Raw genomic sequence first — 144179 nt, 5'->3', positions numbered from 1 at the left:
CACGGCAGCAGAAAGGGGAAAATTACTTTCCAAAGCATCCAAGTGTGAATCGGAATGCGGCTTTCGCTTTTCAACCGGCAATGTATGCATCGTGCCCCGGTACAATAAAACAGTAGAGCAGAACAAGGCGCATGTGCACCGATCTGCAGTGTGTGCCCATGTCCAAGTGGAAAGGAATGTCCCACCTTGAAGCCGTACAACGAAGTTTTGTGTTCATGTGCTGCACCGAAAAATGTGGGCTGTTTTTTTTTTGCTTTCCCATGGCGGCGACCGCAGGCAGCCGACTTTGGATTGCCAATGTCACCCGCAGGCGACGTCACACTGAAGCTGGTGTGCGATAGCAAAGTTAGGGTTTTCCGACTTTCGGAAGAACTAGAAGCTTTCGCCAACCGCAAGCCTTATAAACTTTGACGAGCGATTTAGCAACTAGGTTGGTCCGTGAAGAATTTAATTAGATTTCGGTCGTGATTGGGATAAATCGTTCGTGTCGCGTGTGCCCGGCGGTGGGTAGTGGTGGGATCAGCCATGAAATTGGCTTGTGCAACTGAAAACCGCAACCAGCTTTAACCAGCAGCCTTTGGTGTATAAGTTTTGCCAGAGCATTCCTTTTTGGCTTCCTTCTGAGTGCTTTCTGCAGCAGGAGGAAAGTAAATCACGTGCCAAATGTATTTTGCTCTACTTAAAAGATCGATTGTTTATGTAGGTATGTGTGGTTTGTCCCTGGATGTGCATTATCAGTTTTGTGCTTTGACATTTGAAGCTTTTGTTTGTCAGTGAATTTATCTTCTTGCATTCGTTATTTATTAAAAGGTATGCATTGCGTAAATATTTCAATAGGAAGCAAAACATAGAAGCACACAATCATCGGTTCTAAAGAATTGATAAATGTATTCATGATTCTTTGTAATTGAAAACATATGAAAAAGAATAGTTCACTTGTTTTAATTTAACTTTAAGAAGGTTATTCTCGATTCTACGTACTTCGAATGACTTGACTGATTCCAACGAGCTCTTTTCAGATTCAAAATGAATCTCAAGAAATTAAAGTGGAATTTTAATTTCTTGCTTAATTTAAATAATTTCTTTTTAAATTAAATTATAGTATCGAATAACAAAACGCTTTTCGAGCGACAAAATTTTTTAATGCTGGTTAAAAAATCTGTCCATAGCAGCGCTTTGCTGCATTCTGTTCTGCAGACTGAGACCGACGAGTACCAAGCTGATTTTTGTGAGAATTACTCTACGACGGAATAAATGTTTACCCGGCGTCAGTTACTAGACAAGTTCCGGGAGTACAACTTGCAGTCTCATCAACTGTTTATTGGCTTTAAGGTGGCGTATAATTCAATCAAGTGAAATGAGCTGTGGCAAATAATGTTGAAACATGACTTTCCGACGAAACTAGTTAGACTGAATCGTACGACGTTGGATATCATGCGTCAGAATAGCGGTTGAGATCTCAAGCACTTTCGGAACGTTGGATGGATTGCAGCAAGGGAATACATTCTCTTGTTTGCTATTCAACATTGCCTTGGAACGAAGAATGTGGCAACGATGTAAGTCGCTGAATAAAACGACGAATTGCAGCTGCGTGACGAGTTTTCTACGGATTACCTAACCAGCTAAAGTTCGGTAGGCTGCAAATTCGCAAAAAACTGGCCCTCTACAGAACATGTTAAGTCCTGTCCAGTGGTCCTCTATGAACATGAATTCTGAACGCTGAAGGTAGCTGATCGACGAGTGCTTGGTGTTTTTGAACGTAAAATTCTTCGATCAATATCAACGGTATACTTGACGGCAAAATGAAAAATGGAAGGTGTCATAGACGCATGAACCACGAGTTGTATCAATTATACGAATATACTGCTATAGTGAAGGTAGTACAATATGTCAGGCTTGGCAAGTGGCTAGAATTCCTGACGAAAAAGTAGCCAAAACGGTTGTCAGCAGAGTCCGGGATAGATTCCGCCATGTGGCATGTGCGCCGTCGAGCATGATGCACCTTGTTCGATAGGATTGAAGATTGACAGCCCTGGACTGATAATATTGAAAAACCTTAATTCGTACGATCGATAATGAATCGTCACCACTAAAGTGATGCTCGAAGCGCTGACAAAAATTATGGCTTGGCAAATTACATTTTGCAACATTTGCAAAATGTCAATCTTTGTCGAATTGAACCTGCATTTGTAGTCCTACGTGAGCTCCTCGTTCGTGCCTAGGCACAAACCTTCATTCTTTTTTCATTAAGTCAGCTCAATTTAGTACTGCAAAAAAAAAACAATGATTAAATAAAAACACGAACAAGTTCTCAATTATAATATTCACCAGGAAAGCTAAACTTGGGTAAAGTTGTTTCTCGTGTAAAATATGTCTAATTTTCCGCAAGGGTACCGCAGGGTAGTAATGTGTAGCTTTTATTGTTTGCATTTTTTAATCTAACACTCAATTTGCTGGATATTATACCTGGTTTCCAACAACTTTTTATTTGCCAGCTTTATTGATTTATTCGTTTCATTTAAAAAAATCCTTTAAAGCTTAACTAACCCTCTATTGGACGTAAAAAGCTTCAAATTAATGTTGTGATCCGTTTCAAGATTCTTCTAGAAAAATGCATTGTTTTTTACTCTATCTTCCAACACTAAAACCATTTTTCACTCCACTATTTGACAACTTCTGGTGTAAATCTATACCTATGAAAATTAATTTCTGTCTGTATATACCTTAGACTCGAAAACTGGGGCTTTTTAGAGGAAGGATTTTTTTCCATGGTTGTTCGAGATCCCTTCTTCCTCGGAAAGGAGGGAATCTATCTATACCTATAAAAAAGGATTTCTGTCTGTCTGTCCGTATGTTCCTTTTAGAATCGAAAACTACTGAACCGATCGGCGTGAAAATTTGCATGTAGGGGTTTTTGGGGTTACGGAAGGTTCTCTCGATGGCAAAAGACCCCTCCCTCCACTAAGAGGGGGGGCTCCCATACAAATCTATGCCTATAAACATGGATTTCTGTCTGCTCTATGTTCCTTATAGAATCGAAAACTATTGAACCGATCGGAGTGAAAATTTGCATGTAGAGGTTTTTGGTACCAGGGAAGGTTCTTATGATGGTTAGAGATCCCTCCCCACACTAAGAGGGGGGGGGGCTCCCATACAAATCTACACCTATAAAAATGGATTTCTGTCTGTCTGCCCGAATGTTCCTTATAGAATCGAAAACTACTGAACCGATCGGCGTGAAAATTTGCATATAGGGGTTTTTGATGCCAGGGAAGGTTCTTATGATGGTTAGAGACCCCTCCTCCCACTAAGAGGGGGGGCTCCCATACAAATGAAACACAAATTTCTGCATAACTCGAGAATTAATCAAACAAATGGAACAAAATGTTACATGTGGGTATTTTTAGAGACAAGAATTTCTCTGTGGTGAATACAAATGAAATACAAATTTCCTCATAACTCGAGAACTAATTAATCAAATGGAACCATATTTGGCATGTGGGTGTTTTTGGAGGCATAATTTTTTTCTATAATAAATTAGGACCCCTTACCTTTTTAGGAGGGGGGCTCCCATACAAATGAAATACAAATTTCCTCATAACTCCAGAACTAATCAAGCAAATGGAACAAAACATGGCATGTGGGTGTTTTTGGAGACAAGAATGTTTTCTATGGTGAATTGAAACCTCTCCCCGCTTCAGGAGGGGAGGCTCCTATACAAATGAAATACTGATTTCCTCATAACTCGAGAACTATTTAATCAAATTTGGCATGTGGATGCATGAATTTTTTATATGATGAATTAGGACCCCTTTCCCTTTTTAGGAGGGATTTTTGTATATTAAAACACCCATGAACTCCCCAAAAACTTGCAAAACTCGAGATTGTGACAAAGGTCATCCGAGATGCACGATTAATGCACAACACAGTTTAATTTGTGGCAATACGAAGTTTGTCGGGTCAGCTAGTAACATATAAGCGTTAGTTCCCCAAAATTTAAAATTCTTGTCAGGTTGAATACTTCCATCCACTGAACAATTAAATCAAATTTATAGGTGTTTGTTATATTATTTATCGTATACGGAATTGAAATTTAAATAAGTTTTAACACCTTTCTTTGTCGCGTGCAGAACTACGTACAGTATTGCACCGACATGGACTCGTGGTGGTGTCCGTGGCTCACCGAATTGTTGAATCCTCATCAAATATGCACAAGCCGAACCTAACTAAAACATGAGTTCTCACAAATTTTCTGTAATGTGCCTCCGAACGGTCATTTCACTAGGCGGTAACCCGAAAAAAGTGTGATTCGTTCGTTTGTTTTTTTTTCTCCTTCCTTATTATTGGGTTGGGTTGGTACATCGTGAACAATGTATGTCGGAATCATGTTGGTTCCTCTCTTTGCTTGCCATTTCACCTCGACACAATCGCGTTGGACGGACCTACGTCAGGGCAATGCTTCGGTGCGCTATCTGTGTCTAGGCTGGTTGTTGACCGAGCCCCGTCGTCCGTCCTCCGACGTTATGAGTTGTTGTTTTGGTGTGCTGTGCTTCGCGCTTAACAAACTTACTTACGACGACGGGCCGTACCGTGATCGGACGGACGGACGAGAAGGAAGTCAGAAAGAAGCAAACTAATGCGCAGTATCGTTATGTTTTCGTCAAGCCTGATGCGATGGGTGGTGGTGGTGTACGCATTACAGCTGGCGCCGCGGTTGTGGGGAATGGTCTGTCTGTAGTAGTAGGTGGGATAGGAAAAGCTATTTTTTGTGGTTTTAATGTTAGGGGACTATTATGTGTGGTTTTTGTAGTCAAGCTTGAAATGCTAGCCTGTTTTTAGTCTCACTTTAACCTTGCATACGTTAAAAAAGACGCTTTAAACGAAGTTAAGCCTCGTCGTTACTAAGAACGGAATAAATTTGATAAAATCCGTGTACAATATATTAAAAATGTCTTAAATTCACTGGAATTTCATTCCCAAGATTGATGTAATACATAACAAATTAAGTTCCCCTTCTCCCCCCACTCGCGTTGCCGAGACAATCAACTGAGTGTTTGCCCCGGTTGGCGGATCCGGTAGTTTCGCAGCAACGAAATAAATATCTTCTTCACCGACTTCATCTAGCGGGCGGGCGACTGACTGAAAATGCTGCCGCTGCGTGTGGCACGTGCTATCATCGTTCGCGTCTTGTTTTTCGTTCGCTCGATTCATGAATTTTATTATTAGCTGGCATGTCACTGCGCTCCAATCCTCGGAAAGTGCGCGCTACGAAAACAACAAAGACTCATCATCAAGCGAGCCGTGTGAGATGAAAGTGTTTGAGTTCTAATGTTCCGTGCTTGACCGACCGTCCAACCGACCGCCGGCCACTTCCTCGACGCCGCGCCCGTCTCAATGATGACGTACAACATATTCGCAAACGAAATTGACAAACCACACTCAGGGCAAATCTATGTCAAGATCATGATGTGTGGTGCTTTATTAAATCACACAGAGGCTATGTGAGAGACACTCGTAATTCGAAAAGTAGATATCCGCGCTGCACAGGACAGCAGATAGATCCTTTAAAATAAACTTTTTTTTAAACTGAATAACAAGCACAAAACAAATTTTGAATAAATATTGTTTTACGTTGTCCGTTTCCCAGCTTTCACCATAACATAAATTTCAATATTGAATAATTTCACTCAGTGCATGATGTGACTATCATTTTGATTTTGATGTATTTATTTGCTTGCTACACTAAACCTGAAACCATCCATGTTCCTGTTATGTTTACCTCGAAAAAAGTTATTACCCCTTTTCCTGTCCTGCAGAAAAAACAGCATGAAACTCACACCCTTTCTGCTCTTTTCTCTCCCCCGAATCTTCCTGCATACGAACCTCATCCACCCGTGTTCGGTTGTGTTCGTCGGATCTGCCATTCCCGGTTTGCTACCCAACAATAATGACAACAACTACCACAACCACACGCGGTACCGCTTCCGTCTGACCCTACCTGTTGCTTGCCCGCTGCCCGGTTTAGTGCATCAACGGAAGATCGTACCGATACAGGCCTACGGGATTATTGTTCACAGTATACCACCAAGTAAGAAGAACCGAACGCTGCAACGCTCGAAATACGCTTACATAAGAAAGCATCGTCTCCCATAGCATCGCAGCATAATGGCCATCTTTGTGTTTATGCCACCACTATGAACCGATGCACTGACTGACTGACTAACTGACTGTCATGTTTTGTGATCAGCTCATTGTTTGTGTTCGATATTCCATGCGAGAAGAATTAAAAAAGTCCATTTCATTTTGGGTTGTTATTAATTTCTACACGAAAAAAATAACTCCGTCTGTTTAAAGATAACTTTGTGACGAAAGAATACGATTACAAAGAAGTCGAGCTTATTCTGTTATTTCCCAGTCATCATCAGTCTCGTCGGAAGCCATTAAAGGTAGCTGATAATGTTCACTAAACATATGTACCTACATATATACAGATCAACGTTCAACCATGCACAGGCAAAACGGTGCTATCATCGGCAAACACATTCAAGAGGCCATTTTCCCCGAATAGCCTTCGAATGGTTCGACCCGCATAGTAGTAAAACGTTATCGTCAAAGAACCGTGCCTCTCTCTATACTTCAGTTAACATAAAAAAAGCTCGAATAAGCTTCGCCCCCTACTCGACGTCGACGTCGACGTGACTCCTACGGCAGTGCAGTGCAACAGTGGCGAGGAGTAGAGTGAGCACACACCAACGAAAACCGTACCATCATCTTTGCCGTCAATCTTTATGCACTATTTCTAACCTAACCGAACCCACCAGAGAGAGACACTGTACCAATCCACTATGCGATTTCTACCACATTTGCACCAAGGTCTGATGTAACAGCTAATCGTACGATTAACCTTGTGCTATGTGTGCTACGAATCTACGTGCGGTAATAAAATCGAGTGGCTTTCTCGCCGCCGCGGCGAACTTGGACGAAGTCAGGCAGGATTTCACTGACGCGCAGCATTCATTCGTCGTTCGTAGCCTCTGATAGTAGCTAGAGCTCTAATACCCTTTGTTGTGAGAGCTGCCTGGCCGCCTGCCTGCCTGCCTGCCTGCCTGATGACGTGCCAAACCGAACGAACGGTAGCGGTTCGGTTCAGTGTACTGCGCTGCTGTGCAACCTCGAGGAAACGCTCGACTACGTGATTGTTTGTTCAGAGTAACTTGTGCTTCCTTTGTAAACTCAATAGAATGAATAGCCGAATTCAGTTTTGAAAACATGAAAACAACCAGATTGCGATGGTTTACTGTCCGCTTGAATGTTTTACGTCTCCTGAGGAGTAAATTTTTGTGTTTTATCATACACTGAAACCGGCAAACACGCGACTATTTTTCTTATTGAATTTTAAATTTATGGGAATTTCGGGATTTGCGCGGTATTTTTTACACTATACTCTTTTATACTTTTTTTAGATGTAGTTTTGACACCCACGACGTTTTACGCAAATTGCAAAATTTTCGGATCTTTACAGGATCTTTTCGAAATTCACGCGGTTTTTTACGTAAATTTTGGAATTTACACGATTTTTGGAATTTACGCGTTACGGTTGCGTTCTACGCATTTATTTTAATGCGTAATTTAGAAATACACGAGTTTTTTACAGCGATTTTCGGATTTACGCGGTTTTTCACGTACATTTCGGAATTCACTCGGTTTTTACATGTCGGTCCGTCACCTCACCGTCGAAAAAGGCGCCCTCGCATGCTAACAATTAATCTACCGATTCCCTGGGATTATCGAAATCGCGGGTAAAGACAGTATATACTTCGACGATCAAACCCCGCAGTAAACAATTTCATTTGTATATCTCGGTTGCAACTGAGAAATACGAAATCATATCTACACGAAAAAGTTATATTTCACACTACATAAGAACATATAAGTACCAAAGTGTGTTATCTGGGCTGCCGATTACATGTATTTTTTGCATCCCATCAAATAATGTATTATCAGACCAGTGAAAATTTAAGTCAGAATACACTAGCAATGGAATTTAGAATCTTTTAAAGATGCTTTCGAATTTATCAAGCATCGTATTTTCCTTGTGATAATGTTTACTCACTGGTTACAATTTCCGCAAATACGATGAGAAAAATGATTATAAATCAATATTCAAAATCATAGAAATTTCAAAACAATTTCTCCTCAAAAGGAAACACACAGAAAATGCATTGAAATCGCTTTAAAGGTGACTTAGAATATAATTAAACCCTTACAAGCAAAATTTGCAGTACAAATCTGTTGAATTATCCAACGGCTATCATAATTTTTGTAAATTCGCTGCGAAAAATTTGAAAAATTGGCTCCTAAAACAAATTGAAATGAAGTTCGAAAGGAACAACACAGGAGAAAAAGAACGCTAGAAGAGCGTGTGAATTTGAAAAATGCTTTATTGACGATTTCATAATTTGTTGCCTATTGACAAAGGAACGTTAAAACAATGAGCGCTAGCATAGCATGCTTGATTGGTTTCTGGTCGTTCTTTTGTGTTTTTTTTTCACGCATCAGTCGCTTGAACTTGAATTTTTGGAGACATAAGTGCCTGGCAACTGTAGAAACAATATGTAAAACCATGCAGAAACATTCCCCGTACTCGTACTCGAAACAGTTACACGTAAATCTCCTTTTGTTTACTGTTTTTTAATGAAAATGCAACCTTATTGTGCAAAATTGTGATCATTTGAAATACTGCCGTTAGCTACAAATTATTTCCAACTTTCTGGTACTAATCGGAAAACGGACAATATCTGGGAAATATGGTGGGATAAGATATCCCATTTGTATACTTCCAGGCAAGTTTTACCGGTTCGACAACGTGTGGCGGAGCGTTATCATGCTGTAGAATCACTTTTTCGTGACCCTGCTTCTATTGTCGTCTAATCTCCTAATTGGTTTCGAGGTATGACGCTGGCCTAATAAGCCAGTCGTCGTATGTTCGAATCTCGGCTGGGAAAGGCTGTTAGAGTCAATAGGATCGTAGCAACTGGCCCTGCAATTGTCCTGTACTCTAACAGCTGGCTGCAAAGTCTGTCGTATAAGAACAGAAGGGCAAGTTTCGTTAACGGAATGTAGCACCTAGGCTTTGCTTTGCTTTGCTTCTATTGTCGTAGCTTTGCGCGTAGTGCTCTGCTCAGTGGTCTCCTAGGTGGCCTCGAGGAATGATGCTGGCCTAATAAGCCAGTCGTCGTATGTTCGAATCTCGGCTAGGAGAGGCTGTTGGAATCAATAGTCCGTATGAATAAAACAGTTTGCTTTACTCCTTCCATAAGATTTACACGGGAAAAGCAAAGCAAACTGTTTTATTCATACGGGCTAATAGGATCGTAGCAACTGGCCCTGCAATTGTCCTGTATTCTAACAGCTGGTTGCGAAGTCTGTCGTATAAAAAAACAGAAGGTCAAATTTCGATAACGGAATGTAGCGCCTAGGCTTTGCTTTGCTTTTTGCTCTGCTCAGTGTTCAATCTCTTCAATTTATTTCTATACCGTTCCTCGGGATGGTTTCGTTCAGTTTCAACTGCTTATAATCATCATAAATATAAAAGAGGCCTATGTCTGTCGCAAAAACAAGGGGCGCGATATGTATTTTCGTGGAAATAATCTCCCACATTAAGTAAAGACTCAAACCAATCATAGCAGATTACATTCAAGACGAGCAAAAGTAACGTAGTTGCACTTCATAGAGTTACATAGCGTTAGCGTTACATAGCGTACCTCCAATTTGCTCTCAATTAGACGCGAGGCGACGCGCGGGGTTTACAGCTAGTATATAATAAAGAGCTAGTTCCATCAAAAACAAGGCATAATATTTGGTCGAGCAGGCGACATAGAAGCCCCATGACATTGCTTACTTTGTGGTGATATAGTGCCCATACTCCCATACGAAGAAGAAAAGCCGTCCATTTTTGCCACCCTCTGGAGCAGAGTCGAAACCGTGCCAAAATCGAGACCCTTTTTCGATATGAAAATATTTAAAGTAAATGTTCTAGAAGTTGACTAAATATCATTAATCAACGATTGCAACCATTTTATGCTTAAAAAGTCCGACAAGAGCTATCCATCCGTTGCAAATAAGTTATTGACACCCTGCGGTAAGACGTAGTCCTACGGCAATAAAAATATTATTGTTCGAAACCACATAACTTTTTTTCATGAACATACTCAGGGCATCATTTTTTCGTCATTTAAAGCATGTATGCGGAAATTGATTGATATTTAAGCATATTTTTGGAAGTGAAATACCTTGCGTTGCCAAAAACGAATACTTTTGTTGCCAAAATCGAACCATGTCAAATTCGAAAACCAACTGTATTAAGAATGCATGAAAGCATTTCAACGCAATTTTTCCTAATGATTAGCTAGCTTATTACACCAACAACCATTTCGTGCGAAAAACATTCCATCAAGTGTATTTGCATCGTCGTGATAAGCGTAAGAGAGGAAACGTGAAGAAAATCTCTCATTTGCAGTTAGGACCTCTTTAAAAATCAGGCCAAATCAAATCAAATTACACTCAAGTACTTTTTTTACACGGTTTGTTTTTTCGATTATTAGGAACAGGGCAACTTAGGGACCATTCATTTATATCTTAATACATTTGGGAGAGGCCCGATATTCGTCACGTATTTTGTAAATGGTCCCTCAGTTGTACCGTTCTTGAGTAATCGAAAAAAACAAACCGTGTAAAAAAAGACTTGAGTGTACTACAAAAAACTGATGAAACAGTTATGTTCGAATCCGGCTATAGTTAGCTCCCATTATAGCTTGGTTTGATCAGCGGATCCTTCAGCTTGGGTAAAGAGAAACGGTACACATACTCAATAAGCGTTGCTTCAATAATGCTAAAAAAGCAAAGCGATGGGTATATAGACGTCCTTAAGAACTTGTCCCTTCTTTATCGACCGACTTCGCAGCCGATTATTAGAGTACAGGAAAATTACGGGGCTAGTGCAAAGATCCTATTGACTCTATAAGTAGCACCGCCCAATCGAGACTCGAACACACGATGACTGGCTTGTTAGGACAGCATCGTACACCGGAGCTAACTGGGCGGGTTTCAATGACCCTCCCTAACCTAGTTTTGGCACACTCTGTTTGGGTACTATAACCATCTTCTGGCATTCAATTTGGGCAAAGATAGTTTGTAGTTGGTTCTGTGCTAAATGAGCGGTTGCCCATGATGCGACGAGAGTGGAATTTAAACGATTTAATTCCAGTTTCCCAGATTCCGTCGAAGTGCGGAGATCTAACCGAAATATGATGGAGCGTAATTTTGTTTTCAATGCAGTAGCCTTTCCAGTCCAAGGTATGAAACTGATGACGAAACTCCTTTCGCATATTTCGAAGCTCGCGGTCCGCCCCGATGAATGCGTTTGCATTATCGTAATGCAGTTTCAACAGTTTCAACAAATCGCTTTGCGGTGTTAATGCACAAGTTCTTCCGTTATTGGTAGAGAAAGCCTCATTCTTACCATAAACGACAATGGGCTGAGGCTAATCAACTTCGCTGCAGCTAGAGGAGCTAGAGTATCTCGTAGTAAGTAAGATCCGCGCCCGGTTGTCAACTGTATTCAAATTGAAATTAAAGAGGAAGGTACGACTGAACATTCGGCGGTTATCAGCGGACGGAGAGTTGCTGCAGAGTACTCTCGAAAGATTGATGAACGGATCGTTGAACAAATTGGAGAGAACCTGAACGAACAGTGGAGGCGCATCCAAGACGCGATCAGTACTACAGCGCGTGAAGTGTTGGGTACTACTGCTGCAGCCACTTCCAGTGAGTAATTTAACGGAGAATGCCAACGAGTGGCTGATGAGAAGAATCGAGCCAGAAGTCACATATTGGCTGCAACTGTGATTGTGTGCTAGAGCTGCCGCAAAGAGACTTTCACCGTCGTAAGAAACGTCAACACTGGGATCGCGTTCTTGCGGAGGCGAAGAATTGCTTCGAGAGGCACGTTACGAGAAGCTTCTTTAATACGATCAACGGAATCAGGAACCGGTCCGTGCCAACTCTTGTTATGTGCTGCGACAAGAGGGGAACCTGATTACTGAAAGATTGGAGGTGGCTAGGCGTTGGAAACAGCATTTCGATGCATTGTTGAATGATGAACAAGATGGAGCGGTCAACAGAAATAGGATAATGATTGAGGATGATGGACAAGGTGTGGATCCACAAACTTTGGACGAGGTTAGAAAAGCAGCGGGAGAGCTGAAAAACGGCAAAGTAGCTGGAAAGGACCGTATCCCTGCCGAACTTGTGAAAGTCGAGAGCAACGGCTGTATTGTGCAATCCATCAGGTTATACTAAAGCTATGGACTGAGGAGGAACTACCTACAGACTGGTTGGAAGGCCTCATAGACCCTATTTACAAAAAGGACCATCGACTCGAATGCAGCAATTATCGAGGCATTACTCTCCTCAATTCTGCATACAAAATTCTCTCCCGCATTCTGTTTCCCAGACTGAGGCCGTTGCAGGAAACCTTCATTAGCGAATGCCTGTGAGGTTTTCGAGATGGATGCTCAACGACGGACCAAATGTTCACCTTGCGACAGATACTCGATAAATTCCGGGAGTTTAACTTACAGACTCATTATTTGTTTATAGACTTTAAATCGGCGTACGATTCAGTTAAACGAAATGAGCTGTGGCAGCTTGAACATGGTTTTCCAATAAAACTGATTAGGCTGATACATACTATCCTTGATGATTCAAAATCAAGCGTCAGGATAGCGGATGAGACATCTGACTCGTTTGTGACGTTCGATGGTTTGAAGCAATGTGACGGACTATCGAATTCGCTGTTCAACATTGCATTGGAAGGTACTATTCGAAGGGCAATCGTGCAGAGAAGCGGTACCATCATCTCGAAATCCCATATGCTCCTAGGGTTCGTGGAAGACATCGATATCATCGGTGTTAACCGTAGAGCTGTGGAAGAAGCCCACACGCATCTTAAGGGGGAACATGCGAAGATATGGCTTATCATAAATTCTACCGAAACAAAGTATATGGTGGCTGGTAGAGAGCGTGATAGCCCTGCGGGTGTTGGAACTGCGGTGGTGATAGATGCAGCTATTTTAGAAGTACTCGATGTATTTGTTTACCCTGGTACGTTAGTAACATGTGACAACGATGTGAGCCGTGAAGTAAAAAGGCGGATAGTAGCTGCCAACAGGGCCTTCTACGGATTACGTAACCAGCTGAGGTTCCGTAGTCTGCAACTCCATACAAAACTAGCGCTCTAAGACGCTATTTCTCCCGGTAGTACTCTACGGCCAAGAAACGCAGGCGTTGAAAGAGAGCGACATTGAAGCCTTGATGAATAAATATCAAGGACTGTCAAGAATTAGCGAATCATCTAATCACACTTATTCATTTCTAACCTCATGACAATTTTGATACACCAGCGATTTCGTTTACTTCGACTTTAGAAAAAAAAGTGACAGAATCTTCTCGTCCCAACTGGTCAGAGATTGATTGATTTGCTTAACCTTAGCCCAAATTGATGTCCTGAAAGAAAACAATGCTGTAAAAATGCATAAACAGGTCTTACCTTCGATCGTTTTTTTCGATACGCTCGCTACTATAAATTAACCAAAACTGAAATCTCATTAGAAAACGTATTTAAAGCAGACATGTCATAATCAAACTTCTTGTTTGTTGACTAACACGAATTTATGCCAATTATTAAAGGTTTGTTGTATATATCGTTAAAAAATGCTTCAAAAATACACCTATTAATGTCAATAGACAATTGTGGAATAAAAGAATGATATGCAGTCCATGGTCACCATTTTGTACACATCCCATATGGATGTATACCTTGAAGTTTTCACTGCTAAACTTATTTCAATAATTGCTCCTGCACACTGCAATCCGGTCGCGCCCGATTGCGTATTTTACATTACGATAATGGAGACCGAGAAGTTTTCCTGCTGCAGCAACATTGGACCTGCGTAATGTATGTAAAGCACAGCTTCCAATGCAAACCGCATAAAATGCTGCTGCACTCAACAGCACCCGTGGGAGGTTATTTCAATCAAACCCGTTCAGTCAGCCAGTCAAGTGGTTTCACTTTTATTTATGCACTACACGCCGTATTCATCCGTTTTGCATTGGCGATGAACACTTAACGAAGTGGTCGGCGGCGTTATTATGTATGCCTTTTTGTAACGCCATTCAGCAGTGTAGGGTGTTTGAGGTTAAAAACTTTTGTTTCGATTACCACTTCATTGGTTATGCACTGCACTGATGCTCGGCACTGCACTGGCCAGCAACAGCAGAAGCTTGTGTCTGCTTTAATTCCGAAATTTGAGCCACCCCTCGGTAAATGAAGCTTTACTAAACATGAAGCAGCTCGAATGGCAAACTGGTGGTGCTTGCTTGAGTGCAACTGTTGCATACCTTCAGGGATATTTTGTTCAAACCGATCGAGCGCCCGCCCGGCCCGTGGCAAACTTGAAAGCTCTGCGCACCACCCGAATATTGTCGGTATGATACTATTATACGACACTGATGAAATGAATTGTGGTGCTTCAAATACTTCCGGTAATTTAACATTGGGCGTGGTAGTTTTGTTTTGCTTAACATTCATCGGTAAGAAACGTGCCAGATCTGTGTCACGCTATCAAACTATAAAGTTTTTTATGGTTTCACTACTTACTAAAAATAGTTTTAACAATATTTCTAGCTCTCAAAATGCTTTGAACATATGGTTTTGATACAGAGAAATATCCTTTCTGAAATGTTTTAAATAACCATCCTTATCACGGTGTATTATAGTCAAGGTTACACTAAACCGGTATATCATATAGCGACGTGTGTCCTTTTCAACGCGCGAAACTTTTTTATCGCTTGTAAGAATAGTTTCTGATCCAACTAGGATCAGTATGAGGGTAAGAAGTGTACTTTCCTCCTCTAGCTATTTTTACATAGCGGATATGCAAATTGCTGATGATACGATATGCAAAGCTATATGTAGATAAGCAGCTTTTGGCGTAGAAAGTGCACTTAATTGTACGTGCTAGTAGAATTATCAAACGTGAGAGCCAACTATATCGTGAAAGAATCAATATAAAACAAAAAAAATATATGTTCGATAAAGCCTCAGTTCAAGGAATTAACAGAGCCAGACCTGTCCAGCATTTTCAGGTCACCCATTTCTTTATTCCTTTTATTAACAACGATGAGTCGTAACGTCAATATCCAGTACAGTCGTAATTCCACCTCATTCCAGTATTATCCCCTCGTGTCCGGGAATCATCAAAGTTTAAGCCCAGTGGATTGGCACAACCTTGCTAATCAGTTTTATAAGTATCGATCCGTCTGAAAGTCATCCTGGCGAAAATTGTGTCTACTTTAGTGTAAAAAAATATTTTACAATCGAATAATGTACTCAACCGCCGTCGTGTCATACAAGGTGACCGATCTCGATTAGCACCTTCTGCCGAAGGTGTAGCAATAGGTTTGCTTAAGCTTCCTCGGGCTTGAACTGGATTTTTCCGTTTTTCGCCAACAACCGGTCGATAATTATTGCTGTTGCGTGATAGCACCGTCACAAGTAAATAAAATTTGTGCATTATTTGAATAACCTAAGTGTGATTACATTTCAAACTGACTAATTTTGCATTTTTTTTCTCTTTTTTTCAGGTAAGCATCCTATTTGATATTACATCACTTCAAAAGCGGAAAGCACAAGCAAAACGGTCTTGATTTTACTTCCCGTTCGAGTCTCTTTAATAGCTAATAGCAAAACTTTCATAATTCTAACCATTTTCGCACGTATGTTCGGAGACACGAACAAATATTACGCGCCCATTTTTTAAAGCAGGGCATTGTTTGTCGCCTTGCTGCAAGTTCGAATGAAGACCTTGGAAGGAGATTGGTGCTATCTACCTATATGTTCACTCTAGTAGCTGCCTGTCACCACCAATGCAAACCTGTTCATCTGATCGGCTATTCCTGTGCCGGTGCAAGTGGATAATAAATTAATGAAAAGCATTGCATAAAAACCATTCAGGAACGAAAGAGACTTCCAAGGACAGTGCCGCTGCTTCAAATGATGAGAAATATCACAAACAGCAGCCGGTCGTATCGTAACGGTTATCCAACTAGGATCCGACAGTTCTAATCTGTTCTGCTGGATGGATCATGTTGATAAGCAATCAATGCTCTACGAAAGTTTATGCAAGCACTAATTAGCCATCAAGTTGAACACAGGATGTAAGTTTGTGGGCCACTACTAAAAACACGCGCACAGACACAGACGCACCTTGCAGAGCAGTACCGGTTCGCGGAGTGTACAAAATATTACTATTTTAACACATGTATAATTACGACTCTCTTGATTTGGATTATTTCGCACAGTGGCGCTCCGAATTGAAAGCCGAGCATGCCGAATATCAGCACGTAAAACGCCTTATCTTTTTCTTCTTTTTCGTCGTGGAATATGATACCCAAAAAATGCGCGTGTATTTCTTGTTCTACGCGCCATAGTAATATATGAACGAAACTCCGTCAAAAGATATGAGAAAAAATAATAATTAGGCTGGTAAAACAAAAATTTTGCAAAATCGGAGCTTGGGAATTGAAACTTAACGAAAAGTTTTCAGGCGATTTTTTCCTTACATTTTCAGTGATCGCCTTACTTCCCAGGCACAGACGAGAACAGACAATTAGACACATACACACATCCTTGTTAATGAAATTTGTGTTATTTTTGTTTACGAAGAAAAGTGACAACGTTTCCCCGTTCGAACAGGATGGATATAACGTATAAATTTTATCGCTTGATCCTAGATTGATATGATGTCCTGAAAGTAAACCGGTTTGGGAAAGTGCACGACAATACCCTCACTTCGAATAATTCTCGCGAAGTTTTTCAAAAGGACCTAAGGAAGCTCTTGCGTCTTCCAGGTGCAACTTCTTCGGAAGCTACCTATTAACTCCATACTCAGTATGGTAACTCAATTCCAAAATTGGGCATAGTCTGTCTTACACCAATTCAGCTCAATTCCTTCAATTCGCAAGAGCAATTCGTAAGCTGTACAACTGTACTGTACAGCTGTACAAACAGCTCAAAAGACAATCTTCAAGAGTGTTGCTCTCGCTCATCATAGCAGCCTGAGCTGCTGATACTGATTACTCGCGAGGGCTCGTACTACGGTCCGTGAGTAGATTCGAAGATGACGAAGAAAAATAATGCAAAATAATCCCAGTGCAACACTAACCCTCACGGGCTGCTGGTTGCTCACATGTTATTTGATTCGCGATTATACCAGAAAGCATATTTCTGGCTTTAGTTTTCAGAAGGTCGCATAATCCAAGTAGCAATTCCAAGTTCTATTACGTTCGTATAGTGGTTTTCATGACCAATTTCATAAAATCTCTAATAAAACTTTTAGCTCCACCAGAACTTTCTGATGACCGCTATAAAACTGCTTTCTGTCCAAATGGCCCACTCAGCATGTTTTCAAAACGTCTATAAGAATCAGGTTATAAGCTCAAGTAGTCGTATCACGCCCTGCTGAAAGCAACAATAAAACCGTTTAAGCTTTCGCTACTTGACAGCCACCGCCATAATTTAAAAAAGCTTTTCGATTTTCGCTCTGGTAAAAGCTAAATCAGTTCGCTAGCTTTGTCAACTTGAAAATACATCCGTGAGCAGAAAAATTAAAACTTTACTGTCAGATCATTCTGAACGATTTGGTTTATAGCGACCATAATCCATTTCCATAGCATAAATAATGAATTTTGAGTAGTCTTAGTTCGTTTGCAGCATATGCGCATTAAATTTATTAAAATCAACGCGCCACTGAAATTATGCAATTTTCTAAAACTGGTTGTTTTCACAAAACAAATATATTTAGTTAGTGACTCAATTTCTAGCAAAATCGTTTTAGTTGCTTCCTGTGATAGGAAAACCGATTGATAATAACTTTCGTTCTGCAAAACACTTTGCTTTAATTAATTTTTGTTTGCGACCTGAACAAAATACTAGAATAGAGCAGTATGGTCTCGCCAAAAAAATGATTTTGGTGTTGAACTTTAGTATTCTTCATAATAGCAGCAAAAAAGCTATTTGGTCAGCGAGTTACCGTTGTAATAGCTGTATAAAACTAACAGATTTCTTGCGGTTTGACAAGCAACCGCAGTAAGATAAATTTTGATTGGTGCGCCATTTTGTATTGCTACGCCACACTTATGGTAAGTTTATAAGAGACGTGGTGCAGCCAACAAGTTTTTCCGTGGTAATATAAGCAACCATAAAAAAATTGCTTTATTAACAGTTTTATTTTGGTTTTCTAGCTAGTTATAAGTGTGTTTGGACTCGTATCCTCTTGGCATTGCGCAATACCGCAATAAAACCATAGGTAATGAATAATACCGCTATATAACCTTTATAAAATTCAAGTAAAACCAAATGACTTTAGAATTATTACTTGGGAATGCATGCAAAAGGGTTGATTATGCGACCTTCTCAAAACTAAAGTCAGATTTTTCCTATTCTTGACTCCAAGATTTTGCATATTTAAAATACGCTGATCGGAAGAATTATTTATGAAATTTTATTTGATGACTTATAATACAGTTATTCCACAGTTGCGGATATCCCACGGTTATAGATAACTAGTCTTTATTTTAACAGAATAAATCATTATATTTTGTCCATCATATTATTTTTCTAGTGTAATATAGATTCTAGAAAATCAATTATGCAGGGAGTTGGAATTGATTCTGCCAAAAAAAGAGGTCGATGATAATGAAAACGACCGTTGGTTTTGTTATAGAAATGATACTGGCTTTTGGTCACGGGTCAATAGTTAGCCAAAACATTATAAATGTGCTGCTTTTTCAGTGTAGAGAAACCGACAACTTTATATACGCAAATGACACAAATTACTTGACAAAGAAAATATTTGCATACGTTGTGAGTAGTTAAATGTTAAATGTTAGACTTGTATAACTTTGTAAAAATTTTGTAAATCAATAGCTGCCCTGAGGGTGAAGGGATACCCTTCGAAACGTCCACATTAAAGGAAATATAAATATTTTCGCACGAAACCCGTGACCAAAAGCCAGTATCATATCTATAAAAAAGAGGTTTTAAATTTGTTTAAATTTTGTTCGCTTCAACTGATATTGCCACATTGCGATGCACCGCATGAACCCATAAAGCTCGATTAGGCTTTGTCTTTCCGAAAGACAAATGCCCGTAATTGTGCTGCTGCTGCTGCTACTGAGAAAAACTATGTGTCCCGCTTGCACTGTTAGTTCGTTTTCGCTCCCAGCAGCTGCAGTAGCAGCAGCACACAGTTGCAAATACAGAAATCGCGACCTGATTCCCAAAAATTCGCCTATCCTATTCGCGTACGTACGTACATATCGGTTGGTGGATATCATCAAATTAAAATTCACCCCCCGTCCGGGTGTCCATAAGGCGGCTCGTCGGCGCTCCAAAATCCCCCGGTTCAACCTGGCTTTGGCTTTGGCTCTGATGATGGTCTTTGGCGATGGCGAATGTAAGCAAGCAAGCAGCCCGTGCTTTTCGTGCTCGCGCGAAATAGTGTGCAAAAGAGCGAACTCCTCAGTGCCTGACCGACCTCTCAACGAGCGAACAAGCAAACGAACGGGTACAAAAATGTCTAGTGGCCAGCCCATCCATGTGCTGGTTAGTAGGAACACGCCGAGCCGAAGGGGATTTATTTTTCTTTTATGTTACACTGAGGAACAGAGTTGCATTCACCCGAGGGAACAAACAGTGATTTGGTAGTCTTATGTATGTACCTTTTCGACATTACGAGAAGTATGAAACTGATTTATGAATCTAGCTAGAATAAGTCTATTTTTTGACGTAGGACTACGATTTTGTTTACTATATTGTGTTGCACTTTGTAAAAACGAAAACGGAACTGTACGTTTGAATGAAAGATTTCAGACTTCAATAAATTTTTATAACTGCATAGAATTTCATCGTAAATATGTCATTGGATAGAAAAAATGTCCAGCAATTTTGTTATTCGGTGATTGTAACCATTATGCAATAGGACACCGCCTCTAGTTTCTGATAATAAAAAATAGAAGCTGGCGCTACTGTGTTACCTGACTCATTGCGAATATGCGTTGTATTCGCGGGATCGAGTTGGTTCGAAAGGATTCGAAAAATATCGCCCTTGTATCGAAAATATCGTTAATTTTGATCACTAAAAATAACGTACTTAAACGTTATATTTCATGTGCCAGTAGTATGCAATAATTGTATTGTGAAACTGAATTGTTATTTATGCAACTTTTTTCAAATTAAATGCAATAACAAAAGCACAACTTATAAAAAATCGTTTGTTATCGATATTAATTGCATATGCGCTATAAACGAATAAAACGTATGGTTACGTTCTATTTCAATAATACGCATATTCGCAGTGAGTCAGGTAACACAGTAGTGTTTCATCATGCGCCATGCGCGAGAGAATGCTTGAAACCATCAATGTTTCTCTGTTGAATACAACAGATGTCGTTACTTGGTAACGCATATTGTACATAGTCAAAATAACTCAATTTTGCGCGACACTAAATTTACGCAACGTGGCAACAGCACTCTCTCGCACATCTCAGTTTTTTTTTGAGTTTATCGCTAAAGGCAATATAACGTTTGTCACTTGAATCGATAAATAGTTGGTAAATATCGTTTTTATTTATCGCGTCGCAAAATATCGCAACAATATTCAGCTCTCGGCTCTCGCACCCCAAGCAGCACACTTTGTGCATTTCTGGTTGCAGCAACTTATTTACGACAAATTAGTCATTTATCGGTTGGAGCAACCGGTTTGTAACAGCTGTGTTAGTAGGGACAGTATCAAAATCACCTTTCCGGGCTCACGGAAGAATGGTAGTAAGATGCAATGGAGAGGTATAGGAAAAGTTGGATTTTTATCAAAATTAGGCGAAAACTAAGCATAACAGAGTAACTGTACCACAAATAAAATGTGATTAGTGGTTGTTTTTTAGGTAGGTGAACATAGATAAGTTAGAGATTTTGATTTTACTACCACTAGAAAAGCGCCATTTCTTGAAAAGCAACGGTTCGTCTGGTATCCTATTGACCATAACTCGGTTGTTTCTCAATGGTGTTTGTATCTTTTTACCACTCGACTGGATATTGATTCTAGTTTTTGGAAGAAATATGAGTAAGGATAAATTTTCGTATTAGAAAAAAAAAACAAATGACTAAAAATAAATTTTTGATTGAAAATGACCAGGTTATTTACTACTCATGAGAAAAGCTTAAAAGTTGATCAATTGAAAAAGTTGGAGCTGACATTCCATATGAAGCATTAAACTCTTGCTTAATTTCAGTTTCGACCACAAAAAAGTTTGTTTCTGAGACACTTGAACAAAACTGGAGGCCTTGGTCTTGAATCTTTTGACTGGATCCTCGAAACCTGTTTACACATATTGTAATTGTTCATATTATCTTGCCATATACAAATCTCTTGTTATATTAATTTCTGCGATATGGTCTGATTTCAATGCCATAAGGCTGTCACATAATGTGGCAATATCGGCCATATTGTCACATGGGACCGTTTTGCCACGACAAATGCGGCATTTATGCCATTCTAGTGTGACTGCCATATTGTCACTTATTTTGCCATACTAAAATGTGGGAGTTAGCCATATCCACCTTTTCGCGTGCGTAATGGCGGTTAGTGGGTACAACTACAGAGACTATAGGTTACAGAGAAACATTTCCGAGCTACATTTCTACATTTCTACTGCCACTTCCGATTTGTTGGATGGGTTCCACTTACACAGTCTTTCACAAATTAATTATGTGACTAATAGTAACGACCGTCTTCTTGACTTGATACTGGCTAACAATAACTGTATGTGTGAGTTTTTTGAAGCTGCTGAGCCACTAGTTCCGCCCGAGCCTAATCATACAGAGCTTACAATAACGGTTCACCATAGTTTACCCGTTCAGTTCGAAGATACTTCAGTGGAACCTCACTTTGGACTTTCACAGATCCGACTTCGATTCTTTGAGTATTGCTGTATCACAAATCGATTGGCGGTTTTTAGAACTTACTGCTGATCGTTGCGTAAACCACCGTGGTCAAATTCTCGCTTACTACAACTCAAGCGTCAGCGGTCCTTGGCGCTACGTAAATACCCAGGTAACCAATAAGCATTTCCAATGCAATTTATATGCAAACCAATAAGCATTTAAGTTGCCTTAAATGCTGCCTAAATGCTATTTTGGCAAAATATGCGGCTACTTTACTGCTAGCCCGCTTATAGTGCTGACAATGCTTATTTGCAGCTAGTTACCGACAAGAAGAATTTAAATAGAATTGTGGATGCCAATTTACAATAGTTATGCAATCGAAATGCTGATAAACAGCAACCTGCAGTATAAAACGCCAGGGATGCTAATAAACGATTGATTTACTGCTTATACTAATGCTTATTGGTTACCTGGGTACTGCAGACTGCGTGACGCTTTATTGAAGCAGGATTTAATCGTATTCAGCAATCAGTATTGCAAACATAAACGTTACTTGTACAAACGACAACGATGCATGGAATGCAGCGTAATATTAGATTGAATCCAAAGATCTCTTGGTCATTCGTTAACTGTAAGAGAAAGGAGGAAGGATTGCCTAAAGACATGTTCTTAGGTGATTGTCATGGTAGCACGATGTTGGAAAAATATACCTTGTTCGCTGAACACTTTCAACATAATTTTCGCAATTGCGCAAACCAATACAGCAATGAGTAGCACTCCTAGTGTTCGACATGTTCGATTTTAATCTATCTGCAATAACTGATCGTCACATCGAAGCTGCAATCAACAAAATTAGATATTCGTTTGCAGCCGGTTCTGATGGAATTCCTTCGTGTGTTTTGAAAAGGTGCGCAGCTAGCTTTATAGTCCGTTATGACTACTATATAACTTGTCACTTCAACAGTGCTTATTTCCTACGACATGGAAGATTTCTGTTATGTTTCCTGTGCATAAAAAAGGTGACAAACGCATTATAAATAATTACAGAGGTTTAACATCCCTTTGCGCTTGCTCAAAGGTGTTCGAAACCATTATCACGACGTTCTTATCGCAAGCTGTAAACATTACGTATCAATAGATCAACATAGATTTTTCCCGAGACGCTCTACCGCAACGAACCTCGTGCAATTCACAGCAACTTGCTTACAAAACATTAGCATAGGCGCCCAGATAGACGCAGTTTATACTGACTTAAAAGCTGCATTCGATCGGGTTGACCATAATATACTACTGGCCAAATTGGAAAAAATTGGAGCTAATTCTGCACTTGTACGATGATTTCGATCCTATCTATCGAATAGAAAACCAGCATTCTGCGTATTTCACGAATCTCTCCGGCATACCACAAAGTATTAACCTCGGACCGTTGCTCTTTATGCTCTTTATTAACGGCTTAACGCTTTTACTTCCGGATGATTGCCGCATACTGTTTGCAGATGATATCAAATTATACAAGATTGTCAGAAACACTGTTGACTGTTTGGAGCTCCAACATTTGATTGACATTTTTCTGCAGTAGTGTGCCAGCAATCTTTTAACAGTGTTGTGCGATTTCAATTCATCGTAAATCCAGCCCGATCACTTTTAACTATGCAATGTGTGGTCAGAGCATAGCTAGAGTAAACCCGGTTGTTTGGTGTCCATTTAACGCAAACTGGATAGCAAGAATAGAAGCCGTGCAGCGGAAGTTCGTGCGATATGCTCTACGTTTTCTGCCATGGCGTAATTGATTTCAGCTTCCAGCATACACCGAGCGCTGTCAACTTCTCGGAATTCAGACTTTGGAGCGAACACAGCATGTGCTAGCATGCTGTGTTTGTGGCAAAAGCTTTGCGTGGTGAAATTGATGCTCCAAGTATTTTGCAGCAACTGAATTTGTACGCCCGGAAAGGCATTTGTGGCCCAGGAATCTTCTGTTTCTAGCCTATCGAAATGTTTCGTATGGGTAACATGATCCCATTCGCTATATGTCGGCAAGCTTCAACGCAGTGGTAGATTTGTTTGATTTCAACATCACCACATCGTCATTTAAAGAACGGCTTCGTAAATGACTGTATTTTTGTGTGTTATTCTATTGCCTATATTTATTGTACCGTTAGTAATGTTATTTTGGTTTTATCATTCTGACAAACACAATGTCAGATTATTTTTATACACCAAATAAGCAAATATAGTGAGCGGCAGTAGCTTAGTTAGTAAACCAACCGGGTACCAACCGAAAGAACGTGGGTGCGAACCTCACCTGCCATCGCCCCGATGTATTTTTGGGCTATATCGAAATGTTTCAGTTCTTCCGATTAATCATCATAGAAGTCAAGAAAAAAGAAAGAGCACTGAAATTAGCCACTTTGTCAAACACTGTAATTCTCTATCACTTTCACTTAGTGAGCTATAAACAATTCTATCAAAAAATAACACCCTTTTCAATTGTTTTTTTTTTTTGAGATTCCTTTCGAGATCTCCTGATGGAATTATTTATAGACAATATAGTACTTTCCCCGAATAGTTGCCCGGTTTGCACAAAGTTACCCGTAATTGAAATTTGTTTTTTGAAAAGTGAGATTTTTTTTATATAGCATAGCATAGCATAGCATAGAGAACCGTACACATCATGGGTGGCTGATACGGTGTACCCGTAAGTACACCGTACACCAGGCCATGTCCAAACAGAATCAACTGTGAATCATGTCAACTTGATCCTATGCAGAAAAAACTCACGCGTGAATTTTTCTGGTTTCATAGCAAGCAGCACAAAACTCACACATATTTCTTCCCGCTTGATCATATTCTGCTTTGCTTCAACTGCTACCCGGAACTATACACCTATACATACAAATTCGTTGTTGAACAGCATAGGCATTCTCTCGTGCGATACGTAACTGTGACTGAGCGTAAGAGAATGAATCTCTAAATAAATCGTAAAGTTAAACTAAAACACACATTTAAACTACATGTTTATCTAATTCTTATTAGGCTTTTTACTTTCTAGTTAAGAAAATGTCGATTCCCGCGAAGGAAAAATGTAAATTCTGTCAATTTGTTTGCTATCTTTCATTCATGAATGTGTGCTAGCTTTTTTCGCAGCTGATGTTTTCTCTGGCGGTGGCGGTTAATTCTTATTCGCTCTCTGGTTCGTTGTATGAAATGCCAGCTGTGCTGTGGAAGAAGTAAGCAAAATGCTCACAGTTGAATTTGGTTCACATCGCATAGCAACAGAGACATCGCATATAATAGCGAGAGAAATTCATATGTGAGTTCGGCGCTTCTGATCAAAGTTGAAATTTCTTGTGCTTGAAATCTCATTGAGTTTTTTACTGCCATGAATTTTTCAACACTGATGATGTGAATATAATATGAATATATAAGCGTAAAAATAAAATGAAATGGAGCATATTTGAGCAAAAATAGAACAATCTCACCAGCAATCCGTGGAATGAAATATAATTGCGTCATTTGAGTTTCCATCAGTGCATCTAATATCCAAAAACTAATTTAATTTTTCATTCTGATATCCATGTGCATTACTTAAACTTGTCGCGGTCAAAATTTTTTACTGTACAGTAGGAGGTGCTTGATGAGTTAAAACAAAACAAATTATTAAAATAATGTATTAGGCTTACCTGGCCGTGTGACTCAGCCGTCTGCCCAAAATCGCAGTTTTGAAATCAGGCAGCCAGGAACCACACAGCATCGCACCGCCTAGCTTAGCTACTCAATAGAGCATTACCGGGTATGGCCGCGTGGATGCGCTAGGTAGGGGCTTGAGATGGCAAGAGCTATGTTGGTCGCTCTCTTGTTTGCCTTCTACATTTCATACCCTTGAAAAGTGAGATTTTTTTATATAAACGAAAAACAGTCTTTAATGAAAATATGTATTTTAACATACATACCGATTTTTCATCTTTCCCAATACAAAGTAAAAGTTTAACCACGTGTTGATAAACAAAAAGGAACGTTTAAAACTTCTTTGATGAAGGTTTAACAAAGAAATGAAAATAATGTTATGTTTAATTCTGCTTAATGTTTTTTTATCTTTCCTATGTGGAAACACATATGAAAAAAATATTCTTAAGTCAATTAACCTGTAAAAAAGAATGATTTCCGTATCTGAAGACACGTTGAACGTTTCATTTAAATTGGAAAGTTAAACCATTTTTACGCACTTTGTCTGGAGTTGCTTAATTTTGATCACCAAAATCAGAGAAACAACCATTTACAATACTATCAAATGCTAGTAAATGATACTTGTGCCATGTTCCCACAACGAGTGTCTTCCTTCGAAAAACCACGATATCTCAAATCGGTATCACAACCTGTCCGACAAAACACACTGTTAAGTGAATTCAGCCATGCTGTTTTTGCTGCGTTCCTGGGCGACGACGACGACGGCGATAGTGTTGCTGTTTGCTGATGGTGCTGCCGCTGCTGCTCCAAGAAGAGACGGCCTACCTCTAGAGCTCTAGCGTGGACGGCAGCGGTCCCGGCTTTAGCTGTCGGCTCGCGCGTTCGTCGCTCACCGCATTCAATTCAGTATCAACGCAGACGCCCGAAGAAGTGGTAGTAGTTTCGACCGTGCGCGCGTTCGTCCCCGTCCGTGTGCAGTAAATACTACAGACTTTGGAGTCGCGACTTTTTGTTGAGTTTTTTTTTATTTAATGTACGTTCTTTCGCCTCGGATTGTTTCTTCTTAGTTTTGTTGTTGATGTTATTAATATTGTTAAAAAAAGCGTATAGTTGTTGTGGAGAAGTTCGCCAAAATATCGACTGCAGCGGTCGCGAAGTTTGACGTACCACTCTGTGTGTTGTGTATATTGGCTATCTACGGAGAAGTTGAAAAGTGCGTGCTGATTTGATTCCGCACACGACCGAAACGTGGGGCCTTCGTAACAAGCAAGAGGGATCAAGATCCAGAAAGCAGGAACACACCGCGAAGCAAGATTCCATCGCGGGTAGTTGGTGTGCTGCAAACGAGTTTCTAGTTTACGCGGGCACGGCTTCCGAGTGAGAGCGGCTGAAATTTGCGACGTCAACGGCGCGCATCATTCGCATTTCACTGCACACTAAGTTGCACTCGAACAGCCGAAAAAGGAGTTTTTTTTAGCTCGGCGTACACACCAGTTGCATGCACAGTTGATAAAATTCCATCTTTTAGAGCCAACAACAATAGGCTAGAAAGCAGTTGTGGCAGTATTTCATATTTGAGTTATAAGCTTGAAAACTGCGCCGAAAAGTGTGCGAAAAGTGTGCATAGCGTGAAGAAGATCCAAGTGTTGTGCAAGTTGTACCATCAGACATCGTCACGCGAGCAACGACATAGTTTCGGTTCTGTTGTCTACGTTCAAAAGTTGTCTGTCACCGAGGGAGTCATCGAAAAAAAAGTTGGATCATCGTAACACGCGCTCGAAGTACGCTTTTTATTTTTGGATATATGTACAACGACAAACTACAGCCAGCCAGCCACCCAGTCAGCACCGCCCGTGGGATGATGATGCACGCGATTACCGCTCTGTTTGCTCTGTGCTGGCCCGGTGTGCACGACGATCGAAATCTTTTCACGACCCTTACTACGGAGTACCGCTTATGTGCACTGTGCACTTGCAATGTGAGCGCTCGTCGATTTATCGGCGGCTAAAATTAACCGGTCAAGTACAAACCGTTAATGGGTCAGTTCACACGGTATTTTGCAGTAAATATTACATTTAAACAAACTCGAGACTGACAGTTACAGTTGCATATTTTGTTTACATTTTCATCGTCCACTTTGCCACATACCATTGAAAAGATTTAACACATCCTCCTACATAACATTGTTTGAGGTTGTCCTAGTTTGCCCAGGATTCCACCTTGGATTGATAAATTAAATAACACGACTGCATCACAAAATAAAACTCAAGCGCAAGCCCTGTCGGGAAGGGGCTATTCTTCTATCTTTTACATTATCCTATCACAAACGGAAAATTTTATCGCCGGAATTTCGTGTGACTTGTACGAAATTGAATCGTGATTAGATAACGCCAAAAACGGAGTTGGAATGAACTGTCTGAATCACGTTTTCGCACGTTCATTGTGCGGTTTATTTTGAACCAGCAAATTGAAGGTTGTCAAATTTTAATCTAGCAGTGGTTAACAATCTTTGAAATCGTATGTAAAATGAGTTTTTGCTTTTGATAAGTTGTATTTTTCGTCTAAAGGCTCAAATATTATCTCATATAACATCTTCAAGTGCTTTGTTCTACTTGTAGGTAGAATTACCTGTCTGTTAGTCCGTTGCTAATGCTTTCAATATGGATTGACAAAAGTGGGAGGACATTTTTTATACATATCAAGATGGGAATAAAAAAAAATAAGAGAGGAAGAAAATACAGGATAAAGAGGAGAACGAAGTTCAAAAGAGGAAGAAAATAATAAGGGAAATACCTGACCTTCTACGATGAATGAATTTTTTCTGAGCAGTTTTCATGGAATTTTTAGACGAGCTAATTGATTCATCAATAATAGGCCATGAAAATAATTATCAGAATGCACGAAACCAACTTCATCAATAGTTATGAATATTACACTGTTACATGCAATTGAATTCTGAACAAATTAGGTTCATTGATGCTTCAATCGCCATGACTGATTCACCAGAAGCTCCGAGAGCTTCTGGTTGAGCTATTCCTGTCTACGGTGAACGAAGTTGCTAGTGTAAAGTCCGCCGTAAGTGAAGCTTGGCAATATGCGCGAGATGCGCTGTTTATCAGAGAAGTTAAAGACATAATAGACTTAGCCTCAAAATAACAAGCTTATCTTGAATATGATCGTACACGGTGAATATTTGAACCCAATTAAATTATTACAATTATGCCAAATAGAAAACCCCCAATTTCAACCAAAAATTAGGGTATCTTTCTAAAATACCTTATATTTAAAAATATTATAAGCTATCATATAAATCAAATTTGATCGTACGCATCGACTACAGTTTTTTTATTGGCTATTGAAAACTTGTTGTGTTTCAGGCCGTGTTTTTTTATTGCCATTTTAGTACATTTGCTAAAAAACCAGGTGTTTTACCATCACAGACATCAGTTTGATCATTGTCAAAACCGCTGCAAACAAATGTACGCTTAAAAAAAATTTTGCTCGCTTTTGAAAATTTAGTATAAATTTTATTTGGAATCATTTTCTCCAAGAATTCTCAACTTCTCAAGCGCAGACGGTACAACTGTACACGCTCTGACTAGGTACTAATAAAGGTTAAAATTTGAAGTTCAACGTTTTCAGTGTACCATTATTTATATACAGTTCTGGATTTTTTAGACTAAATCCCGAACCAGATGCATCTGGATGGTTTGGGCTTAAAATTTTGGAAAAATGTAGGCTCCGTGCTTGATAAGAAAAATCGGATTACAAATTTTTCTCTCCGGATAATCGAGGATAATCATTCAAGTCATATTTTTTGTAAAAATTCGAAGATATTAATACCCCTTAGCCAAAAAATATCACATGAATTTTGTTTTTTGCAAAAGAATTGACAGTATCCGTAGAATGCGACTGCACGCCCCGTTAACTTCTAAGTACGATGCTGGTCTAACAAGCCAGTCGTCGTATATTCGAATCTCGGCTGAGCGGTGCTGCTAGAATCAGTAGGATCGTTGCATTGGTCCCGTAATTCTCCTGTACTCTAAGTACCGACTGCGAAGTCTGTCGATAAAGAAGCTTATGTGGAGTGAAGTTCCGGATGGTTGAGAATCCGGCCTGTATATAAATTATGGTGCACTGAAATGCTGCACATCTTACAGTGTTAAAGTTTTTCTTCAAACTAATTTTTACAATTTTGACATTAAAAAGTAGAAGCACAGTGTGAGCTCGACGTAGGACGGCAAATCCTTGTATGTAATCCATTAAGAGATAGTCAGTTTGACATTAAGAAGTTGAACCATCTTGCTTTGTACGGTACTGCTTGGCAAAGCTTTCCAACAGACAGAGAAATCCTTACCGCTTACTTTTTCTGCTTCTTTTTCACTCTGACTAACGATGGCACCGGAACCCTTGATTTGCATTAACCTATTCTGCTCTTCGCAATTCTGCAAGCAAGCTTATCTACCGTCTATCATTTTTTCTTTTACTGCGGCGGATGGGACACCAGATTTGAATACTTTTGTCTTGGGTTACGAACGGAAAAAGCTTGGCCACTTGCATAGCTACTGCTTTACTTTTGTGAACGACGGCAGGATTCGTGAGACATCGGCGGGTTAACTGAGGCTAAGTAAAACTTCCAATCGCACTCCGTCCATTATGTCCCAGGTAAACAATAAGCATTGCCGATGCTATTTCAATGCGTCATCTTTAAATGCTACTTAAAATCTACTTTGATGAAATATACGGCTACTTTACTTTTATAATACTGACAATAATGCTTATTTGTAGCTGATTACTGACAATAATACAAGTAGATTTCGAATAGAATTTTAGATGCCATTTTACATGCAATCAAAAAGCTAGTATACAGTAATGTCAGGAATGCTAATAAACGGTTGATTTACTGCTTAGTTAATGCTTAGTTAATGCTTAGTTAATGTTGAAACATACCTACATCCAAATTCTTGCGATGTGCAGAACTAGGAGCCATACACAGAATTAGGCGCGCTTATGTTATCAAGAAAACAACATAAAAGAATTTGATACAACGGGGGTCACAATCCAAATAAATTAAAACAGTATTATCTTCCTTAACCATCCCAATAAAGCTGTCCTTTGATTAGTCTTTACCAAAATTCAAATAATTTTGCACGTTAGTCCGCACTGGCAATGATCAACAAAACACGCTCGTTGTTTTGATGCTATCCTATGCTGTCACATTCCGTCCGAACGTGTGTTGGCCTATCTGCTTCCTAATTTCCGAGCTGCAACCATCCACGGGGTAACCAATCCGTGACGCATGTGTCATCTGTTTTTGAAAAGTTGAAAATAGCTCCAAAAAAATTCAAGCAAAATTTAAATGAAACCTGCAGAAATTTTCAAGAAAGCCATTGCAAATTATTTCTAAGGTTTTTGTCAACCCCCCCTTAGAAATTGGCTTGAAAAATCAAGGGGGTGGGGGGAACAAAATAATTTGTAGGATATAAGTTAATTTTTTTATAAATCAATTGTCTGTGTGCTCTAAAGTCTGAAAAACTCGAAAATTGAGTGTACGAGTTGAGTTAACGCTTCTAGCACGAAACAGACAGGGAAATTCGAACAATGGAATTTCCGAAAATCGGCCGAAAAAATTTCTTTCGTTTTTGTTTTTCTTTTCATAGATTTTTGCATGGAAAGTAATAACGGATATATTAAAAGCAAGAATTGACTTGGTTTTCACGTTTAAACTTTAAGTAAAAATGCCTAAAATCAATTTTTTTCTCGATTAAAAAAATCTGTCTGTTTTGTTTTTTAGTGGGTGTTTAGCTTACTTGTCCAATCAGGGAAAAATACAAATCAATATGCAATTTATATTATTATCGCGTTTATATAAGTTTAAAGCATCAAACAAACAAACAAACAAACATATTCAAAGCACTATTTTAATAACAACGGAATACGATGGTTTACTTTACAAGCAAATTCGTCTATCAAAAAAAAGCAAAGCCTTGGATATAGTCATTTTTGAGATTTTACCGCTCTTTATCGACATAGTGCCACGATCCTGCTAACTAACCAGTAGTACCGTCCAGCCGAGAATTGAACATACGACGACTGGATTGCTAGGCCACCTTCGAACCTCTAAGCTAATTGGGCAGAATTTGTCTATCATTTCCTCTTGGCATTAGCTTCTTAAGGAACTAATCCTCTACTGCCATCGACATCAAACCTAAAGGCCGTCCTCATGTAATTTTTCAGTTGGCTCTACTAATTAAAGTAATGCTCCACCAAAGCTGCTGTATTTACCTATTGAACAAAATTAAAGAATAACAACCATACTACGATGTACGCAGATGATGTCAAATAGGCTCATTACATTTACAAGCAATATTCAGTAGTATGTTGTTCAGTGGTATCGCTAAACCACCAAATGAGAAATTTTTGCGAATGACGCATGCAGATATGGCAACCGCGCTCTATTTTTATATCGAGTAGAAGCTGTTTCGAATTCTCTTCCTACCTCATTCATTGATACTGAATTAGCACCAGGAACAATGTGTTGGTATGCTTGTTCAATGAGATCGCTGAACCAACCAACGCTCTTGTCGTGTTGAACATTTTACTCATCAGCTTCCTAGCTAAATAAAATGGAATTGAAGCGCGGGCCATAGGAAAAAATAGTAGTAAGTTGTTCAGTGCCTGAATCCCTGAACCAGCTAATGAGAACTGCCATACCGTTCCATACAATGTGATAACGATATCAGACATAGACAAATAGACAAGACCATCATTGCTCTATTTTTTGGCAGACTTAAACAATTAAGTCTGTAAGGATGTTTTAGATTTTGGTTGGCAATGTTCTAGTCTATCTGAGTTTTTGTTGGTCGTTTTCGTAAATTGCTGTGGCGTGGTGTGCTGTGGGGCTGGTCGTCGTATGTTCGAATCTCGGTCAGGCGGCGCTGCTAGATAGAGTCAGTAGGATGTTGTACTATCCCCGTAACTGTCCTGTACTCTAACAGTCGGCCGTGAAGTCTGTCGATGAAGAAGGGTCAACTCTTAGAAAGACGTTTGAGCCCGAGGCCTTGCCTTGCCTTGTGACAGACTTTTCTCGTCCCAACAGGTCATAGATGTTTATTTCGTCTGAACCCAGATTCAGTTGATGTCATAAAAGTAAACCGTTTCGTCAAACTTGACGAACCTTCCTATAGAGCAATTCTGTCGTAACATTGTTAGATTTTGTCCAAAATTGTCGCCTTGTGAGGATTGTTTACAATCCTCCAATCCTTTATTGTTACAATAGGTAGTGTTTATTCTTTTTTTTTAACTTCAATTTTTTGTCAACTAATTGAAAACAATTAGTTAAAACAATCACGTAAAAGTATTCATCAAGAGTAATAGGTGATTACAAATATTTCACTTCTTACGTGAGCTCCTTAATTCAGTTAGCCGATCGTTACCTATGTTGCAGGTGCATGCAGAATCAATGCAAAAACGCCCAAAACATAATATCATCGCTAATCCATTAGAGGTATAATTGCAATAATGTAAGTCTTAGTCAACAACAAATTGAAAGAAATATTCTACAGAAACGCACCTACATTATTCATGATTGAATGAACAACAAAGCAATAAACTGATAGCATCATACTTCCCAGATGCATGCAAGATTTATGTTTTATTTTGATGAAATCCGGGAAGAAACACTCTTGGTACTTCACAATACTAAAGATATTTTACTTTTTAGACAAAAGTAAAAAATTCAACTTCAACAATCAGTTCATAATTAAACACCTTAATTTGATTTCCTAAATACGGAGCGGTCGAAACTGGATCGAACAGGAAACGCGAATTCTGGCCAACACCTTGATCTAGTTCTGTATCGCCGATTATGGTAAGCAGCTCTCGCACAGGTGCTCATTATCTTCCTAATGGCCTACTCCTAATCTATCTAATCATCGTGCCTCTGCACAAACTTTGGACAGCACAGCGTGCCTCCATTCCCACTGTTCCGGAATCCAGTCCGTTTAGCTAGCCAGCAGCCTGAGCAGCACTACGCGGGTTCCTCGCGAATGCAGCAAAAAAGGAAATGTCAATGGAAAATTTTGTAACCGCAGTGAACGACGACAATACAAGTAGTCGTCAGCAGCGCGGGGCAACGGTGAATCGCCTGACGGGCTCGACGAGTTGAGTCGAGATAGCATTAGGTTTCGATAAGCGACTAGCGAGAGTGATTATCATTTTCCTCACCCTCCCGTCGCGTCGGACGCGCGCAACTCAGGATGGATGAATCTGCCCTGTTCTCCTGTTCGTCCTGCCTGCGTCCGTCGTTTGTCCATCGTGTGTGAGATTGGTGGTCCGAATATGTATGCGTGCGAGCTTACTTTTTTTTCGAAAAGCTACCCGAAGAGTGTGGTGACGTACCGAGACCCGAGACTGTCACGATCACGATGCGTATGTTTACATTTTATTTTATCGCTGTTTTTTGCGAACATACGCACACAGGTGCACGGTGTCCCATCCCAATGACTATTGAAAACAGGAAAAAAATGCAGATGTAAATAAATGAGTAAACAGACGTACCTGGAATGACGTAAAAGCCGTGCCACCCGCTTGAGTGTCGCAAAAGTTGCTTCTACGCAACCTGAGTTCATTGCTAACGGTACAGTTGGGTCGTTCTGTAGCAACCTTTACTTTGCATTTCAATTTCAGAATGTCAGCACTCGATTGCATCATCCAGGTCGAGCACGTGACTTTATTTCGGTAGAATGAAATATCGATTAGCGAACCGATGCTATTTCCGGCTTTGTTCGGCAACAAAGTTGTGCGTAAATCGAACTCATCACATAGGAAAATGTGTGACAGAGTGCAGTACACACATATTGTTTATTTTAATCGAATTATACGGCCAAGGCTTTTCGACGAGCAAACAACAAACAACCTTTCGACCCGTCTCGAATGCGTAGTTCTCAATGCAAACGGAACCATCAATTCTTGCATGCACTCAGAGCGTCTGCTGCTGCTGCTTGCAAGCGTGTGCATGTGCGACCTGCATCGACGCAAGAAACACGTGTCTGTCTGCTGTAGGATCTGCACATCTTCAGACAACCTTTGCAGTTGCATTAAATCGCACAGCGTGACGTAGTCGGAGGCTTCGCTCGACCGACACGGACGACGATCGTTTCACGATCGAGAGACGATACACAACCACTGGAATGTCACTTGCCTAACAACTTTATTGCTGTAGCTCGTTTTACTCCTTTGCTTCTGCTGCTGCTGCTGTTATTTTTTAGTTGGTTCCAGCTTGCAAACGTGCATCAGAGTTCGCCGGAGATCAATCTCATCTTTCTACCCCGCGAGATCAACTCGAGAGAGCGTAATCATACATTTATGGCAATTGAATGGTAGACTCTGTCGGCAGAAAGTTATAACAAACATTAGCTTGTTATGCTGTACTGCCTGGCCCGTTGCTGGTTGATCCTAAAGGCAATTTCATACGGGCAAGCAATGGTCATATTTCCGCAGCCGTTAAAAGTAAAATTAGTCTTCCATTGAACGGCGCACAGCGGATCACTACTCGTAAAGGCAATCATTTGGATGCTAAAAATAGATTGGCACACAGCAGAAGACGACGGTGACGACGAGTGAGCGAGCGAGCGAGCGCCGAGACGGCAAAAGAAATGAATTGGAGACACCCATTATATACGCCTCATGTGGCAGCATAATATCCACACAAAACACACTGACTGCCGCTCTGTGACTGAGTGTTCAGTGTTGTGCATTCAAGTGTTTGGGGGCAATTTCTAACGCCCGGTCGTCACTGATGACTGTCTTGCTTGAAGTGCGGTGAACTTTTTGGTTTCCACTGAATCCAATGGTTTTGCCACAGTCGGCTGATTCCCGAGAGGATTATGAACCATTTCGTCGTGGACATGGTTTTGGCGAGTGACGACAGACAGGGTAGGGTAGTCGAAACGTCGTCGTTCGGATTTAGTTTGCTTTGCATGTTTGTGGCCCATAATGCACCGTCCGCCGCCAGGAACGTGTGACGTTCGTGCTGTGCAGTGCAGCGACAGACAGAACACAGGGATGAAGTTCGGCCGGAGATCACCGATCGCTGACAAATTTCTCTGAGATAAAGTGAAACCATTTTCCCGTATACTGCGTTTCTCTTCCACATAAATGATGAGCTAATATTTTAATTTGCTATCTACCCGCGAAAACTAATGCAGTAATAGCGGAAAGTTTACTTTCCACACCGATACGGGAAAGTGGCCAATGATTGATGTACTGCTGCGATTTTTTTATGTCGCAATCAATTTCAATTGTAGACAGTCTGATTGGTGTTATTAGGAAATAACGTAGGAAAATGGGCGTTTCAATCCGTAGCAAAACATTCACCTGAAAGTTATGAATGTACGGTAGGTGTGCATCGCGGAAAAATAAGAATGTGTTAGCAACGCAAAATTTGAAACCTCTCGGTTGACTGCCCATTAGATAATTAGCATATATTTTGGTTCTGTTGGAACTAGTTTTATACGGGTATTGTCGGCTACTGTTGGTTTAATGCTAGTAGGTGTATCTGTATATTTATAATTTATGTAGCGTGTTAATTTTCAATAGTGCCTCGGTGGCTAACTTTTGCCATCGTTACACTAATGAAAATGAATTTCGTCACTGGCAAACTGATAATATTCTACGCAAAAAAGATCAAACCTATGCTAAAGTACCAAGGCGAATCATTGGAAGACAGACAAACGTTTTGAAAAACGAAATTTATAAAAGATAAATTTAGAATCTTAAACATAAAAAGCTACAGTACTGTTGGTTTGGTCACAAAGTGTTTCTTCTCGTATTGCTTTTGAGGTAACACTGCGTGTTCAGATTTTGATTATACGCGTGTGGATTCATCCAGAAACACTATACCTTCGTTCGACTTCATTTTGGTGGTATTAATGGTATGTCCCAATTTCACTGCTTCCCGTTTAAAAGGCCTAAAGACCTCTTCCACTGCTCTACGGATGATTTCGATGTGAGATTTTGTAATGATAGCCCCGTTCCTTTCCACGTTTGCTCTTCGTATTGTACCTTCCAAGGCAATGTTGAATAGCAGGTTAGAGAGTGCATCGCCTTGCTTCAGTCCATCCAACGTCACGAAAGCGGCTGAGGTATATCCCCGCTATTCTGACGCATAATTTTGCCCCATCCAGCGTCGCACAAATCAGCGTAATTAGCTTCGTCGGAAACTAACGTTATCTGCCACAGCTCATTTCATTTGACTGAATCGTACGCCGCCTTAAAGTTCACAAACAGGTGGTGAGTCTACAAGTTGTACTTCCAGAACATATCTAGTAACTGACGCAGGGTAAACATCTGATCCGTCGTAGAGCGACCCTCACGAAAACCAGCTTGGTACTCGCCGACGAAAGACTACGCTAACGGTCTAAATCTACAACACACTGGCCACCTGCCAGCGCTATCATTGCACATCACAGGCATGGCACAACACAATTCCTGTACTGTTTCGTAGAAACTCCGTGTGTCGTTGTTGGCGAATCTCTCCTCTGCGCCGGCGAGCATACGCTCCTCGTACTCACATTTTTTAAACGGTGAGTTCTTTTGACGTAGAACTACGTCTTACCGCAGGGTGTCAATCCAAAATTTGATTCAACCCAGCGTCACGAAAGAATGAAAGATTTTGAACGCTAATAGCTCTGCCAATTATGAATGGATTTTCATGGTTTAGATACCGATCGACTCATAATAGATGTAGCTATCATGTGATTTCCATTGAAACATTCTTTTTCAATCACTAATTAGTAAAAATAACCGAACAGTTTCAAGGTCAAATTATCTCATACATTTTCTTTGTGATCGCCTTGCTCCACAGGCAGGGACGACAGTTAAATACACCATCTGTTTACTGTGAATTCGATTACTTTACGTTTAGAAAAAAAAGCAACAAAACCCCCTCGTCCCAGTAGGTCGAAGATTCTTTACGACGTTTAGACTTATACTAATTTGATATCCGTGCTTGGGAAGTATGCAAGAAAGAGTGATAAAGTCCTCTCGTCCGAACAAGATTTCTTAGGACTGCGACAAACCTAGTCCAGTTTGATATCCTGAAAGTAAACAATTTTGTTAAAGCATAAAACCACCCCTTCGTTTCAACCTAGTTTATTTTTAAACATTGAATCTAGTCCAAACTGATGTCCTGAAAGTGAAAAGAAAAGTGAGCAGCAATCCTTTCCTTTTGCCAGATTGTATCCACATTCCCGACTACGAAGTTGCTAATATTTGTTTGGTTTTTGCATGAGGAAAAAATGAAGGAAGTATTTTTGCTTTTGTTTTCACGAAAGTTTTGAAAATGGGTTTTCGTGTAAGTGCGAACCAGATTAAAAATCTATTTAGCTTTCGCAGTCGCGAATATGTACTGTAAGAATTTTTTCGGTACTTTTGTCTTACAAGGAAACACGGCTGAAGGGATATTTGTGCATGTGAAGTAACGCAGTGATTCTCAAAGTGAGGTAAATCAGCGACTCTTTTATCCAAGAATAGTTTTGTATGTTTTAATTGCTGCTTTGCGTCAATTAGTTGCCTGTAATTCTTCACAATTCAATAAACAAGCATTAATTTCTTTCGAAAATGATGGAGAAGACAAGGCCGTAGTGGTGCTGATGTTTATTAAACCATCAACTCAGTATAAGGCAGTAAGATACAAAACATTTTGAAAACAACTTTAACTTACCTAGTAGCTTTCAATCATAAAAATGAATAAAATCTGAAAAATCTGAAAAATTATCGACTTGCAAAAGTTTGGATTTCTCAACCTGTAGCACAGTTAAGCCATTTTAACAGAACAATTTTTTGATATCATCAAAATACTAATATATATGTGAATAGTGTTTGATATTAACGAGAGAATTTTGTTAATAGCTGGGTGCATGATGGAAATACGGTTCGTTAATTGAGTGTTCGTTAGTTGGACCATGCTCCAACTTGAATATCAAAATTCTATTGAACTTTTGAGTTTAAAAATTTCAAACAACTGTCAGTCGGCCCAATTAGCGAATCAGCTGAAGTGCAGTTGTGACCCAATTAACGGATTCAGGCTGTACTCCGATTTTGGCACTGGTAAAAATATTTGTTTTTAGCATCACAGATTACACAAAATACATACCAAAAATACGAAACAATTATTTAGCACTATTATTTACTTAACGCTATTTTACGCCACACGTATGTCAATATGGTGTGAAAGACAAGTCAAGGTTTCTTCGCAAAACACCGCCTAACGTAGTTCTACGCCAGCTACGCGGTTGTGTATGGAATACAACCTTTCTGATTTTTTTTTTCGCAGCTCCAGTCTCTCTATACCTTTCTCTATTGTGACGTGCAGCCGCAGTGAGCATGCGACTCTTGGCCTGATTCTTCTCGTCTGTCACTTCTGGCAGGGCTTGAACCGATCCTTTTCTTCTACCGCAGTCACACCCCTGCGCATTCAAATTCATTCCGTCCGTTTGGTGGTGGAATACGAACGCTATGCATAATACAACCAGCGGATGGCACAGTCATGCCTCTGATTGTACAGCAGAAGGAATGCGTTCTGATATTTTTTTTACATCTTCGTTTCGATCGAGTTCCCTTTAACGTTTGGAGCAGCGAATGACTGCAAAACAGGCAGTCACCGTAGTAACGAAAAGCTAGCGCTCTATCATTGAGCGCTGTGATTCAATACTACAAAAAAAAACAACCACTACAGAAGAAGTCGGACGGACGCCGTCCGACACAAACGAACATTTTACTTGTGTCGCACCGACGCCGGGCGACAAACTTTTACTGTGGGGCGGCCGTTTTAGAGACAAGAAGAGAAACGAAAAAATACGTCACCTTATGCACCTACTGTGTTACCTGAGTCACTGCGAATATACGTTGTGTTCGCGGGATCGTATTGGTTCCGAAAAATATCGTCCTTGTGTAAAAAATATCGTTAATTTTAATCACTGAAAATAACGTCACTTAATCACTGAAAATGACCCTTTAGTCATATTCCAAGTGCCAGTAGTACGCAATAATTTTGTTGTAAAACTGAATTGTTATTTGTGCAACTTTTGACAAGTTAAATGCAATAACAACAGCATAACTTACAAAAAATCGTTTGATATCGATATTAGCTGCATATACGTTATAAACGGATAAAACGGTAGATTAACGTTGCATTGCAATAACACGTATATTCGTAGTAGGTCAGGTAAGACAGTAGTTAGTTTGCAGTTTACATTCTTCAATATGAACGCAAAGCGGGAGATCGATTGTACGCTGCAGTCTTCGCAAACAACAGATTTACTGTATTCAAAAAACAGTCAAATGATCTTGTTTAAAGCGCAAGTTGAATGCGGGAAGCGTACGCATTCACGCAGTCACTGTCAACTTGCGATCCAGTTTTCAAACCCTACTCTCTGGTATTCGACATCAAACCACCTGTTACGCTGTCTTCCATGCGTCGTGCCTATCACATCTCGCAGTTGTTTCAATGACACCATGTAAGCTCCTCAACAGCCCACTTTGATCTTCCCTTTCTTCCTGCTGTTCTGCAATTAGTTGATCAAGCTTTCTGGCGTATTCGGCTGTCTCGCCGTCTGCCGTCAACCGCTGGCCGTTGAAACATCCGAATGACATCCGAAAAGTGTCGAACGTCAATCAAGACATAATCGATCTGAGAGCTAGAGTCCTCATTTGGATGCCTCCAGGTGTGTTTCCAATGAACTTTAAACACGTTATTCTCGAAACCATGTTTTTTCAGCTGGCGGTACGTTTATCTCAAAGTCCAGTCTAAATTGTTACGTATCCGTTTTTGATGAAATTTTATTTGATTTGATTTTTAATAAAAAACACGTTTATTTAAAAAAAATTGCCGACATCTTGTCAATTTTTCGAATTTTCAAAAACCGCTACGTAAGAATTTAGGTATTGACTTAAAGTTTCAAAATCATCATTGGAATCTTTTCTCTGACACTCCGTTAGTTCTCGGTACAATGACCACTATTTTGGCATCCAAGAGATACAAAATACATCTTCAAATATACCTCAACCAACAACCAGAACACCCCAACAGCTAACTTTAATTTCAACATACGGAAAAAATCCGTGAAGATCCATTATTTTTCGATCTTCCAGAGTAGGGTCTCCCTTCAAAATTAAGAAAAAAATTATTTTTGAATTTATTATTTCCGCACATATAAACAAAAAAGCATACGAGGACTTGATGAAAATAGCTTTCTTTACAAAAATCGTGTAGTGTGTTGTCAAAAACACACCACCCCGCTTTAAAAAAATGGTGTGTTGCCAAAAAACTAATACTTTTACCAGTGCCTATCTCAGAATGTGCTAAATTTAAAATCTCTCTTACTTACTATATATGTTGCACAATAAAATAAAACATTCGACTATTCCTTTGCGAAGTAATTATACCTAACCGAAGAATTTACGCGTTAATTTACTTCGAAGCATATGATACTGTGAAAATTAACATCAAATGTTACATTCCTAGTACATCAATTTTTGTATTCAAACTAATGTAATATGCCCAGCATGAAATGATTTCGCCTGTTTAAAAATTTGCTCGCGAAATGATCACACGTTGTGACATCTTTACGAAACACTTCGTATCGATAACAAGAGTTATCGTATTAATGTATTCGAGGAAATATGATCCCGCAAAAAAACTCGAGGTGTGTAACGCCTGGTAAATTTTTTCAATTCGAACCACGTTTTAGCGAAACCAGTCAGAAAGCAAAGCCTTGGGCTTAAACATCTTCAATACTTAGCCCTTTTTTATTGACAGACTTCGCTGCTGGCTGTTAGAGTACAGGACAATTAAGGGAGTTAATGCGACAAGCAGCACCGTGCAGCCGGGATACGAACATACAACGTCTGGCTTGTTAGACCAGTCTCATACCTCGAAACTAACTGGGAGCAAAGAATATTACACCTTGTTAATTAGGATTGGCGCATTATCTGATCGCCGACTTTGATAAAGTTAGGAACTGTAAATCATATAATGCGACTTCGAATTGCTCAATATATCCATAAAGCTATTTGACTGCAAGAACAATGCAGTGAATGTTTATCATCATTGTACAACAAACAGAAAACTATTCCGATGATGATGAAAATTAATATCTCCCGCAGCATACCGGCATCATACAATAGCAGTCTTGTTTATCACCAACAATAAAACTATACAGCTGAAAGCTAAACTTGAGTGTGAAACGACCGTAAAAAATCGGAATGAACTTTCCTCATTTAATTGTGACACTAATAAACGCGCAACGGACAGTAAATTATTTAACCTAGTTTTACTCCCTGAACTAGATGATAAGCTTGACGATGACACAGTAGTGTACTACTACACCGCACCGGTGTATCAAAGTGCATTATGCTGTGCTTTATTGCTGCGCCACGTTTCTGATAACCGTGACATTATTACCTGATCAATCCAGTCTCACTCAGGTGTGTTTTCTCCGTATATATTGCATGCTATACTAGCGATATGATGCCACTATATATTATGTGACATTCTATCTGTAATCTTTATTGACCCGTCAAACGAATGAAATGTTTCTCGCTTCTACTGCCAGTATCAATTGAATGGAGAAATTTTTGACCAAAATAGCGATTGTGTCAAAAGAAGAAAAGGGCGTTTAAAAGAAATCTAGTTGATCGTTAGTCTTTCAATCGTGGTTTAAAAGATTCTTTAAAGAAAAAGTGTTATTTCGGAAATTTTGATAATAGACGTGTTATCAACCGTCCCTGTAAAAACGCACTTTCGTTTTGTGAAACAATATAACATACTGTATAACATACTCTGAAGTCGCTGCTTACGTGAATTTCGGAACTAACACGAATGTGCTCTACACGCTTGTTTTCATGCGTAGTATTGGAATTCACGTGGTTTGTCATTCTGTTTAAAATATCGATATTGATCACAATGATACTATTGGAACATACTGACTGATTTTGTGAATCTATAATATCCTATATGAAGTCCACCTTATTACACGTTCTCTAATCGTCATCACCTTTGTCGAAATCAACGAACATGCCACAAAAATGGTTACTTACGCTCAATGAAATTCGTTCCAGTTTATATGGATATGGTTCCAACATTAAGAATGTGCAAAAGCGATACAACTTAAATTATGCCGAAGCCGGCTAAAACTGGCTCCGATTTGCAAACTCTCAACCCACTCGATCGAAAAGCTCTATTTTACACATTCCATTCAATTTACATAAATCAGCAAATTACCACCCTCAAACAACAAGTCAAGTCGTCGAACCGCGCCGATGACTAAGCCGACCTAACACAGAAATTATCATAGTGACGCGTTGTTCAAGTGCGCGAGAAGTCAGTATCAATGAGTCAGTAAGTCGACTCAGGTTGTTTTTTGATTTGTTGTCTTTTATTCAAGTTTCAATTTCGACGCAATATGTTGTTCGTCATCCGACAGATGACCAAAGTTGGCTTTTTTGCTGTACCAAAGGAAACAACTGTCAGTAAGAGGAAGAGTAAATCTTGTTTTTTTAAATATTGTTAATGCGTTCTCAGTAATTTGGTTATTCACGATGATTGAAATTTACGCAGTGGTATCATTTACTGGTACATTCTGATACTGTTTAGCTATCTAAATTAGTGGTTTAAAGCTTGGGATTAGCGCTTCGTCTATCCACATGTACCAAATTGCGTAGAAGCAAGCCCCTTTGGGTTACGCCTAATATTTAGTTCAATTACATGAAGTTTGCTGGCCAATTCATAATCGTGGATAATCTATCGCGCACGATCCTCGTTGCACTTTGTTTGTTTTTCAAACATCAGTGGTCCAGTAGGTTTAATCCCTCTAAGGCAGCGGTTCCCAACCTTTTTTGGTTCGCAAACCCCCTGGCGGAATTCCCTATACTGTTGTGTAGCGAACTAAACTCGGTTTTATCGAAAAAGCATGTTCTAACTTTATCTGAAACAGCGCCTTTCGTTTAACTGATTCGTACGTCGCCTTAAAGCCAACAAATGATGAGTTTACAAGTTGTACTCCCGGAACATGACTATCCAACTCTTGAATGCAACAACAGAAATGAAAAATACAAACAAATAGCTATGAGTTTGTTAGTTTATTCGAAAGGTGGCTTTTCGTAAGTCCAGTTTTCGGTCACTTTTCGCAGCAACGGAGGCGGTAAAATAGTGATAACATGGCTTGTTGTCTTGCAAGGCACAGTCCAGGAACTTCACAATACCCCACAAAAATAGCCCTACGGGTGACGGTATTAAATCGCATGATCTCGGAAGCAAATTCACTTATCCATTCCACGCGAAATTATTCATTCGCTAGACGTTTCTTTCCCTTTACTGTATTGCGGCATGTTGCACCGTCCTGGTGAAACCACAGTTCCTCCCCATTAGTCGCAACTTATTGTGATACTGAAAGTCGGTAAGTGGTTCAGTTGAACGCCATCAACTGTTACGATCTGGCCGATATCATTTTTAAAATGAAAAAAAACCGGTTCCATCGGCCAGAAGCATAGCAGATAGGGACGATTCGTAAAAATTTTACCATGTCGTTATTTTTTGTTCCTTGGTAAATATTTTAAAAATTTTGATGGTCCAGAACATATTTCTTCCAGCTTTTCTTTGCAGTTCTCCACCGCCGAAAAGCTTTTGCCATGTTTTGACCAAATTTCGAAAACAGACTCTGATGTGAAGCCTGTAAGTCGTAGGCGAAATACGTTTCTGTCGTGAATAAAATAGTGGAATTTAAGATTTAAAAAAGTTACTTGCATTTGCAAAACTTTTTGTTCTAAAATGCTTGGCTCAAGAGTTATAAATGTTTGAAATGAGCAACGCCCGAGAAAATCGAAAAATTTCCCTTGAAGTTTGCTTGGAAAATATGTTTTTGCTCCTAAATCACCAAATTTCATGGAATTTTTAATAGGATCCTTCGATCCAAACTTGTGCGACAATTTTAAAAAAAGCCCCACAGAGCAAAATTGTGCAAATTTTTAACCAAACTGAATAAGTTCGATTTTAATATATATAAAGCGAACAATGATTATATAGGTATGTATTGGCTTTCGATAGCTATACGGTGATCAAAAAATTAAAGCAGTATATAAGTATGTACCGTCATAATTCCAGAACGCGTTATCCGTTCACTCCTTATCCGGCAAACTTGGCATATGTGTTCCTTGGCATAATTGAATCAGCACTTAAAGCAACACTTGACAACAGCAGAGGGAGGTTCAAATAAGTAGAAGGGATTGAGCCTCTCTCACATTTGGACCGATAGCAGTGGGTAATAGACAAGAGCTAGGGGGGCTGGAAAAATGAGGGTGAGGCATGAATAAAGGAGATGTCAATAGAAAATTTGTTTGTATCACTTCTATTGTAGGGATTTCCGCAGGGATACAGATGCGTTTGTAGCTGCAGACAAAATGGGAACTTCGCCACAACTACGGAACGCCTGAACCGTTCTCAATCAAACTTGCCATATATTTTCCTTAGGATGTAGGGATGGTCATCGAGGGATTGACAAAAATTAGAAAACAGGCTTTGTTTTTTTAATAAAGGGATTTCTGGAGTGAAAACAAGCATATGTAATAACCACCTGTGCTGTTGGTCAGAAAGGGAGAAGGTGACAAGTAGGGATAGGACATCGAAATGAGGAAAAAAGCTTTCTTTCTTGCATTACGAGAATTTCCGAAGCGAGAACATTTGACTGAAAAACAAAAGGGGAATGCCTCTTACACGAGAGTTCAAAAGTCGTGGGCTTAAACCGTCATTAGACATTACCCTTCTTTATCGACAGAGTTCGCAGCCGGCTGTTTAGAGTACAGGAAAATTACGGGGCCAGTGTAACGATCCTACTGACTCTATGCAGCAAACACCGCCTAGTCGAGATTCGAACATACGACAACTGGCTTGTTAGACCAGCATCGTACCTTACACGAAAGTTACTTAAGTCAAAAATGTTGTTATCTTGCACAAGTGGGAAGGTTAAAATCTTCAAATATATGAAAGTAAATGTATATTTTTCTTTATATGGAACAAAAGGCTAGGAAGGGGGCGTTCAAATGAGCAAAAACGCAACATAGAAAACACAAGTTTGTTGCCAAATTCGGAATCCCACTGTATTCACTTTTAACGTAGTCAATACATCAGACAAAAAAGGGGTTAGCGACATCGCACTTCTGCCTTGTCTATCTTATCGTTATCTGTGAGAAAGTGTTTACAATAGCGTACCACCTAGCTAGGCCTGCCAATGGTTCGTTGATTATACAATCGTTGAATGTAATTTCGATAGTCATCAGCTTATCAATCCTTGTCTAGTCAAAACAACCAGGAATATTCTTTGTTAGAGACATGTTTAAAAATTTGTAACTCCGTCGTACTGAGATGAGTCATGCTTATCCGTTGACTGAGCATAAAGTTCAGTTTTATTAGGAAGGAATAAGCTAAAAATATTAATATTTTTTTTTTGAAACGATGGTTCTACAATTGATGAAGGGACGGTAGGGGAAAGAAATGAAAATTTTTGGTGAAGGAGGGGGAAGAGCGGAAAGGAAGGGGGGGGGGTATTGGTAGCTATGCTTGACAAGTAGTCATTTTGACTCCTACCTTTTATCCAATGCTGGAAGGTGCATGAGTCGAACCAAGCTGTAATCTGAGATTATAACCGGATTCGAACCCAAAAATTTTCATTTCTTTCCCCTACCGTCCCTTCATCAATTGTAGAACCATCGTTTCAAAAAAAAAAATATTAATATATGTATGACCTCATTCCAAGGTCAAGACTAAAATCTTGAGATTAGTCTAAAAATATTGTTTTCCGAAGATGTCCCTATTGCCAGTGATGAAACGTCAACTAAAAGAAAAATGTTTTCGTTATGAAACACTTTTTTGAAATGAAATTATTAGACTGCTTCAACGTAATTTGGAGCTTCATTCAGTTCAAAGTTTTGTTTTATTAAATTTGGTGTTGCAAATCTATCGAAAAATTTCATCCAAGATAAAACTTTACGCCTAAAGTTTCGCTCCCCAACCTGCGTCACTTTCGATTACTATTATTAGAGGGTCTGCTCTAGAGGCACACGAAACGCGGAAGTATTCGATATTTCCGCCGTTGCTTCTCTTTGCCAAACAATCACCGGGACGACCGACCCACTTTAATAATTGCACCTTATCATGCGGATGGCTATGAAGTTGTTTGCGAACTGCTATGCGGGCGAATCGCTACCCGATAAATATTGATCCGGTTTGCAAATGCATTTAATGGATACCGAAGCCGATACAATCGTAAATTTTATAGCCCCCCCAGAAAAGGATTGTTGTCACATTTTAGGGTGAAAGGTTGGTTTAATTCGTGAAGTTTACTGGGTGGCTAAGTAATTGAAATAAACTGCTGCAAGTTTCCTAACGGATTTCATCAGCCAAAATCGATTAGACATCGATTTTAGTTCTTTTTCCTTTAAGCTTTATGCGCACACTACTGACTGGCCTGATGCAATGTGAATGGAGCATTGACTCTTGCCGGTGCCGGTCGTGACCGAGGGCAGTAAGCAGCGAAGCGTAAATTGGCATTGTTATTATCCTTCTGCCTTGTCTTTCGAAATAATTTTCAAACAAGGTTGACCAAAATAATTCATTGAAAACTTTAATATACAGTGCCAATAAGGTGGTCATTTCAGACGTAACACGAACTTGATGGTATTAATGTTTGTCAAATATAATGGACCAAAAAATTATAATGTCAAATTTTTTTTTATCGCAAAGAACATAAGCTGTGAGTTTGAAATCCAATCCATCACTGTCTTCTTAGGAACAGATTTATTTTAAGAACTTATGCTCGCAACGAACAAACGCCATTTGCTGCGAACCTCTCGTGTGGTGTATACAAACCCAGAAATACAATTCGGTGAATGGAATGTTATAGCTGGAGCCGCACATTTGCAAACGTAAAACCGAGCCCATAACCTGTCAGAGAGGCTGACACACGGTCGCGAAAAAGAATCTCAAGAAGATAGCATCAATCAAACTGCCCGGAGAAAAGTTTTGCTAAAAATAGCTCTCTTTGTGAAGTTACCAACAAAGGGAAGGGGTCGCTAATGGTTTGGAATGGCCCCGTTTGCACATTGGTTTGGATGGTGGGATTGGGATTTCACGTACCACGGCCACGGGTTGGTTTGTTGTGGTAAGTTCCTTCGTAAACATTCCGCTTTGCCTTCGTCGTCCGCTGCCCGGTCGGTCGGTCGCTTGCTGGGGTCGATTGCGTTCGATCGAACGCTGCTTATTTTGCCCAATGCGAAATCGTACTGACGTGTACCGACCGCGAAGTACGCGAGGCACTAAAATCGTGACTTGTGTCGGAGGAGGTTTACCTTTACCTTGAAAGAAATTCGAAAGATGTTTGACAAGTCGTTATTGCGCAGTTTATTTTTCGACTTGGTAAACAGACTTAACTGGGTTGTACCGGGCGGATGTAGGGTTGTATACCAGCGCCGCTTGACAAGTTCTTAAAATGTGGGTTTGTTCAGTGATAAGAATTGTGGCAGCTTTCGGTTGATTTACACCGAACACCGAAAGGTGCGCATTTTTTCAGCAATGTTAAACCATATTTGTTGATCCCAAACGATTATTAAAGAATAATGCAACTGTAACTGGTTATTAATTTGGTGCATCTCTATCTAGGTTGCTAACAGTTTCAATTTGCTAACACTTGATTGATTCCGAAGCGACTACTGTTTTTCTAATCATTCACGAAGCGATGTACCTACTCTAGAACAAACGAAATCCCCTGTGCTAAATGGTAGACGAGTGATAACGGCAGCCCGAAGCAGCCAAGATAGGACTCGCAAAATATTACTGCATAGATGATGGAACACCGTGCACTCCGGACCGGAGCGATAATCGATTGCTCCGCTTGACCGCTGGCCACTGGACGGAATCGGGCTGACTGTAGTATTTGTTTGCATCTGGACTAATTAGGTTCATTATTTATTCTTTTTCGAACGTCCGTCTACACATCGAAACAGCAGAGATAGTGCTATTCCTGTTGCTGTTGCTGCTGTGATTGCCGTCACGAATCGGCCCGGAGCACAATGAGGCAGTTTAATCTGGAGGACACGCCACTGACGATGGCAGCCATCGTGCGCCGTCGTGCGGAGGCAATAAAACACAACAGTGAGTGCGAAACGGACGACCAGCGACATAATCAAACATTTCCATCGCTTAGTTCGGGTACGATCGTAGCTTCGGACTCTGGTGTGTTCATGTCGACTTCGGATATTGATAGGACGCACAGTGCCAGTACCAGTACGCAGCATTTGAGTGCGGTGGAAGAATACTCGGAGGTGCAGGGACAGAAGCCGACTTACGTAATCGGAGAAAAGGACGACGAGGATGAAGTTGAACTAGACGGAGAGGAGGAAGAGGAGGACGCTATCGAGCTGGATCAATCGCTTGAGTGTAAAACTGATCGGATGCTGAACAAACGCACTTGCCAGAGTCTACCGGATGTGAATAGTCCTCGACCGTGTGCTTTAGCCGCCACCGTAACAGTCTGTGATAGTAGTAGTGATATAGTAGTAGCGCCCAAAAAGGACGAGATTGATCACCGGGCTGCAGCAAAACCCAGTGACACCGGTGGCGGTGTGGTGAAGAAGGCTTCCGCACCAGTAGCCGCTGGTTCGGCTATCCAGAAGCGATCGAAGATCGACGAAACCAACCTCCTGCAGGCGTTCAGCATTGATCCCAAACTCATCAACCGGTACGACGGCCTGGAGCACACACTGTACTACATCGACGAGAATGGCAGCCCCAAGCTGCGGGATAGATTTTCCGTCCAGCAGCAGCTGGCGGAGGAGAAGAAACGACGAAAGAAGGAACGCAAGCTGGAAAAGTTCGCCTCCGAGGGGGACGAGGCGGCGGCACAGTGTACCTGTTTTAGCTTTAGCCGGATATCGAGGAAGTTCCGGGAAATGTGTAAGTAACCTTGCTCTATAACCTATACCTACTCGTTTTAATTCAACACTACCAGCGTGCTCAGACTTTGACAAAAGGTGTTGTAGCTAGCTCTTGAATCTTATTAGTAGGCCCATTTTGTGCATTGAATTAAAATTCACTTAACTTCTAACTTGGATGCAGTTTTAATGCACTTTCACGTCTTTCTAAAAATTCAAAATCAAAATACCAGTTTTGTGTATACAATGTTAATGTTAATGTTAATTTTATATATATGCTTCATCAAAATAATTATAATCTTTGTAAATTTAGCATAAGCTCCTGAATTACCTTTTTCCTCCTCAGCTACTTATTTTAGTTTTATCTTAGTCTGGACTAAGTTTTATCTTTTTTCGACTTAGTTTTCTCGATTGCCTCAAGTTAATTTTAACCCGTCTATGCCCAAGTAACAATTCTAAAGCCACTTGGTTTTACTTGAATTTTATAAAGGTTTTATTGCGGTATTAAATATTACCTCTAGGTTTATTGTGGTATTGCGCAATACCAAGAGGATACGAGTCCAAACACACTTATAGCAAGCTAGAAAACCATAATAAAACTGTTAATTAAGCAAATTTATTGTGGTTGCTTATATTACCACTTTAAACCTTGTTGGCTGCACCACGTCTCTTATCAACTAACCATAAGTGTGGCGTAGCAATACAAAATGGCGCCCAAACAAAATTGATCTTATCGCGGCTACTTGTCAGACCGCAATAAATCTGTTAGTTATATAGAGCTATTAAAACGGTAATACCCTGACCAAACAGTTTTTCTGTTGCTCTGAAGAATACCAAAGTTCAACACCAAAATCATTTTTTTGTGCGAAGCCATATTGCCATATTCTAGTATTTTGTTTAGTTCGCAACCAAAAATTCATCAAAGCTAAGTGTTTTGCAGAAAGAAAGTTATTATCAATCGGTTTTCCTGTCAGAGGAAGCAATTAAAATGATTTTGCTAAAAATTGAGATTGACTAACTGAATACAGTTGGATTTCGAATTTGGCAACATATGCGTGTCGCCTATGTTGCCAAAATCGAAACCGTGCCAAAATCGAGACCCTCTTTTGATATGAAAAAATTGAATGTAAATGCTGAGAAAATATTATTAATCAACGATTGAAGTCATTTTATGCTTGAAAAGTCCGCCGAGAGCTATTTTTGTAAAGGAAATATTTTGTGTTGCCAAAAACGGATACTTTTGTTGCCAAAATCGAGACATGCCAAAATCGAACCGTACCAAATTCGAAATCCTACTGTATTTACAATTTGTTAAAACAACCAGTTTTCGAAAACTGCAAAATTTCAGTGGGGCGCTGATTTTATCGATCTATCATATCAATATGCACGATGAAATTAAATGCGCACGTGCTGCAAATCAACGAAATTGCTTAAAATTTAATAAGTATTCTATGGGATATCTTATTCTGATCGCTATAAACCAAATTGTTCAGAACGATCTGTCAGTAAAATTGAAACTTTTCTGCTCACGGATATATTTTCAAATTGATAAACCTAATTTAGTGTTGCCAGTAAAGCGAAAAGCTTTTTTAAATTATGGCGGCGGCTATCAAGCAGCGAAAGCTTAACCGGTTTTATTGCTGCTTTCAGCAGAGTGTGATGAGACTACTTGTACTTATAACCTGGTTCTTATAGCGGTTATAAAAACATTTTGAGGACTGGGCCACTCGCTCAGAAACCAGTTTTATAGCGGTCATCAGAAAGTTCTGGTGGAGCTCATAGTTTTATTAGCGGTTTTATGAAATTGGTCATGAAAACCACTATACGAACGTAATAAAACTTGGAATTGTTACTTGGGTGGCCTACATCATTTTTAGCACAATTAAAATTCGCTGAAATGGTCCTAACTTTTTTTTATCCAGTTCTCATCAGCAAATTTTGGAACTTCCCGAGAATCCCGGATGATTTCTAAAACAAAAATAGCATGTTTGAAATATTTCAATTTTCAAATTTCAAAAATTTGACTAAGTATCCTCATAAAGCCATGTTACGGTCCCCCAAGGAGCAACTTCGGGACCAAGTGTCATATGGGTCTTATGGCCACAATCTGGAGGAGTTATGAAAACCAAAAATATTGCTATTTCATTTTGCAAAGACAAAAGTAATTTAAACCTTTGACGGTATAATTTTATATTTATTTATAATTTAGCATTTTATTTGTTGGATTAATGACACAAAAATTTTACTGAATTATCCAATTTAATCAATGTAGATTGCAGAAATCTTCTATATAATAAAACCAAGTTGGTAATTGTGTATGTAAGGGATAAACTCAAGAGCGGTTTGACGAAATTGCATGATTCTTTTTTCAGTTGTTGTGTTTGTAATGAATATTTACAGTCTTTTTAGATACATATGAATATCAAATTTAAATTAAAAAACTACGGTGGAAATCACAACAAAGCTCTAATTATGATAGAGGAAATGAGCTCGAAAGTGTCAAAAAATTATTTGTTTAATAAACCAACAATTTGCGTGAAAACAACATGAAAAATTTCAAATCAATAATGGGCGAATGCACAAAGGCGAAAGAAAACGCTTAAGGGCGTTTAACAGAACAATCATAGATTTCGGCGGCAATGAAAATATAGTTAATGGTGCAATGATTCTGTTCTCAAAAAGTTTTGAATACATGTTGCATATCATTAGACAGTTAACTGCAGTACACGGAATTAGGTGTTATCTAACATCATCGAGTCTACATTTACAAAAAATAATTTGACACCCAGCACAACTGTTGGGTACTGGGAATTGAAAAATCAACATTTTCCACATGTTTTTAACGTATACATATTTGGCAATAAATTTTACGATTTTGGAAAGATTGGCATTTCTAACTAATGGTTTAACACAGTTGTAAGAAACAGACGTACTATGAAAATCCGATAGGCAATTAACCATTCCCTCAAAAGATAAACTTCTCAAAAAACGTACAAAGCTTAACCTACACTTTGAGTAGATCCAAAATTTACACTTTAAGTCATTTAATTCAATTGGTCCGCGAAAAAGCGGACATTGGCAATTGGGTAAAAAATGCGTAATTTTTTAAGGGTTAAGTGTTTTTGGAGAAGTTTGCTAGTAAAATATAGCGCATCTTTCTGCACTATTAGGGTGACCGTGAACTCACCTATAAGAGTGATATAAACTTTTTAAAAAAACTTTAAAAAAAAAGTTCCTCCAAAAGGTTGCAGAACATACTAAAATAAGCAACTTTGCTGAATACAGTAACTATCTATGTTTTACTGGCTGAGAAATATGATGTGCTTGATAAGAGCACTTAAAAGTCAATTATGTTCAATAACTTTACATACGATTTTTTTTATTGCTTTCAAATATTCTGTTATTCAGTAATTTGAAATACACATTTTAACGGAAGACTGTTTGTCGCTGGAATGCATATCTAATGAGTTATAAAATATATATAAAACAAATATCCTCGAAAACAAATATTAGAAAAATGTGTTAATTTTATGATGAAATACTCTATAACTCATTAACTATGCATCTTAGTGAAAAATAGTCTTCACAGAAAATGTGTATTTTAACATTCTGAATAACTTTCTAGAACATTTGAAAGCAATGAAAAAATCGTATGCAAAGTTATTGAATATAATACAGTTTTAAGTGCTTTTTTTCAACATATCATTATATTTGGCAAAAAGTAAGAGATGGATAGTTATCATATTAACCAAAGTTGTTTATTTTACCAATTTTACTTTTTTGAACTTTTGAATTTGGGAAAACTGAAATTCACAGCACTTTAATAGGTGAATTCACGGCCATTCTAATAATTTAACTGAATGGGCTATATTTTTGTAATAAACTTCTCCAAAGACACTATGCCTGAAAAATTGGGCATTGGTACGTTATAAAAACCGCTGCCGCCACCGGTATCGCTTAGTTGGTTTCGACGTACGATGCTGGTCTAACAAGCCAGGCGTCGTATGTTCGAATCTCGGCTAGGTGGTACTGCTAGATAGACTGAGTAGGATTATTGCACGAGCCCCGTAACGCTGTCCTGTACTCTAATAGCCGGCTGTGAAGTCTGCCGATAAAGAAGGGTCAAGTCTTAGAGACACCTTTAAACCCAAGGCTTTGCTTTTTTACGTTATAAAAAACTATTCTAATTTTGCTCGTTTCATTAGGATGATAGAAATTTTTTGTATGTTTTGTTAATGCAAAGTGATAAGAAAAAAGCATACACACATACACACCCTCATGTAGTGCTGCACTCTGCTTTACAGACCTTGAAGCCTCTAACTGGGGCTAATTATAAAAGTGACACTGGCTCGAGATACCTGTGGAATGGAACCTCTTATCCAAGGGTAAATTATAACTAGTTTGCGCACTTCTTGGCCCTAGAGAGCAAGATTTATTAAAAAGCAGTAAAAGAAAAAAGGGTGGAAACACCGTCACTTAAACACGAATAATTAGCATTTCGCTCAATCTATTGCGATATTGCAAAAAGAACGAAGTGCGGAATACAGAAAAAACACCTGAACCGTATCACAATAGATCAAAATACTGGTCTTAGGGATAATGAAAAAAATCATTTAATTGAAAAGGTGAGGTGAGGTTCTAGTCCAGCAAAGAATATCCCTCACTTGGTTTGTTTACATTTTGGACTTAGGCCCTTTTCAATTGTTGGTCTTGAAATAAGCTGAACCAAAACAAGGACTAACCAGTGTGACAAAATTGACATCAAATTTACTTAGGAGTTGTTTTGTGTCATGATTCATCTATTACAGGTTCTTTATAAGTAGAAATATATTTTTTTATTATAGTCACTTTAACAGCTTAGGTCATTCGTGACTTCTGCGGCGTTGGGATTTGAACCTGGGTCCTCGGCGTGAGAATCATGAATGCTAACCACTACGCCGGGATTGACCCCAAGCAGGAATGTTAACAACCTATTTAGAAAAATAACCTTATGGGCAGATAACTTTCGTTCTATGAATGGAAAAGCTGTGGCTACCGCGCCAGTACAAACCAATATCAAGTTACAGTACAGTTAGATTGCCGCTATTCGTGTGGCCAATATGTACCCTCAGAATGTATCAGTGAAAACAGTCATCGTCTTCATGCTTTACTGATATGTTACCGTAAACTATGGTTCATTAGTAATGCACCAAACCGTAAACTCCACCGCCGCCAACTCTAATTAAGATTGATGAGCTTCTCAACTAACTTTCCACAGCAGCCGCGCGCGCCATTCATTGGTATGTTGCATGTTACAGGTGTGAAAAAAAAATGCAAAGCGATATGTAGAAGCACCTGTACCTGTACATCGCTGCATGTAGGAACGCTGAGTTATTAATTATGATTAAATCAGATTTGCCGAACGGTAGCCTTGTAGCTTCCATGTACCATAACGAAGTTCATCTTTTTTCGATGGATATTTTACATGAAAGTCTTCTTCTTGTGGCAGTAGGCAAGTTTCAATGAGATCGCGATAACAACCGTGGAGTAGGTAGATCTCACCCGAAGCCTTTGCAATAGATTCCTCTTTTCAAGGACCAAGCCTTGTCTTCTTTGAACCATTTATTCGATGTGACACATATTGCCCTCCTCGTGAGAATGACTTCATAAGGGAAATATGAGAGGTCATTGCTTGGTGGCATACAGAACAGCTCCCTGTCGGCACGTAGGATATACTATATAAATATGCGCTGTATGTCGCTTATCCTGACATGCTAGTATATCATATCGCATCACTACATGATGATATAAGTTACAGGAGCAGAGCCCAGTCACAAGGTTTTAAATTATTCAAGCCCTGTCACTGCTGCTGCTGCTCCTACGGCCGTTTTTGAGGTTGCCATCTTCTTCGAAGCGACCGAACAACTCTAGCTAGACTAGGAAGGCTAATTCACCGTGCACCAACCAAGTGATTAGTTTATTATTCATACATATTATATATCTCTATGCACGAAGCTCTTCCCTACAGCAACTACCGAGCGACGGAGCGTTCCAAATTATGACCGCATTTCTGTTCCTTTATGTACTTGTCACCTCCTGTCACCATCCTGTGGGAACGTTTTTAAATGGTGGCAATGATCCCACATTGAAACGCAAATCTATTTAGGTCGAGAAAACATACACGAAGCCACTAGCTAGTTTAGTTTAGTTGTCCTGGAAACTGTGCTCTGCTGATGATGAATCCGTTCTGGCCTGGTTGAGTATGAATACCGAGCACCTGTTATTATTAAAACAGCAGCCTCACACACGCTTTTGTACCGGATAAAGCAAGCTGCCATAAATGTGTATTTGCGTATGTGTTTCTGTATGGAAATGTAAACAATTTGAAGTAATTAAACATCAATCAACTGTATATTATCAATCGTTGCCATTTCGCACCATTGTGTTCAGTATGATGGCTGTGTCATTCGTACTCGGAGCTGTCACCAGGTGAAAGAGCGAGTCGTTTGGCGCTGATAAAAGCTGAGCCGCGATAAATTATACGAATTGTCTATTTCGCTTCACAATTCCTTATGTTAATGTTATGTTGAGGAACAATTATCTAAAATTACTTCTATGACCTGTAAAGTTTAACTTGACAATCCTGATTTTCCCAAAATGAAGTGTCACCTAAAGGTTTGATATTCAAAACAACCCTAAAAATAGATAATTGTATTTTCACCTCGGAAACAACCTCCGTTAACCCGACAACTATAACACAGCTGGCTTGTTCATGGGGGAGAGTAATTCATTTATAAATCATTGTTACTGTTAGTTTGCAAATAATAAACTAGAATCCTTCATCTAATAGAGACGACCGTTACTGCGCGTGGATTAAACATGTTGACTGTTTGTTCCGCACGAGCACCGTGAGTTAGGATGGCATTAAAGGATGAACGTTTTACCCACTCGAAGCTAGTAGTTAGTAGTTCTGCACTACAAACAAGCTAAAAGTAAATGTAAACATGATGATAACGAAAAAACCCAACTATTTTCGTATGCAAACAGTAGTAGTGACGCTTGGTGACGTGCAATATAAAAAAGGGCCCCTCGTCTTTACGTCAGTCGATCGAACGCGATTCACTATACGACCGTCAGAACCCGGTATAATTGATTGATTGGTGTTTTTATTAGAGAGGGATTTTAATAGAACCGGTATAATTTCGTCGAAAAAATCCCTCGCCATAATTATAAATCTTTGTAGCAGAAAATGTATAATGTGTGTTACACGGAAACATTATCAGTTAGATGTACAGCCGTTGCTGTTTTGAACGTCAAGTTTTCCGCTGAAATTCGTCAGTGGCGGCTGCTATGTAAGTACTGAACGATAAGCTGAAGGCACCGTACTGAAATCGGTATGTAAATCAAACGTAGTTCTAAGAAATCCCAAAAATAGACCGATAGATCGGACGGACATTTTTGGAAACTCGGTTAATCAATTCCGTACACTAGATTGCTGTTATTTCTGTGCATCGATTCTATTCAACCGGTGTCATGTTCACCGACACTTAAGACATTATTTATTGTGACATTCTTTTGTTTACAAATCAAAAATTGGTAACAGTCAGCTGATGCGATCCGAAAATACTTTGCTTCTGATTTTCCTATTATAGACGGTTGTTATATTTGGTAATCAATTAATGGTATTTCTTTTAGTCACCTCAAAAACTATGAATGAATAGTATAGAATACTTACTACTGCCTAGCAGGCAGTTGTTAGTTGTTGTCTGGTTGATAGTAAAACAGTCTAAGTAAGTGGAGACGTGTTTATTTCGGAGAGATTTTTCCTAACCTCCGTCTAGTTTTAGAAATGTTCGAATAACAAAATTCAAAATTGAATTTTCGATACCGCCATCTGGGGTGAGATTGTGCCACGGGGGTGAGATTGTGCCAAAAACCAAAAATGTTTATTTGTGAAAATTTTTTATATCTATAGAAACTTGCGACCCAAATTCAAAATGATGATGTACATAACATATTTATTCATAACTTAGAATAGAACACAGATAATATTAGCAAACTATTTAGCCTAAACAGTGTTTCAAAGTTCGCGATCAAAAATACTCGGAAATAACGCTTGTAAAAAATGTCTCGCATTAACCAACCCAAACAAGAAATCGCATCAACTTGCTATTTTGAAGGTATATAAACTAATTATTTACAATGTATTGAAAAGTTATTATGCGTTGGATAAGTTTTGATTACGAAAATAATATTTTTCGAAACTTTGTACTTTTCGAGCTTCACGGGGGTGAGATTGTGCCAAGCCAAAATGATCGATCCAATTTGTGGATTTCACATACACAACAAAAATACGTCAGTATACACTAGTACACTCACATTCTTTACTATTGAGCACAATATTTCGACAGATTAGATTGCATCATCCATTTTGGAGCGAACTGCATCATAGGTCTGCTAAATAATTTAAACTAATTTTTACTTTTTCTCTAGAAATTTCAGATACTTTGAATAAACACTCTAAAACGAAACGAATATATTATACCGTGTATAAACTGCCAGTTTTAGGGAGGGGGCGGGTGGTGGGACAGGCCACATGTTCTGCGGCCGCGGGTTCTCGAACGAAGTAATGGTTACTTTTGTTAAATGATCAAATAGGTATGCCCCCTTAGGATACACCCCTTCATATATCTCCCCCTTGTTAAGTCTAGAAACGCTACTGGCTATATAAAGGCTGTCCATTGACTACGAACTCATTTTTAGTTATTTCAGACCTCCCCGGGTTATTTTCGTTCATACTGTTTGTATGATGCGTTGTTTTTGGCCGACCCCCTGCTCCTAATAGTCCGCTTAGTTCATGGACGGCCCCATATGAACTACTTTATACTGATATTTATGTGTATTTTTTATAAACATGCTAATGTTCACTGTTTAGGTTTTTTGCCTAACTTTATGTTTTTGGCACAATCTCACCCCCTAGAAGGGGTGAGATTGTGCCAAAGTTCATGCACTTCTAGTAAAACTAGGTTTCATTGCAACTAAACCATCTCTACGATAGTTGTTAATTGAACAATTTAGTATATATTGACAGGTTTGAAATCAACTTAGTTCCTAAATTGTGTGTATACTGAGCTAAAGAACAAAAACATATGCTTTTTTGGCACAATCTCGCCCCGGATGACGGTACTGCAAAACATTAAGAACATTGAATAATTTCCATGCAATGAAAATCATGATGTAGTCCTTCTCGCTCTCTAGCTGTTTAGAACCGGGATGGCTCGTGCTGTATCAAAAACTTGCCTCCATTGATAGTCGGTCCTCGGCACTTGCACACTCGTTTTCAACCTGGACGAACCATCTAGCACGTTGGGCCCCTTAATTCCCGGTGCCGGTGAGATTCTTGACGAGATAGTGGATTGTGAAGTACGCTGTTTAGTAACCCAGCAAAACTATAATTATAGAAACCAGACTCAGGCCCATCACTGTAACACCGACGCACAGTGGGCCGCAGATCGACAAATACACAAAAAATAAGTAAAATATTATTACAAAAAATATTGCTGGAATAACACAAGAGGAATTATGAGGTTTTGTCTGAGCTTTTTCGTGTTTTACCACATAGTACGACGTGTCAAAGATAAGCCACTCTGGAATTCATTTTTTATATAAATTTAAAATTACGAAAACATTGTTCAAAATTTGTGTCAGTTTTCTGGTAATCGTCTTTGAGGATCTGTAAACTGAATTAAGGGAAAACTAAGATGAATTTAAAAAAAATAAGGGAGCCTAGCTGCCAACGCGGCGTCGTCTATACACAGAAACACACAATTTTCACATGGATTTCATATTAAGATAACCAGTTTGAGCTTGGATGGAATAGGTAGTCACCATTTTGTTGTAAAACCATGCATGCAAATACCAATTACTATTTGTTGCATGTTTAGTTTTCATGCCTACAAAGTGGACCACTATAAGCAGTCCTACGTTGACATTATGGAACATATGGAGATACCGTAAGCACGCCTAATTCTGCACATCCAATATTTTAGCTAAGACTTCCGAATTCCTGCAAATTGTTACCTCAATTAACGTATTTAGCAAAATATATGTACATTTAGCTGTTAATTGGAGTATATTTCAATTTCGAATGAAAATATAAAAAGCAAAGCCATGGGTTTATACCGTCTTTAGACATTACCCTTCTTTATCGACAGACTTCGCAGCCGGCTGTTAGAGTACAGGAAAATTACGGGGCCAGTGCAACAATCCTATCGAATGAAAATATGCGGTGCGCAGAATTAGGAACCAAGGGCAGAATTAGGGGCGCTTACTCATTGTGAAAAAATATTAACTGAGTAAATGTATGAAGAATGCACCAATTGGAAGGACCAAACCATTTTTGATATTAGACTGCCGGATAAACTCTACGCGGTGGTGTAATTGGAAACATACTCGACCGGCAATCTAGAGTTATAGGTTTGAATCTCAGCCTCTCAGACAATGTTTTTATAATTTATTATACACTCAAATCTCGTTTTACGTCCACTAAGGGGGGGAACGTAAAAAGAGAAGATGTTGATTCAAATTTTGAACGTAAAAAGCGAGGATGTTAATACAAATTTGTACGCAAAAAGATAAAAACGTTAACTCAAATTTCGGACGTAAGACGAGTGGACGTTATTTAAATTTTGGACTTAAGGGGGGACCCTACTCTGGAAAGTCGGAAAAATCGAATTTTTATTTTTTTGCATTTTCGGAACGCTTATACCTTTAGAAATTTCATGCCAAAAGGAGCTTTTGATATCTGATCCCGTTGAAAACTTACAGCAAATATTGTGGAGTCACCTCAAGGGAAGTCCATTGCTGTACGAAACTTTGAACGCGTTTTCCGCGAAACCATATTTCTTTAGCTGGCGGTACGTGTATCTCAGAATCTAGTGGACCGATTTGGCTGAAATTTGTTTTTCAGCATGTAAAAATGAATTATCTAAATTGTTACGTAGCCGTTTTTTGATATCTCAATTTTTCAATTTTTTATGAGCTCTTAATTGGCGATTTTTGATGAAAAAACACCTTTCTTTTGGAAAAATTGCCGCCATTTTGGTAATTTTTCGAATTTTTAAAAACCCCCCTTCCTTTCCACCCTTCCCCTTCATTCCCAGAAAAAAAAATCCTTCATTACTTTCCCTTACCGTCCCTTCATCAATTGTAGAATCATCGTTTCAAAAAAAAAATATTACTTCACTATAATTCTAGCATCTGAAATTTTTTTAAGAAAATCTATTAGTTCTTCGGTCTTCCAGAGTAGGGTCCCCCCTTAAAATTAAAGTTAATATAAATTTTGGATGTAAAAAGGGGGACGTTGTTTCATATTTTGGACGTAAAAAGAGAGGACTGCAATTCGAATTTTGGATGCAAAAAGAGAGGATATTTATTTAATTTGAGATGTAAAAAAGGAGGACGTTAATTCATATTTTGAACGTAAAATGCGAGGACGGTAATCTAAATTCTGGACGTTAAAAGGGGGGCGTTATTTCATATTTTGGACGTAAAAAGAGAGGAAGTTAGGCCATTGCAAATCATATTTAAAGTTTTTGGCCGAACACCGGAAGGACAAAAACTTTATAAAATATTTGTAATGGTCTTATTTCAAATTTTAGATGTAAAAATGGAGAATGTTTATTTAAATTTTAATTTAAAAAGAGAGGACGTTGATTTAGATTTTGGACGCAAAAATGAAGGACGGCAATTCAAATTTTGGACGTAGAAAAAGAGAGGGCGTAAATTTAAATTTGGGATGTAAAAAAGGAGAACGTTATTTCAAGTTTTAGACGTAAAAAGAGAGGACGTTTATTTAAATTCTAGACGTAAAAAGTCCTCCCTACAAATACAAATTATACAAATTATAAACGTAAAAAGAGAGGACGTTAATACAAATTTTGGACGTAAAAAGAGGCCATTAATTCATATTTTGAACTTTAAAACAGAGGCAGTTATTTCAAATGTTAGATGTAAAAATAGAGAATGTTTATTTAAATTTTGGACGTAAAAAGGGAGGACGTCAATAATAATTTTGGACACAAAAATTGAGAACGTTAATTTAAATTCCAGATGTAAAAAGAGAGGACATCAATTTATATTTTGAACGTTGAAAGAGAGAAAGTTATTTCAAATTTTAGACGTTAGAGAGAGGACGGTAATTTAAATTTTGGACGAAAAAAGAGAGAACGTTGATTAGATTTTGGACGTAATAAGGGAGGACGGTAATTCAAATTTTGGACGTAGAAAAAGAGGACGGTAATTCGAATTTTGGGCCCAAAAAGAGAGGACGTTAATTTAAGTTTGGGATGTAAAAAAGGAGGACGTTATTTCAAATTTTAGACATAAAAAGAGAGGACGTTTATTTACATTCTAAACGTAAAAAGGAAGGACGTTTATACAAATTTTGAACGTAAAAAGAGAGGACGTTGATACAAATTTTCAACGTAAAAAGGGAAGACGTAATTTCATATTTGGACGTAAAAAGAAGGAACGTTAATTCGACGCATTTTGGACGCAAATAGAGGGAATGTTAATTTACATTTGGGTAAAAAGAAGGACGTTATTTCAAATTTTAGACGTATAAAGAGAGGACGTTTATTTAAATTTTAGGCGTAAAAGGGAAGACATTAATAAAAATTTTGGACGTAAAAAGAAAGGACGTTTATTTAAATTTTGGACGTTAAATGAAAAACGTTAAGTCTAATTTTGGAAGTAAAAAAAGAGACGTTAATTAAAATTTCAGACGTTAAAAGACAGAACGTTAGTTCAAATTACGGACGTAAAAAAGAGAGAACATAAAATGAATTAATGTAAACAGAAATTTTAGTGTATTATATTTCTAGTTCATTCGCTTTCCATTTATTTACTTGGCCATAATAAAATAAAAATAGCTAAGCTGCTTAATAGCAACAATAGCAAAGTCAACAATAAGAAAGAATAATTGAAAAAAAAACTTCAAGAAAGAAAAACAAAATCAAAATGGAATATACTATGGTATGGCAGCAATAAAAAATTTGAATAAAAGCCTAAATAATCGCAAAACAAAATAAACTTGATGTAAGGCTAAAATAAAACTAAACAAATCAATTTTATCTCGATATTTAGCTTTGTTTTTATTCTGATTTTTCAACAGTTTTTATAGGGACTAAAAATACCTAGTCTAAGTACTAAGGTGTTCAGATTAATTTTCAATCAGTTTTATGTTAATTTTGCATTTTTATAAATAAATTCAGCCGTATTTTTTAATTATTCTCAAATTGTTTTGTTTTATTTGGAACATTTTTTTTTAACAATTTAAATAATCAAAGAATAAGGAAAAACTAATCTTTCAAAATGAAGGACATGCAATAAAATTTGGAAATACAATGATAAAAATCAGATTTGGTTGACTTGAGCTAAGAATTAAATTTATAAAATATTAAAACGAAATTAATAAGAAATGTGCGTCAAACTAGGTTGAAACGCAAGTCGTTTTTTTATTTCACATTTTGTAGTTCTATTTCACAAGATCTTGCGACTAAATATGGTTCTGTGAATCCCACTACGCAGTTCTATATAACACGCAATTAGACTTGTATAGTCTTATCACTTACACTTGTGTGGTTTACTCCTAAGTTGTTTATTTTCTATTTTGTCACGAAGGACGAATGCTATAATTACTCTGACTTCTGAAGGAGGAACTATATTTAGCACCGGTGGGTCAACTGCCTTGGTGAGATTATTAGTGACGAAAAGAAAGATATGAAAATTGGAAACCAACTTTTCCTACAAACCCAATAATTATTTAACAATACTTTCGGATATTAAAAAACAATCAATCAATCAATCATTCTACATATCAATTACCTTTCACTGGCCAGCGCACGGGGGGTGGTGTTCGTTACGATACCATTTGCTGGTTGAATTAGTACACCAAAACGAAACAAAAGTGGAAAAAATCGATCGCAATACCGATGTACAGCTATATAATACATCGATTTCATACCTAGTGAGATCTGTATGGTAATAATTATTTATAGAGCATCGCCAAGGTTGCTCTGCAACGATATTTGTTGATAATTAGGTCCATGCAAAATTCGATTTGCATGTTGGAATTTTAAGTTTGTTAAGCTGCTTTATATTTTTAAAGGCCTTATTTCAACAATGCCCTAGCCTCTACTAAGTCAATTTCACGGTTGAGCATCAATCCCAATTATAGTCATTTCAAATTATTAGAATAAATCAGCTCCGTAGGCTTAGATCAATTCCAACAGGTTTTAGTACCGGGTCCGAGCTACTAGCACCTTGCCCTCGTCAACAATAAACTTTAGTTTTGCACTTTAGCAATCAGTCAGCGGCAGGCAGTCGATTTAATTGAAAGACCCAGCTCAGTAGCTACTGACTATCAATTAATTGAATCAATTAACCACCTACCGAGAAAGCGACAACAACGGACCAGGTGCCGGTGCCGAGACCCGGAGTCGTGGCTTTTGTGTGGCCAGTACTCAATCAGATATAACAAATTGTGAGTGAATGTCATCAATTCGATTCCGCAGAGTAAGTTGTCTTGAACTGAACACTGGGCAGGGACGGAAACTCTGAACGGAATCGGAAAGCGTGGTGCTGCGGCTGTAGTGTTTCCGCATGGGCGCAAAATATTGTTCGATTGGTTCGAGAGTTGAGTCGAAAGGCAACTATAACATGACTCATTCCGGACAAAATTTGATCCAAACGGGTTGAACCAATTTTCGTTTTTTGCTGTCACGCATCAAAAGGCAGACCACGTTCTTCTTCTTTTAATCCACTTTAGGATTGTGTTGTGGTAAATTATGACTCCGTTGTGACTCCGTAGAAGTGATCATGATTGAACTACAAATACTCTGTTTTAGCTATATGTCTATTCCTGAATTTAAACAGTAATGTGCAATGAAGGTGACAATCTTGCGTTCATTGGTCTAATTTGGTTCAGACTCGTTGTTTTCTGACGTTATTTTTAAATCAGAACATTTGTTCTCGTTAATGGTTTTTTGAAGTAAATGCTATCGATTATTTTGTTTGCCAATTCAATATTATTTTTGCTTTCACACGCAACACATGAATCTAGTAGTCACTCAAACTATTGAAGTTTCTCTTCAGATTGTTGTTGCCATTTACAAGCTTTATTTTATTTTATATTTCCCACCAATTTATTACGACATGACAAATAACTGTAAGTATTGAACATTAGAAATGAACTAAAGAACGTTTTGGGATTGAAATGTGGAACTACACCGAACACTAGGAACATAATCATATTGCCAGCCGATTTTCGAACGTCAAATTCGTTAAGTGTCGTCCGTCACACGCATACACCTGCTAAATTTCTCGAATTACCTTTCCAATCAATTTATAATGACTAGAAGCGTTATTGCGCTGCCAGAAGATTGTTGCACTTCAACATCAATAGACAGGAAGCTTCCTTAGCGTTATTGGCTTGTCTTGCTTGTGCTTTCCCAGGCGACGACGTCACCGTCGTCATCGTTTTCTGCCTCGATGTGACAAAATTCGATTTCGTGCTAACTGCCAGTGTAAATTGAATAATTTTACATTTCCCGTTTCTATTTTTTTTTTCTCCCTCTCTCTTTCTTAGGTAAGGATGGTTCAAAAGTGACAACGGTTGTGGCAACAGCCGGCCAGGGACCAGACAGACCACAGGAGGTATCATACACGGATACGAAGGTGATCGGCAATGGAAGCTTCGGGGTCGTCTTCCAGGCGACACTCTGTGATACGGGCGAGCTAGTTGCAATCAAAAAGGTGTTACAGGATAAAAGATTTAAGGTAAGTCTGGGAATGAAATGGCCCCTGGCCAGGGGCAGAGCAAGATAGGCTTTAACAAGCAAACATTCAACATTAATTTGGTAAAACCATTTGGAACGTGGGTCGGTGGTTCAGAATTATCTATAAGTTTGCCATTTTCAAATACTTTAGAGTGTTGTAAATTCTAATTCCTCTAGACATCATTAAGCATGTACTACTCACATACATTAATGGTAAAAAAAATTGAAAAAAAAAACACTAAAAGTCGGATTGACTTTACAACATTAAAACATTCTCAACATTATTGTCTTTTCTCACTTGAATTTGCTTTCATAAAGTGATATATTTTTTTTTATTATCACACAAATTAGTTTAATATGAAATACTGATCGAAAAAATTTTCAGGATCAGGCTGACATAAAAAATATACTTCACTATCGTCTTATTTCTACCCATAAGAGGAAAGCACCACCACTAATTCTGAACTACTTGATCTAATCGATCGAGCTCCACAACTACATCAACCGATGTCCCGCAAGGCAGCAATCTGGACCCGATTCCCAGCGATTTTTTCGCTTCTAAGCAATCTTTCCGATTTTGCCGTGTAAATGCGACCTGCATTGCATGGCCTCGATTATTGATATCGAGAGATGTATATATGGGCTCCAAACCACAGAGCCCGTATGAAAAATGAACCACATCAAAGAGAATCGCGGGGTACCAAAACAGTACGGATCACGAAAGTTCTCAGCTAACCGCATAATAAATCCCAGATTTTGATTTGCTTTCGATATGATACTGCAATAGTGTTAATGGAATCCAGTTTCACCCCCAGCTGTTTCCATTAGAATTTTAGGTTGTACGAAATGGAGCTCCATAATTTCCAATTGCAGGCAAATGTGATATTTCCTTTAGCAATTCTTCCGTTGGCATGCGTCCCGCATTGAGCTCTGTGCCTGACACACAACAGAACTTTCTTAAGATACTGCTAATTTACTACCAGAATGTGTGTGGACTCCGAAACTAAATTGACGATTTCCTAACTGCCGCCGCAAATTCAATTAACTACTACATAATCGTCTTCACATGAATCTGGCTTGACGACAAGGATTACTCTCTAAAGTTGTTCATAAGCGTGTTTTCTCTCTTCAGGTACAATCGCGTTTGACAGCATAGCACATGCCGCGGCGGAGGTATGCTTATTGCCGTTTCTGATAAGCTAAGACCTTTCTTCAATTCCTGAAACATTTGAGCAACTAAGGGTCAAAGCCATGATCGTGATCACTCTGACTTTGAGCATCGGTGTGAATTATTTACTTCCCAACGTTTGAATATCAAGAACCTATCTACTCAGGTGGAATAGTGTTTTATTGACTAGCGGCGAACGACTTAACGTTACTGTTCTGTGATTACAGCCAGTCCGGCCTAGCATGGAACGATCCTGTTCAAAGCTGTCCTAGCCTCTACTACTAACGCTACTACGCACTACGCTTTCGGATGGTTTCCATTTCTACTGCTTTAAGCAAATTAATCGGGTGCTAAAAAAACAATAATCGTTTGCTAGATTTGGTACTCACTAACAACTCTACTTTACTACATTGCTCGGTAACTGAGGCAAATGACCCTTCAATTACATTGGATGCCAATCAGCGAACCCGCTCTCAAAATATAACGGAGTTTAACGATATCTATCGTATTCGAAAAGGCTGATGACCGCTACAGTTCATTTCCGCAATACACATTTCGATGCCTTACTATCATCAATTACTCAAGTCGATTGACAGTCTCTGCTTTCTCTTTACGACAAAGATACTGCAGTTGAGCTATTTATTTGCACTATTAACAGTTTGGTCGCTAATTAACTTCCTACTTGCAAACATCCATTCATTAATGATCGTTTGTGGTTGTCGTTGTCGAAACTACCATTGAAAACCTAAAATGTTTATTATTATTTTTTTGAAACGATGGTTCTACAATTGATGAAGGAACGGTAGGCGAAAGAAATGAAAATTTTTTGGTGAAGGAGGGGAAGAGCGGAAAGGAAAGGAGCGCCAGCGCCTCTATGGTTCAAAGGTACAAGTACCAGCGAACCACATGCCCTGGCGGGTGTTGTGGGTTCGAATCCAGTTATAATCTCAGATTATAGCTTGGTCAAGACTAAAAACTTGAGATTAGTCTAAAATGTTTGATAGTCGCTGGACGTAACAGTGTCCCTTTATATGTTTTGATAAATTGTTTCACTGTTCTCATTAGATTTCTTTCACTCTTGTTTGGTACTTTAATGTAACAGTATTAGTTTTTTAACCAAATGGAGAGCATTCGTTATGTTTCCAGTGCACAAATAAGGTGACAAACGCAATGTGAAAATGTTCCAATTCTAAAGCACTGGAGCTAATCGTGAATAATGTTTTGTTGGCTTGGCTTATTGTTATTAATATATCTCTGCAGAGCAGGGTGATTTTTTTCTGCATTTTTCTTTCTGCAGCGTCTCTGGCGTGCCCCAGGGAAGCAACCTCGGAGCACTGCTCTTTCCACTGTCTGTCAGCTTTCTTGCAACCTCGCTGTTGGTAATTTTATGCCGATGTTGAAAACAATTCTAAAAAGATGAAAACGGATTCCCGTGACTGCATGGAACTGCAATGGAAGCTAGATTTACAGAGTTGTGCTTGAGTAACATAGCAAAGATTGAATTTACTTTATGTTCTGAACCACTGCTAAGATGTAAACCAAAAGAAAGACGCAAACCTCTCAAAAACATGATTTGGACTGGAAAAAATAAGTTTTTCTAGAAGGATGGATCTATTTTTGCGCTATTAATTTAGTTATCGCAAAAACACTGGGAAATTTGGTTAAAAACTCTGGGCTTTCGGGTTGCATCATGAGAATTTATTTACGATTTTATAGAGAAAACAGGACACTGGCTCCAGCCTGGGCTCACCAGTAGATTAGGAATTGGATTTGAAATTATACTGAGCTATATTGAGCTTGAAATAAGATTTAAATTGGGTTAGAAACTGGATTTCATGTTAGAGTCAACTTGAGCTTGAATCGAACTACAATCAAATTATACTTGGTAACTTGGACATGGATATTAAATTAAATTTAAAATTGGACATGAAATTGGACTTGAAAGTTTATTTGAAATCAGCATTGAACTTGAAGACTTGAAATCTAACATTCAATTGAATTTGGAATTGGAGTTGACATTAGACTTAAAATTGCACTTAAACTAGACGTGAAATTAGACTTAACACTAACAGTAAGTAATGATTTGCAATTGTACTTGAAGTTGGACTTAAAATTGAAATTTTGCTTGAAATTGGACAAAAAATTAGACTCAACTTTCAACAAATTTAAACTTGAAAATTTATTTCAAATTGACCTTGAAACTGTACTTGAAGTTGCATTAGAATTCTTGATAATTTTGACTTGAAGTTTTACTTCACATTGCAATGTAAATCAAACATGAATTTGAACTTAAGTTTGACATGTTTTGACATAGTTCTTGAATTATAAAACAGTTAAATTTAGACATATAATTCGAATTATAATTATTAAATTGCAATTGTCTATTTTACTAGCTGATTGTTCTTATTTGAGTTTGCGTCTCAGTCACTTGTACATTTGTTATTGTAACGAAAATTCTCATAATACGGGAGACAAAACCCTTTTTCTTCATTTAAATGTGTCTACTTCCTTTGTCAGTTTCCCTCCTGTTGTTCCCCAGCCACTTGTAAACCTATCTTCTTCTCGGTAATCCCTATAAACCGACACAACTTTCTTTACTTAAGTGGCTTGCCGTTCTGAGACAAAGCCTGTTGAACAAGATTTCTCCATATAACTCAGTTGTGAGCTACCGCTCTCCAATTCCTTGGACACCGAGTACTCTCCGCCAGATCTCGCTCCACCTGGTCTTACTATATTGCTCGCTGCGCTCTTGGTCGTCTTGTTCCGACCGGATTTGAGGCGACGTCTTTTGGAATAAATCGACATAAAGCCTTTTTGAATATCCCCCTTGTTTATGGCCACTCTGTTCCTTCTTTCAGAAATTCAGGCACTTGTACAATTGCTATCGTTCAAAATGCAAGAAAAACGTATACTCACGTTCCTCATCCCCCCTGTCGGCTCCTTCCCAGCCAGCTCCCCCTTCTGTCACGTATCTAATTATGCATCGATTTGCTCTATGAAAATTCCTATAACGGAAACAAAACAAAGATTTTTGTTCATATATCCCTCCTTCGTGAAATCCCCCTCATTTCTCACAGTCACTCCTCGCACAACTGCAATCGTTCTGAATGCAAGAGAAACGAAACCCCTTGTATAGAGTTATGGCGGAACATACATTCATATTCACGTTCATCGTCCCGCCCACTTTGTCGACACCCCCGTGCGGATTCCTTTATGTCAAGAAACATATATGCCAAGTTTGATGGAGAACGGTCATGACGTTCTGGAGTTATGGCGGAGCATACAAACGGTAGATTGTAAGACTACCGAACTACCCAAGTAGCACACTTTTGCCACTTCTGTTTGCTGCAACCTATTTATGACTGAAATTAGTCATTAATCGGTTACCACAACTATTTTATAACAACTGTGCTACTAGGGTATTAAACTAAAAACTCCGAGCTTACAGCCCCTTAAGGAATTATGTCGTTTTGCATTTAAAGAGAAGATGGGGCAGGCGCCCTTGTGCCGTATCCTGGGCAAGCAAGCGCTCTGAAAAATCTTCCAGCGTAATTTCCGATAGGTCCGCCATATGAGAATAATTGTCCCTTGTACAGCCCGAGTTGATTTCGTTGGCAAATTATTATGCAAAGATAATAATAATAATAATAATATTTTCAAACCAGGAATTTCCTTCACCTATAAGGAAGAATTGTAAACTCTATTGACTCTACGATCCCATTAGTTTTACGGCAGTGTATAACATGTTCGATTTTAATTTGTCTTTTGTTGCTTTTCGATATCGTTTGGATTACATCGCTGTATGAACTACACAACATCACGAATACCACTTAGAATGTATTGTTTTTCTTACTTTGTGAATAAAAAGTAAGGGTCCTAGATTACTTCCCTGTGGAACGCTCGACTTATTGCAGAAATTACAGGATTCGATAGAGCCCAGCTTGACCGAAAGGCTGCAATTTGTTAATTTTGTTTGAAGCCGGTAAACAATTACATCAAGAAAAGCCCCTGATCGTTTAAGTTTCCGTAGTAGAACTTCCTTATATATAAGCCAAACAAACCAAACTGTAACAGTTTTGTGTTTACAGTCTAATCAGCCTAAGACTAGGGAACAATCTTAACTATCAAACAAAACAAAGCAAAATCCAATTTCGTTTTCGTAACTTGACCAACTGGGAAGTTCTGATAATTTTTGGCTAGACGAACATAAGTCCCCAATTTCCTCAATCAAAATAAGAAAGGTTGGTTTTAAAGCATATTTTCATACTTCCTAATAAATAATCTATTTTCTTCCAATTTCCAAAACTTTCTTGGTGGATCGAACTCTCTTTAATTTTCCAACAAAACTATAACCAATTTTAATAAGACAAACTTCATTAAATTTATGAATGCTATGAATGTCGATGAATGCTCCTACAATAAATGTACTATTAGTCACGTCAATGATAAGCCAATTAGTCAACGATAAGCTATGTATTTCGAGAAGAAAAATCAGTAATTCTACTGCCTATGGAATTTCCGCCCTATATGTTTGACATTCTACTTAGACACTCCAGGCTAACATGAGTGTATTTACACAAACGTTTTCCTGTCTACTATATTCACGACCTAGCCCCTTCACCTTTTGTAATCTGTACTTCCTGAAACTGAAATCCTAATTCATGATGAAGTCCACCAATGAACTCGATATCGTTCTCTCTGATCGCGTTAACTAGTGTCGTTAGAAGTTTTCCGTCACTTCCAAAGGAGGTTAAATCAATGTAACGTTGAATAAAAGTGAAAGCAATAAGAAATAAGAAAAAAAAACATTCAATATATACGTACGACGCCTCCATTCGGTTCTCCTTCGTCCTGAGGACGCGGAGGCTGTGCTGTGCGTGCGTGGGTTTTTTGGTGCGGCGGTCGAAATTGGTGCTAAAAATAGCTTTACGCTGCCTTCTTTTTTGCGTACCGCGCGTGGACCGATGGCAATGACACAACGAATGCTCAGCTCATACAGGGCCGGTCAAAAGTTCAGAAACAATGTTCTTACCTACCTTTCAGTCATTGTTTCAGAAGGCAGTATTAGGAAACTATTTGTCTTTAATTTGTATAAATTTTCATTTCGAATCGCAAAACAGTCAGAATTTATTTTGGAAATGGCTACACATTTTCGATCGAAAGTGTTTCTTACACACCCACGTGCCGTGAGAGAACAGAAATCACGGACGTGTGTATAGAGTAAAAATCGATCGGCTTTTCTTGGAAACGCTTCTGTGGGCGATTGGAAGGATGCGAAACAGTCACCACAGAAATCATAATTTGTTCTGGGAAAGGATACTGACGTTTGCTTATGTTACTTTTTTCTACTGAACTGAATTAATTTTTTTTGTTGTTTTTTTTTTTATTTCCAGAACCGAGAACTACAAATTATGCGACGGCTAGAACACTGTAATATCGTGAAGCTAAAATATTTCTTCTACTCCAGCGGCGAAAAGGTAAGTTTTGTGAAAATTTTCACAATCATTAAGAATCAACAAGTTGAAGAAAGTTTCGATTAACTTCATCATTCGTTCACCTAGCATACCACATACAATATTATACAAACATAATCTCCCTGGTTACGTACTGAAACCTTGTTGTTACCTACTCTGTGACTTAAATTTTTCAATAATAAATCAAATGAGAACCTCCGAATGTTGTTAAATTGTAGTTGTCAAGGACACCTTTAAAAATTACATTACAGTCACCGGAAGCCTTTTTGCAATGAATACCTGGAATTTGAATTGCAGCCTGATAGTACAAACATAACTGATTGATAAAACAGCTGCTATGAAATGATATATACAATGAAATCTTGCAAAACAGATCTCCTCATTCAGCTGTGTCTGTTTTTCTACTATTCTTGGTGTATTTAGCTATCACTTTGTGAAGCATGTGAGTAGTATGCTTACATTGTTACTCACCTAATGATTATAAAAATATATACGTCTCAACTTAGAACGAGATGCTGGCAAATGGCAACTCATCCCATATATTATCACTATTTATTATCACCTGAATGACAGTCGAAATATTCCAAACACCACAGGAGCTCGGAAAAATAGGCCTGCTCTGCTCGCCTGGTGGTGCGACGTTGTTGTTTACGGTACGCGGTGGCGGCGTAATTTGTTTGTCGTTTCGCAAAAATTATCCATCTTGTTGCTCTCCCGATTTGCATAAACAGCAGCAGCAGCAGGGCTTGGTTGGGGCACAGAAAGTACACAGATTCTTTTCATTCATGTACCCGCCCGGCCCTCATCGCATCGCATCGCGATACCGGCACCACTTTTGTTTGTTTATTCCATTGCTTCGAGAATGTTGCCGGAATTGATTGGTAAGATTATTTACATCCTGCAAAAATTCACGACCAGCCAAAGCCGAATTGACGATTGTTGACTTCTGACTTGATTGGTGCCTCCACGCGGTCTCCGTTGGAAAATCTAAATTTAAATTTTTGAGGAGCTTACTCGTTTGGATTTGACCTTGGATCTATGTCTCATCTAATCTAGTTAAGTTAATCATCATTCTGTTCTGTTCTTTTAACGTAGGACGTAAGTCTTGCGCTGCGTCTTAGGAGAAAAAAAATTAAAAAAAGGCAAAAGTCATTAAGTTTTGAATTTGATTAAGTATTACTTTCAACTTACCAGATTGGTTGCTGACAGCGTGACAAGTTGCAGTGGGGTGCAATAAATTTTGTTTACGTTTAACATTTGATGCTATGCTTCCGCATAAAAATATTGGCGGACCTGCTATTTAATCGAACATTAACAGTCGTTCCGATAGTGATTAGAAGCTAGAAAGTATCATATCGTGCCACTTCGCTTCCAGCAATGAAAATAATGATCTATCTCTAAACATACACTCCAGATTCTGTGCTTGTGCTTGAAATGGTGCGAAAATCTGTAAAAGTGGCCACTCTGCTCTGCATTCGTCGCTATGCTGTCGTGAAGAAAGGTTGACGTAGCGACAGAAGCTGCAAATTGCACTTCATTCGGCATTGTACATCCGTGAAGAGAGCGTGACATACTCGCTAGTTCTCTGGCCAACTGAGGAATCTTTATGGTCTATGCTACCCGTCATATCCGACTCTATGAACCTAATAGTTAGAATCCCAGTAAACAATTTGGTTTGTATATTTCGGTTGTAACTGAGAGATACGAAATCATATCCGCACGAAAAAGTTATATTTCACACCACATAAGAACATATAAGTACCAAAGTGGAGGCAATATACGTGCAACAATTTTTGGAACACGCAACTTAATAATCCTCAATATACGATTAAGATATAACTAAATGTTACAATCATCTATACTGCTTTACAATTCACAGCCATAAGTTGTATATGACGACACGCACGATCGCAAAACAACTTGTTGTACACTTTGCCTTGACATACTCATATTATGCAATTCCAATGTAAAATTGACATACACACGACTTAATGTGCACTTTCTATTACGATCTTGTGTTATCTGGGATGTGCAGCAGGCACTACGCGCTGTGGAAACATGGTGTCGAGAATATTGACTTTCGGTAAATCCAGGCAATACATCTATCGTTTTATTCTCAAAACGTAGAAACACTAATTGAACTTGCGTTCTGTGCTTTTATGATTCGAATGTTGATCTTAGTTCGAAGCCACTGCACAGGAGGGATGTATGGTAGTCTCAAAATGCCGCTAAGCTAGGCTCAATTTTTCAAAAGTCAAAAGAAAGATTTCATCTTCTTTTAGCAGTTTTGGCCAAAAGAAAAGATTTACCCTAGTTTTCTATAACGTCGGATTCCCCTGGGATAACATTGATCTTTTTTCGCCATGTGTGGGTTATTTTCCTGGGAAATGCGATGACAGGGTATTTGTTTACAGCACATGGTTGTTTCTTAACTTTCTGGTCAAATAAACGGTATTTTACCCAATGTAATAGCGAACATCTCTGTTTTCTTACAAAAGAAAGCTAATTTTATGAGCATACCAACAGCTTGATGTTTGTTTACAGCATCTGTTTTGTTCTTGTAGTTTTGACCAAAAAAAATCATGCTACCCTAATTTTGCAACGTCAGCTGAAAAAATTAGGGTAAAATGACTCATTTTCCCGCAATCCAATACCCCGCCATCGGAGTCCACATGAAGATAGCTTTCTTGTGGTGAAGAAAAACTCAGTTTTATCCCAGCGGGATCCAGATATATTGTTCAATACATCTCTGTGCTTCCGGAAAAGTAGGATAAAATCCCCTTCATTTGACCAAAATGGCTAAAAACAGATGCGTACCGTGATCAACGACCACAGCATGGAAATCCTAATAGAAATATCTTTCTTTTGCCATCAAAAGATCAAATGTAGCCCGGCGGCAATTTGAGATATTGAGATAAAGGATCTTTTCGCAAAAAAAACCCCTGACCACTGGTTTGACTAGTCCACAAACATTGATTTCCGAATTAAGAAAGCTTGCATAGCCTTCAGGTAGTGTAGATGACCCATCGGTAACTCTTGAGGGCTTAAGCCCAAATACATACACTGGTTGTACACGGTCGTTGTCAGATTAATATTAGCGTTTGACTGTCTTGTATTTACTTAAGGGGAAACCGAAAGTGGCTCAAAGATGACTGGGTACATGGCTACCATTCGAAGCATGTATTGTTTTGCGCCTTAAAAATGCATCTGTATTGGCAAAGTACGCTTTCGCCACGTAATCAGTACTTCCAGCACTGTTATAATTTCCTAAAACTTGTAATTCAATTTATCGATCTGCTATGTATCAATAAACGCTCAGCAAAACATAATTGCTAATGGAAAATAATTTTAACTGATCATATCGATCATTACGTGTTCATAAAAGCGACCAACGTATAATTTGGAATTAGTTAATAGGGTTGTACAACATTTTCCCGAAAACCATTTCCCCGAAACCCAGTTCCCCGAAGGATATTTTCCCGAAGCCTATTTCTCCGAATGAACTGTTTTCCCGAATGTACTACTTTCCCGAAAACCATTTCCCCGAATGTACTACTTTCCCGAATACCATTTCCCCGAATATAATACTTCCCCGAAAACCATTTCCCCGAATATACTACTTCCCCGAAAACCGTTTGCCCGAATGTACCATTTCCCCGAAAAGTAACGTTTTATATTTCGAGGTCACAAATTATACAGGTGTTGAAGCTAGGCACATCAGAGATCAGAGTATTAGGCATTACTGATCCGAGGCGCGCAAATTCCGTTCGGCTAATTTTGGCTCCTAGTTCCGTGCAAATGGTATTAAAGTCAACAATATCTCTGAACAAAACATGCACATTTCCTTCAACAATGTTTGAATGCTTGAGAGTATACGTTCAAACATTTTTGTCGAAAATGTTCTGTATCTTCCGCTAGGAAACCGCCACCTTTAGACCAAGCGTATGAAATTAGGCGTCGCACGCAATTGCGGCACCTCACGGACTCAACGAATGGTTGTCCGACTTTCTCTAGAAAACTAAACACCAGAAAATAAAATACCGAAGGATATTCCCCAGAAAGAATCATTCTCGAGAAAACCAATGCTCAGGAAGTACTAAATTCCAGAAAACCAATTCCAAGTATCAAATTCCAGAGAACTGATTCTCAGATAGTACTATTTACCAGAAAGCTATTGGCAAGAAAGGACCAATATCTAAAAAAATATTTAACAACGAGTAACCCAAAGTTAAAAATAAATGGAGCGTTCATTTATTTAAAGGAATTAACTTACATCAGGAAACAAAACCAAATTATTCTGCAGTAGGTATTATTATAATTATTAATATCTTTTCTTCCAACCACATCTTCATCTGCTATCTTACAGTTTATTAAGTATCTCTCTTTTCTGGATTTTTCGCGCATCGTCTAATTACCGCATTTGCCCGCATTTTCGACTTTCCCCGAAAATTATTTTCTCGGATAAACGAATGTTTTTAAAATCAATGTTACGAGTACAATGAGTTACGCTTATTACAAGATGTGGCACCTAACTATTTTATCGTGCTAGTAGCAAACGTTTCCTAGATGATTCAGGGCGAGACGGCCGTAGGCCGCGAGTGTTCGCCGGCGACCCGCCGTCGGAAGCGCCGGCCACTGCGGGGGGGCAGCCCCCCCGCAGAAACCACCTCTATTTAGGTGCATGTGTTTTCCTAGGTTTGCCGACTAGTAGGGGTTATCCTTTAGTTGAGTCCGAACGAGCGATAGCGAGTAAGGACAGCATATAACCAACAATTAAGTAGACCGAAGGCTGCGAATGTTTTGACATACAGTCGATATTTCCCTACTGCAAGAGTTAAATTCTCTGACTGAAGATGAAAGAAAGAAGCAGTCACCAGCGACTTTGCTGGCCTAGACCGTAATTGAAAAAGATGTGCGCCGTCTGATGAGCGGTATCAAATATCAATAGCAAAATGCGAGAATATCTTTGAAATAATGACGAATTTTGTGTCAGTTTTTCATGAAATATAATGTCATTACCTTTAATTGACCTTTACACAGTGTTTCGAGTGAAAGTATGGTAAAAAAGGGTTGTAATTATTATTGGAGCATTGCTTTTTGCACCCTTAAGACCTAGTTTCCTTAGCGGTGGCTAGTCTGACAACCGCACGCTACGGCACTGACCTTACCTACATGATCCGAAAACGATTTTTACGTTGGAAATCATACCAAGGGACCTAAGAAGGTCAAAGTTCTGCGTCTGTTCACGAAGAATGATCCATCTATTCACCAAGAAAAATGATAGCCAATCCACCGTTGGATGTAGCAGACTTTCGCACGCACAAATTTGTGAATTTCCGCATACCCAGTCGTAGTAACTAATTTTCAGTTGATTCCGCACGAGCAGAAGTTATTTTATCAGCAAGAATATGTGAAAACTGGTTTTGTTTTGAGGTGTTAAATAGTATGTTACATGTTCCGTCAAAATTCATTGACGTTTCAATTGTTTCAGCTTTATGTGTTTTTCTACTTTTTGATTTGCAGCCTTCTGTGGTACTCAACCCCAGTTTTTAAGTTTTAAACTTATCAGATTTGCAGCATAAAACTGCTTCACCTATTCTATAATGCTGCGCAGGGGAAGTAATGGCTTATTTTTAAAAACATGCTTTCCGAAGAAGCGGCATTCGAGAAATTGGTTTTTATAAACTGTATTTTGGGAATCTAGTACCTACATTCGGAAAAGTATTTTTCAGAAAAACTTCATTCGGGGAAAATATTTCCCCGTATGTCGTATAATTTTACATATATTTCTACTTTGAAGATACTGGGAAAAAATTTTTGGGTAAGACCAGACATACACTTGACAACAGGCTTGCAATGCAATGTAACATGAATTTTACTCGTGGAAATCAGGTTTTCGGGGAAATGATACCTTCGGGAAAATGTTTTTCGGAGAATTGGTACATTCGGGGAAATATTTTTCGGGGAACTAGTACATTCGGGGAAATATCTTTCGGGAAATTAGTACATTCGGGGAAATATATTTCGGGGAATTATTACATTCGGGGAAATATCTTTCGGGAAAAGAGTTTTCGGGGAATTGATACATTCGGGGAAATATCTTTCGGGGAGACGGGTTTCGGGGAAATGGTTTTCGGGGAATTGTTATACAATCAGTTAATAGATATTTGGTTGCGCACATATTTCGTTGAACTAGCGATTTCCGAAAAAGCAGCAACACAGTATCAAACTTTCGTCACATCAATGAGCTTTTAAAGAGCTTTCAAGTTTCGCCGCATCGATGAGCTTAGAGTGAGGTAAACAAACAAAACGCAAACGCAGGAATCAAAAACGCAATCCGATGCAAGCGGATTAATTAAACATCCTAGTGATCCTTCGCATTATTCAGTTGCTGCTGTTAACTTTGATTGAATCGGAATGCCTTGATAAAGAAAACAAACCCTTTTTCGGGATGTTTGTAGTCAGTGCGGTTGGCTGCGGATCAGCTGTTTATGTTTGCAAGCTTCGCTGTTTGACATATATTACCAATACTAATGCAATATTCAAATAAACGTTTAGGTGTTTAACGAACACATGAGATGTACAGTACAGTGTTTGTCGCACTAACACAATAACGTTAGCCACTTTCGGTTCCGCCTTAAGCCTCTACGCTCCCAGCTAACCGACTATGTGATCTGTTATAAGGATGGATTCTACGAATGTCGCGCACGGGCTGGTGTTTACTGACGTGAGCTGGAATTGGAGAAATCCTATTCGTTGGGTAGTTAATGCACCGCATTTCAAGCTGAAATTTTTAAATTATGTGCGAAGCTCAGTTTGCGTTTCAGAAAAAAAACTGATATGAAAGATTATCTACTCCTTTTCTGATAGCATTAAAAGCACTTTGTGCGGCTAGCATTCTGAATGCCATCCATATGGTTTGGATTCCAGGCTATTCTGGTATAACTGGAAATGAATGGTCCTATGAACTCGCAAGATCTGTAGCACAAAAACCAGGCTTCGGTCCAAATCCTACTTTACCAATTGAGGCATGGTTGAAAAGAAGTTTCCATCTTGGTTTTCGTTTGAATTTGATTATTTACCTTTATGAGCCTTTAACTTTAAAGTCATTCGGGTCATCACAACCAGAGCTAATGCTCTCTTCACACCCTAAAGCCCGAACTATTGCCCATATGCCATATACCAAAAAAAATGCCGTACAGGCAATGCACCGAATTAAACGATATGCTCAGTAAGTTCTGTAGTGCTCTAACAGGAATAGAAAGAATATGCGGAGAGTAACCTCTGGAAAGACAAGAACAGAACGATTCCTCTTCTGGGCTTCGCAGTAAAACTCTGAAAATTGATAATTTCAATCTCAATTTAGAGCAGGGAAGAAATTTAGCTGCAAGTACTGTCTCAATGCGATTTGAAAAGCATCCGGCCAGAACTTTACGCGCTCAAATATTCTGTAAATGTACCTGGACTTGGAGGCACTACTCGTTCCCCCTTCACAAACGACTCAGCTAGCCAGTAAAAGTAGTCAGCAAAAATTTTTCCTGTACGGGAGATGTTCCGGATATGCGTTACTTGAAATATTGGTAGAATACAAACGGAAAGCGGAGAGTGACGTAGACGTATAAACATTATTATTCGTTTAAAAATGCAATGTTTAACAATGAATGTTTCCAATTTAGTAGCTATAGAATACCTGCAAGCGCCAAAAAAAACTATCAGTACGAAGAAGTGAGTGAGCGATATGCTTAATAATTTCATGTGTGTTTGTGTGAAGGGGGTTTACCCATCCCTCAAAGTTTGCTCTACTTTACCACTCGTTCCCTCTCCGCCAGTACGGGCTCCAATTATAGCCGTCCCTGGCGAGGACTCATTGTGTTCCTCTTACCAGTATGCCTAACTCTAAGAGTGACTTCTACATTGTCATGAGGTTTCATCGGGGTAATTTAGAATTTAGCATAAGGGAAAGTAAAACATTCGGATACCAACGGAAAGAGTGTGGGTGTGAGCCTTACCTGCCATTGAACGATCCAATATATGTTTATTATCATTCAGATTATCATTCTTCGCACCAGACACTTCCTCATTCCCCAAAAAAGAGTTTAAGCAATGACCGCGTAGAGTCATATACTAGTAAAAACAAAAAAGAAACACACCCCCGTAAACTTTTTTGTAAAGTGAAGAAACGTTCGATAAGAAGAATGATAAACTGGAATGAAACTGCGAAATTTCGATATGAGGACTCCAACCCACACTCTCTCGGTTAGTACGCAAGTGTTTTTGCAGTTAAACTACCGTCGCACCCTTCTATTCGACGGTCTCACATCTAATTTTGTCCCTCCAGTCAACCCAATATATTTTTGGCCTCATATCGAAATTTCCCAGTTTCATTCCAGTTTATCATTCTTCTTATCAGTTCTTTAGTGACGGTCGAAATGACCGGTCGTGTGCCGTTGTTAATCCCTAGTTTTTTTAGCCAGAGTTCAGAAACAAGTGGTTATCGAACTCGAAACGCCGTCTAGAAATTTCTCAATTAAATGACAAACAAGAAAAAAATATTTTAAAACATTTCCATTTTTCCTCTTAGCCTATTGATAATATTTTTCCCGGATTGCGGAAGAATATTGTTACTTACATTTTCATACAAAAGTGTGGTTCTACGATGAAACGCGGCGGCCCTTTTGTTGATACTTGTCCGATAATTTTTAGAAATACTCTGTACAGGTGAAATATATTTGAAGAATGGTAATTGAGAATGTTTACCCCACCAGCCATATTCAGCAGACCAAGTCGACGCCGCTGGACTTTATGTAACTTCAATGTAATACGATTCCTTTTCAACAAATTATCAAAAATTAGCATGATACAATCTTAACCTAGGAGCATGTTTTTTTTGTAGCGCTGAATTCCTTTGGTTCCAGAGACTTGTATACTATTTTGCTGTGAGCTAAATGTTTGTCGAGCCCCCATTTGAGAAACACCGTCTTTAACGGGGTCAGTCCCGGCGTAGTGGTGAGCATTCACGCCGAAGACCCGAGTTCAAATCCCAACCCCGCAGAAGTCACGAATAACCCAAGCTGGTTAAGTAACTATAATCTAACAAAAAAAATACTGTCACATGCTTGGATCGGCGAAAGAAATTCGTGTCTAGCATAAATTATTCAGTAAATTTTATTGTTGTTACATAAAAAGAGTTGAAATTCAAATGACGAAGTATTTTATACAGCATTAAAAGCATTAAAAAGTTTTGCACCCCCATACGATAAAACTTACCCGGTTTGGCGACGGATTCCCGTTATAAATACTGCGCACTAACTCTTTGGTCTCGATCTCGAGGGTTGAAATGGTGCGAATCTATGGTTTAAAGCTTCTGTCGACTACCGTGAACTTTCAGGGCGTACTGCGCGCAATTTACTGTGTAGATCTATCCTAGGTCAGTGCATAAATGCTAGGGGGATGAAAGATGAAATTTATTCCATGGGTCAAGCACCCATGAGACCCAAGATTTGCTTCCATGCGCCGATAGAGGCAAATGAGTATGAGAAAGTGTTTTGATCCATGCTGCTAAATCATCTAATCAATATGTCAAGCAATTGGCAACAAGCTGTTTTTTCATATTCTGTGGTTGAAGCTTTTGTAATATATGGTCAACCGTATTTTTTAAAGTTTCATTGCGTATAGTAAATTACGTTCCATACGAGATAAAGGTGCCGCATGGTAGTGCATTGAATTATGGTCAGATAATAAACGAATCATCATGTTGTTAACTTCAAACGTATCCAATTCGTATTCCCCGTAACTACTATTTTCACGCGTATACTTTCATATTTCATATTATCTTCCTAGGTTCGACTGTAGTCCGTTTTCTAGAGCATTGCCATTAATTTTCACTTTTTTCTCTTTTGACCGGTCAACGGTTCCGTCTGTCATCTTTTTAACAACTCTAAACAAACGCCAACTACCTGCCAAACTACTTTTGTTTCTCTAACCGTATATACGAAATCCAACCAGCGGGAAGATTTTCCCTTGGACATGGGAATATTTGCCGGTGCATTACAGTCGCAGGTAGCAACAACCAAGAAATCAGCGGCAATAAATATGATAAGCATTTGATCAAGTTCCTGTTGTTCTCATGGAGTTTTGCTAGAAATTATACGCTTGTTTTTTCCGATTGGTAGTGCTCTTATAGGCTGTAAATATTGATCATCGAGGATGATTTGCAGAACTGAAAGCCTAGAACAAGCGCTACCAAGCAGCTTGAGGCTCATGCTCAGTTTCAACACGAAAATGCTGCTAATTTTGTGTATTTGACTTGTGGTCCTAGTACTAACCGATTTGTTTTTTACAATAAATCCAACTTCGCACTGTTTCGACTAACACGTTTATTTGTTCCATTTCATCATTAAATAAGTGATAAAACCAAACGCCTTAGAACGAAGTATACTTGCAACTCGATTTGTTTCGTCATGTCTACTCATTATTGCTAGCGAAATTGTGGAGGGTTCGAAACATGCTACAGCTCCGTATTTTTGCTAACTCATTTTTATTCTCTTGCTTGCAGAAAGACGAAGTTTATCTCAACCTGGTACTCGAATATATTCCAGAAACCGTTTACAAAGTGGCTCGTTATTATGCTAAAAACAAGCAAACGATACCAATCAATTTCATCAGAGTAAGTTACTTCGTGAGTATGTACTGTGAAATGAACTGACGATTTGCCTCGTTTCAGCTTTATATGTACCAGCTGTTTAGAAGTCTTGCTTACATCCACTCGCTGGGCATCTGCCATCGTGATATCAAACCCCAGAATCTGCTTCTGGATCCGGATACGGCCGTATTAAAGCTGTGCGATTTTGGCAGTGCCAAACAATTGCTACAGGGCGAACCGAATGTTTCGTATATTTGCTCCCGATACTACCGGGCACCGGAGTTGATATTTGGTGCCATAAATTATACCACGAAAATTGGTAAGATAACTCAATGCGCCTTAGCTTGAAACCTATAAAATGTCATAATTGAAATTTTTCTTATTCAGATGTCTGGAGTGCGGGATGCGTATTAGCCGAACTGCTCCTGGGTCAGCCTATCTTCCCCGGTGATTCAGGTGTCGATCAGTTGGTTGAAATCATCAAAGTCCTCGGCACACCAACCCGGGAGCAGATCAAGGAAATGAACCCAAACTACACGGAATTCAAGTTCCCTCAGATCAAAAGTCATCCATGGCAGAAGGTAAGTCACGGCTTGTTCCAGCCCCCCACCGCACCGATACTTAACACCGATACAACACTCTTACCGACCGCTGTATAAAGTGAAATTTCTCTTTCCCCATATATCAGAACAGTTTTCCTCGAATTTTTACTTTTCATCCACAAGCAGCCACAGACAAAAATACGTACACTCAAAATCAAAACTTACTAAACCACCATCGCCCACCGAAGAAAAGTCCACATTCTCTCAGTGTGTGTGTGATTCGCTTCGACTCATTTCAGTTAATGCTAGAGCGAATGTGTTTCCCTTCGGCCACGACCGAGCACCAACGTATTAGAGTAAGAGATCCCGAAATCCAAACTATCTTGGCCTGTGCCGTAATGTCTCAACAAACATGAAGTTATACTAAAGACGCACGCACGCAAAAAACACGATTTTTTCAGTATTTTGCAATGATTCCAAACTATATATATATTAATATAAAACGAGACTGAGTACTACTAACGAAACTCTATCCACACACGCAAGACAGAAAAAGAAAAAAAAATACAGAAGCATCTCACACTATCGACCGACCGGGCAAGAACGAACAACTTTGTTGATCCCATTTGAGAACTATACAGGAAAAAGTCGGAAAAGTGGTCGTTGCTCCACTTTCGACTGTTTTATGTTTCTTCTACTATCTGCTTCTTGCACGTGTACACGGCGACATCGCCGCCAGCCTGCAAAAGACGTGAAAATTAACAACTCTCGCACTACAGTGCTGCGACGAACAGGAAAAGCTTTCGAACCGTGTTCACTGATTCAGTTAGCAAAGTGATTTTATTGTACTACTTTATGTATACATGCCGCAAAGCTAGGTCAAACTGTCTTTATCTGCTTTAGCAAGATGTCAAATGTCAGATCATTGGAATGTAAGTTGCCACAGGGGATGATGCATTTCCCATTCATTTAAACCCAATAATGATAAGGACCCCATCAATTTTTGAAAAAAAAATCCCGTAAAACCCTAAAACTATGCAACTGTGGCTTTCAGAAAAGTCTTTTCACTCTTACTCTAACAATCCAATTTTTACTAAAACTCAGCTACTGTTGTTCGTTCTCGCACTTAAATTCTCTCACGTACCTGTCACACAAATCACACACACACAAGTGCACAAACACACGAACACGGTGGTTTTAACAATCTGTTGTCAATCTGTTGGTCGAACTAATCCGGTCGTTCAGCCTAACACCGAATGCACTGCCCGTGGATTCTAGCTGCAATTGAATTGCTGTTATGAGCCAAGCGTTTAAGACGTGCTCCCAGTTTATTTGATCACCAAAATGCACCACCATTCGCCAAATTATCGACAGCCAGCTTAGTAGCATTTGCGACGTCAGTCCGCCCACGCCTGGCCACCACCACCACCAGTAATATAATAACAATAATAATAATGCTTCAAAGTTCATCATCGATTTCGCACCCATTCTCGCCTATGAAGCGCGGTGCGCGATTTCACTTGTCGCTCTCTCTCTCTTTCTTCTTGCCACCATTATTCCATATCGATCAGCTCACGAGCATCCCCCCAAAATCCCGGTTGAGTGAAATGTTGCTACAAATGTTCGTTGCTCGTTGTCTGTGGTTTGCCTGATCTAAAGTGTAACCTTCGCGATGCCGCCTGACGATGCGACTGACGAGAGAGAAAATAACAGCAGCCTTTTATACTGAGCTTTTGTTATCCGAAGCACTTTCTACTCACTGCTACTAAGCTCTGCGTCCTTCTAGATTTAGTAGACTTCGCGAAGAGTTTTTTTTGTCTTTCGTTAACTGATGTGAGTCGAAACCAATCGCCTGGTTGATGCCCTGAAAGCAAAGCGTGGATTATTCTTAGAGATTTGATTTGAATCCTTTCCTTTTTCTATTTCTATTTTTTTGTTAGTCAATTAACGAACCGTTTTGTTTATCCTTTTTTTCTAACTTGTTCTTTGTTCTGATAACAACTTTTACCGGACTGTTGAATTTATTACTTTTCCTTTTCTTTAATTATTCCCAAATCTAATACCTTCTTCCTTAACTATCGGACTACTATCTTTCGAACGAATTAACACTTGCTTTCTCTTTTATCGTGCGCGTAGGTGTTCCGGGCACGTACTCCTCCGGACGCGATCGCGCTGGTTTCCCGGCTACTCGAATACACACCGGGCACGCGAATTACGCCGATCCAAGCATGTGCACATCCGTTCTTCAACGAACTGCGGGATGGTAACAAGACGCTACCAAGCGGGCGCGAGTTTCCACCACTGTTCAATTTCACCGAACAAGGTAAGTCAGTTGCAAATTGTTATGTCAACGTATTCATTGTAGTGTCAAGTTCCTAGTTATTACAAAAAAATATTAATTTTAGTAAAAGCTCAATTAGTAGCTATAGGCTCTGAATTTAGGTATATTTAAGCCATAAATCTTAAGTCTTAAGAACCATTATTAGCGCCAACACGGAAATTTTGAACCAAATGGTTCGTCAACCGTAATTTACCGAACTGTCAACCTGGCGAACAAGCGAACTGTGAACCATTAGTCGCTAATTCGAATCGGTTCGCAACAACAAATGAACGGTTCAAAGCCGCTCTCACAAAACCGTTTTGCCCATCCCTAGTACACAGAATTCGCGTCAATTCGACTAAATTCACAGCTGTCCGTCGCCAGCTTTGTAGTCCGTGAAGAATCCGCAACCTGGTTTCCATTTGGTCGATTCCTCTCGCACTGCGCATCCGTTCTTGTCCCTGTCGAGTCGTTTTAGAAAACCCTTTTCACTGCGCTGCCGTCTGACATCGTTACTATGTGCCCTGTTCATCTGTTCACCGAAGCCCTGCTGTTTCAAACTAGCGTCTCTATTCAACTGAATTTTGGGTCATCTATCGTCAATTTCCTAGGCTTCTCAGAAGTTGCAAGTCGCTTTCGACCTGATCGAACCATTTCGCATCTTGGGCCCCTCTGTTTCTAGTGCCGGTGGAATTCTTGAAGGGAATCGTTTTCGTCGGCTCGTCGTCCGGCATCCTTACGATGTGTCCGGTCCACCATGACCTACCAACTTTCGCCAGATGGGATGATCTATAGATTTACAGTTCCTGTAGCTCGAGATTCATACGCCTCCGCCACTCAGTCAAATATCGTTCGCAGCACTTTCCACTCGAAAACGGCCTAGGCGCGTATGTCCCTCGTGAGCAATCTCAGCTTCAAGTCCATGAAGAACTACCGGTCTAAAGAGGGTTTTGTACGTTGTCAACTTTGTACGTACTTTTGTAAAGTAGACCCAATTTCCCACTTAAATGATCCGCTAGATCTCCTTATATGCGTTATTGTTCGTGGTAATCTGCAACCCCAAATACACGAACTCATCTACCATTTATAGTTCCTTGCTACTACGGGTTTTTATCCGTGGAAAGTGCGCATTTGTCTCCTTTGAACCTATTCCTTTCATATATTTGGTCTTCGACGCATTTATTATTAGCCCAATTCTCCTAGACTTCGCTTTTACGCTTTTAAATGCCACACAGCGTCGCTTGCTTCCATGAAACCCGCCTGATAAATCCAAACGAAACTTAATACTATCGGTGACAGCCGGAGTAACAGGATGTGGGACGTGTACCTCGTAGGTGGCGTTTACCAGCGTAACGCCGTGATAGTTGCAGCAGTCGAGCCGGTCACCCTTTTTGTAGAGGGGACAAATAACTTTTTTCATCCCATTCCCATATCTTAGGAATAGCCCAGTGGAGAACCGTTACCGGTATTTCGCGGCCATGTATATAATGCTCTAGTGGTAGACGTCCTTACCGGTGGCTTTCTTGGTCTTCAGCAACTCGATTTTTCGTTTGGCTTCTTGGAGTTTAGGTGTTGGGACATTACTATCTTCCGTGGGCATTGGTAGGTTAATTTCCATTAAATCTTTTTCTGCAATCTTAACATTAGGATATTCATTGAAAAACTGCTTCCACCTGTCAACCATCTCGCATTCGTGTGTAATCAGATACTCTCCGTCGTCCCTATAGGGACATGATAGGTTTCGGTGTGTAACTCTTACGAGATTGGCTCACTTTATAGTGCAATTTGCGCGTGTCATTAGCTCGGAATAGTTGTTCTAATGCTTCACGATCTCTGTCCTCTTTCTGGCGCATTTTATTCCTCAGTATCGTGGTCAACTGGATCCTTGCTCGTCGGTATTTGCTCAAGCGCTCCCTAGTGGCAATAGCATAGCATAGCATAAACAGGTGCACAAATTCCTAGTTGGTGCCATCAGCAATGCTTTGTTTAGTAGAACATGTAATTTGTGTTTGTTACCATCAACATGAAATTGCGCTGTTGTATTTTGTACAACGCATGTGAACCGTTAACTTTATCTCGGTATATCTCGGGATTCCAGCAATAAAGAAAATTACTGTTTTCAGCTAAGTTGATCCGCAGACCAAGATCTTTCAAACGTGGAAAAAGTTTCATAAGTTTTTCACCAAGTGGCATTAGTATCCGAGTGAAATCTGTCAGCATGTGTACTTTTAGCATGCTTATAAATCGAAGTTGGCGCGAGTAACGAAAGGTTAAATTGGTTATCTGGGGTTCTCCATGTGATTATTCGGATGTCTTTTAAGTCATCATCATCATCATCATCATCAGCAATAAATGCTCAGCCATGGATAGTGATTGCCTCCAGCCGCCGTGACCGTGGGTACTCTATTGCAGATGATTTGGACGACTATATTGGGAGATCAAAAGGAAACCGTCATATGAAAAATCTTGGAATTAACCCGATTTCCGAAGCATATTACGGGAAGATAAGATAAGAATGGATTACTTTCAGTAATCCACGGTTACCTGCGATTACTCGTATGCGGACAATTGAGAAGCCAATTGCTCTAGCCAGAATGCATACCGATCCGGGACACGATCGATTAGAGACTGTCATGCACTGCGGCCCAACTGTGTAGAATCTTCTTGGCAACCTCAAAGCAGAATACCAGTTCAATGGCCTTACAATTCTCGTACTTTTACAGCAATTCTAAAAGTATCTAGCAAATAACTTTTTTTAAATTCTTCTTGATTGAAGTTAACAGACAAATAAGACAAACAGAACTTACAGACAAATAAGCAAAATTCAGACAAAATGAGTGTGCTTAGCGACTATTCGAAGGCGTTTATGAAATCCATCGCAGCTGGTAAGGCATATTGTCCCAAAACTGTAACAAAAAAGTTACTTGAATGATTGGAAAGTGTGGTTCTTTGTGTTTCCAATTTGACTCAACCAGTATGTACGCAAAGGAATCCAAGGAATTGAGATCCGGTGATGAAATATGTCATTCTTGTGACGCTATGAAATGGGATAAGTTCTGACGGCACCACTTTTGTGTTGCTTTTGACTGATGACTAGGTGCGGAATCCTGTTAAAAGCGGGAATTTACATCTGGAATTGCCTAGTTTCAGAGCATGCATTACTTACTTATTTAACCGGCTTGCCGTCCTAAGAAGAAGCGCGTAATGGACTGGAAAGCGATCAACGAGAGGATTTGCGTGTTGAGGATAAAAGGCCGTTTCTTCAACTATACCATCATAAACGTGCATTGTCCACACGAAGCTAGACCCGACGACGAGAAGGAAGCTTTCTATGCGCAGCTGGAGGCAACGTACAACAGGTGCTCACTAGAGATGGTCGGGTATGAAAATTTGAATACCCGAACCCGACCCGTACCCGATCATGAAAAAAATTAAAAACCCGTACCCGACCCGAACCCGCAAGGTTATTATTTTTGATACCCGAACCCGACCGCAACCCGACGGGTACGGGAAGGGCCCGGGTACCCGACCATCTTTAGTGTTAAATGTGGTCAATAGAGATACCCGACCCGACCCGTACCCGGTTTCAAAAACAAAAATTAAGAACCCGTACCCGACCCGAACCCGCAAATTATTTTTTTTCAATACCCGTACCCGACCCGAACCCGGCGGGTACGGGTACGGGTGCGGGTTTCGGGCAAATTTTCCGCTACCCGACCATCTCTAGTGCTCACGACGGGACATCAAGATCGTCATCGGGGATACGAACGCCCAGGTCGGCCGGGAAGCAATGTATAGACCGGTGATCGGGCCCCATAGCCTGCACACAGACACGAACGATAACAGCCAGCGATGCATCAACTTTGCGGTTTCCCGAGGCTTGGTGATCAAAAGCACCTTCTTTCCCCACAAAGATATCCACAAGGCCACCTGGAGACCACCTGACCAACGAACCTCGAACCAAATCGACCATATTCTCATCACGGGCCGGTTTTTCTCGAACATAACCAACGTACGCTCCCTACGGAGTGCGGATATTGACTCGGACCACTACCTAGTAGCAGTACACGTGCGCTCAAAACTATCGACGGTTTATACCTCGCGACAAAGTCGCCCTCCTCAGCTAAACATTCGCTCTGAAGCGCTGCCTTCCTCTGTGGAGCAAGATGCTTCGAACCTCGAAAACGGATGGAGTAGGATACGCGCGGCCGTCAACGAGGCCGCAACCGCGGTGCTAGGTGTGGTAATCTCGAGTGCACGAAATGATTCGTTTGACGGGGATGCCAAGAAGCGATAGAGAGGAAAAAAGAGCTTGGGAAAACTATCTGAGCATATCCACGAGAGAGAATTTGGCCAAGTATCGACTTGCGAGTAATGAGTTGACCACGATCCTGAGGAGGAAAAAGCGCCAGAAGGAGGACAGAGATCGTGAGGAGCTAGAACAACTATTCCGGGCTAATGACACCCGCAAGTTTTACGAGAAAGTGAACCAAACTCGCAAGGCCCACACACCAAATCCTGACATGTGTAGGGACGAGGGAGGAGATCTAATCATAAACGAGCGCGAGGTGGTCGACAGGTGGAAGCAGTTCTTCGATGAGCACCTCAACGGCGATATAGCAGCAGGAGACGCAATGGAAGTTAACCTCGGAGTACCTACAAACGACAACAGCGTGCCGGCTCCTGATCTCGAAGAGATCCGACGAGAAATCGGTCTGCTGAAGAATAATAGAGCCGCCGGAAAGGACCGACTCCCGGCAGAACTCTTCAAAAATGGCAAAGAACCGCTAGTAACGGCACTTTACTGGCTGATTTCAAGGATTTGGGAAGAAGAGAAACTACCGGAGGAGTGGATGGAAGGCGTAGTCCGTCCCATCTACAAAAAGGGCGACCGGCTAGACTGCTGTAACTACCGCGGCATTACGCTGGTCAACGCCGCCTACAAGGTGCTCTCCCAGATTTTGTTGCGTCGTCTATCCCCAATAGCAAGAGATTTCGTAGGGCAGTATCAGGCGGGCTTTATGGGGGCCCGTGCTGCTACGGATCAAATTTTTACTCTCCAACAAATCCTTCAGAAATGTGGAGAGTACAACGTGCCCACGCATCATATTTTCGTGGATTTCAGAGCAGCATACGATACCATTGAACGCGAACAGCTATGGCAGATAATGCACGAGTACGGTTTTCCGGACAAACTGACGCGGCTGATCAAAGCTACTCTGGAACGAGTGATGTGTTACGTGCGCGTTTCGGGGACACTCTCAAGTCCTTTCGAATCGCGCAGAGGGTTACGGCAAGGGGATGGACTGTCCTGTATGTTATTCAATATCGCTATTGACGGTGTGATCCGGCGAGCGGGCATCGAAACGAGAGAAACGATCTTCAGCAAGAGTAGCCAACTCGTAGCCTTTGCAGACGACCTCGACATCACTACTAAAAACCGTGGGACGGCGGAGGCAATCTTCGCTAGACTAAAAACGGAGGCTAGAAGGATAGGGTTACAAATTAATGCGTCGAAAACCAAAGATATGGCAGGAAGAGGCTCCCAATAAAGTAACGTTTGCCACCCACGGACAGTGACTATTGATGGAGATGAACTGGAAGTGGTTGATGAGTTCGTATATTTGGGATCTCTGGTCACCGCCGACAATAACGAGATCCAACGACGCTTTTAAGCTGGAAATCGAGCCTGCTTTTCCCTCCGCAAGACGTTTCGATCTACGAGCATACGCCGCCGCACAAAGCTCTACGGACTTGAAACAGTAACTTTGCTTACCAAAGACATACGTGCACTTGCCGTTTTTGAACGAAAGGTGTTGCGGACTATTTTTGGCGGAGTGCAAATGGAAAGCGGAGAGTGGCGGAGACGTATGAATCACGAGCTACAGGCACTGCTTGGAGAAATTCCCATCGTACACCTGGCGAAAGTTGGGAGACTACGATGGACCGGCTACGTCGTAGGGATGCCGGACGACTGTGTAGTGAAATCTGTTCTCTTCAAAAACCCCACCGGCACCAGGAATAGAGGGGCTCAACGTGCACGATGGCTCGACCAGGGGTGACATTGCAATTCTCGTTTCGAGTGATTTTGGTTCGTTTCGCCCATTTGTTTAACGTGGTCGAAACGAACCAAAATCATTCGAAACGAGAATTGCAATGTCACCCCAGGTTAAAGGCGACTTGCGTGTGTCGAGACACGCAAAGAATTGGCGACGAGTAGTCCAGGACCGAGTACAATGGAGAGGAATTCTTGATACGGCAAGAGCCACCCCGGCTCTCGGCTGAATAACTGCTAACTGCTGCCATCCTAAGATATAGCCTGTTAAACAAGGTTTCTCCAATTAACTCGGTTGTGGGCTACCGATCTCCAATTCCTTGGACACCGACTACTCTTCGCCAGATTTCCACCTAGCTCCACTTGGTCTAACCTTCTTGCTCGCAGTAATCCTGGTCGTCTTGTCCCTACCGGATTTTAGGCGAACACCATCTTTGCAGGGTAGTTCTTGCAAGTTCATGGTAGTTCATGGTTCATCCTCCGCCTCCATACTCCGTTCTCCTGTACGCCGCCAAAGACCAGTCCTCCTCGAGCATTGTCCATGTTTCATGCCCGTAGAGAACAACCGGAATAATAATGCGTCTGGACAGGCTGCACTTTGTGATTGCTTGTGAAGTCCATAGTAAGCACGACTTCCGCTGATAATACGCCTCCGAATCTCGCGGCTGGTATCATTGTCCGCCGTCACCAGTGACCCAAGGTAGACAAATTCGTTGACTACTTCAAAGTCATCGCCGACGATCAATATACACTACTATCCAAGCGGCGTCGGTCGGCCTCGTTTCCGCTGGCCAGCATATACTTTGTTTCAGACGTATTTACCTACAACCCAATCTTTTCTGCTTCGCGCTTTGGTCTGGTGTATTGTTCAACCACCGCCACAGGTGTTCTGCCGACAATATCTATGTTATCGGCAAAGCAGACTAACTGACTAGGTTTGTTGAAGATCGTGCCGATCTTGTAGCGCTATGTGGAACAGCTGGCATGAGAGACCATCACCTTGACGAAACCCTCTGTGTGATTCGAATGAACTTGGTAATCCAACCGAAATCCGAACACAGCACTGTATACCATCCATGCAGATTTAATCAATTTGATGAGCTTCCTGGGGAAGCTGTTTTCATTCATGATTTTCCATAGCTCTTTCCGGTCAGTGGTATCATATGCGGCTTTGAAGTTAACGAACAAATGGTGCGCGAGAACTCTGTGTTTACGGCCCTTTTAGAGGATCTGCCGCAGTATGAATATTTAATCCGTTGTAGACCGATCTTCGACGAAGCCATTTTGATAAGTTCACACAAATCTGGTCGCAATTGGTGATAGTCGGCGGTGAATTCATACAAACGGCCAGCTTTTGTGGTCCCATTTTAATAAGCTCCTCTCCGATGGCATCTTTTCCAGCTGACTTGTTGTTTTTAACTGCATGATGGCCTCCTTAACTTCGCCTATCGTTGGGGCTGGCACCCCTTCCCGTTTGTTGCACCGTCCCCATGATTCTCCAGCTAGGTGCCATTCAGGTGTTCGTCGAAGTGCTGCTTTCACCTGTCGGTCACCTCACGATCGTCCATCAGAATACTGCCAGTCTTATCCCGACACATTTCGGCTCGCGGTACAAAGCCTTTGCGGGATCCGTTCAGTTTCTGATAGAACTTTCGCGGTTCCTGAGAACGATACAGCCGCTCCAATTCTGCATATTCCTGCTCTTCTAGGTAGCGCTTTTTCTCCCGAAAGATTTGGATTCGCTGCATCTTCTTCTGTTTATATCTTTCTACGTTCTGACCTGTGGCACTACGTATCTTGGCCATCCGCGCAGCTTTCTCCTCATCCATCACCCTCCTACAAACATCGTCAAACAAATCGTTCCGCGGATTCCGTGCCACATGCCCGGTGGAGCTATCCGCTACACTGCTAATGGCTGTTTTGATGGTGTTCAAACAGTCCTCAAGCGGGACTTCGTCCAGCTCGTCTTCTTCCGGCAGCGCAGCTTCGAGTGAATGCGCGTAGCTTGCGATGCTGCCTCAGCAGCGGTTAGCGAATGTTGTTCACAACGGAGAGTTTTGGGCGCATCTCAACCATCACTAGGTAGTGGTTTTTGAAGATTTGAACTCTCTTCCAGCTGCTCTTTATGCAGGGTCCATTCTCCTTCTCAACAAACAAAGTCACCCAGGCCATGGAAATCTTGAGAGCCCACAATGACTCCTTCAAAGAAGTAGTGGTAGTCTCTTCAAAACATGTTCTATGTAGTAATTCCGTGTAATTCCTCAAATCGTCATGCTCGTATTGTGATATTGTAACAAAAACATTTTTCCATCGGAACTTATTTATTCCTCATCTCGTTTTGTCATGGTTTTGGTCCGAACCATGGGCAGAGGTCCATGTCTTTGGCTGGTTTTATACGTAGACACTCGTTTCTTTACGGCGCGTTAGACAAATCTTTCGTTGACGCCAATGAATGTCTCAAAATCTCACAAGATTTGTTTTTGTTTTAATAAAGATTTATTATCGACTCTAGTTTTGAGCTTATCATTGTGGTGGCATAAAAACAAACAATACCTATCTTAAAATTAACTGCAGCAAGCAATAGCTGTATTCGCCACGCAATTTCAGGGGAATAATTACCTTATTATCATTCTTAGTTGATAGTTTAATTTCATTCAAGTATTTTACTGAAGCGAATTTGTATGCAACATTGAGTTACACTGAAACTGAAACTACAGTTCATTTACTAGTTGCCACTGTGGCGCTAGGGTTTTCATTACACACCAAATAAACCTCTTAAGGCTTGTTCGCGACAAAGTTTGGACACCCCTAAACACACACAGCTTCGGAAATACATTAACAGTGAGTGAAATATTTTGCAGAGTGGCAGACGTATGTCTGTTCTTTCTGAAAATATAACACTTGTTTATATTACAATCGCTCAGCGTAAAATGGCGTCGAAAGAAAAGCAGGTGCGAAAAGCAATTGTGTGCGGTCGCAATGAAAATCCGGATCTCTCGTTAAGAAAACTTGCCAAAAAGCTTGGATTTCCTCCAAGCACTGTTCACAGTGTTTTAAAATCGTTCGATACTCGCTTGACAACAGCTAGGAAGAAGGGAAGTGAAACAAAACGGAGCTGAGGAACCACCACAAGGATGCAAAGGTAAAGCAAATATTACGGAAGAGACCAGATCTTTCTGTACGTACCATTGCTGGTAAAATAAAAATGTCGCCAACATTCGTGCACACTTCTAAGCAACGACAAGGCATGAAGTCTTTCAAGGTGAGGACTGTGCCAAGCCGTAATGATAAGCAAAATACAACGGCCAAAACACGCGCTCGTAAGCTTTATCGCGAATATTCAACAAAGTTTCCATGCGTTATAATGGACGATGAAACGTATGTCCTAGAAGACTTTAAACAGCTTCCTGGTATGTCTTTTTACAGTGCCGTGAAACGAAATGGCGTTGCAGAGCATTTTAGGACAAAGAAGAAAGCCAAGTTCCCCAACAAATATTTAGTATGGCAGTGGTCGAGCATGCAAAAGTTACATCACTACGGGAACGGTTAAGAAGGAAATATACCGTGAAGAATACCTGCAGAAACGATTGTTACCGTTCCTGCACAGCCATGATGTACCCTCGCTGTTTTGGCCTGATTTGGCATCCTGTCACTACGCCAAAGACGTTTTGGAATGGTATAATGCTAATGGAGTCCATATTGTACCGAAGGAGGCGAATCCACCTAACTGTCCAGAGTTCCGCCCTATCGAGCGGTATTAGGCTTTGGTGAAGAGAGAGCTGTCCCAGCACAAACAACAAGCAACAACTACAGATAAATTTCGAAAATCTTGGACAAACGCAGCTAAATTGGTTGCCAACAAGTTTGCACTGACCCTCATGGCAAGGGTAAACTCCACAGTTCGCCAATTTTTCATGCAGACCAAATAAGTAATCTTAATTTGTTTGACAATTATTAACGATACACATATAAATGATATAAAATTGTTTCATGGATTAAACTTCTAGCAAATTTGTTTTATTGCAAAATTGAGGTGTCTAGATTTTGTCGCGAACAAGCCCTATATTATTAGATAGAAGATGCAATGCAGTTACCGTTCAGATTGCTCAAAATTGGAATAAATCAAGGAATTCGACAGTAACTAAAAATAAGCAAGAGAACAGAATTTACTTATGTTATATCTTGTGATTAGGCTTTAATTTTGACTCGATTATTATTTTTTAACCCTTTATAAGGCCGTGGCAATTATTTTGCCACCAACGAAAAATATTTGTTTTGCGTCTATAATGACATCAATATAATTTTAGAAGCAAAATAAAAATTTTTTGTTGGTGGCAATATAGTTGCCACTGCCTTATAAAGGGTTAATTAATAATTATGTTTTAGCCAGAGGTGGGCACCGCTAACCGAAATTTTAGCTTCGCTAACAGCTAAACCGCTAATCCAAAACGTTAGCTTCGATAACCGCTAACCGCTAAATGAACCAAAAATTTAGAGGAAGCTAACGCTAACCGCTAACCGCTAAATTTGTTAGCAGCACAAATTTAGCAATACTTTTTAAAAAACCAATTTTGAAAAAAAGAAAATCTTCGTTGCAAAGGTATAAGAAAAAATATATACTGGAAAAACATGAAATAATTTCGTGAAAAAATTGCAGGCATTCACAAAAAAATGTTTTGAAGAACATTACCACATTTAAAATGGATGAAATGAAATTACGAGGGCAATTTCCATGAGGCAAGACATAGTTTTTGTCTGTGGAAATTTTTTTAAAAGATTTTTCCAAGCAATACTTTTTCTGGATTGCCAAAAAAATTTATTTACATTTTCATTTAAAAATGTTTGCTCTACCACACATTTAGTTCCTGAGATATGAATTCTCAGTGGTACAGGAATTCTCCGAATAAGGCGATGCGTGATGCTGTTCGCCCATCAGCTATCTATCGATCAACAAAACTGATTGTGGGTATATTATTAGAGCCCGTTATGAGCTTGTTAACTACCAAAAATCAAATAAATTGACTGACAGGAAATTAAGAAAATGCAGTGGGCATGTAGCACCACTCACCGCCTAATTTAGGGGACTGCTGTCTATGAATATCTTAGGAATTCGAGCTTTTTGGTCATCACTCAGAAATAAAAAATAACACTATCGTGAAATTTTAATCCCTTACAAGCACATATTGGTCAGTTTGTAAAACAAGAATAAGAAACAAAAAAAAAATTATTGGAAATGTAAGTTTGCTATGGAGTTTTTCGCTTCCACGGAAAATTTTTGTGAAAAACTGTTTCCCAGATAATAATTTTGCTGGATTGTTGGGTAAACTTGGTTACATTTTCTTGCGTGGTGAATGACACACTGGTTAAAACCACATTTAAAAAAATCAAATGGTTTCATTTTCATAATATTTTTGAAATGATGCTTCAATACTTATGAGTTTTTAAAATAATGTATGCGATGTAAATGAAGTAAATAAATCGAAAAGTTTCTCTTGAGGTTTTCTAAGAATATATCTTTTTTAATTATTAATTTATTTCATGAGTCCATCAACCGTGCTGGCATACAAAAGTTTATTAAGTTTTAGGATCTTTCGATCCAGATCTATGCGATAATATTGATAGATAATAGCTAAACAGTTAAATTAAAAGAAAAATTTCATATTTCATAACAATTTTCCTCTTGCTAAAAAAAAGTTAGCGGTTTATTTAGCGGCACATAAATTTAGCGGAAGCTAACAAAAACGCTAACGGTTTTAAAAGTTAGCGAAAACGCTAACCGCTAACCAAAATGTTAGCTGAGCTAATTAGCTGTTAGCGGATTAGCGGAATTGTGCCCACCTCTGGTTTTAGCAAAGCTTACTGAGATCGTATTACTAATGTACAACTTTGTTGTATTATTTTTCCTTCTCTCCGCAGAGCTAGCAATTCAGCCGAGCCTGAACCTGATCCTGAGGCCCCGAAACCCGAACGATGCGAAAGCCGGTCAGTCGTCCAGTTCCGTTGACGGGGGCAGCAGCGGTGGCAACAGTGCCGGAGCTAACAGTACTGGCGGGGCCAGCAGCATTAGCAGCAACAACAACGGAGGCAACGGAGGCAGCAGCAATAGTGGCGCCCCGGTCGACAGCTCCCAGGGTTGCAGCAGCCAGGGAGCGGCCGCCGCTGGCGCACAATCCCTCGGTGGTGGTGCGGAAGATATTACGTCATCACAGTCCGTAGCCGCAGTGGACAGTAGTTCCAGTCAAGGAGCTATGGCTCCGGCGGCTACTTCGACGATGGGTTAGCTTTAATTCGTACACATAAAATATAAATATATTTTTTAACTTTAATTATTAATTTAATGCGAGGATTAAAAAAACATAGGAGGGTTCCGAAACAAAAGGTGGGAATAAAATGCAGTAATAATCGTGGAAAATTTGTTAAATTACTAGCAAGAAAAAAACAAAACCACACATTAATACTATAGAAGAATTTAATATTTCAGCAGAAGTCATGCTAAAAGCCACTAATAGAAGCAAACAGCACCTTGCTACCGTTGATGCAAGGCATAATACCAATTAGAGCAGTACCGAAAATTAAGAAGAAAAAAAACACGATGCAAATAATATTTCAACCAATATTATTCTAATTGAAGTAATATCTAAATAAAAATCACATGCAACACACACACACTCACTCACATCCCAATCTAGAGCGGAACAATACCGAGAGTCACATTTTCTCCAACAAGTAAATCAACAAATAACGAAAAGAAAAAAGTAGTTTCAATTTGCTAGGTATAGTTGAAGGTTTAGTTTTTCGTTCTCTTGTGACTGTTGTGCAAACAAAACAAAACAAAACAAACAAAAACATATATATAAATATATAAACTAAACAGAGAGTTAGGTGGGATAATATCGAAAATCTTCGGTTAATGAAGATTTTTCCGTGTTTATTATTATAACTATTAATTTTGTTTTTTCAAGTTTTGACAGCGCCAGCATGTATCGTGTTGGGAACCAGTTTATTTTCGTTTTTTTATTTAAGCAAATAAAAATTGATGTATAATCAAAGAAATAACACCCGACACCTACGGCGGAATCGCTGTGAATTGTACGTGGCAGTGCGTGCGGTTTTTTAGGTCGGTATAAAAAATAAAACAAAGCAAAATGTATGCGTGCATTGATTTCTTACTAAGCTGGCGAACACGAGGCGAACGTTGTAGGTTTATCTTGTGTAGTAGTGTGGGAAAATTGTTTATATTACTATTAATGAAGGAAAAGAATTAGCCACTAATTGAAAAAAACACACACACAGATTACACAAGTACCACTATTATAGCAGTCTTTTGAGCATTGTGAGATAAGTCAGATTGTGAAACAAAAAAAAAGTAAAGCGTAAAATCAGCATTATTCAAACTTCTCTTAATCTTTGAAATTTGTAAAACAACACACAAACACAATGGAAGATAACGGATAACCCATTTCGGAGCTACTGTATGCATAGCAAGGAAACATTAGACATGTAAAGATTGAAGCTGCTGGAAATTGTAGGGAATGGGTTTACCATCAATCAAGTTTAAGGCTATACGAAGAATGGAAAAACAGTAAATGGAAAATACTTAGAAGCAAGCAAGCATAACTAAAATAATCAAACAATAAATTATTTAAAAAGTGCAGAAAAAAAAATCAATGAAAACCTTTTTTGTAGTATAAAGAAAGTATATATATTATTGCATAAGTAATTTAAATTTAAAACTAAAAAACTATAAAAAAAAGAGAAAAAAGCATACCGTAATTGATTATCCAGCAGAACCGGAACGGACGCGCGCGGACTGTCGAAGCTAGAGCAGTAGTACGACGTTGACGTGCGTTCAAAGCAAGAAAAAAATAGCCGAAAGTTGTAATTAGAGCAAATTGAACCAGAAATTAACAATATCGTTGTCGCTCTTAAGCAGTACAGACGTGAAGTAAGCAAAGCAAACACCGTAAACGGAAACCATGAAAATAATATTTAACAACACACAGACACACACCCATAGTAACTGCTACAATTTTTAGCTATTAGATATTTTAATCAGCTAGAAAAAAAAGTAAATAAAGGAAACAAAAATGTTAAGAGATTTCGCTGTCATCTATAACGGGTTCCATTTAGTTTCTATGGTCGTGCTGACAGTAGTCCAAATGACCGGAACGGTCGTAGGATATGTTTTAGAATTTCGCTCACATGCAAATTCAGTTTAGGAAGCAATGAAGAACCAGGTTACGTTGAGATATCACCGCTAACAAAGCTCGGAAGGTGGTTTGCTTCCTCACGGCGGCAATGGTCTCCTGGAAGTCTTCCCCGTACTTCTGTGTATAGCCACACAGCCATTTTGTGACCACACGTCTTTTGACTTATAAATCCACCTGCCACCGTCAGGACCGCCTTGCGACGCAGCTCGCCATTCCGCTTCGTCCGGACCAGACAATGCTGCTTCTAAGGTTTGTGGTTCATCATCTATGACCTGGCTATAGAAGATTTAATTGATCAGCCAACGAGGGCAATCCGCCTATTGTTTCGTGACGATCGACGAAGAATTACTTCCAGTTCAAATCCCTTAAAATCAGGTTCATTCTCGGTAGAACTCTGGAACGAACTGCTATTAGGCCGTATGAATAAAAGAGTTAGAGTAAACTTTCCCATAAGATTCATACGGGAAGGGCAAAGCAAACCGTTTTATTCTTACGGCCTATTGTCGGTGTCACTCTCTGGCTCCGCAGTTTCTTTTTCTGGTTCCTAGATTATTGGTTTATCGGCGACATCTTCAGCGAAGACAGGCAACTTTGCAACTAAGGCATGTCGTATCAAATTCAAGCCCCTCGTGAGTACCACTAGTTAGCTCAAGAAACTAATAGTAATACGGTTCGTCTTGGGGTCCAGAAAACGATAGGCTTTCCTTCCTTCTGCATACCAGACGAACTCCAGCTGCTTTCCTTTCGGATTCCACTATTGTTTACCAAGACCAGCTTCCACCAAAAGACATCGCATCATTTCTTGCAAACTGCGATTCTTCCGCTCAGCTGTCCCGTTCTGTAAGGTACTGTACAGGGCCGTCTGCTCCAGTCGAATTCCATTTGTCGCCAAGAATCTCTTCAGTATATTGCCGGAGTACTCTCCGCCTCCATCCGAGCGGATCGCTTTCGGCAATCGTCCAAACTGGTTCAGAATCATCCTCGAATATTCGACAGCAGGTACAGAACGCAATTCGAATATTAGCAGGTACAGAACACAAAATCGGCTATAACGATGTCACCCGTGAAATTTCGGAATTTATTCCACAAGATGTCAAAAAAGACAAAGATATTTTAAGAAGACCTACTCCAAGTCCAACTTTCTTCGTCGTCGTCTGATTTACTGACATAAAGATACATTGGGTGAAGCGAAATTTCATCTACAACACCATCCATCGGTACCGGGAGACCGGCTCGGCCAAGGACCGTGCTAGATCCGAGTGGCCGCGTTCGGCGAGGACGCCAGCAGTCATCAAGGTGGTGAGGGAGCGGGTTCGTCGAAAAATAGACCGCTCGATCCGGAAGACCATCATGGCGAAGGACCTGGGATGCAAACCGTACAAGACACGCAAAGTTCACGGGGTAACGGAGACTGGACAGAGCAAAACTGATACTTTTGCGTCACGCTGGTCAGGAGTTCGTGTTTTCTGATGAGAAACTCTTCATCTTGCAACAACCGCACAATGTCCAAAATGATCGGCTGTAGGCGCCGACGTTGGCCAGCATCCCCCCGTCCCACATAAACATCCCGCGGTTCCAGAGCGCCGCGTCTTGGATGGTTTGAGGGGCGGTGATGGTTTGAGAAACACGTGAAAATCAACGCCGCGTACGATAAGACGGAGGTTCTGGAGAAGGTTGTGGCCCCGACACTTCGTGACCTCTACGGGAAAGATCATTACGTCTTTCAACAGACCCACACGGCGAATATCATCCAAGTGTGCTGTCGGGAGAATTTGACTGATTTTCTCGATAACACTTTGTGGCCTCCCAGCTCTGCGGAGTTTAATCCCCTGGACTTTTATGTATGGTCGTACATGCTGGCTTCTTTCATTTTCGGTAACTTTTTTTGTGTTCCGGTACAGTAGGCTGTTAATCTAAGGTCCTTATCCCGCTGATGGGGCTACCATCTTAATGTGGGCGGGAGCCACCGTGCCCCCTTTCCTGTTAGCATACGACAACCGAACTTGCGTACCCCAGCCGGCACCTCGTGGAGGTAGGAATAGGAGTTAATGCACAAAGGTTATGGAATGCACATGTTCACCCTTTGCCAGCCAGCGGATTTCGGATGAAACATGGAGGAAGTTCGACGAGCGGAGAGAGGCGAAAGCCGGTATTGAGCGAGCGCGAACCAGATCGACTAAGATAGCTGCCCGTCAACGATACGCCGAACTGGAGAGGGCTGTTAAACATGCTTGTAGGCGGGACAAGAGAGCCTGGACTAACTCCCTAGCCGAACAAGGAGAAACCGCCGCCGCCAATGGTGATATCCGTTTGTTGTACGATATTTCTCGCCGCCTTAGTGGTGCCAGGATGAATACAAAGATGCCGCTAAATGACAGAGCTGGTCAGCTATTAACTGACCGTACAGAACAGCTTAAGCGATGGACTGAACATTTTGAACAACTCTTCCGAGTTTCAAATGTCAGAGACCAACAAAACCAGCAGCGTACGACGCCTACAGTTCGTCGAATAAATCGCGTGAACTCGGAGGCGCCATCGCTGGATGAAATTGTAGCAGCCATCAAGAGTATGAAATCCAATAGAGCGCCAGGGATAGATCGCATTTCAGCCGAAATGCTCAAAGTTGACCCATCTTTGTCAGCCCAGATGATGCATCAGCTTTTAGGCAATATTTGGGAAACCGCAACTTTTCCGGTGGACTGGATGTAGGGAATATTGGTCAAAGTCCCTAAGAAAGGAGACCTAACTGAATGCGGTAACTAGCGTGGCATCACGTTGCTCTGTATTACTCTCAAAGTACTCTGTAAGGTAATCCTCAACCGGATCCAGGAGAAGATCGATGCTACTCTCCGGCGGCAGCAAGCTGGATTCCGTGCTGGCCGATCATGTGTAGACCATATCACAACGCTCCGCATTATATTGGAGCAGATCAACGAATTCCAGGACTCTCTTCTGCTGGTGTTCGTTGACTTCGAAAAGGCGTTCGACCGACTCAATCACGAAAACATCTGGGGCGCACTTAGGCGTAGAGGAGTTCCAGATAAGCTAGTCCATCTCATCGAGGCTCAGTACGACGCGTTCTCGTGCAAGGTTTTGCACGACGGCGTCTTGTCCGACCCCATAAGGGTTACTGCTGGCGTGAGACAGGGCTGCATTTTATCACCGCTTCTGTTTCTCATCGTTATGGATGAGATATTAGTTGGAGCAATTGACAGTAGACCAAATCGAGGATTGCCTTGGAATCCTCTAACGATGGAGCAGCTAAATAACCTGGACCTAGCCGACGACATTGTCTTGCTCGCACAACGCCGAAATGATATGCAGAGCAAGTTAGATGACCTCTCCGAGAGCTCCCAGGCAGCAATTCTCACAGTCAATGTAGCAAAAACTAAGTCTATGGTAGTGAACACTAACAATTCCACTAACAACTTCACAGTAGCGGGACAACAAGTTGAGCAGGTAGACGCCTTTCAATATCTTGGTAGCCAGACAACGCCCGATGGTGGTACCAAGACTGATATAGCCACACGGATCAGGAAGGCCAGGGGTGCCTTTGCAGGTCTGCGAAACATTTGGCGCTTAAACCAGATCACTCTACATACGAAAACCCGAATCTTTAATTCATGACATTCATAACATGAAATCAGTACTGCTGTATGCCTGCGAAACGTGGTGCATCTCAGCGGAGACAACGTAAAAACTGCAGGTATTCATTAACCGGTGCCTGCGATATATCATTCGTGCCTGGTGACCTGATAACTGGATATCCAATGAGGAACTCCATCGTCGGTGTCATCAACGGCCGATAGCCACAGAAATTCGTGAACATAAGTGGAAGTGGATCGGACACACCTTGAGGAAAGGAGCGAACGAGGTTTGCAGAGAAGCACTCGACTGGAATCCACAAGGACAACTGGCACGCCGTTTCGCTCGCGAACTAAATAACCTATATAACTGCTTGGAGCGATACGGTAAAAACTTATGAACGTAACGTAACGATGTAACGCTTATTATGATACCTATAGGAAAACATTTAGAAATAAGTTAATTTTTCGATTCAAGGACAGTTTTTCTAACTAATTGTTAATTCGTTTATACAAAGCATCAGATTGTGTTTTGTTCCGGAATATTTAATGTGCGAACCTGCATGTCCCATGCGGGTTAAAAGCTATCCTACTTTCTTTTATAAATCTTGATTTGGTTAAATTACGCATTTCAATCGAAAACGGGGTTTCAATTGAGAGATGTGAATATAATATTCAAATAAAGTATGGTTTAAAAACTCGTTAATTTAATCTTTAATCGTTTTAACTTTCATGTCCATATTATTCGCTAAACGAAATGTACAGAATGTTTTCGGATAGGTAGATAAGTGCGTAGCGCAGCACGAAAGAAATAAAAAAAGCAGAACATGAGTGGGGTGCTCGGCTGTCGGTGTTTCGCCCGGTGCCGCTCGGTGCCCACTCAACACATATAAAACCGAACCTAACAAAAAAAATCGGCACCGATGTGCGGAGTCATATTTGTTCGTACGAGAGTCGGCGAAGTGCACTGAAACCGGGAGCGTGTGATGTATGAACGAAGGAGAATGTTTTAGCACGGCGTGCGGAGCGGCGCGTGCTTTCACATGTCTGGCGCCAGGTTAGAAAAAGTCCAATTTCTCTTTTTCGTTTTTCATGTCTAACGCTCTACCCAGATATTTTTTCAATTCAAATACAGTACAAAATTGATGTTAAGCATGAAATTTACTCATAGAAAAATTTTAAGGTTAATCATTTTATTTTAGATATGCTTTTTCATCAAAAGTAAAAAAGGAAATATTCGCGCATTAATTATTTTCGAAATTTTTCGGAATTTTTGTTTTTAAAAAATGATAACTTTTGAATGCATAGTCAGAATGTTGTGATATTAATATCAAAATGTAAAGAAATCTATTCTGAAGATGTTTTGCATATTGTCAACTCAAAACAAATTTCGTATGCAGCTCTGGTACTCCAAAAGCGAAGACGGCCTTACCCGTTAGAGGGTTAAGAGCGTTACGGAGAAAACGCAGTATCAGAGAAAACATCTTAACTTCATAAAATGAAAGACCGATCACTATTACCGTATTCTATGACGAGATACATTTCTTACATCGTTGCTGCAGATTGCATTTCTGTCTCGAACATCTCGTGAATAATAATATCCTTACTACTTACTTGACAAGCATATTTTCAATATATTAGCAAGTACAGGAAATTTTTTTTTTTTTCGGGTTATCCAGCTGATCGCTTAATAGCGTATAAAACTCTGCTCCGGGCCCTTTTGTGATGTCAACAAAGTGTCAGGGAGCCCTCAAACATCAGTTCTACCTGACGAGACAGGCAATGTCGCCCACTAAAACTAGCTTCAAGCATAGGCGACACGTCTATGCCCGCAGGCGAAGGCGTTCCGGCCCTGCGCGTACTCCAAAAACTGACTCTGAGATCTCTCTGCCAATGGCCGGAATGTCATATTTTAAATAAAGTGATAATGATGATGATAATAATGATGATGATGATGATGATGATGATGATAAGAAAAATGATAGATCAAATTTATAAATGTGCTTTGTCCTGTACTACTTGAGTTGTAAAATGAGTACACTCAAGTCGCTTTTTACGCGAAGGATACGTCCCGCGTAAATCAAAACCGCCCTAAAAACCGCGTAAATTCCGAAAACTGCGTAAATTCCGAAAAGCGCGTAAAAAATCGCGTAAATTCCATAAACCGCGTAAATTTCGAAAACCGCGTAAAAAGAGTCACGTAAAAAAACAGCGTAAAAAGCGACTTCAGTGTATCCCTTTAAGCACGGAGGGTTTTAGTTACGATATTTTTGGTTTTTGGATCAATATAACCAAAACTAGATACCAAAACTAGTGTATTCTACACATTGCAATAAATGTTTGCTAAATTTAGCAACCTACACGATTGTGTGGGTTCGGCCTTATCTTATACCATTGCACTATGGGCAAAAACGAGCCGAAAAAACGGATGCAATTAAGATATGGCCTGCAGGCTGATAAAATGTAGGTGATCTTATGTAAAATTTTCCGGAAAATCGCATGGTGCCCACCGCTTTCCTGTTTATCATCGAGAAGTACCCCATTTTGCTCATTTTCCCCTATTTTTAACATTTTTTACCCTTTTTGGACTATACCAAGCCAGGTTTTGAAAAAACAAGACATGAAAAACCTAATTATTTTGTGTAAAGAAGTCCAAAGAATTGAATAGGGTTGACCCCGTTTAGTTTAGAGCGAGATCATCGCTTCGAGGCTCACAAACTTCAGCTTCTGAAGCAGCGGAACGGTCGCTACGTAGCTATGGAAATACGCGCAACTTTTTGCAAGTTAAGTTTTTACTAATCTTAATACAACAGATATACCGGAACGTCCAGATTGGCTTCAAATATTCAAATGTTGGTCCAAGAATTTGTCTTAGAAAATACCATACTTGAATACATCATTTGCCACATTTCTTTATTATTTCACAATTTAGAAATGACCAGTTTTAGTTTCTGGTAGTACTCTAAACGGAGGTTCCGTAGTGTGGAGCATGAACGAATGCTCTACAGTATAATGTATTCATTCTTACTGACTCAAAATGAGATGGCAGCAGCAAATTTCGTTTTATTTCATCTATTACTTATGACGTGAAAAAATAATCCCACTGCGATCTGGAATATCTCTGGGAAAATGGATCCAAAATTTGCTAATATATTTTTTCATTGAAGGTCAATCTAAGGTGGTTCTTTGAAGACAAGTTGTATAAAAATCGATCAAAAAATAGTAAAGATAGAGCCAAAAGTGTAACGGCAAGTACACTAATTTTTGAAGTCCCGGCGGGAACGTAAAGGTTAAAGTAGGTATGCAATAAGGCCGAACCTACACAATTGTGTAGGTATGAAAAACAATGTGCATAAGTAAGTTGTAAAAGTTATTTCGCGTAAATTTTTAATTACATCAATTAGAAATAGAAATTACCAATATTTTTTTATCTAAGCAATTCCGGAATACGGATCCAATAAGAAAATACGACAGATAAAACTTTTTGCTGTTTTCACAAGATTTTGAAGACTAGACAATAATTAATCCAAACACAAAAGAAAACTTCTTTTCAGCTATTTTCTATCTTTTTTACGAGTTACGATGTTTACACAAGAGATTGGCGCCATATATGTAAAAGTACGACGTTTAGAAAGGAAAGGAAAAAATTTTAAAAGTAGTCATGTCTCACCCACACAATTGTGAGGGCTCGGGCTTAAAGGGGTATAGTGAAGAACTGGAATATTCGTTAGCCCCACCAAACACCGGTCCTCAACCGCGCGCCCGCTATCAATTTTCCATTACAAACAACCACGAACGAACCAATAAAAAAACAAATTTCGGACCGTTAGTGGTTATCAACTTATCAGGGCAAATTTCATCTTACATCCCCCAGCATTTGAGACAGTCCCAAGGCAGGTCTGCAAATTGAGCGCAGCACGACCTGGACGTTCGCGGTAGTCGACACAAGCTTCAAAATATAAAGTCGCATCCGCCTCCCAAACCTCGAGCCCAAGAAGAGCTAGTGCGCAGCATCTGCAACGGAAATCCGTCACCAAACCCCAAAAACCGACCGCTAGAAATATTATTGTGAATTAAATGTAAAATAGTATAACAATTGACTTAATTTTCCCATCTGCTACCTTAGCACCTCTATTATTACCTGTAATCATTGTAGAATGCTTCTTCGCCTTCCAAACCAGGTCTGGTAACTCGTTTACATCCCCTTACTAACCCTATGCCCCCGGCCGATCCATTCAAACCGGCAATTTTCGGAGATATTTGTTACAGCTGTGATAGATAGAGATGAGCCCCAGAAACATTCATCTATTAATTATCAGAGATCCCCGCTATGGCTTTATTCTTAAACGGAATAAAAGCACTTTCTAAACAACGCGACAATCACATTTGGTAAATTTTTACCCTGAGTCCCACTTGAAATCATAAAAGAATTTTGATATATACCTACCCACATTCAGAAGTAAACGTGATCGCTGTTCATTTTACTGATTAGTTAAAAAGCCCTACACCACGTCAAGGTTCAGTTTTAATCGTGGGGTATATTAGCAAGTACAGGAAAATTATTATTAAAATATGAATTTGCGTAGGACTCGTAAAATTGATGCAAGGCACAATAATTTTTTTCACAATTTTCCCGAATGTTTGTGTTTTGAAAGATTGCTCTTGAACGCATGGTCGGAATGCTGTGATATTTATATCAAAGTGTCAAGAAATCTGTTCTGAACACATTTTTCATTTTGTCAATTCAAAACAAACTTCGTATGTAGCTCTGAAGCTCCAAATGCGACGGCCTTACTCGTTATTGAGTTAACGAGTTGATTTCAATAGTTTAAAGTAACGTTTACTACGTTTGGACCCACGTTAGATTTTACGATGCTAAATGGTGCAAAGTCCACCACCGCCCACAAATTTGTTTCTAGAAATACTTCAAACGATAACATTCAAACGATAAGAAAATGTTCGGATCATAAATATCGCTCATAACACACTAATTTGGTGCTTTTTGTTCCAATATATAGTTTTTTTTATTGGACTTGAAGGGCCTTATTACAGTACCCAAGCCCAACAAGCTCTATGAGCCAATCACAATGTTCATCAGTAATCAGATACTCAGCTGTTAAAGTGTTTATGCAAAAGGTAGCGCACACCAACGTACGCTTAGTTTGTAAATAGCGCTATTTAGTATCGGTCGACAAGAAAGTACGAGTACGAGGGTATATTAGTACGATAGGCTAGCTGTGCAATTTAAAAATATGTAACACGTCCTCGTTCATATCCCAAATAGATTGAGGTCAAATTTGAACGTAACTCAACAACCAAAATCATCCGAGCAGAACCTTCCGCATCATGCTGCTGCTGGGTTCTCCATGTTGGTCCGAAGAGTTGGTATCGGCAACACACCTACAAGAAAAACGAAACACGTTAGACATTTATACAAATACAACTTGGTTGACCTATTTTCCCGTCGACGAACGATTAGGTATGTACTTACTTTGAAGAACACAAATACTGCAGCAGAGGAATACGGTATTTACCGCAAAAGTCAACAAACTTGATGTGCTCCACACGATTGTCGAAGAATACTCCTGTCGAACGAAGAATGGAAAAAGATAGCAGAGAGATTAGTGATTGAGTTGTCGCACAAAGTTATCTCGTCGAAAGTACTAACACTAGCTAGACAGATGAATTGCTAGGTATTTAGAGATAATTGGTTGCGCACGCTCCGCGAATGAAGTGCAAAGTTATTGTCTCTTACCTTTGCAGTTTGGATTAACACAACAATTGGCCGTCTGCAGATACTCAATCAGGACCCGAGGCAAATCGAACGGACTGTATGGCACCGAAGCGGTCTTCACTGTACGTGCGGCAAGCTCCAGCAGGGTGGGTGGATTAAGTGTCATATCCTTGACGAAGCGCACCACCAGCGGATTGTCACGTAGACTAAGCTGCAAAAGCCGTGAAGAGGGTACGGACAATTAGTGATACGTGAAGTAGATGGATTGGAATGGTGAGAAAGCACATAATCAAACACTTCCCGTCACAATAATTGTTATCTTCTATCAGGCTTTCAGTAGAGCTTAGTAAATATTATATTGTAATGGCCTTTATCTTGGAACCTTTGGGATTGAAAAAAAAGTGCCGTGTGAATGAGCGATAGTAAATGTTGCAGAACAGATACCAAATACACGTACCTATCTAGTGTATATGGAAATATAACTAATTAAGGCTAAACCAACAGGTTTCATAACCTCTAGACAAGTAGCGTCGCTGGTGTGCCAATTGTATTTGAGGTGAATTATCTTGACACAACAGATACTCAGCAACTACCATTTCCGCGAATTTCCAACAATTGCCAGCGGATATTACATCTGCTTACGATAACGCAATGGAATGAGGGGGTCAAAGTTTGAAGGCCCTCTGTTTTCATTCGACAGACTTCACAGTCAGTACAGGACGTTTGCGGGGCTACTTGCTACGATCCTATTGACTCTTACAGCCTTTCCCAGTCGAGATTCGAACAACTCGATTGTGGGCTACCGCTCTCTAACCGCTGGTCTAATCATCTTGCTCGACCAGGAGCGTTTGTTCTTACCGCATTTGAGGCGAACACCATCTTTGTAGGATAGTTGTCCGATAGCCACCTTTTGGATACTGGGTTCGCCATAGAGCTGTGCGAGTTCATGGCTCATCCTCCGCTTCCATACTCCGTTCTCCTGTACGCCGCCGAAGATCGTTCTTAGCACTCGTCGTTCGAAAACTCCGAGCACTCACTGGTCCTCTTCGAGTATTGTACATGTTTCATGCCCGTAGAGAACAACCGGTCTAATAAGCATCTTGTGCAGGGTACACTTTGCACGGGGGCTTAGTCTGCTCGACCGCAATTGCTTATGAAGCACGACTTCCGCTGATAATACGCCTCCGAATCTCATTGTCTGCCGTTACCAGTGAGCCAAGGTAGACAAATTCGTCAACTACCTCAAACTCATCGCCGTCGATCAATATACTACTGCCCAAGCGGTTCCGCTGGCCAGCATGTAGTTTGTTTTAGACGTATTTACCTTAACCCAATCTTTTCCGCTTTGCGCTTTAGTCTGGTGTACTATTCAGGCACCGCCACAGATATTCTGTCGATAATATCCATGTCATCGGCAAAGCAGGCGAATTGACAAGATTTGTTGAAGATCGTGCCCCGCGTGATGATATCCGCTCGGTTCATAACACCTTGTAGCGCTATGTTGAACAGCAGGCATGAAAGACCATCACCTTGACGAAGCCCTCTGTGTGATTCGAATGAACTTGACAATCCACCCGAAATCCGAACACAGCACTGTGTACCATCCATCGTAGATTTAATCAGTTTGATGAGCTTCCTGGGGAAGCTGTTCTCGTTCATGATTTTCCATAGCTCTTTCCGGTCGATGGTTTCATATGCGGCTTTGAAGTCAACGAACTAATGGTGCGTGGGAACTTTATATTCACGACCCTTTTGGAGGATCTGCCGCAGTATAAATACTTGATCCGTTGTAGACGAAACCGGCTTGATAAGTTCTCACAAATCAGTTTGCAATTTTGTGATAGTCGGTGGAATTATTTGGGACCGTCCTGTATAGGCGGCATTGAGGGCGGTGATCGCTCGATAGTTCTCACAGTCCAACTTGTTGCCCTTTTTATAGATCGGGCAGATAACCCCATCTTTCGACTCCTCCGGTAGCTGTTCCGTATCCCAAATTCTAACAATTAACCGGTACATACAAGCGGACAGCTTTTCTGGTCCCATTTTAATAAGCTCCACTCCGATGCCATCTTTCCCAGCTGGCTAGTTGTTCTTTAGCTGCATGATGGCCTCCTTAACTTCGCCTATCATTGGGACTGGCTCCTCTTCCTCGTTTGTTGCATGGTCGAAATCGCTTTCCCCGCTGTCATGGTTCTCCTATCATTTGACCTTTTTGTCACCTCCCGATCGTCCGTCAGAATACTGCCATTCTGATCCCGACACAAAGCCTTTGCGGGAGCCGTTCAGTTTCTGGTAGAACTTTCGCGTTTCCTGAGAACGATGCAGCCGCTCCAACTCTGCATATTCTCGCTGTTCCAGGTAGCGCTTTTTATCCCGAAAGATTTGGTTTCGCTGCATCTTCTTCTGTTTATGTTTTTCTACGTTCTAACGTGTGGCACTACGCATCTTGGCCGCCCGCCAAGCGTTCTCCGCGTCCATCGCCCTCCTACAAAATCGTTAAACCAATCGTTCCGCTGATTCCGCTGTTTTGATAGTGTTCCATCAGCAACCAACAGCATTGTCCCCATAATGTATTATAAAACGAATAAAATTTATTGCCGTGTCCACTAAACTAAACTAAACTTTACTTCTACTTTGATCTTCTTTGAGGTTCATCAATTCTTGTACAATGTTGTCATGGCTAATACCCAAAGTTTCATAGTTACAGTTTCATACTTTGTTACTAGTAACAAAGTTTGATTAGTACTGGTCACAAAACCTTTGCTTGCTCTGTAAAACCGTATAGCAATTTTAATTTCGGTTCATCATCACTCTAATTTGACCAATCAATGTTAAAGTCTGTGCAACCAACACATTGAAATTCGATCGGTCAACCAAATACTCCAATTCAAACATTTTTTAGAGTTTTCAGAAATACAGAAACACTTTCACTTGGCGAATGAACCGTTTGATAGGAAATTAAAAGACAAAAATCAACTTAGAATTTGCTTCACGGTTCCTGGTGAAAGTTTCCTTTGTGTGCTAAAATATTTCCGATAAGAAGCATTGAATTTGAACTTTGAAGTGGCTGTTAATCGAGACGGCTAATAGATTAGGTTAAAAATGGCCGGACGGAAAAAGCACCGTTTTTGCAAAAGTTCACAATGGCAGCGTTTTCTAGACAAAACGAAATTTAATAGTAAGACCATTATTTTCTTTCTTCCCATGTTGTATTTTTTTATAAAGCTCCAAATATGAAACTTAGTGATACCTTCCACAGACTTACCTTGAAGGTGACATCATGAGCATGCATGAAACTTTGTTCACTACTTAGAAAGCAGCGCATATAGTTCAGCCACGTTTACTAAAGTGAATTCAACGTTATCTGTCCCATAAGAGTTCAATGCTTCTGTAATGGTTCATTAATAATTACTCGTCGCGGCAATTCTGCCCGAAGCGAACTCGTTTCCACTCACATAGTTAGTGGCCTCAGCAGATGTGCAACTTAAAGTTAAGTAACAACAATAAGTTCCATTGAACTAGTGAAAACTATTCAATCTAAAAGCATTACAAACATACTGTAGACTGTACATCATTCCTGCGGCTAAGTCGCAATTTAATAAACCTTTTGGACATAGGTATGTCCTCTGTGAGAGTGATCTTTTCACTCTTGCTGTTACATTAGTGGAAATATTTACTCAAACCTAAATTCACATTAGAGATGACTTCCAAAGACCTACATTGAAGGCATCGCATCGTGTGCATGCATGAAACTTTGTTTGCTGGAAAATAGTGCATGCATTCCAGCCAAATCACGATGACAGTAGCAATAAGTAAATCAACATGACCTTAGACTGCAGCCGGCCAGTTGTTGCAATTCATTGTTGTTTCGCAATTCGCACTCAATATCAACAACGGTTTGTGACGACAAACCCAGACCTGGCACGTTTCACTGCCAGCCCCAGCAAGCTACCGACTACCAAACCTTATCTTAATGTCTCTTTGTAAATAAAAATGAGTGAAACTAGACAACAGTCTGCGCCAATCCTGATAAGACTGAATTTACTCGCAGACAACGGAAAAGCTGAACAAAAAAAAGCCACAATAGACCTCCTACTTGGAGTATGCAACAATGTAAAAAGCTCACCTCAGTAAGGTTTTTCAGAGTGATGATCTCGCGCGGCAGATGCTTGAGGTGGTTCTTGTGCAACAGCAGCGACTTGAGGTGGACCAGACGGGCGATCGAGCTCGGCAGTGCCTCGAGTAGGTTATCACAGAGTACGAGAGCGTGGAGATTGTTCAGCAGCCCGACAGTTTCCGGAATCTCGGTGATTAGATTTCCGCCGAGCGAGAGAAGTTGGAGGCTGCAAAATGAAAGCAATATTGCGAGTAGTAATTAGCATTAAGTAGTATTTAGCATGATAACACAAAATGCGACTAACGACTTAAGATTAATATTTAAACAATGTTTTGAGCCATGAAAGTTTACCGTCTGTCCTTCATAATCTTAGAAGAAGACTATTGCTATCTCTTGCAAATAAATACTACTTTGGTTGCACTTTTGTTTAATAGTGGTTAACTGATTCTTCAGGTTCATGAAACACAAGAGCAGAAATTATCAAATAATTGAAGTCTGACGAAAATACCATTCTATCCTCTTTACGTGAGTCAATAACAATTAGCCCAAATATAATCATACATGAATTTTCCAAAAATAACATTAATACAGAAAGCTTTAAAATCTGCATTTTGGCCAATAAATATCTTTTTACTTAACTTAGTGAGGGACGGAGCAGCGTATTGCTAATTTGTTCTCAGTCCGACCTATTGTGCCATCCGATATTTACTCATTCTGTTTGATGCTCATGACCTGGTTGATCAGCGCTTTCGATCATAAGAATTCAAAAAAGGGCTTGCTTCGCGGATAACCCCAAAAAATGAAGACTTTACATTAATGACATTCAAGCATTTAATAATGCAACAGCGTTAATTCCGTTGTGCATCCAATATAAATTCTATAAACTTGGCAATGGCATGAGAGACATTGTGCCGGTCGTGGAGTCTCCAATAGAAAAAATGCCTCCTAATTCTAGACAATGCCAAAGAAATTCTTGAGTTCAGCAGAAACTGGCCTCCTTCCTATCAACGTCAAAGGTTTGGACATATAGCGTTGAAACTCCGAAGAAATTAACTCTACTTGCTATAAACAAACGCAAGGAGAACCCATGGGCGCCACCTATCGTTTACGAAACAGGATTACAAAGAAAAGAAAAATAATGCACAGTCACCTATAAAATTCATCAACGTTAACTCGAGAGCTGATGGCAAAACTGATAAATTATCCTTGAAGTATTGTGGCGCGAGTGCATAACTAGTACGAAGAAACTCAAAACTCACTGATGTAGCTAGACGATGGCCTCCTCCAGAATTTTTCACCATTAGATTTTTAAAGAGTGGAAAATCAGCGTATATGTTCCCAGAAGAATTTTCCTCCTTATATTCTCTCGCTCAAAAACCAAGCGAATATCAACAGATTTGTAGTTGCGAGAGTAGTAGAGAGAACTTGGCTAAATACCGATGAGCAAGGAACCAGTTGGCCACGATCTTGAGAAGTAAAAAGCGCCAAAAGGAGAAAAGAGTTCGTGAAGAATTAGATCAACTATTCCGAGCTAATGATGCGCGCACCTGACACGATGAACCAAACTCATAAGGGCTATCCACCGAAATCGGATATGTAATGGAACGAGGGATAGAATCTTATCACAAACGTGTGCGAGTTGGTCGACAATTTCAAGCAGTTCTTCGATGAACACTTCAATAGCGAAGTTGCAGAAAAAGGCAAAACGGAAGTTAGTCAACGAATGTCCATGGAAGATGGTAATGCTCAGATGCTGGGACATTACTATATCCGAGAAATCAAAAACGAAATCGCATTGCTGAAGACCAACAAAGCCGCTGGTAAGTACCGTTTACCGGCAGAGCTTCATAAACATGGCCGAGAAACGCTGGTTCTACCCTGGACTATTTCCAAGATTTGGGAAAATAAAAAGTTACTGGAGAAATGGCTGGAAGAAGTGGTTTATCCCACAAGGGTGACCGGCTCAACTGCTGCAAGTATCGCGTTTTGTCGCTGGTAAACGCCGCCTAAAAGATACTTTCCCAGATCCTGATACGCCACCAATCACCGCCGCCTGTCACCAATAGCAGATTAGTAGGGAACTACAGACAGGTTTCATGGGGGCTCGCGCAACTGCGGACCGTATTTTTACCATCTGACAGTTCTTGCAGAAATATCGGGAGTACAACGTGTTCACACATCACATCGTTATTGATTTCAAAGCAGCCATATCATACAGTCGATTGAGACCAGCTATGGTAGATAATGCACGAACACAGTTTTCCGGATAATCTAATGCGACTGAGCTCATTTTACCGAGTGATGTGTTTCGTGCGCATCTCGGAGACACTCTCGAGTTTCTGGGTATTAAATGGAAAAGGCAAACAAGAAAGCGACCAACATAATAGCTCTTGCCATCTCAAGCCCCTACCTAGCGCCGCCATGTGGCCATACCCGGTAATGCTCTATTGAGTAGCTAAGCTAGGAGGTGCAATGCTGCGTGGTTCATGGTTGACTGATTTCAAAACGGACGGCTGAGCCACACGGCCAGGTAAGCCTAATATATAATTCTAATAATTTGTTTTGTTTTAGCTCATCAAGCACGTCCGACTGTACAGTGAAAACTTTGGCCGTGACAAGTTTAAATAATACACATGATATCAGAATGAAGAATTAAATTAATTATTGGATATTAGATGCACTGTTGGAAACTCAAATGACGCAATTATAATTCATTCGACGGATTGCTGGTGAGATTGTTCTATTTTTGCCCATATTATAAGCACCATTTTATTTTATATTTACGCTTATATATTCATATCGTATATTACTGGGTACATGAACACCTATGACGATTGCGTAAGTTTTTACGCATCCTCGTAAAGTAGGTGTTCAACTAACGTACCCATTTCTACAATCGTAAGGACATGGCCAGGTATATGGTGTACTTACGGGAACACCATTTCAGCCACCCATGGTGCGTACGGTTGTCTATGCTATGCTTTGATAATTTTGATTTATTTTAATGTTAATGCGTATTTACCGTGAACGTACCATATTCTGCGCAGTTAAGACATTTTTATGATTCTTCCGCTATTATAAGTATTCTAGACTTAAATTAATAACGTTGATAGCAGCAACGTGTAGTGCTACGGTCTATAGTATCTGGTAAAAAACATGGGAATTATAAGTCGACTAACAATTGAGTATTTTTTTTTGCGTTTTGTAAACTTATCCACGGTGCTTAATTCTGCACACTTTCTTGCCCATGTTCCTAATTCTGCGCATGTTTGTTCCTAATTCTGCGCACCCAAAAAGTAACAATAAACACTCATAACATGTTGTTTATGTCATTATACGCTAAAAGCACGTCAAAAATCCGGTATTAGCCATTACAATAAATAAATCCATGATTTGACGTTCTTGTGCTGTCCAGGTGGCACAGAAATATTGTTATCATTTTGATTGGCTTACTTTAAATAATTTATTGTCGGTAACGTGAAGGGCGAGTTGATTCGAGGTTTCTGCATACTGAATATTACACTTTAGACATATATTGAAAATTGTGTTTTCATGTAGAAACCCCTTTGCCACTGCCTGAAATTGGACATTCAAAAAAAAATCAGAAAACATGGTTCCATAAATTGGCGCACGTAGGTTCGGACCCCGAGTCGCAACACAGGATTCCAATCAATGCACGTTAAACGTTCTACTTGAATTTTCATGCCTCTATACCTCAGCCATTTGGGTGAGGTTGCGTATTCTTTCGGGATTTCTTCAAAGGATACATTACTGCGCAGAATTTGGAACATGAATAAAAAATCTGTGCCTAAATCTGCGCACTACTGCGGTGCATTTTTCCAACGAAAGCAAGGCATGCAATCATTCTTTTTGTCTAAAACATGACTAAAACTAGTTATTCTTTCTAACTATGGTGGGTAATTTGATCATTGCAAAGAATTTCGATCATAAATTTGTTTATTTTCTAGAATGACAGTTTTAGCGTTGGCGCTAACGACGTTGTTTTCTGACATATAAAATATTTTCAGTTTCACTTTAATTTATTTCGCTGTCAAATATTATGCCTCTTTGGTGAATAATGGCGTAATATTCAACAGGTATTTATAAAAAAATAACACAATGGTCATAGTTATGCACAATGTTGAAAAATACATATATAAAGAAAAATGCGCAGAATTAGGAGCCGCGCAGAATTAGGAGCGGTCACGGTACTATAATTCTAACCAATATCTAATTCGTATCTTCAAAGAATTTCCGGACCGTTTTGCATATTTTTTCACTACACTACAGAGCACAAACACGGCTGGTAAACGGCTGAATAATGCGTACCGTCGGTGCCTTGTGCACGTGTAGGCATAAAATAGACCCAACAGTGGTTCATAGCCTCTTATTCAGCAACTCCTATTCCTACCGCCTCGTGGTACCAGCCGGGATACGAGCAACTTTGGTGGAGATCGGGTAACCAACCCCGGTGGAAGCCAAGGTCGTATGCTGACAGGAAAGGAGGGCTCTTTCGAGCTTCGTTGGCCCTCCGGCGAAACAGGGGGTTGGTGTAGCAGGCTTTGCGAGCCGTCACCACCAAAAACACTAAAGCACGGAACGAAGAACAAATATATTCTTACTGGAACAATCGGAATAGACCCACGCGACGAAAAAGGACTATGGATTGGAAACTCGGGACGTGGAACTGCCGATCTCTCAACTTCCAAGGGAGCACTCGAGTGCTCTCCGACGTATTGAAGAGCCGCAAGTTCGACGTCGTAGCGCTGCAGGAGGTGTGCTGGAAGAGCTCAACGGTACGTACGTTCAGAGATGGACATACCATCTATCAGAGCTGCGGCAACACACACGAGCTGGGTACAGCTTTCATAGTGATGGGCGAGATGCGGAAACGGGTGATTGGGTGGTGGCCAATCAATCCTCGAATGTGTAGGTTAAGAATCAAGGGCCGATTCTTCAACATAAGCATTATCAACGTGCACAGCCCTCACCTCAGAAGTACCGATGACGACAAGGATGAATTCTACGCGCAGTTGGAGAGTGAATACGCTGCCCAAACATGATATCAAGATCGTCATCGGGGATTTCAATGCTCAGGTCGGCCAGGAGGAGGAATACAAACCGGTTATTGGAAGGTTCAGTGCACACCAGCGAACCAATGAAATGGGCCTAAGACTTATCGACTTTGCCGCCTCCAAGAATATGGCCGTACGTAGTACCTTTTTCCAGCACAGAATCCACCATAAGTACACCTGGAGGTCACCAAATCAGACAGAATCACAGATCGACCATGTTTTGATCGACAGTCGGCACTTCTCAGACATTATCGACGTCAGATCCTATCGAAGCGCTAACGTTGACTCGGACCACTACCTAGTTATGGTTAAGATGCGCCCAAGACTCTCCGTTGTGAACAACATTCGGTACCGACGCCAGCATCGGTTAGATCTCGCGCTGCAGAAGCAGCCAGACTTCGCCGCAAACTACGCGCATTCACTCGAAGCTGCGCTGCCGGAAGAGGACGAGCTGGACGAAGCCCCTCTCGAGGACTGTTGGAACACTATCAAAACAGCCATCAGCAGTGTAGCGAAGAGCTCCATCGGGCATGTGGCCCGGAATCAGCGGAACGATTGGTTTGACGATGAATGTAGGAGGGTGATGGATGAGGAGAACGCTGCGCGGCCGGCCAAGATGCACAGTGCCACACGTCAGAACGTGGAAAGATACAAACAGAAGAAGATGCAGCGAAACCAAATCTTTCGGGAGAAAAAGCGCACCCTGGAAGAGCAGGAATATGCAGAGTTGGAGCGGCTGCATCGTTCTCAGGAAACGCGGAAGTTCTACCAGAAACTGAACGGATCCCGCAAAGGCTTTGTGCCGCGAGCCGAAATGTGTCGGGATAAGACTGGCAGTATTCTGACGGACGATCGTGAGGTGACGGATAGGTAGAAGCAGCACTTCGACGAACATCTGAATGGTTCCCAGGCGGAGAACCATGGCGGCGGGGAAAGCGATTTCGACGGTGCAGCAAACGGGGAAGAGGTGCCAGCCCCAACGATAGGCGAAGTTAAGGAGGCCATCATGCAGCTAAAGAACAACAAGTCTGCTGGAAAAGATGGCATCGGAGCGGAGCTTATTAAAATGGGACCAGAAAAGCTGGCCGTTTGTCTGCACCGACTAATTGTTAGAATTTGGGATACGGAACAGCTACCGGAGGAGTGGAAAGATGAGGTTATCTGCCCGATCTACAAAAAGGGCGACAAGTTGGACTGTGAGAACTATCGAGCGATCACCGTTCTCAATGCCGCTTATAGAGTGCTGTCCCAAATCATTTTCCGCCGTCTACCACCAATTGCGAATAGATTTGTGGAAACTTATCAAGCCGGCTTCGTCGAATGTCGGTCTACAACGGATCAAATATTTACACTGCGGCAAATCCTCCAAAAGGGCCGTGAATACAGAGTTCCCACGCATCATTTATTCGTTGACTTCAAAGCCGCATATGATACCATCGACCGGAAAGAGCTATGGAAAATCATGGACGAGAACAGCTTCCCCAGGAAGCTCATCAAACTGATTAAATCTACGATGGATGGTACACAGTGCTGTGTTCGGATTTCGGGTGGATTGTCAAGTTCATTCGAATCACACAGAGAGCTTCGTCAAGGTGATGGTCTTTCATGCCTGCTGTTCAACATAACGCTACAAGGTGTTATGAACCGAGCGGATATCAACACGCGGGACACGATATTCAACCATTCTTGTCAATTCGCCTGCTTTGCCGATGAAATGGCTATTATCGGCAGAATATCTGTGGCGGTGCCTGAATAGTACACCAGACTAAAGCGCAAAGCGGAAAAGATTGGGTTAAGGTAAATACGTCTAAAACAAACTACATGCTGGCCAGCGGAACCGCTTGGGCAGCAGTATATTGATCGACGGCGATGAGTTTGAGGTAGTTGACGAATTTGTCTACCTTGGCTCACTGGTAACGGCAGACAATGAGATTCGGAGGCGTATTATCAGCGGAAGTCGTGCTTCATAAGGAATTGCGGTCGAGCAGACTAAGCCCCCGTGCAAAGTGTACCCTGCACAAGATGCTTATTAGACCGGTTGTTCTCTACGGGCATGAAACATGTACAATACTCGAGGAGGACTTGTGAGTGCGCGGAGTTTTCGAACGACGAGTGCTAAGAACGATCTTCGGCGGCGTACAGGAGAACGGAGTATGGAGGCGGAGGATGAACCATGAACTCGCACAGCTCTATGGCGAACCCAGTATCCAGAAGGTAGCTAAAGCTGAATGGATGCGATGGGCAGGGCATGTTGCAAGAATGCCGGACAACTACCCTGCAAAGATGGTGTTCGCCTCAAATCCGGTAGGAACAAGACGACCGGGAGCGCAGTGAGCAAGATGGTTAGACCAGGTGGAGCGAGATCTGGCGGAGAGTACTCGGTGTCCGAGGAATTGGAGAGCGGTAGCCCTCAACCGAGTTACATGGAGAAATTTTGTTCAACAGGCTTTGTCTTAGGACGGCAAGCCACCTAAGTAAGTAAGTACAGAGCACAAAACGATAGACAAACAGTATGAAGGCCTGTGCCTAGCGGCACGAACGCTAGGTTGACGTAGAACTACGAATTTAGATACTATTCAATGATGCTGGGCATTTTTGTGCCCTGTGTATCATTTTCATCAGTTTCTTGAAATTTGTAGATCTCTAACGAGTGAAACCACCAAGTCACAATTAGCCATTCTTTGGTGATTGGCGGTGATATCGCATTTTGAAGATTTTGGGTGGCTTGTAGCCCTAGCTAAACTATCTTTAGATTACTGGTTGAAAATTACACACCAATTGATAAACGAAACTTGATCAAAACAAAGTAATTGTCATTAAATTTTGTCACAACTTTTGGTCAATCAGAAAATAATAATCAATTAATCTGGATTATTATTTACAGCACTGAAAACAGTGTAAAGTACCCTTTATTATGACAGATTGATTTGAAGTATGATTGCCTTTTAACTAACATATGAAATGCCAGTTAAAAATTAGGCCGGTTGAAAAATGAACAATTACTATTATCGTACTCTGTACCTCGCAAGTTTTCCTGGCACGTCCACAACGTTTTCGTACAAGACTTTAGTTTAGAATAAATTCATACAGTATATCCATAACATCATCGGTAGAAAGGAAGAGATCAAAGAGCATAAATTTCGTCTAGGTTTAATGTTCAAATGATAAAATCTATCAAAGCTAGAAATAGTTTTACGCTTTTACAAAATTTTTTATTTGACATCAACTTGGTCTAGCCTTGATCGAAATAAATAAATAATGACCAGTTGGGACAGGAAGATTCGGTCGCCTTTATCTAGAAGCAAAACTTCTGATCGATTGATACAAATACCTCTAACATCCATTGAAAAATAGCTGAGTCATAAGAGTGCAAAACGCAAACACTTTTTGTTACGTTACATGTCCATTTCTCATACTTCTAATGTGCTCTCACCGTATAGTAAACAAAAACGTAGTTAAAAAACAAAAACGAACTCACCTGCTCAGTTTCCAAATATCCTTGGATACGTTCGTAATCTGATTGCCTCCCAGATACAGATATTTGAGCGCTTTCAGCTCCGTCACCTGTTCCGGAAAATGCGTAAAGCGATTTCCGCTCAAATTCAGCTCCTTCAGACCGCTGCACCCGCCGTTGTTCAGTGCCAGGAACGTTTTCGGCAACGAGCTGTTGCTAAGCCGATTATTCTTAACGATGAGTGTCGTCAGCTGGCATTGTTCCGTTATCACTGCTGGTATCTGTGCCAGATTGTTGTTACTAAGGTCCAGCAAACGTAGGTTACCAAACTCGACAATCGACGTTGGAACAACGGACAGGTTGTTGTGGTTCAACAATACCGTTTCGATGTCCTCTACCAGCTTTTTCGTTTTACACATGCGCATCAAATCCTCATCTAAATGGCGCTTATTGGCATGACCGAAATCGACGGTTTTTTGCTCACGCGAATCGCTGTCGCAGCTGTCGCTGGTGTAAGTTACATCCATTTTTGGCGTTTGTCAGATTCACAGTTATTCACTGAGATAACTAGATTTATTGGATAATTTTTGAATAACTACACACTCGACAAATATGTTAGCTAATTCCAGCTCTGTGCCTCACATCACATTATTACTTTGTCGCGCCAAACTAGCAGCATAAACTTCTCACCATTCAGCTCCGCATTTGCTAATATAGTACTATCAAGGCAGTGCAGCCTAAGTTCCTGCCTGTCTACGACTGATAACAAGCGAAAGGGATGTTTGATTACACGCTACTCTCTATGCTCTGCAGACAACCAATTGTACCGCACTATTATACTAATATTACCATTATAATAATTGAAACTGTAAAATCAAACACGAATGATTGCTAGTATTTGTATGGTTGTACGAACGATTGCACGTTTCAGATGAGTGATAGACCACGCGCAGCGCGAAATATACGCAAAACAGTACCGGTTATCTTTTTATATATATATATTCCATGAGATACTCTGCGCCACCACCAGCGGTTGCGACTACAGGACTATGACTTCACTGCTGGCTTCAGAGCATCCCCTAGTAGCTCGATAACGCACATAGTCCACTGCTGGCGATGGTTGTGCTCACACTGGTGATGCCGAATATTCAAGTGACTGAAAATACCAAAGAATAATCTTTGTTGAATAGTATTTGTGAGTAAATTTGTTAAGATGATAACGATTCTACACAAAAGCATAGTATACAATCACAAAAATTTTATGAATAAATGTTGAGTAGTAAATGAAATCATAGTCTTGCTTTCTGCTCAGTTTGTGTGAATTAAAGCAATTTCTTACTCGTCCGACGGCTTACAAAGGCAGGGCAAGATCATGCTATTTTTGCTAAGAACAATTTGAATTGGCTGGTTTTAAATCAAGCAGCAAACTTTGTGCGACAGTTCGACTCTGCACAAGTAACACTGCTAAGCCGGTAATGATAAGCTGATAAGCGACCAACAACAACTAACAGGCTCATGTTGCGGCAGCGTTCCTAGCGCTTATTGAAAAAAAAAATCTTATTGAAAATTAATCGACCCGAGTATCAAACGAAACTGTTGAGTTGGTAAAAGAAGCCTTTTAAAAAGATAAAATTCTCGAAAAATACTCGTAGGCTCTAAATCTTTTTTAATACAGCCGTTTTAGAGTTTAGAGCCGTCTAGAGGTTATTTTTTAGGGTTTTAGAGCCGTCTAAATCTTTTTGAATATAGCCGTATAGAGCCATTTGATAACCCGAAAGTCAAATGAATTTTTTATAAAGAAATTGACAATATTCTTTCAATAGCAGATCATTTCATGATACAAGTGGATGTCTGATCATATAATAGTGTGAGATATGATTTTGAAACCTCAGCTCATACATTTTTAAATCATTTTGGAATTTAATAGACGAATTTTGCGATTTTCGATTAGGTAAAACAAGTTAACAACTATACCCAACAACTAAATATAAAGATATACCCAAAGTGATAAAAATTGTTAGCGTGATATATTGTGCAATTTCTATTAAATTAAAAATATTAAACTAAAAAATTAAATAAGTAGATAATTAGGTTGATAATTGAAAGCGTTCTCTCAGATAACTGTTGTTGATTTGTCGGTCAGATTAGAATCAGAAGGGGTTGTACTGTTTTAAGCAATCGGTCCCATTCTGCACGATCCTGAACGCCATTTTGTCGCATAGAAAATCTTTGATTCCTTAATCGGGTCTTTAGTTGATCCCAACTCACTTTTGAGCTGGTTGTTTCGGCTGGTGTAGATAAGTTCGATTCCAAATTTCTTCATTTTTCGCCGCAGAGGACGTGTTATGTTTTTGTCGTATTCTACTGCCACTCTCTTTAGTTCTGGTGTTAGCGTTATTAGTGATTTTTTGTATTCTTCCCTTCCTCATTCAATGGTAATGTTTCTATCCTATGTATCATATAATAGAAAATCGCTATTTTGGGCTGGTTCGGGTGGTTGGATGAGCTAGGTATAACACGTTTTGTTTTGGTAGGTTTTCTGTAATTACCTTAATTACCAATATGTCCAAGAAAGGAAGTTTTCCTTCTTTTTCTATTTCGTAGGTGAAGTGTATGTTCTTGTGCGTGCTTTTTATAGCTGTTAGAATGGTTTCCAGTTCTCCTTTTTCGATTGTGCTGAAAACGTCGTCGACGTATCGCCACCATCTTTTCGGAAGTAACTGGTTCGCACGGGAACGATGATAATGGATTACCCATTGGTGCACCTTTCAACTATTTGTAGAAGTTTCCCGTGAATGCAAAGTAGTTCTCCTCCATACACAATCGCGTCAGCTTCAAGCAAGTAACCTCCTACCTTTTGTCATGATGCATTATCAATAACCAATCTTTGAAGATGCTTATCGATTCTTTCACGGGACAAACAAGCAAAACCATGGGTATAAACGTCCTTAAGAACTTGACCCCTCTTTAGCGACAGACTTCGCAGCCGGTTATTAGAGTACAGAATAATTACGGGACTAGTGCAACGATCCTATTGACTCTCTTGCAGAACCGCCCAGTCAAGATTCGAGTATACGACTGCCTTGTTAGTCCAGGACCGTACCCCGGAGCTAACTGGGCAGTCTTTCACAGGGATGCTCGGGAATAAGACCAAAACATTGAAAGAGACCATTATGTCGTCTTCTGTTAGTTCTCTCGATATTTTTAGGTGCTCGACGAATTCTCGTGTGCTGTTGACGAACCGACTTAATGGGCACATTTGAAACTCGAGTACAAACCACTTGGCAATCTGTTCCGTGGGTGATCCGTTTGCCGTGATTATTTCCCGCATTTCGGTACCTAGTTTGTGTTTTGGGTTGTCCTTTTACGCTTTATAATTTGGGGTTTGATGTCCGTAGTTTTTCGATGCAGTCTCCTAGCGCATCAATGTAAGTTGACATTTCTTTTAACTGATTTTACTATTTGGGATAGGGGGTTGGTTCTTTGATGTCTATATGGGCCATTGTTGAATTTTTCCAGCATCAGTTCATCGTAGTCCTCCTTGTTCATTATAACCACCTTATTTCCTTTGTCTGCCTTCACGTAGTATGTTGGTTTTCATTTCAGCTCTTTGACGATGCGAACTTCAGAGTTCCTCCTTTTTGGGTGACGATTCTCCTTGATAGCATCAACATCCGTTGTCCTAGCGTAGTTTATTCGGAAGGGTTGAAGATTACATGTGCTAATTCCTGTTTCCATGCCGATGATAGTGTGTTCGATATTCGGTGTCATTGTTACTGCGTAGTTTAGTCCCTCGTGGAGTGATCGTCGGTGAATTGTTCTGACTGTTGACTACAAAATTTTCTAGTAGGTGAACCTTTTTTTGTTGTTTAGTCACTTAACCAGTGTAGTCACTTTAACCAGCTTTGGGTCATTCGTTACTTCTGCGGGGTTGGAATTTGAACCCGGGTCCTCAGCGTGAGAGGCGTGAACGCTAACCATTACGCCGGGACTGACCCCAAGGTGAACCTCGGAGTTTTCTTGTCGTGTGCTGTTATTACGTTGGCGTAGTTGTTTAAACTTTCATTCTCCTATCTTTCTCTTTCTCTGATTCACATTTTTCAGCGTTTTTGGTTTTTGTTAGGAACAGTGGGAAACTGACGGTGTATTTTTTGGCCACCTTCGAATGTAGGTGGTAGACTCCAGAGTTTTTGTGTTCAATTTTTTGTGAAGGGTCTTAATGCTTTTTTTTTCTCCACTGCGATTCAACGCGTCTAATAATGTGTAAAAGTGCTGATTTTCTAGTTTTAACTCTATGACGAACTGGGGTTAGGTGATGTTTCAGACATCTCTTTAGAAAAGCGATGTTTTTATGTAGAGTTGCTGTGGCTTTTTATCAGCTCAATGAATTTGTTTGGCTCGGATGACTTGGTTGCCATAATTAACTGAAGTTTTTTTGGGGGTCCTAGTGAAATACGAAGATTTAAATTAAAGAAACTTTTTCACGATTGAATTCCACTATTAATTTTATTCACGACAGATACGTATTTTGCCTGCGATTTGAAGGCTGCATTCGTGTCTGTTTTTGAATTAAATTAAGAATGAGTCGCTATGGAATGGCGCAACTTGAAAAGTTTGTCCTTGAAGAGTCAGCGAAATTTTCTTATCGAAAGGCTCAATTGTCGAATAACTAAACCAATGAACACTTAGTCACCATTGCCAAGATTTTCAAAGTCAGTTAGTCTCTATTAGGGCTATTAAAAGTCATAGAAAAGTAGAATCGAAATTTGCAAATCAGAGAATTCATATGATGTTTGCTCGATTGTCGTAAATTAAGTTAACGCAAACTTTACCGCCATCACTAAGCAATTTACAGTCAAACAGTCCTCATCAGGACTGTTAAAATTTGCAATTGAAAGGACACCTTTTTAATACAAAAGCTCATTCGATAAAAGAAGAAAATACCTTTTTACGCTTGAAATTTAGAATTTTTCCAAGTTATTTTGAAAATTTGTGCTTCAAATGGAAAATATTGGGCATTGTTTAGTTAAAATAGTTGGATAATGCGTAAAACAGACCCCATAGTGGTCTTTTGCCTCTTATTCAGCAACTCCTATCTCTACCTTCACGTGGTACCAGCCGAAATACGAACAAACATAACGGAGATCGGGTAACTAACTCCTGTAAAAACTAAGGTCGTATGCCAACAGGGAAGGAGGCACAGTGTGTCTCGATACTAGAGGGGACCCTTTTTTGTGTGGATATTATCACTACGACCAGCATTTTGATCTACTGTGATCTTATCCAGGTGTTGTTCCGCACTTTGTTGTTATTGCAGTAACGCTATAGAGTGAGCGAACTGCTTATTATCCATGCTTAAAGTGTCGGTGTGTTTTCCTCCTTTTTCCCTCTACGCTTCTTACTACTTTTCAACCAATCTAGCTCTAGAGCCAGGAAGTGCGGAGACTAGTTACAATTTGTCCTTGGACAAGAGGCTTCGTTCGCACCTCGAGCAAGTATCATTCTTATAACCAGTCCCGGCTAAAGGCTTCATGGTCGGTAAAGCAGAGTTAAGCACAGAGTGAGGGTGTGAATGTATGTGTTCCTTACTACTTACGCATTACCAATCTCGTTCCTAGAACCAGGAAGCGGAACAAGCTATAATTTGCCCTTGAACAAGAGGCTTCATTCGCACCTCAAGCAAGTACCACTCTTATAACTTGCCCTGGCAAGAGGCTTTCATTGTTAGTAAATGCATAATGCAGTAGGAAGGATGTGGAGGGGCCTGTGAATAAACCCATGCTAAAGTCACTTAACATCGAATGGCCTGATTCTACTAAGATTCGAATCCACGACCACTCGCTTGTCAAGGCAGACTCGGTAACCTTGCGGCTACAGGGCCCTTTTGAAAAAATTGCCGTCATTTTGACAATTTTTCGAATTTTCAAAAACCGCTACGTAACAATTTAGGTATTCACCTAAAGCTTCAAAATCTCCGATACTCCGTTGATTCCCGGCACATACCGCCAGCAAGGAACTGTTTTCTAGATAGCATTCACGCGCCCAGCTACCACCAGCATAATAATCACTATTCTGGGATCCAAAAAATGCAAAATATAACTTTAAATACACCTGAACCAATAACCAAAATACCCAAACACGTTAATTCCAGCATCCGAAATTTTTTTACGTAAATGTGTTATTTTTCGACCTTCCAGAATAGGATCCCTCCTTAAGATGGCAGCCCCATCACGAGACTCGATAGCGTAGACCTACGGCTATGGAGGTACGTAGGGTACGGCTACCTATCAAAACCCAAAAAACTAACAACAGTCAATAAAATTCTACTCGGAACATTCGGCATGGACAAAGGTGACGAAATAAGGACATGAAATGAAAATTTGGTTCCTAGAACTGGATCAAAGAGAGAATGTGCTTGTTTAGGATAAAAGGCCGTTTTTTCAACTACACCATCCTAAACGAGCATTGTCAACACGAAGGTAGACACGACGACGAGAAGGAAGCGTTCTATGTGCAGTTGGAGGCAACGTACGACAGCTGCTCACCACGGGACATCAAGATCGTCATCGGGGATATGCACATCCAGGTCGGCTGGGAAGCAATGTATAGACCGGTGATCGGGTTCCATAGCCTGCACACCGACACGAACGATAACGGCTATCAGAAGCACTTTCTTTGCCCACAAAAGATAACCACAAAGCTAGCTGAAGATCACCTGACCAACGAACCTCGAACCAATATTCTCATCGAGGGCCGGTTTTTCTCGAACATCACCAACGTACGCTCCCTACAGGGTGCGGATATCGACTCAGACCATTACCTAGTGGCAGTACATGTGCGCTAAAAACTATCAACGGTTTATAACTCGCGACAAAGCCGCCCTCCTCGGCTTAACATTCGGCAATTAAACAATCCGCCAGTTGCCGTAAACTACGCGCGCGTACTTGATGAAGCTCTGCCTTCCTCTGTGGAGCTAGATCTTTCGACCCTCGAAAACGGATGGAGTATGATACGCTCGGCCGTCAACAGGGCCGCAGCCGCGGTGCTAGGAGTAGAAACCTCGAGTGCACAAAATGATTGGTTTGGCGGGGAATGCCGACAAGCGATAGAGAAGAAAAAAGAGCTTGGAAAAACTATCTAAGCATACCAACGAGAGAGAATTTGACCAAGTATCGACGAGCGCAGAATGAGTTGACCACGATCCTGAGGAGGAAAGACGCCAAAACGAGTAGACAGTAGAGAGATCGTGAGGAGCAGGAACAACTATTCCGGGCTAATCACACGCGCAAGCTTTACGAGAAGGTGAACCAAACTCGTAAGGGCTACACACCTAAACCTGACATCTGTAGGGACGTGGGAGGGAAACGCAAGGTGGTCAACAGGTGGAAGCAATATTTCGATGAGCACCTCAACGACGATATAGCAGCAGGAGACGCAATAGAAGTTAACCTAGGAGTGCCTACAAACGACAACAGCATGCCGGCTTCCAATCTCAAAGATATCCGTCGAGAAATTCGTCAGCCGAAGAATAATGGAGCCGCCAGAAAGAACCGACTCCCGGCAGAACTGTATAAAAATGGCCAAAAACCGCTAACAACGGCACTTCATTGGTTACTTTTAAGAATTTGGGAGGAGAAGAAACTTCCGGAGGATTGGATGGAAGGTGTAGTCTGTCCCATCTACAAAAAGGGTGACCGGCTAGATTGCTGATCAATGCTTCGAAAACCAAATATATGGTATGAAGAGGCTCCAGAAAAAGCAAAATTTGCTTCCCACGGACAGTGACTATTGATGGTGATGAACTGAAAGTAGCTGATGATTTCGTATATTTGGGATGCCTGGGCACCGCCGACAATAATACGAGTAAGGAGACAAACGGAAAGTGGAGAGTGGCGGAGACGTATGAATCACGAGCTGCAAGCACTGCTTGGAAAGATTCCCACCTGGCGAAAGTTGGGAGATTACGGTGGGCCGGAAATGTTACAAAGATGCCGGACGACTGTGCAGTAAAATCCGTTCTCTTCAAGAACCCCACCGGCACCTGGAATACCGCGGCCCAACGTGCTAGATGGCTCGATCAGGTTGAAGCCGACTTGCGTGTATCGAGACGAGACGCGCAACGAATCGACGACGAGTAGCCCAGGACCGAGTACAATGGGGAGGAATTCTTAATACGATAAGAGCCACCCCGGCTCTCGGCTGAATAAGTAAGTAGTTAAAATAGTTGCATTGGAGAATTGGACATGCAAAGATTGGTCAAACGTTAGCTACTGCCACTATACTTTTGCCACTGATTTGTTCGTTTTATTGGTTGAATTTGGAGAAAAGAACCTTCACTCCAGTCAGACTGCAGTTGCAATGTAATTGGATAACACACTCGACCGCAGATTGAAAGTTGTGATTTCAAGTCTCACCTGTCCAGACGATTATTTTTCACAGTTTGCTTATGATTTTCTCACAATTCATTCAATATTCGTTCACATTCGCCTCTCCGATAAGAGTGCTACATTTAACGCCGTATTCGAGGGCAATGCAGATGTGTCGTGGCAGTATGTTTTAGTGCAGCCCACCAAGTGCCGCATTTCTTCATGAACATGAACTGATTTGAATAAATAATGCCTTTGATGACCGAAACAATCTGATTTAATCGCGTAGATGTTTGATTCGGTCATTTGGTTTCCATTGTGCAAATCAGCCCCTTATCATCGGACCTTATGCATATTGTAGAATTAAAAGAATGCTAATTTAAATGGTTCAGTGAGTCTGATTATTGCTATAGCCTGATAAATACTAAAATTTTGATATATCTATCGTATGACATCCTTTTGATATAACAAATAATGACAAGTGTAGGTGGCATTTCCAAACCAAATAAAGCTACAAATAAAATTGAACAAAAAACGTGGTTTAACTACATAAAACCATAGAAAATATTGTGAATATTGTAAATCTTATGAAAAACGACAGTTTAGTAAAAGACACTCAATAGCTCACCGCTGAATTTATCAACAGACAAAATAATTTTTTGTACTAATAAATCTACTGCGTATAGTTCGGAGTCATAAAACAGTACGGGTCTTTTTCTTCATCTTTCTCGCCAATCAACTGCTTCAGTGATTGACCCTTCAGCCGTACGTACTCCTGATACCAGCGGTTTATCCTGCTTGCTTGGCGCCCTTCAAAATAACTGATTGCATCGTTGACGAAAATATCGTTTTCGAGCACCAGATCTTGCGCCAAAAGTGCTTGCCGTGCCAGACGATCAGCTACCTCATTACCATAAACGTGTACGTGACTTGGAATCCATTGAATGATGGTGTTTGAATGTTTAGCTCTTTCCAGGATTTCGTTCGCTACCGTATTTCTAAGCCGCGTATTTTTACTTTTCTTTAAAAATACACATGCCGCTTGACTGTCTGTTAGCAGGACGGCATTTTTAATTCCTTGTTTGTAAATGTGCTGCATCGCCACTTTAATGGCCAGTGTTTCCGCTGTCATGATACTAGTGTCCAGGCGCAGTTGCATCATTATTTCAAACCCATTTGACTCATCATATACTCCTATACCACATCGACCATCTGGAGATTTGGAAGCATCCGTATAGACCCGAGTTCTACCCTCATATTCATTCCTCAAAAGACACTGCACCAAGTAATTCAATTTCTCTGGTTCAATTGACTTTCTGTTTCCTTCTAAATAGTCCAGTGCCGGATGAATGTGCACTTCAGTAAACAGTTGCTCTACATGAATGTGTTTGGCAATCGCTTCAAAAATAAACCGATTCTCAAGAAACATCTTCTGTACAAAGGACAACTTTTCAAGGTCAGTTTTGAAATGAAAGTTTCCAAGCTCACGTAGTTGATTATACACATAGTTGTTAGATCGGCAATGGTGCGCTATCTCGCGAGCAGCAACTAGTTCACGGAGAATGTCAAGCTGTTCCCGGGCTTCATCTTCTTTTTGTTGTCGGCGAGCCTCTAAAGCGGATTTCACGGTACCGTGTGTTCGACAGATAATCCGTGGCTGGCAGCACAAATAACTACAGTATTCGTTAAACTGCCTTATCATTTGCTTGCAAAATGAGTTCCATGTTTCCAAAGCAGGATACATCGCAGTATGTAGAACTTATTTTATATAACTGATTTTTCGTCATTATTACCAACAGCACGTAAAGCTTACCATGACTATTGCGTTTCTATATATTCATGTTTTATTGAACTAGGCATATGCTAAAATATTGTACTGTTTGTCCACCCGTGTTTAGTACTAAATGTATGTGCTATATTAAATTATTAATTCACGCACAATATCACAATTTTCATTTATTTTATGATGCAGACCACTATATTGACAAAAAATAAAATTGAAGATTCACCAATCACCACAAACTTTATCACAGTTTGAACTCTTTGAAGAAAAAATTATAATTTATAATTAAATTGCTTTTTTATGGTTTTCATTACAATTTCAATGTCAACAGCTGCAATCTACACAAGTTTAACAGGTTGAATAAAATTATCCATACCAAATTCAAGTCGAAACGCTGATGATATTTGTAAACAAACACGTGTGTAATTAGCCAAATTTCTGCTTGACAGTTCACAGTTGTATGAAACCAGGGTTGTTCACATTTTAGCTCATAAATTGCAAATCTGCTTGGTCAAATTTGATTAGAATGCCAGTTAAAACATTGGAAGATTTGGACAAGATTTGGGGTTTATAACTGTATGTGACACGAGTTGTTATGATGAGGTGAACACATTTAAAATCGTAAATATATTGATCGCATATTGAATATTTATGCAGGAAGTGATTGTACCAATCCAGCTTTCCACGAACGATAATGGCGGATATTGAGCACAAGTGGGCACAATCTTTCGACATTCATTGGAGGAGCATCAGGTTCACCCTGAAGGAGTTACAGTCGAACAACAAACAATCATGGATGTTTCCATAGTAACTCCGTCAGGGTGAACTCGACGCTCCTCCAATGAATGTCAAAAGATTGGGCCCACTTGTGCTCAATATCCGCCATTATCGCTCGTGGAAAGCTGGATAGTTGCGCTAATGTTCCTTTAATTGATTTTTATTTTCCTATACGTTGCTAGTATACCTATTTCCGTACACGTTACTAGGTTGCTAGGTGAAAAAACATTGTAGCGCAACTATCCGGCTTTTTACGAGCCATAATGGCGGACGTGTTCGTAATATTTGAACAGCATTTTTGACATTTTCCTAATACATCGCACGTTTTCTCTCCGTGCGTTCCTTTAGTTTTACCGTGGACGTGCGGAAAGAAAACGTGCGACTGTTATTTTTGTTATGCATCAGGGTAGCGCCGAAAGTACCCAGGTAACCAATAAGCATTTCCAATGCATGAATGTCAAAAGGATTGTTCGCATACTACGAACACAATTTATAGCGTCCGCCATTATCCAGCTTTTTACGCGCTATAATAATGGCCGCTATACACTCAAAATATTCTGCACATAACTAATAGTAAATTTCCATATGAAATCTCATATGATTATCATGAGCCGCATATAAACACAACCCTCCCAGAAATACACATAAAAATTATACGCGTATGAATAGTATGTGCAATTATACACATAAAAATTATACGTATATGAATAGTATGTGCTAATTTTTCGCTTGCACATAAATGATAACTGTTTAGCACATAAAGATCATTTACTGGGCACATTGCAAAAATCTATATGTGGAGTGGGACACATAGAAACTATACGAAAAGTTTTCTCAGTGTAAATTGTGTTCGTACACGGAGCGAAAAAGCTCCAGTTTGTTTCAAACAAAATGATTGTTGTTTTAAGCCTCAATAAAATATTTTTATAACAACCTAAAAATATTGTTGTTTCCAAACGAGATTCTGTTTGAATCAAGTAAATAACAGTTTTGAATTAAAAGTAAAGTATTTTCAATTTTGAAGTTGACATTGATGTAACAATAAATATTTTCATTTCAATCATACATTTCAGTTTGAAACAAAACGAAATTTTTGTTTGTGCGTAAAACAACCATAAATATGGTTGAAACTACATTTTTATTCTCCGTGTAATATGCGAACAATCTTTTTGACAACTCTGCATACATCAAATCTGGCACTTTTCTCTTGCAACACTACCGTGCTCTTTCTTTCGTTTACGTCAAAGAAGGAGAGCAAAAATGTGCGAAATGTAAACAAAACTATAGCTCTCCTTTTTTTGCGTAAACGAAAGAAAGAGCAACACTGCCGTACATGAGAAGAGTGCCCAGTTTTGATGGATGCAGAGTTGTCAAAAAGATTGTTCGAATATTACGAACACAATTTATCCAGCTTTTTACGAGCCATAATGGCTGACGTGTTCGTAATATTTGAACAGTATTTTTGACATTTCCCTAATACATCGCACGCTTTCTTTCCGCACATTCCTTTAGTTTTGCCGTGAACGTGTGGAAGGAAAACGTGCGATGTATTGGGAAATGTCAAAAATGCTGTTCAAATATTACGAACACGTCCACCATTATGGCTCGTAAAAAGCTGGATAGCGTCCGCCATTATAGCGCGTAAAAAGCTGGAAGCGCGTAAAAAGCTGGATAAAATTCAGCCCTGTTCCGTAAAATGTTTGTGCACGGGCTAATATCTGGCAGCACTGGTTGTCAAATGTTCAAAGTTGATGGACGAAAACTAGAACGTAGTTTATGGTGGTGTCCCGTGTCTTTTCTTTTACTGGACTTGTAAATTTTAAGCGGAGAGTAATATTCTTTTGAAAAAAGTATTGAAGTGATACAGAAGTTAACTCCGGGTGATAAACCGAGTGGTAAGCAATTAGCGCTTCATCCTGTGTTTCACCGAGTAGAGGTGATAACTAAAAATTTTATTTCGTCTTCAGTAATCGATCGAACGTGAATAAAAATGGCTGCCAAAACAAGCATAATTGATGAGAGTGCCGACGATGGTGTCCCGGCCGACTTTTGGAATGAGGTGCTCGACAGTTTTGATGTTATGGATGCTGAAGACGGCAGCGAAGAAGCAAAGCAAGCTGCCGAAGAAGCCGCAAGAAAGAAAAAGGAAGATGATCTTGAAAAAGTTAGAAAGTTTAATGAAGCATGGAACATTGCTCCAGCTGCAGAAGAAACGAGAGTTGTCGTGGAAACGAGAACTGAACCGGAACCAGATTCAAGTAATACAGTATCATTGGAGAAAGAGCCAGAGCCGATTAAAGAACGATCAAAATCACCAGATTGCTCTATTATTAATATAGAAAGTGAAGTTATAACTGTGGAGGAAGATGCAGCACCAGTTTCGGAGAATTCTGTGGTTGTTATTCCGGCAGAAGGCGCACAGAAAGATCCTAGGTTGAGGCGATTGGAGGAAAATAGTCGGATTCAAAGTCCTGCTAGTCCTACTCAGGAATCACGAAACAACGTGGAACGTGAGCTGGCACCATCACAAAAGTATTATAGGGAACGTGAAGAACGCCAGCGCGAAGAGCAGAGGCGTAAGGATCGCGAAGATTTCGAACGAGCCAGAAGTCGATTGAGATCACGTAGCCCGGGGGTATATTTACGCCGCTCGTACTCTGACGAAGAGGATGATATTGGTAGACCAACGTTTCGTAGTCGTTCAAGGCGTCGTTCGCGAAGTTATGAGCGCAAGGACAGACGTTCAAGAAGCCGCAGCAGGAGACGCAGTTCTCGATCGCGTAGTCGAGCTCATAGTCGCCGTCGGTCTCGGTCTAGATCCAGGTCACGATCCAGATCACAATCTCGCCGTCGCACAGCAGAAAAACCGGTGGAAAATCCTGCAGCAATGATGAATCAAATGGCAGCAATGATGCAAATGATGACGGATCCGAAGACAATGATTCAGATGAACCCGATGATGGCGATGATGATGCAGATGAATCCCATGATGGCAGCGGCCACTGCCGCCGCTCCGAAAGCCTCGGAAGCTTCGACCGGCACAATTAGCACCGAACAACAGGACAAAAAGGATGATATTACTGCACAGGTACACCTTATTTAATATTTATTAGTACGTTTTGATATCGTTAATCTCATTTTTTCAGTTATTCTTGGAAAATAAAATAAACCTTTCTGATTATCTTGCTTCAACACATCCCGGCGCTGGTAAGAAACCTGCTCGAGTCAATCATAAAGGTATTTTATTTGTTGCGTAAGCTACAGTTCTATGTTTCTTAATTTCTGGTTCTTATCTTATAGTTGTTCAACACATAAAGGAAGCGATATCGATTTTAGACAAGCAAGAAACCAAAGTACAATCGGCACGGTTTCTTTACGTTGCTCCTACATACCATACAGATCTGAAAAAACTGGACAATCGGTCTCCACTAATTTGGAACGATCAGAACGTTTTATATGCCTCCACATGTAAATCCAAGGACGTGTCTCTTTGCGAACCATTCCGCAATGTTAACCATAAAATGAAACAGATGATTGAGAGGTTGGGTTTAGATGAAGGCAACATTTCGCAGCGCTTGGTACAATATAAGAAAGCACAAGCTAGCTCTCAATCGGCTGCAGATGTCGGTACAATTCAGGCCATCACTATCGTTCCAGTTCGCGGCGGAGCTACAACAAAACGACTAATTGATCGTTCAATACAAACCGACAGCCTGAGTTGTTCGGAATGCATTCAACGTCGCAGCAAAACATATATCTCAGTAAACACACAAACGGCGAACCGTGCGCGAATGATTGAGATAAGCGTGCAAACGGATCGGGATCGGGACGTCGAATTGAATTCAATGAACGAACTGAACGCAAACCAGGTTAAAATTCTGAACGAAATCATGAAATACATGAAAAAACGGCAAGTATCTGGAACAATTGATAACCTTAAGAACAGCTTGGAACGAGACATTCCGGAATTACGCAACCAACATTTGAATGCCGGTCTTCATTATGTGTCGGAAATCGTGGAGCGTAACGAAAGAAACGCTAACCGTTATGCCAATCCGAATCCGTTGAATCCAGCTGCTCGCGAATTAGCTGCTAGACACCCATTTTTAGCCCGCGATAGACGTGCTGGGCCACCCAAGCCGGATGAGATTGTGCTGACATCGGTAGTACCCGCTGGATTCCGAAAATCACCACCTCGTCGCAGTGGTGGCGGCGGAAACTATAATAGCCATCGTCGTCCATGGTAGATTGAGTTTGCCATTGAAAAACGAAGAAACTTAAACATTTGGAAACCAGATCTTCTTGCTTGGTAATTAAAAGATTCAAATATGTTATGCAAAAGTATGTCCTCAATCGAAAGAATGCCAGTGTAATTTTTCGAGAGTTGTGAAAGCTAGATTTCACGCTTTACAAGCTAGGACGACCTGGACAGTCTCGACTCGTGTTTATCATCACATTTTTAGTTAGATTGACTATGCGTTATCAAATGACGGCATGACGGGTTATTTTTCCTCGAATCAAAGGAAAAATAAGGATAAATTCTAGTGTGAAACACGTGTCCCGAATGGCACTGTAACTAAAATAAGTATAACGATTAAGCAGGTATCATTTATTACAGTTCAATAAAATATGTATAGGTACGCAATAAGATAAACTACGACTTTGCACTCAGCGCATCCAACTCTACTTGTATTCTTTCGAGCTGCTCGTAGAATTTCACTATTTCGTCGCTGTTTAGTTCAAGATTGATTGTTTTGCTGGTTGTTTTCAGTTCTAACTGGCCCAACGCTAATTTGTCCTTTTGGCGAGGTTCAGACGATAGCTGAGCTCGTACCTTCCAGGAAACGTCTTCCAGCTGATTCGATTTTCCAACACTAGATCCGTCTTGTTTGAGCTCTAACGAGTCAAGTATTATTTTCGTAGATTGTATCCAGTACTTCACAAAGATGTTACACTTTGTGTCATCAAGAGCCAATTCGCGCTGGAGATCGCCTTGTAAAGCGGACGGTTTTAGCATAAACTTTAAAGATCGTTTCACCAGATAGGTCAGTGTTTGCAAAACCAGTTGGAATTCCTTCTCACTCAGCTGGGAAGATTCCTGATGGATGTTAGTCAAATCATCTTCGGCGTATTCCACGACGTTATCCGCAGTATTGTCAATAGTTTTGAACAGATATTCAACAATGGTTGAGAAGCACTCATCAGAGAGACGTTCATTGCACACAGCCGCTCCACGGGTTAAACTGCAAATCCATGCTTGCTAGTTAAATTGAATTTATATATTTCACGCGAAACTTACGATTCTGTGACTCTAAACCAAGTTAATTGACGACTCATAGTAATGTTTAAAAATATGATTCAAAATATATAATAGGCTCAAAAGTATACACATAACAGATACTTCGAAGACAAATATTATTTTCTTAAAACCACTTAAAACTTAAAACACTCGCAGGTATAAAACATTGTATCTCCTACGCAGAATAATGTAATCAAAGCCTCGGATTTGGATGAAAATTTATTTGCGACTAGTCCGCTCTGTGCCTCTCGGATAGTCGGATACACGAACTTTAGAAAACTTTGTGAAAATGGCTTTTTGCGTTGTGAAACTTGTTAGCGCTATGGAAAAACGGGAAAAGCTGACTTTTTAGGCTCTCGATGTCAGACACTTCAAAAATTCTAGTACAGCACTGACAGTGCTTTCTTCTAGAGTGACTATATATGTATATAGTCACTCTACTTTCTTCTTCTTTAAAACTATGTGGACGAACACGGAGAAAAAACTCCAGTTTGCTTCAAACATGATTAATCTTTTCAATAAGTCTAGAAATAATATATTTTTTTTAAATTCAAACACGCATCACTGATTTTTGGGACTCTGGGAATACAATGATAAATTTTGATAAAACAATGAAAAAGCTTTAATTTCCTTGCTTGACAAAATTGAGATTCCTTTGGTGAGGAGAGCCGTATTAATAGAAGCGGAAGCCGAGAAGCACAGGGTGCCATCTTTTGGAATTAGAGCTATTAGAGGCCCTTACGCAACGAAGTGCATATTCCGTAGATTCACCGCACTGGTAAGCATGTTGATTGCCATGCAAAGGGGAGTTCCTTAAAAACTCATTACGAATGTGATTATCCGTGATTTTTTCAATCAACTCGAGAAGCATTGATTTTCTCACTTTACTGTTGACACCGCTTATTCGGTGCACAACTTCTTCATTTGCGGTCTTGTCCGATCAGTGTAACCAATTCTTCATCTGACCAATGTCGCTTCCTTACTTTACTTACTTAGTTGTCAGTGTTCACTACCATAGACTTAGTTTTCGCTACATTTACTATAAGACCTAGTACTATAAGACATTTACTATAAGACCACCTAGTTAGTTTCGAGCTACGATGCTGGTCTAACAAACTAGTCGATGTATTTCGTATATGTTCGAATTTTGGCTAGGCGGTGCTGCTAGATAGAGTCAATAGAATTGTTGTACTGGTCCCGTAATTGTCCTGTACTGTAACAGCCGGCTGCGAAGTCTGTCGATAAAAAAGAGCCAAGCCGTAGAAAAACGTTTAAGCCCAAGGCTTGCACACTTAAATAAAAGCACCGAGCTCGGCAAAATTTTGCCGAAATGTCAAAAGCCGACCGTTCGGTAAAATTTTTTATGTTTCCAAACGTTACTAAAGATCCGTAAACGTCGATTTACATTATCGATATTTTTACCGAACGTTCGGCTGTTGATATTTCGGCAAAATTTTGCCGAACTCGGCGCTATTTTTTAAGTGTGTGGTTTTTTCAGCAATAAGACCTGTTGCCGGAGAGGTCATCTAACTTGCTCTGCATATCGATTCAGTGTTGCGCAAGCAAGACAATATTGTCGACTAAATCAAGGTCATTTAGCTACTCCATCGTTGGATGTTTCCGAAACAAACGCGTGATTTGGTGGATTTGGTATACTGCCAAGAGATCCGACTAAGTAATATTCATACAAAACGATGAGAAACAGAAGCGGTGATAATTTGCAGCCCTGGCTCACATCAACAGTAACCATTAGAGGGTCGAAGAACGGAATCCAGCTTGCTGCCGCTAGAGAGTAGCGTTGATCCTCAACTATAATCAGTTAAAGGTTACCTTATAAAGTACTTTAAGTGTAATGCAGAGCAATGTTATACCATGCCTGTGGTACAAACTATACTATAACGGCTCTATACTAGTTAGAAGCGGGGAGAAGTAGGCATTTTCTTTTACAAAAGACTAATGATGTCGGGTATAAAGTTATCTTTATTACAAAGTCTTTTGTTGTGAATTATGATGACAAAAGAACACAGTAGTTGTAGATTTGATTATATCTTGAAAATGTCCCGTATCTGCACTTTCCAGCTATAGTGAGATGCTTATGTATATAGTGCTTTTAAATAAATAAAAAATTCAATGAATATTTGAGTGGATCTTGCTAGAATTGCTTCCAACGCTAGATGTTTTGAATTACTGTGCATTATGCTATTCCAAGTTTTATTGTTCAATACGAATGACAGGTTTTTTAAATAGCGATAATAAACTATGAAGTATGCAATCATAAACGTGATTGTACCGAAAATAATTTTCTATTATTGTTTTCAATTAAAAAGTTTAACCCGGATAAAAACATTAAAACAAAATATTCTGACTAGCCAAATATTGTAAATTCAATTATGTGACAAAAAGTTTAAGAGCAAAATTCTTTCGAGCAACACACTTTACTTGTATTGTGATTTGATCTATCTTTAATTCTATTTTGCTAGTCCTTGTTATGGCGAGTTGCGAATATATAGTAGTACTGCAGTATTTACCTCAATAGTCTCAGAGTAGTAACTTTTTTTCCAAGAGATGAGAATCGTAAAAATTTAACTTATGTGAGTGGATGGTAGATGTATCATATTACACTGAAATGGTTGCCGCAGGATATCAATAGACTATTAGAACCTCGAAAGTCGAATATCAATATTCGCTCTAGTCTAGAGAACAACTTGTCTAAAACGTGTGGTTGATTATATTGCAGCTTTTCATTGTTCTTCAATAAACTATCTCTATGTCTACGTTCACTAATTTTTCGGTTGTAAAAGAACTCTCTTCTAACGTTCAAAAATTTGCTTTGATTTCACAGCTATTATATAGTTGATCAAAGGTTTGTCAAACCCGTTTTGCGATTTATATCTTATTTGATAGATATTGAGTATTTTTTTACACTTGGAACCATTTTAATATCCGGCAGAAGGCAAAACTGATTTTTTTTTGCTAGAGAGTTACACTTATACAGATTTTAAAACACTTTTATGAAATACAATAATAAAACTCCAGTGCTGATCGATTACTTACAAATCAAAAATAAATTACTTAAAACCTACAAATTCATTCGATACAAACTACATTTTAAAAACAAATTTCAACAAATCGGTGAGTAAATGGTGATTAACAAACATATTCAATTAAGTTTGAGATACACTTTGTTTTCAATACATTAATCTATCCTACAATTTCATCGACGCCGAAACTGGTTGGAGAATACCTATATGTTTTCCCTTGCGGTGCGCACTGTACACCACAGCATGCAACTTCGGTTTTATATTTTACAGCTTAATTCAACTGGATGAAACCATTTCAGGAACCCGTGCCCTAAACAATCTAAGTGATGATCTAGGAAGGTTGCAAAAGTCTGCCCGTTAAATTCGAAAACTAGATATTCCTGTTATTTAAATTGAGTCTAAACTCTGAATCGACTAGGTATAGGATAAATCCATAAAAATGAGAATTTGTGTTTGACTATTGTGGTAGGTATGACTAATGACTATTTCCTACCACATTTTGAACAAAATTTTGATTATTTTTTTGGTTTTTAAGTGGAAAATAGATAACCTAATCGTACGAAACAGGACGGCAAAGAGAACATATGAATAATAGGGCAAATAGTAATTCCGCAACATGAAGTGATAACATTAAGGCACATAGGATGTATTCGAGGCGCAACCGGTGTAATTGATAGAATAGAAGATAACTGACTCCAAGCGCACAAGGGATTGTCAGGAGAACTGATAAAATAACCTGCCAGCCTAGAATAAGAACGGTTATCTGTTGTATGAAACGGTGCTGATTTATGTTTACTCACCATGATCGCTAAGACTACCCTTTCGACCAAATATGATTCGTATCGTTTCGACCAAACACAGGGTAAGCAAAATAATGGTTTCCTGCACTAAGACCTGCTGCGGATATGCCAAATTGACTGCCTTGAGAGTCATCATCCCTAACTCACAGGTAGCGAACATTCCGAAGTAGAAAGAATTGAGATAGAGTAAAATTTCGTAGGTCAAGCTCGGGTTGCCCATGAGTGCTTGAGGTCTGGCCGGGCTTAGTTGCTTATTTCCTCAGAATAAGGGGAGCAACTTCAACCACTACTAGCAACAGCAGCAATCACTTCGTAGACAGGGCATTGAAACTGCAATCCCGGTAGACTAATCGTTCAGTCTACCTAACAGGTCACAATAATTGCTAAAAACATTTGTGGAATTAACCTTAATATAGAAAAGCTAGATAAAGCTTTATAATGATTGATTATTGGTGATAAAATTTATTATTTTTACAATTTTAGAAGAATAAAGATCACTCACCCAGTTTCGAAAGAAAATGTTTATTTTTAGAACTTAAGCTCGAACTGTACTAAAAAATTGGTGTATAGGAAGTACTAGAATACGTCATTCTACGAAAAGCTAAAACCAGCCTTATTAAGGTAATATATAAGGAAGTACTAATGGATAATAATTTATAATACTGTTAGGGTAAACCCAAAGTAAATTGATATATACCAGGTATATGACAATGCGAGATGTCATATACACTTTTCACTAACACATCTACACTAGTTCTGAGATTTCGAGCATTTTGTATGGAAAATTAGTTAATTTTTTAAAAAAATCGTTGAATACGCAAGATTTGTCTATTTTTTTTCTCACAGTTTTTATGTTTATGCTTAGAACATTATTTCTAGTATGTATTTTCATGAATACAATGAAGTGCAACATTCCAAATTGCAAGCGGAAATTTTTTCGTCAAAACGGTATCAAGATGTCTCAAAGAAATGTCGTTATATCGCTTTCCTACAAGTAGTAAAACAAAAAAGATTTTTTTTGAAATGCTCGGACATGATTGTTCAATAAGCAACATGAGCAACATTGTTATCCGCCCGCGATATTTTTCGTCTGATTTCTCGTAAGCTTTTAAACACCCTTATTCTGCGAGGCGAGTGACGTAACTAATTTGGAGTCATCGCGAATGAGGTGACAATTGTCGCCTAGGTGACTCACTTTGTCACCTAGGTGACTCGCTTTGTCACCTAGGTGACACGGTTTGTCATTTAGGTGGCACGGGGTTGTTACCTAGGTGACACGGTTGTCACCTAGTTGACAGCACTCAATTCGACTCACCGTGGCGAGTCACGGCGAGTGACAATTGTCGTATTGAGTCACGTGACTCGCAGAATAAGGGTGAAAGTGTTAATTATCTTCTAAGACCGTTTTGTAGCAATCTAAGATTACTTTTTATGGTTTTCTACGTAGTGTTGAGACGGGTAAATTTATGATAAAAAGGTATCATCTTGGAACAGTGACTTCAACTTAAGGATTTTCAAGCAGTAGCACAAGCATCTATTCGAATAAAACTATTTTTTAAAAGAAGACATCAAAGGCAGATATTCAAGAGCATCATGCAAGCAAAATGTTGGATGGAACGTGTTTTAATTTAAGCAACCGTATACCGTATTGATCGTGAAGTATTAGAAACATTAAATTCATTTTTCAATTACACATCGAAATAGTTAGTCACTCATGTTCTCAAATTTTTTACGCATAATAAAGAAGGCTACAAGTGCAAATGACTTTAAAATATATTCCTTACATTTCATTGTAAATGTTCAAATATTTCTCTGGAATAATATAGCTGCATTTATTAATTACAATTAATTTAGTTTTAATTTTCATGCAAGTTCCACCATATTTCAGAACTATTTCTTCTTCTTTCTACACACACTAATGCAACCCTCGATGGTCACATACCTGGTATATATCAATTTACTTTGGGGTAAACCTGAGAGAGAATCGAAAAGAGGAAAAAATCTAACGTCAAATGCAGCTAGTACGATCTGTCAAATGCAGCCAATCGTCATCGTTGGTCAAAATTGGAAAATTATGCGTACGTGTATGGGGGCCTTAAGATAGCGACTCTCTAAGGCTCTCTAAACAATCCCTGCCGGCCTCAGGTTTCAACTAGAAATACTCACAGTAAGAGATACGCGGAAACTAAAG

General features: G+C 40.0%; 4 protein-coding genes across 9 annotated transcripts; 2 read left to right on the top strand and 2 right to left on the bottom strand.

The window, feature by feature from the left end:
- Positions 1-26679: 26679 nt before the first annotated feature.
- On the top strand, positions 26680-99977 carry LOC128744007 (glycogen synthase kinase-3 beta-like). Of its 2 annotated transcripts, none has more exons than XM_053840745.1 (9): positions 26680-27528; positions 48806-49751; positions 65358-65548; positions 72109-72192; positions 82745-82855; positions 82913-83150; positions 83219-83412; positions 85510-85696; positions 97665-99977. In XM_053840745.1, the coding sequence occupies exons 2-9, from the start codon at positions 48869-48871 to the stop codon at positions 98027-98029; spliced, it is 2253 nt and encodes a 750-aa protein (XP_053696720.1). In that variant the 5' UTR covers positions 26680-27528; positions 48806-48868; the 3' UTR covers positions 98030-99977. The 2 variants fall into 2 exon arrangements, with proteins under 2 accessions (XP_053696720.1, XP_053696718.1); XM_053840743.1 differs by having other exon boundaries at positions 48803-49751.
- An 8566-nt stretch (positions 99978-108543) lies between these two features.
- Positions 108544-132464, bottom strand: LOC128741768 (leucine-rich repeat-containing protein 58). Of its 5 annotated transcripts, none has more exons than XM_053837795.1 (6): positions 132448-132464; positions 121947-123078; positions 113403-113619; positions 109298-109487; positions 109034-109127; positions 108544-108942 (listed from the first exon to the last, which is right to left on the bottom strand). In XM_053837795.1, exons 2-6 carry the CDS (start codon positions 122447-122449, stop codon positions 108864-108866), a joined length of 1083 nt encoding a protein of 360 aa, XP_053693770.1. In that variant the 5' UTR covers positions 122450-123078; positions 132448-132464; the 3' UTR covers positions 108544-108863. The 5 variants fall into 5 exon arrangements, with proteins under 5 accessions (XP_053693770.1, XP_053693768.1, XP_053693771.1 ...); XM_053837793.1 differs by lacking the exon at positions 132448-132464 and adding an exon at positions 132386-132430; XM_053837796.1 differs by lacking the exon at positions 132448-132464 and adding an exon at positions 132263-132278.
- Positions 132465-134622: 2158 nt separating this feature from the next.
- LOC128741584 (uncharacterized) lies at positions 134623-137471 on the top strand. The gene is made up of 4 exons (XM_053837513.1): positions 134623-134743; positions 134816-135936; positions 135995-136085; positions 136149-137471. Exons 2-4 carry the CDS (start codon positions 134839-134841, stop codon positions 137093-137095), a joined length of 2136 nt encoding a protein of 711 aa, XP_053693488.1. The 5' UTR covers positions 134623-134743; positions 134816-134838; the 3' UTR covers positions 137096-137471.
- On the bottom strand, positions 137449-138508 carry LOC128741585 (COMM domain-containing protein 10). The gene is made up of 2 exons (XM_053837515.1): positions 138148-138508; positions 137449-138091 (listed from the first exon to the last, which is right to left on the bottom strand). Exons 1-2 carry the CDS (start codon positions 138183-138185, stop codon positions 137503-137505), a joined length of 627 nt encoding a protein of 208 aa, XP_053693490.1. The 5' UTR covers positions 138186-138508; the 3' UTR covers positions 137449-137502.
- Between the last annotated feature and the right edge of the window lie 5671 nt (positions 138509-144179).

The sequence above is a fragment of the Sabethes cyaneus genome, chromosome 3, assembly GCF_943734655.1.
Source record: "Sabethes cyaneus chromosome 3, idSabCyanKW18_F2, whole genome shotgun sequence".
NCBI classification, from domain to species: Eukaryota; Metazoa; Arthropoda; class Insecta; order Diptera; family Culicidae; genus Sabethes; species Sabethes cyaneus.
Note: the sequence above shows the minus strand (reverse complement) of the source record. Positions and strands in the feature narration are given on the sequence as shown.

Bases quoted from the DNA above. Each gene is read 5' to 3' on its own strand.
- LOC128741768 (XM_053837795.1), bottom strand. From the start codon at position 122,449: ATGGATGTAACTTACACCAGCGACAGCTGCGACAGCGATTCGCGTGAG. The intron at 109,488-113,402 runs GTGAGCTTTTTA...CGGCTTTTGCAG, and splicing joins CTCTGAAAAACCTTACTGAG to CTTAGTCTACGTGACAATCC. The intron at 109,128-109,297 runs GTAAGAGACAAT...TTCGTTCGACAG, and splicing joins TGTTAATCCAAACTGCAAAG to GAGTATTCTTCGACAATCGT.
- LOC128744007 (XM_053840745.1), top strand. From the start codon at position 48,869: ATGAGGCAGTTTAATCTGGAGGACACGCCACTGACGATGGCAGCCATC. The intron at 49,752-65,357 runs GTAAGTAACCTT...TCTCTTTCTTAG, and splicing joins GAGGAAGTTCCGGGAAATGT to GTAAGGATGGTTCAAAAGTG. The intron at 83,151-83,218 runs GTAAGATAACTC...TTTCTTATTCAG, and splicing joins AAATTATACCACGAAAATTG to ATGTCTGGAGTGCGGGATGC.
- LOC128741584 (XM_053837513.1), top strand. From the start codon at position 134,839: ATGGCTGCCAAAACAAGCATAATTGATGAGAGTGCCGACGATGGTGTC. The intron at 135,937-135,994 runs GTACACCTTATT...TCATTTTTTCAG, and splicing joins AGGATGATATTACTGCACAG to TTATTCTTGGAAAATAAAAT. The intron at 136,086-136,148 runs GTATTTTATTTG...CTTATCTTATAG, and splicing joins TGCTCGAGTCAATCATAAAG to TTGTTCAACACATAAAGGAA.
- LOC128741585 (XM_053837515.1), bottom strand. From the start codon at position 138,185: ATGAGTCGTCAATTAACTTGGTTTAGAGTCACAGAATC. The intron at 138,092-138,147 runs GTAAGTTTCGCG...ATGGATTTGCAG, and splicing joins TGGTTTAGAGTCACAGAATC to TTTAACCCGTGGAGCGGCTG.